The following is a 139,152-nucleotide window of genomic DNA, read 5'->3' as shown; positions in this document are numbered from 1 at the left end:
CAAAACTAAAAAATTAAACGATGTGTAATCCAAAAACGTTGCTCATGGTGACAAACCCAAAGAGAACTCCATGGTCTGTTTTAGCATCTTTTCCATAATGGTTTTGGTTTTACAGTTTCAATTTTCCCACAAATGGGCTGTTTCCATTCAGTCTCACTGCTCCCATCAACTTATTTCCAGCAGCAGCAGACAGCCGTTGTCAGCAAGGAAGCTCTGATTAGCCTGCTACACACTACCTGCTCAGCCCCAAAGAGCACACAGAAAGTTGTGTAAATATCTGTTTGCTGACATGTTCCCCAAATCAACAGTGTGATCTGGGGACAGTCAGATAGCTTCAGAAACCCCCTTCCAAAGCTGTTTTCAGTGAAGAAGCTCCGATAAACCCATTGTAAGCTACCACCCAGCACCAAACCACAGACAAAGTTAGCAACAACCTAGTGAATATTGTGGAGCTTTTATAATAATAATAGTTTATTTTTACAGCAAAAGTGCATAAGTGCTTTCCAAGGTTAAGAAATTCACAGATCATAAACAGATTTAAGAATAACTGCAAGGGGTAGAAAACAATAATTAGTGTATAACAAATTAAAAAGGAAAGCAATATAAAATAAATACATATACTGTACAGAAAAATATTACACTCTCAATAAAAGGCTGCTCATGATAAGAAAGTATATCAATTCTGTTAAAGTGGGTTCTGTTGCTAAGTGGAAGGCTTTTCCACAGCCGAGGAGCCAGTACAGAAAAGGCTCGATCCCTCTTCATCTTCAACCTGGACTCTGGAACAGTTAGAGGTCCCTGACTGGCAGTGGGCCGTATTCGGACAGTAAGAAATAAGTAGTTCACTTATATGATCTGCTGCCATACCATGCAAAGCTTTGTATGTTATCAATAGTATTTTAAAATGGATTCTAAAAGATACTGAAATGAAACCGTGATTGGCGTGGTATGTGAAAAATGCTTTGGTCTGTTTAGTTCTGGTTTGGAGCTTCTCCATATCTCGACCGTTCAGCTAATTAAACAATAATCTAGGTAGGAGAATATAAAAGAATGTATACGTTTTGCTGTGTTACTAAAGGACAGAATCATCTAATTTTGGAAATATTCCTCTGTTGATAAAAACACTACCCCTGGACTACTTTCCTTGCTTGTTGCTCCATTCCTTACAAAAAGTGAAACATTAAAGCCCTTTTTTGGCATCACAGGCCAAAGGTCTCTTCAACTAGAAGGTCTCTTTTTTTTTCCCGGTTGAGCGTTTGAAGGGGTTAAGGTTTGCAAAGCAAATATCTTTGAGTGTGTGAGTGTGTGTGTGTGTATGTGTGTGTGTGTGTGTGTGTGTGTGTGTGTGTGTGTGTGTATGCATGTATGCTGTCCACAACAGCACTGCTCAGATCTAGCCTTCATGACGTGTGTCCTAGGTATTATCATTGAGATAATGAGTTTCTGGACTTGTGGGTGAGACTATAAAGATTAATCTCCCTCCTGCCTCACTGCGCTCGTGCAAAAATCCATTAAAATCCAGTTATAGAAAAGAGTCAAGACAAAATATCAGGGTCTCTGTCTGTTTTTTTGTCAGTGAGTTCAGTGTGTACTCTCTGTATTGGTCTGTGTGTAGCCTATATGTGCATGCATGCCTATATGTGAGTATGTGTGTGATATATTGTATATTCTGAATGTGGTAAACTGTTAATGTGTGTGTGTGTGTGTGTGTGTGTGTGTGTGTGTGTGTGTGTGTGTGTGTGTGTGTGTGTGTGTGAGTTTGTGTGTGTAAGTGTGTGTCAATGTGTATCGTAAGAGTCTGGAATTGAAGTTACATTGCCATAGAAAAGGCACTGTTGAGGTGTTTTATGAGTCTTCCTGTTTTTCTTGATTTTTGACAAAAATTCCTTAAACCTGCATTAATTGACTTTTTGGGGCCATTTGGGGGCAGTGAACACAACACTAACATCTTACATATTATTCTAAGTTTTCCATTTCGTATTGCAGCATAACATAAATTTTCAATGCTAGCAAAATTTAAAGCTAGTAGATTTTAAGCTTTTGTTTGTGACCCGTATTATATGAAAACAAACATATGCTACACAGTTACAATCAATATTTTTATAACAAATCTGGTAATCCAACTGTACGCTAGCTGCCAGCACCAAACATCAGTCTTTCTTCAACTGTACCTACACTTAAGTACCAGTAGGAACAAGACAGTATTTTATTGGTATCTGTTTCCCACAAAAAAATTACAGTATAAAACAAAGGGCTGTGTTATAAAGTGCCAAAAAAAGAAAAAGAAAATTAAGTTTCCAGGTTCGCCAACAAGCAATGCCAAAATTAACTAAACGAAGCAGTATCAAAATTTGAAGACTTTAATCTGTTACATATGAGGGGTGGAAGCAACAAAAATAAACTGATAAAAACTGAGGTATTGAAAATGCATGTGAAATGAAAAATGGAGTGATAAATTAAGTGATTTGATGAATTTAAAGCCAATTTGATTAAAACAGTCATGATATCATGACAAGAGAACCATGCTTCATCATTTTCCCTGTCTTACATTCATCATTCACAACAAAAAATTGACATTTATCATTTCAGGAAATTGACCCCGAAACTGGGAGTAAATGGAAAAACGGATAACCGTTTGCAACCGTGTTACTTTCTACTTTCTACCATTTATCATTCAGAATAGCCAACTCTCATTTACCATTTACAGTAACCAATTTGGGTGACTTTCACCCAAACAGTCAATCAAAAACCATGCCCATGGACTAACTGACCACATTTTGGCTCTCAACTTGCAGGTCTGGCTTGCTCGTGAGCTTTTATGGTGCATTGTAGACAGAATTGAGTGGTTCACCTAGGGGGCATGTTCTTTTTTTTGTTTTGTTTTTAAAGGGAGGAAGTAACAAAAATTGTTTGCTGTAAACAATAATTGTCTGTTGGGTTTTGTGAATGATGAATGTAAGACAAGGAAAATGATGAAACATGGTTTTAAATTCATCAAATCACTTGATAATTTATCACTCCATTTTTCATCTCATCCATTTTTACTGCTCCATTTTTCAGTTCACATGCATTTTCATCACCTCCATTTCTACCAATTAATTATTGTTACTTTTTCTTTCAAAATGACAAATTCCGCAAATTGAATACCTCCACTTGTTTCAGTAGTCTTTGCATCTCTGCTGGTATGTGCCTGACTCTTTCAACATATCAACCAACAAATGGAGCCTTTGATCAATGAAAAGCCTGAAAATCTCGAACCCCAGGCATGGAAAAAGCAGGCCAGAGGGATACAGCAGGATTTTGCATGGCATCAGATTCCTGATCAGTTTCCTGCAGATTCACAATGTATGGCCTGGATGGTTCGGATGGGGTGTCTGTGAAATAGTGCATGAAGGTATGTTGTGGGAGATGGCTTTTAAGATCAATAGTTGGAAATTAAAAAGGGGGTCTTGTCAGTGATTGAGTGTGCAGCGTGAACAATAAGATCTTGCCTGATTAGAATGTCTTGTGAGGTTGGTTTGGGTGGCTATTTTGTGTCTGCGTCACAGAACATGTCGTCACAGACTATTTAGTGTTTCATTCCCTGACTATTTAACAACCCAGAAAGCAGAGCTTGTTTTGTAACAGAAGGATTTGAAGAGTTTTCAGGTTAAAGTAAAAAGTCACGAATCACTATTGCATGTGTCTGTTTGTGTGACTACAGTAGGCCAGGAGAAGACTCTCTGGTCTGCAGAGAGGGGACTGGCAAAGGTGAGCTAATATCAAAGAATGAAGCACAAATTGATTTTGGAGGACGGATTTTTGGAAGGCCATTTGTGTCAGACTGAGGCAGCTCACAGGCCAGCATTTTGTGTGGCCATAAACCCCATTGGACAGGCAACCAGTCCACTGTGGGGGCCAACTCCCTATTCATCTTAATTTTCAGGTGCCAAGCACAGAAACTGGTGGGCCTAAACCTCCAGAGTCAAGTAATTTTTCTTTATGTGTACTACAACCCACAGCCAGTAAATGCTGCTTTAACCAGTTTCCAATATCTAAAATCAGTAGCTTACCTCATACTGACTCAAATCTTAGGCACAGATGTCAGTGACAATAAATACAAAATGCACAAATTAAAGCTGATATATTTCTAACTGTTCACCCCCAGCAGCTGGCAAGGCTCCACTGCAGTAGGCAGGAAAAAAGGTTTCTAATCTGACTAAGCGTAACATTTTCCGCATCAAACCATTAAAAAAACTTCAGACTGGCGCGATAAAAAAGTTATGATAGGATAACAAACACTACAGAAAAAAGCAAAGGCAAGAGAATTTAGTTTTGTTTGTTTGTTCAGTAAGAAGAGTTTGCGTTAACCTGTTACAACTAGTACTTCCATTGTGGTAAAACTGAAAAATTACATTTTAACTATACATGCACCAATACCGATAGGTGCTAATACGATCTACTTATTAGGCAGATTGGGTATCAGCCAAAATCACGGTCAATACTAAATACTACTACAACTTAAATACTATAGGTGACATTCCTAAATCTATTGCTGATACTTTAAGACTTCCTGCTTATGGACCTCTGAAAAACGAACCCGTTTGCTGAAACGTCAACCATGGAGTAATACATAACTGTCAGTCTGTGTTTCTGCCATCTTTGTAAGTTAGAGTTGAACAGTAGAGCACGCCTCCACTGAATTTGTGAGTGCATAAACTACTAAAGGAACTTTCTGCATGTTCCAGAAGTGTTAAAGATTTCCATCCAAATGTCGTGCAAATGTTGACAGAATTTCCAGAAAGGCTGTTAGAGAAAATGCAAAGTTATGTGCATTTGTATGCACTACTGTTATGCAAATGTTAGCAGTTGAGTGCATCAAGATTAACAGTTGGTGATGCATTGCAGAAGAAGAGATGACATAATGAATAGAGAGCTAGTCAAATCTCAAATGGTGCAAACCCATGTAGAAAATGTGATGGAAATTTGACATTTCTGTTGGTTTTATGTATTAATGTGAGAAAGTTAACCTTCTCCTCATTGCTGCACACAGATCTGATGTTTTCGTCTCTTCTGGAAGCTTGAGTGACAAACAAGTCACATGATTCATGATGTACATGAAGCATGTGAAGCATGAAGCATTACTTATAAACTTCTCCACCTCAGCCGTTTTTTAAAATTTTGACTTTTTTTGAATTTGTGGCTTCTCCACTCCGGTGTTATGAGGCACAAATTCAAAATGCGCATGAAAACAGAGATTGAAACGTAGTTGTACACATTTTCTGCACTTTTTATTGGGAGGTCATTTTGAAACATTGCATGGATGAAGTACATTTTATTACATGTTTAACAAAGGAGAACAGTTCATCCAGTTCATCCATCTCATTAACAACAAACCTGTAGCAACTGGTGTTAAAAACACTACTGGCGGAGCTAGATCGTTTAGCAGGTCAGTTTTGGTCCAGGGAAAAAGGACAGGGCCACACAAAGAGATGAGGGAAGCCTTTTCTGTGTGGACACAGAGTGACACAGTGAGTACAGGATCCACTCTGATCATGGTTTATCACAGCAGACAGTGGGTCTGTTGTTATAGAGTTGATGCATCCGTAATCATGCAATTTCATAAACCTTTCTCAACAATGTCAGGTTGACACGTATCTTAGTAAGTTTTACACAGAGAGGTTGGCAGATTTCACATTTTGGAATGAAAGACTAGTGCTATCAAATCAGGACTTGGTATTGGCCGGGACAAAAGTCAGAACAGTGTATCCCTAGTAAGTTACAATATAATCACATAATATTGTAAGTTCAACAAATCAAACTTGACAATACATTTGTAGGTTTCACATAATCATGTATCTGTAGAACTCATTTCAACCACTTTTCAGCACACACAGTATTAATCAGCAGGTCTATAAAGAGGCTCTTCTGTGTGTGAACTCCTTAAAGTAAAGTTTATCAAGGAACAGACCACCATGCTGGGGGAAAGTTATTGGTGTTGAGCTCCTCAGCAGTTTAGCTATTCAATTGATGGCTCAGGGCCCCTGAAAGGGACCTGGGGTATTCATTTGTCTCCATGCAAATAACTGACCCTTAAAGTGCTGAGAGAGCTGGACATGTGTTGGTGTCCCATTAAAGGACAGTTGGAATGAGATATCTGTAAAGTTTACAGACCAGGTGGCTGGTCAACCCTTTGCGAGACAAGAATGTTGCTTATTTGACAATTCTGCAAAATCAAAGATTATGTTTAGTTTCCTCATCATCAAAATGTCCTCAACTTCAGAAGAGATCTTTGTAAAATGCTTGAAGTTAATTAAAAGCATCATCACCAAACACCAGTTATATTACTGCATGTATCAGATTGCTTTGACATGTTTGTCCAGCTCTGTGTTGACAAATGAGGTGATGGCTGTGGATATGTGGCTGTGTAACACACACATATCCACATTCCAAGACATGCAGAAAATACATAAAGATACACAGGCACAAATTCCTACTTGCAGACAGACACCTGGAAAACTCAACCCTGTAAATTTTGAAAGAAAATGTATTTTTGGTCCTTGTACATATATTAAGGACATGTTAGTACTGAACATGCCTGCAGAATTCACTGACAATATATTTCTTTTTTTTTTTGCTACAATTTTCCCTCATGGCAACTAAAGCCTGATTCGTGTTTTTATGGTCATGTTCATGTGACTTGAAGCACCTGGTTAGGGATAGATAGTGGACTTTGTTAAATATGAAGAAGACAACTAACAGTGATACAAGAAAGGGCATATATTTAATTTGTCAATATTTAGCCAAAATCACAATCTATTCCTAACCTTAAAGCTGCAATAGTTGATTTTCTGATCATAGAGTTGCTGTGGCTAGCTTGCAAACAGCTGCGTATTCACTCATCTAGCAGTGATGGAGCAACATTAGCATTCATGATTTGATGTCATGTTTTTGGCAACCTGACAAGTCCATTATTCACTCTCCCTCTAGCTCTGTTTTTGCCTCAACTGACTCCTGAGGGAAATATCTGTCTCTTTAGCGGCTAAACCACTAACCCTGTTTGTCTGCCATTTGCAGGTGAGCAGGTAGCAGTACCTGCTCAACACATCAGTAATGCTTCAGGATGCAAAACGTGGGTTTTTCACTACAAGTGATACCGAGGGACAACTTAACTTACAACATTCACCGAGGGAGAGTGAGCTGCTGACGTCAGTTTGCAGGCTAGATAGCTAAGTAGCTGTTCAGCTGTAGCACATTAAACACCATGTAAACTTACCTACAAATGTCACTTTGGTCCAGTGACACGTTGGTGTGGTCCTTGCTCTTCAATACCACTAACAACAAACTTTCTGTCCATGACATGTACCCAAAGCTAGTGAGGTGGTGTGACTTTTCCACTAGGTGGGGCTACAGCCCCAGGTAGGCAGCTCTGTGTATTTTGGCCATGAGCATGTCACGTACAATGTAGCAGAGAGCCAGCTGCTGGTGGCCAGCGTTTCTAAAGGTTTAAAAAGTTTTTTTTTGGTGGCCACTTAGCAACTGCCTTCCCTTCACAATTATCACCACAGAACCACAACGATGTATGTTTTGGCTGCATTCCGAGGTTAAATATTATCTAATAAGGAAGCAGTATTGATTAAAAAAAAAAAAGTTTTTGTTATTGTTGTTCATAATTCTAATGCTTCATTGTTAAACAACATTTAATCGGTTGAATGTAGACTACAAACAAACACTGCAGTGCAAAGCTCTGCGTATAAAGACAGTGGAATGGGTAAAAGAACCAGACGGGAGATGCGTGGCTCATGGACCTGTTAGAATTGTCTCCAGCTGCCTGACAGAACCGGAACGTGATGCAGTCGCTTACTAAAAACCGAAACTGAAGTTCTAAACTCGACAGGAAAGAGGAAGCTGTCCAGGGGAAACATAATTAAACTTTTCGCTTCTGAGAGATTTTTTTCCCCCCACACAGCTCTGGTGGAGCTCAGGATTTATCAGGATGATGGCTGCTTTACTCCAAACAATTTCACGGTATGAAACTGGACTGTGTTGGTGGAGCTCAGGATTTATCAGGATGATGGCTGCTTTACTCCAAACAATTTCACTGTATGAACCTGGACTGTGTTAATGGACTGCATGTACAGCTTATATACTTGTACCATAGCGCTTTTCTAATCTTATCGACCATTTAAAGCACTTTACACTACTGACATATTCACCCATTCATACAGTGTTATTCGCTATACATACTGCACTTCTACAAACACACACACCGTTTGGGGTTCGGTATTTTGCCAAGGATACTTCGACATGCGGACTGGAGGAGCCGGTAATCGAACCACCGACCATCTGGCTGAACCACTACCTCTGAACCACAACCGTGCAATTACAAAAACCATTTTTTCATTATGTTTTTCGCAACTGGAATTGTGGGAGAGGCGGCGCCTCAGCGCCCTCTGCCTAAAGCCCAGCCTTGTGTACTTTGTCTCTATTTCTGTAGTGTCACACACACTTGAAGTGTGTCAGCTGCTGTCAATCAAACAGACACTGACACACCCCTCCAGCCAATTGAGAGGAAAAGAGACCTTTTTTTCCCCTCCTTTTGAAACAGAATAACTATAAACAATACATTTAAAAAACGTGGTGACATTATTAGACGTGGTGACTACATAAAGGGATGAATAAATGTGATTTCAGCTGGACTTTAAGTGACATTTTCAATGTTTGACATTAACTTGTAATGGAGTATTTTTAGTGCAGTATTGCTACTTTAATTTAATTAAAGAATCTGAATGCTCCCCCCACCATTAACATGTTAATCCAGACACGGATGACAATGTTAGAATTAATTTACAGAAAACAATTCACTACGTCTATCATTACTGCCTTCTTCTGTTGTTTGTCGATCAACACGATGTCCGGTTGGTTAGCAATCACCAGTTTGTCAGCCTGGATCTGGAAGTCCCACAGGATCTTATTGTTAATATATATATATATATATATATATAAATACACACACACACACACACACACACACACACACACACACACACACACACACACACACACACACACACACACGCACACTATATGTCATCACTTTTAATTACCTCTCCAGGGTGAATGGGTTGTTCGTATGGCTAAAAGGTCAAAGCCACTACAATTATGTTACGTAATCCTCTGAAATATTTATTGGGTTCTTTGCCTATTTTGATGCTGATGAATGGGATGCTGGAGCCCAACAGGCAGATAAATATGTATTTTCCAAAAGGGAAAGTGTTCTCTCTCCTAAGTGGATTTTAATTTACTTTGCCAGTTGTGTGTACATTTTTCATCATTTTCAGACCTACATTAGTATAAGGCATCATCTTCAATAGATATTAGATAGCAGAATGGAATTTATAAAAAGCCGGTCATCTAAATGCCATAAAATTTGAAGTTTCGGAACCTGTTGTTCAAGGAGAAGAAACTGAATGAACTTAGTCCGGAGTTGGTTTTACTGTAGTCAGACTGATATATCTGCGGCACCACATCAATATTCTTTTCTTGGTCTCCATTAATAAAAATGCAGTTTTAAGCTAAAGTAAATAAGTAGACTCATAGAGAGACTTCTATTGACTTGGAAGTGACCAGTTAACAGACTGAGGCATGACATAAGACCAGTATGGCAGACAGATGAAACCGAAAATGGAGTAAGAAACATTTCACTATTTAAATATTATATATAATATAAATATATGTGTAGCTATATGTATAATTTATACACATGAAGCCACTTTTCTGAACTGGGTATAAAATCTAACATACAAAATGCATCAAATTGAAAGTTAATTTGCAGATTTGTTTAATCTGGAAAGTACAGGATAGTATATATCATTCTTATGGTACTTTGTGTTGATGATTTAAGATTTGTGTTCGCATATGGGGGATTAGCTCCATCAGCAGAATTCACATCACTGCTTGGATTCATTGAGAGCCCCCTCGAACACAGGGTTATCACACATTTTCAGAGGCAAAATTTCAAAACTTTTACATGAATTTTCAAGAACCCATAATATAATTTCCATGACCATTCACAAACTTTAAGTGCATGAACAGAAGTGTACTTAGGTTAATTATGGTTCAAAAATTAAACAGCAACCTTTTTCATTCATGGTTTTAACACCCAGGTCTTCTCCTTCATTGAAAAAAAAAAAAAAAAATTCTCTTCAATGTCCTTGTCTCAATCTGATCTCATGTTCATTGATATTTTGAACTGTGATTGTGTGCATTCCTTAGTGTATGTTGTTACCAGAAATGATCCCTTTGACCCATTAAGCATGAATGCAAAACCTGATATTTTATTGTTCAAAGCACACATTTTACTTTTTGTGATGCTTATAACTTCTTATTACTTGTTAACTTGTCTATTCTGATAAAGAAGCACATTGGACCCATTTAAGGTGTAGATTACCATTATAGTGCATGAAGATTATGTTGACCATAATTGCTCCATCTCTCAAAAATGCATTAGTACACTAGTACCCTATAGATGAAGTCCTCACAGTGGATGTGTGTCAGTACCTTAGCGTGTCTTGTAAGGGCTGCCTCCCCCGTATTGCTAATCTCAAGCACTTTCGGCAAAGTTTACATGTCCAGCATCTTTTCTGGCTTCTAACTGTGTGATGAAAAAAAAACCCCATTCAATTAGTATTACTACCTGAGGTATTACTTTTATTTTCACCCTAATCTTTACAATAAATGCTTTAGAATATCAAAAATGTATCTTGGACAAATCACATGATAAATGATGGTATTACTGGCAGCTCGAAAACCCCAAGTACGATGATGAAGCGGTAGAAGAAGTCTGTGTTCATGCAATAGACAGACAGACAAAAGAATAAATTGCAAATTGGATGCAATTTGTTGGGAATTTGTTGTCTTAGATAAGAGCAGCTTCCAACACCTGTATCTCTTTCCTCCTGGCTTTGGCCAATAATGTTCATTCCATGAAATGTACTGTCGTTAAGTTCAAAATACATTTTAGTCATTTGACAGCCATGTTTGTTTTCACATGCTTTCTTATGATGTCATCATGTCAGACCTAATTTAAAAGTAAACAATTAAAAAAAACAAAACTGTAGTTCTAAACTCGACAGGACAGAGGAAACTGTCCAGGGGAAACATAATTAAACTTTTCGTTTCTGAGAGATTTTTTTTCCCCCCACACAGCTCTGGTGGAGCTCAGGATTTATCAGGATGATGGCTGCTTTACTCCAAACAATTTCCCTGTATGAACCTGGACTGTGTTAATGGACTGCATGTACAGCTTATATACTTGTACCATAGCGCTTTTCTAATCTTATCGACCATTTAAAGCACTTTACACTACTGACACATTCACCCATTCATACAGCGTTATTCGCTATACATACTGCACTTCTACAAACACACACACGGTTTGGGGTTCAGTATTTTGCCCAAGGGTACTTCGACATGCGGACTGGAGGAGCCGTTAATCGAACCACCGACCATCCGGTTATTTGACGACCTGAACCACTACCTCTGAACCACAGCCGTGCAATTACAAAAACCATTTTTTCATTATGTTTTTCGCAATTGGAATTGTGGGAGAGGCGGCGCCTCAGCGCCCTCTGCCTAAAGCCCAGCCTTGTTTACTTTGTCTCTCGTTCTGTAGTGGACTTTAAGTGACATTTTCAATGTTTGACATTAATTTGTAATGGAGTATTTTTAGTGCAGTATTGCTACTTTAATTTAAGTAAAGGATCTGAATGCTCCCCCCACCATTAACACGTTAATCCAGACATGGATGACAATGTTAGAATTAATTTACAGAAAACAATTCACTACGTCTATCATTACTGCCTTCTTCTGTTGTTTGTCGATCAACACGATGTCCGGTTGGTTAGCAATCACCAGTTTGTCAGTCTGGATCTGGAAGTCCCACAGGATCTTATTGTTAATATATATATACATATATATCTATATATGTGGATTTTAATTTACTTTGCCAGTTGTGTGTACATTTTTCATCATTTTCAGACCTACATTAGTATAAGGCATCATCTTCAATAGATATTAGATATCAGAATGGAATTTATAAAAAGCTGGTCATCTAAATGCCATAAAATTTGAAGTTTCGGAACCTGCTGTTCAAGGAGAAGAAACTGAATGAACTTAGTCCGGAGTTGGTTTTACTGTAGTCAGACTGATATATCTGCGGCATCACATCAATATCCTTTTCTTGGTCTCCATTAATAAAAATGCAGTTTTAAGTGTAAGTAAATAAGTAGACTCATAGAGACTTCTATTGACTTGGAAGTGACCAGTTAACAGACTGAGGCATGACTTAAGACCAGTATGGCAGACAGATGAAACCGAAAATGGAGTAAGAAACATTTCACTATTTAAATATTATATATAATATAAATATATGTGTAACTATATGTATAATTTATACACATGAAGCCACTTTTCTGAACTGGGTATAAAATCTAACATACAAAATGCATCAAATTGAAAGTTAATTTGCAGATTTGTTTAATCTGGAAAGTACAGGATAGTATATATCATTCTTATGGTACTTTGTGTTGATGATTTAAGATTTGTGTTCGCATATGGGGGATTAGCTCCATCAGCAGAATTCACATCACTGCTTGGATTCATTGAGAGCCCCCTCGAACACAGGGTTATCACACATTTTCAGAGGCAAAATTTCAAAACTTTTACATGAATTTTCAAGAACCCATAATATAATTTCCATGACCATTCACAAACTTTAAGTGCATGAACAGAAGTGTACTTAGGTTAATTATGGTTCAAAAATTAAACAGCAACCTTTTTCATTCTGTTATTGTCAGTTATTTTCATATTCAGTTCAAATACTCCAAACAAGAGGCACTTTCATTACATTGCCCTTTATTACAGAAATACCTTTACAGGCTTTACAGTGGCTTTTCAGGCATCAGGGAAAACTGAACTGACTTACTAATACATAATTACAATTGTACTATCAACTCAAAAAGGGCTTTAACAAAAATACCTCTTGCCCCAAGATGTGATATAACTGCTCACACATGCTTTAGTGTGCTTCAATTATTTACTGTACTAGCATGCCTTTCCTTTGAAGTTACTATGAACTGGCTGTTCACACACTGCACACTGTACAAATTCACAAAAGAGTAAATGCTGAGGTCCACAATGTATTCTTGAAACGGTTACAGACGTGCCCTTCGCACAACAGGCATAAGAAAACAAAACAGTATGATGCAAGTTAACAACTAACATTTAACCATCATGGTTTTAACACCCAGGTCTTCTCCTTCATTGAAAAAAAAAAAAAAAAAATTCTCTTCAATGTCCTTGTCTCAATCTGATCTCATGTTCATTGATATTTTGAACTGTGATTGTGTGCATTCCTTAGTGTATGTTGTTACCAGAAATGATCCCTTTGACCCATTAAGCATGAATGCAAAACCTGATATTTTATTGTTCAAAGCACACATTTTACTTTTTGTGATGCTTATAACTTCTTATTACTTGTTAACTTGTCTATTCTGATAAAGAAGCACATTGGACCCATTTAAGGTGTAGATTACCATTATAGTGCATGAAGATTATGTTGACCATAATTGCTCCATCTCTCAAAAATGCATTAGTACACTAGTACCCTATAGATGAAGTCCTCACAGTGGATGTGTGTCAGTACCTTAGCGTGTCTTGTAAGGGCTGCCTCCCCCGTATTGCTAATCTCGAAGCACTTTCGGCAAAGTTTACATGTCCAGCATCTTTTCTGGCTTCTAACTGTGTGATGAAAAAAAAACCCCATTCAATTAGTATTACTACCTGAGGTATTACTTTTATTTTCACCCTAATCTTTACAATAAATGCTTTAGAATATCAAAAATGTATCTTGGACAAATCACATGATAAATGATGGTATTACTGGCAGCTCGAAAACCCCAAGTACGATGATGAAGCCGGTAGAAGAAGGCTGTGTTCATGCAATAGACAGACAGACAAAAGAATAAATTGCAAATTGGATGCAATTTGTTGGGAATTTGTTGTCTTAGATAAGAGCAGCTTCCAACACCTGTATCTCTTTCCTCCTGGCTTTGGCCAATAATGTTCATTCCATGAAATGTACTGTCGTTAAGTTCAAAATACATTTTAGTCATTTGACAGCCATGTTTGTTTTCACATGCTTTCTTATGATGTCATCATGTCAGACCTAATTTAAAAGTAAACAATTAAAAAAAACAAACAAATAAGAAATAAAAAGGTCCTACAACAGGCAATGATTGGCTCATAGATCAATTTATGACATCAGCGATGATGTCATAAAGCCACTGGGCCTTATGGCATCATGGTGATGTCACCTTTGGACAAAGTATATACCCAAGCTCAGTCCTAGAATCTATTTTCTGTTTGAGTTTTTCTGTTAGAATACACTGTATCTACACAGAGAAACAGTGAAAAGACTGGAAGGACAAATCAAAGGACTGGGTAAATTATACAGTGAACAACTTAATTAATAACCTCTTATAAATAATAATAATTTAAAAGAGGTAGTAACAATGGACTCAAAGAAAGAGATTACACCCAAAGTCAGCAGTATGGCTCAGCTCCAAAGTGAACTAGATAGGGCACTGAAAAATGAGAAACAGCTGATGGTTCATTACAAGAAGCTGAAGGGTGAACTCGCAACCCTTCTTAGAGCCGAGAGCGATTTGAAAAAAGCGAATAAGCAGGTTGCGGCTCTAGAGATTAAAGCCGAGAGACAGGACTTGTATGTCGAAAAGCTGAGAGAAGACCTACAGAAGGCCAAAACTGACCTTTGGCACGAACAGACCCAGAGAGCTGAGGAAAAGACCACTTCAGATGAGAGAATTGTCCGTCTCGAGAAGAAATGCAAGGAACTCCGGGAGAAAATCTCCTTGGAGAAGATGCTTTGGGAGCAGAAGGAGAAGGAGTTAGAGACAATCGACACTGTCAAAAGGGAGAGCAAAAAACTGACACTGCAGAAGCAGACATTGCATCATCAGGTGCAAGATCTGACGGAATATAAAAATTTTGCCACCAAAAAAATAGAAGAACAGAGACAGCTGTTAAAAATGAGTGACTTGGAACATGAGCAGATAAAACAGGAGTTAAATGAAACGAGCAAAATGGCACGCAAATACAAAGATAAGATTGACTCGCTGATCCCTCTAAAAGGAAGTTTTCAAAGCCTACAAAAACATGTTGAGGATCAGACAAATGAAAATAAAAAATACAAAACACAAATTAATGCTGATGAGGAAAAAATATCTAAACTGAAAAGGGAGTTATCTGACCTCAGAGTCGAAAATGACTCCTTAAGCAGTTCGCAGGCATTAAGGGAACTTGAGCTTCAAAAAATAAAGGAAGAAAACAAAAAGAAAACACAGGACATAGAAAATCAGAAAGAAGAGGTCAAAAGGCAGAATAAACTCATTCTAGCATTGGAACAGGAAGTTAAATACTATGTTGAGCTAAAATTGATAGACCAAAATCAGAAAAAAAAAGAAACCAGGAGCAGTTTGGACAAAGACCAGCTCATAATTCGTATGAGGAATACGATTACTGAGTTCGAGAGTAAGCAAAGACAGCAAATGATCCGGAGTCAAAATGTCGAGGCTACGAGAAACCTTGCCGTTCAAAACTTGTTCAAGGCTCAGGCAGAAATCGGTAAGAAGATGAATATAATTCATCAAAAGAATGAGGAGATTCGAGGTAAGTGTTCTGAGGTCAGTGCAAAGAAGGAAGAGCTGGTCAACGTTGAGAGAAAATATCGTTCTGTGAAATACCAGCTGGAAAATGCGAAGAGGCAGCTCTCTGAATCAAAGTTAACACAATTAAGTATAGACTCTGCTAATAAGAACCAGCTTCTGGCGGAGAAAAACCTGGTCGAGCTGACAGCAGAAAAGGACAAGATGGCAAAAGAGCTAATGCGCTACAAAGAACTGGAAGTGCAGCAGCAGCAAAAGAATGACCTCCTACGAGCTATGGCAGACTCAAAAGAAAACATGCTCAAAGAATATACAAGGCAAATCGAGAGTCTTAGTTTGGAGAAGGTGGAACTTCAGCGTAAATGTGAAGTGATGACAGTGAGGAAGCAGAGTGGCCTTTTGCAGTACATATCAAGAAAAGGAGAACCTGCAATGAAAGAAGTATTTACCACAATATTCGGATGGGTATTGAAAAGGAGTTTCAGTGTATGAAACTTGCGCAGGAGGAAAAGGACAAGGAGATTGAGGAACTGAAGCGCAGGTTGAACGACACACTAAAGAAGTTCCAACCCACTCGACGGGATAATATACGCCTTCAAGAAAAGTTAAAGGCATTACAGGGATCCAACATGATGTGGGAGAAACTTCATGAAAATCAGAATGAAGAGATCCAGAGGCTGAAAGATAAGTTGAGGAAGCTCCTCTTGGAGTCTACAGAGAAATCAAGGCACACCATATTGTCCTCTGTTTCTCATAAACCCAAACCCACATCAACGGACAAATTAAAGGACCAATCTGGTCACATACCAGGACACAGACGATTCAAAATTATGTCTACCAAGTCCCAGTGTGAGTTTCAAAACAAACCAAAGCTTGCTCCCACCCTTGGCATTTTTGGAAGCAAATCAGGGCCTTACTTGCCCCCTATTTCCAATAAGCCCCAGCTCGACTATGAAGACAACTCAGAGCAGCAGTCTGAGTTTGGTCACACACCCACTAAGTCCGAGCGTCAGACTGAATACAAACAAAAACCTACCCTCCCTCCCATTCGTGGAAAACAACTGTGTAGTGTCTCCCAAAGCCCAAAGACACTACATTTCTCAAATTTTCCCAAAATACACAACTGAAGAACATAACAAAATTGAAACATACAAAAGTAAAAAATATAAATAATAAAAAATTGAAAAATAAATCTAATTGAAACTGGCATCACTTTAAAGAGTTTAAAGTTTTTGATTTATAATTGTGAGCAATCAGTTGGTTACACAATAATAAGTTAATGTCATGTAAGTGCGGACTGTGTGTAATAGTGTAATTAACAAGATAAGTCTCTGCTGTGAATGTGTTTTGAATGAAGAAATATTGTATTAGCATGCGAAACGCATGCTAATACAATATTCAATATTCTAATACAAGTTCTATGAGTGGCCATTTGAAACAAATGGCCACTCATAGAACTTCTGTTAAGTCAAATTAATACAAACACATGACAATAAAACACAAATACCCACACATTCTGATCAGTCACCAGCTGACCCGGGTGCTTTGCCAGATAATTGACAGATAATTTCATGATTATTCTTCAGCCCGACCCATCCTTAAATTAACGCCTGCCCCTTTATTAATGCACGAAGACAGACAAGGGTTTGATTGTATGTTAGCTTTGCCTTAACCCAGATAATTGTACTATGCTGTCCCAGCTTTTTTCTGTTGTAAAGAACTCCACAGTTCCACCTGTCTTCTCACCACAAGCGGGGAACTACACCTGCCTTAGCCGTTTAACACCCAGCAACATGACAACTTTCACTTTCATGGGTAATGTAACTACAGCCTGGTGTTCACTTACCATAGATGTTAGTGCTTGGAGTAAAATGTCATCTCTTAGTTGGTCCCGAGCTGATCTGTTCTGTTACTGTGGGGGGAAGACTCTGTTCAACTACTTACCTGCCGATTGGTCTGGAATTTGCACTTTGACTAGGCTGTTAGTTCCAGTACAAATGCTAGAAAGAAATCTTAAGAACCAAATGCAACGCCATTACCAGAGAAAGCGTTCCACACCGGAGTTTGATTGGATGTCCTCTACTCCGACTTATATTGACTCCATACGTGTTCCTAGAGGTGTACCCAATGAGCATAAACTGGCCAACCAAATTGCAGCAGGATTTGAGTCTGCACTGTGTTGGTGGTGTACAGTAAATAAAAATGTGGATCGCATCAATTATGTGTATTTTAACGTCCAACGTTTGGGAAATTTAACAGGAGATGCCATTGGGGGACTGTCAGAACAATTACCTGCAGACTCTCTGATGACTGTGCAAAACAGAATGGCTCTGGACATGTTGTTGGCTGAAAAAGGGGGTGTATGTCACATGTTTGGAGATCAATGTTGTGTTGGATCTTGTGACTGCACCTGACGGAGCAGTCACAAGATCTCTACAGGCCATTAGGGCTTTAAATGATGAAATGGCATCACACACAGGTATAGATGATCCTTTCACTAATGTGTTTGACAGTTGGTTTGGAAAATGGCACAACCCGGTTGTCTCCGTTGTCTCCTCACTGATTTGTGTTTGCTGGAATGTTAGTATTGTGTGGATGTTGTTGTGTTCCCTGTATTCGTTCTCATCACCACCACCATTGAAGGCAAGGCCGCACAACCACCTCCCTATCAAATGCCACTGCTGGGGAAGGAGGAAGAGGATGAAGAGGATGAGACCGTAACGGTGGCTGCCACTTGGGGGTCTGAAGAGTTATTTTTATGTGTTTTTATATATTATCTTACTATGAGACTAAGAGAAAGCAGCTTATGGTGCTTATTAAACTCAGGTGCTTGTACTAAACAGAGGTGTTATTCTGTAAAGAATGCAACCAAAGATATATGGTTGTCTATATGTGAAAAACAACCCCTTATATGGAAACGGCATGACAATTCGAAAAACTGTCCTTGGGTGCTGTGTAGTGTCTTGTCTTTTTCTACCTCTTTTTCTACAGATAAGTCGTTAAATAGGGAGAGTCAATCATGTCCAGAGTGAAATGTCCGTACGAGGGAGGCACATACCTGAGGAGTGACGGAGGCCTCAGCCAATAAGAAGATGACCGTGCTGTTATTTACTATGTTTAAACTTAATATCTGCTGGGTCAGGGAGAGAATAGTCACTCAGACTTCGTGAACTGATTTGAATGCTGTATGCTTGTCAGGGATGCATAGTCTTGTCCAGAGCTCTGTAAGCAACCTCAATCTTTAAGACACTGCTGTATTTTAATAAATAGATGTGAATTTAACTTTTTGCGTCCTGCATACTTCACTAAACGAATGCGCGAGTACTGATGTTTTGAAGGATGGACTCAACAGGCTTTATGACGATGATGTCATAAAGCCACTGTGTCATCATGTCTGACCATGGCAACCTGACAAGTCCAATATTCACTCTCCCTCTAGCTCTGTTTTTGCCTCAACTGACTCCTGAGGGAAATATCTGTCTCTTTAGCGGCAAAATCACTAACCCTGTCTGTCTGCCGCTGCTGGTGAGCAGGTAGCAGTACCTGCTCAACACATCAGTAATGCTTCAGGATGCAAAACGTGGGTTTTTCACTACAAGTGATACCAAGGGACAACTTAACTTAGAACATTCACCGAGGGAGAGTGAGCTGCTAACGCCAGTTTGCAGGCTAGATAGCTAAGTAGCTGCTCTAGCACATTAAACACCATGTAAATTTACCTACAAATGTCACTTTGGTCCAGTGACACGTTGGTGTGGTCCTTGCTCTTCAATACCACTAACAACACACTTTCTGTCCATGACATGTACCCAAAGCTAGTGGGGTGGTGTGACTTTTCCACTAGGTGGGGCTACAGCCCCAGGTAGGCACCTCTGTGTATTTTGGCCATGAGCATGTCACGTAAAATGTAGCGGAGAGCCAGCTGCTGGTGGCCAGCGTTTCTAAAGGGTTAAAAAGTTTTTTTTTGGTGGTCAATTAGCAACTGCATTCACTTCACAATTTTCACCACAGAACCACAACGATGTATGTTTTGGCTGCATTCCGAGGTTAAATGTTATCTAATAAGGAAGCATTATTAATTTAAAAAAAAAAAAAAAAAAGTTATTGTTATTGTTCATAATTCTAATGCTTCATTGTTAAACAACATTTAATCGGTTGAATTTAGACTACAAACACGCACTGCAGTGCAAAGCTCTGCGTATAAAGACAGTCGAGTGGGTAAAAGAACCAGACAGGAGACGCGTGGCTCATGGACCTGTTAGAATTGTCTCCAGCTGCCTGACAGAACCGGAACGCGATCCAGCCGCTTACTAAAAAACAAAACTGTAGTTCTAAACTCGACAGGACAGAGGAAACTGTCCAGGGGAAACATAATTAAACTTTTCGTTTCTGAGAGATTTTTTTTCCCCCCACACAGCTCTGGTGGAGCTCAGGATTTATCAGGATGATGGCTGCTTTACTCCAAACAATTTCCCTGTATGAACCTGGACTGTGTTAATGGACTGCATGTACAGCTTATATACTTGTACCATAGCGCTTTTCTAATCTTATCGACCATTTAAAGCACTTTACACTACTGACACATTCACCCATTCATACAGCGTTATTCGCTATACATACTGCACTTCTACAAACACACACACGGTTTGGGGTTCAGTATTTTGCCCAAGGGTACTTCGACATGCGGACTGGAGGAGCCGTTAATCGAACCACCGACCATCCGGTTATTTGACGACCTGAACCACTACCTCTGAACCACAGCCGTGCAATTACAAAAACCATTTTTTCATTATGTTTTTCGCAATTGGAATTGTGGGAGAGGCGGCGCCTCAGCGCCCTCTGCCTAAAGCCCAGCCTTGTTTACTTTGTCTCTCGTTCTGTAGTGGACTTTAAGTGACATTTTCAATGTTTGACATTAATTTGTAATGGAGTATTTTTAGTGCAGTATTGCTACTTTAATTTAAGTAAAGGATCTGAATGCTCCCCCCACCATTAACACGTTAATCCAGACATGGATGACAATGTTAGAATTAATTTACAGAAAACAATTCACTACGTCTATCATTACTGCCTTCTTCTGTTGTTTGTCGATCAACACGATGTCCGGTTGGTTAGCAATCACCAGTTTGTCAGTCTGGATCTGGAAGTCCCACAGGATCTTATTGTTAATATATATATACATATATATCTATATATGTGGATTTTAATTTACTTTGCCAGTTGTGTGTACATTTTTCATCATTTTCAGACCTACATTAGTATAAGGCATCATCTTCAATAGATATTAGATATCAGAATGGAATTTATAAAAAGCTGGTCATCTAAATGCCATAAAATTTGAAGTTTCGGAACCTGCTGTTCAAGGAGAAGAAACTGAATGAACTTAGTCCGGAGTTGGTTTTACTGTAGTCAGACTGATATATCTGCGGCATCACATCAATATCCTTTTCTTGGTCTCCATTAATAAAAATGCAGTTTTAAGTGTAAGTAAATAAGTAGACTCATAGAGAGACTTCTATTGACTTGGAAGTGACCAGTTAACAGACTGAGGCATGACTTAAGACCAGTATGGCAGACAGATGAAACCGAAAATGGAGTAAGAAACATTTCACTATTTAAATATTATATATAATATAAATATATGTGTAACTATATGTATAATTTATACACATGAAGCCACTTTTCTGAACTGGGTATAAAATCTAACATACAAAATGCATCAAATTGAAAGTTAATTTGCAGATTTGTTTAATCTGGAAAGTACAGGATAGTATATATCATTCTTATGGTACTTTGTGTTGATGATTTAAGATTTGTGTTCGCATATGGGGGATTAGCTCCATCAGCAGAATTCACATCACTGCTTGGATTCATTGAGAGCCCCCTCGAACACAGGGTTATCACACATTTTCAGAGGCAAAATTTCAAAACTTTTACATGAATTTTCAAGAACCCATAATATAATTTCCATGACCATTCACAAACTTTAAGTGCATGAACAGAAGTGTACTTAGGTTAATTATGGTTCAAAAATTAAACAGCAACCTTTTTCATTCTGTTATTGTCAGTTATTTTCATATTCAGTTCAAATACTCCAAACAAGAGGCACTTTCATTACATTGCCCTTTATTACAGAAATACCTTTACAGGCTTTACAGTGGCTTTCAGGCATCAGGGAAAACTGAACTGACTTACTAATACATAATTACAATTGTACTATCAACTCAAAAAAGGGCTTTAACAAAAATACCTCTTGCCCCACAAGATGTGATATAACTGCTCACACATGCTTTAGTGTGCTTCAATTATTTACTGTACTAGCATGCCTTTCCTTTGAAGTTACTATGAACTGGCTGTTCACACACTGCACACTGTACAAATTCACAAAAGAGTAAATGCTGAGGTCCACAATGTATTCTTGAAACGGTTACAGACGTGCCCTTCGCACAACAGGCATAAGAAAACAAAACAGTATGATGCAAGTTAACAACTAACATTTAACCATCATGGTTTTAACACCCAGGTCTTCTCCTTCATTGAAAAAAAAAAAAAAAAAATTCTCTTCAATGTCCTTGTCTCAATCTGATCTCATGTTCATTGATATTTTGAACTGTGATTGTGTGCATTCCTTAGTGTATGTTGTTACCAGAAATGATCCCTTTGACCCATTAAGCATGAATGCAAAACCTGATATTTTATTGTTCAAAGCACACATTTTACTTTTTGTGATGCTTATAACTTCTTATTACTTGTTAACTTGTCTATTCTGATAAAGAAGCACATTGGACCCATTTAAGGTGTAGATTACCATTATAGTGCATGAAGATTATGTTGACCATAATTGCTCCATCTCTCAAAAATGCATTAGTACACTAGTACCCTATAGATGAAGTCCTCACAGTGGATGTGTGTCAGTACCTTAGCGTGTCTTGTAAGGGCTGCCTCCCCCGTATTGCTAATCTCAAGCACTTTCGCAAAGTTTACATGTCCAGCATCTTTTCTGGCTTCTAACTGTGTGATGAAAAAAAAACCCCATTCAATTAGTATTACTACCTGAGGTATTACTTTTATTTTCACCCTAATCTTTACAATAAATGCTTTAGAATATCAAAAATGTATCTTGGACAAATCACATGATAAATGATGGTATTACTGGCAGCTCGAAAACCCCAAGTACGATGATGAAGCCGGTAGAAGAAGTCTGTGTTCATGCAATAGACAGACAGACAAAAGAATAAATTGCAAATTGGATGCAATTTGTTGGGAATTTGTTGTCTTAGATAAGAGCAGCTTCCAACACCTGTATCTCTTTCCTCCTGGCTTTGGCCAATAATGTTCATTCCATGAAATGTACTGTCGTTAAGTTCAAAATACATTTTAGTCATTTGACAGCCATGTTTGTTTTCACATGCTTTCTTATGATGTCATCATGTCAGACCTAATTTAAAAGTAAACAATTAAAAAAAACAAACAAATAAGAAATAAAAAGGTCCTACAACAGGCAATGATTGGCTCATAGATCAATTTATGACATCAGCGATGATGTCATAAAGCCACTGGGCCTTATGGCATCATGGTGATGTCACCTTTGGACAAAGTATATACCCAAGCTCAGTCCTAGAATCTATTTTCTGTTTGAGTTTTTCTGTTAGAATACACTGTATCTACACAGAGAAACAGTGAAAAGACTGGAAGGACAAATCAAAGGACTGGGTAAATTATACAGTGAACAACTTAATTAATAACCTCTTATAAATAATAATAATTTAAAAGAGGTAGTAACAATGGACCCAAAGAAAGAGATTACACCCAAAGTCAGCAGTATGGCTCAGCTCCAAAGTGAACTAGATAGGGCACTGAAAAATGAGAAACAGCTGATGGTTCATTACAAGAAGCTGAAGGGTGAACTCGCAACCCTTCTTAGAGCCGAGAGCGATTTGAAAAAAGCGAATAAGCAGGTTGCGGCTCTAGAGATTAAAGCCGAGAGACAGGACTTGTATGTCGAAAAGCTGAGAGAAGACCTACAGAAGGCCAAAACTGACCTTTGGCACGAACAGACCCAGAGAGCTGAGGAAAAGACCACTTCAGATGAGAGAATTGTCCGTCTCGAGAAGAAATGCAAGGAACTCCGGGAGAAAATCTCCTTGGAGAAGATGCTTTGGGAGCAGAAGGAGAAGGAGTTAGAGACAATCGACACTGTCAAAAGGGAGAGCAAAAAACTGACACTGCAGAAGCAGACATTGCATCATCAGGTGCAAGATCTGACGGAATATAAAAATTTTGCCACCAAAAAAATAGAAGAACAGAGACAGCTGTTAAAAATGAGTGACTTGGAACATGAGCAGATAAAACAGGAGTTAAATGAAACGAGCAAAATGGCACGCAAATACAAAGATAAGATTGACTCGCTGATCCCTCTAAAAGGAAGTTTTCAAAGCCTACAAAAACATGTTGAGGATCAGACAAATGAAAATAAAAAATACAAAACACAAATTAATGCTGATGAGGAAAAAATATCTAAACTGAAAAGGGAGTTATCTGACCTCAGAGTCGAAAATGACTCCTTAAGCAGTTCGCAGGCATTAAGGGAACTTGAGCTTCAAAAAATAAAGGAAGAAAACAAAAAGAAAACACAGGACATAGAAAATCAGAAAGAAGAGGTCAAAAGGCAGAATAAACTCATTCTAGCATTGGAACAGGAAGTTAAATACTATGTTGAGCTAAAATTGATAGACCAAAATCAGAAAAAAAAAGAAACCAGGAGCAGTTTGGACAAAGACCAGCTCATAATTCGTATGAGGAATACGATTACTGAGTTCGAGTAAGCAAAGACAGCAAATGATCCGGAGTCAAAATGTCGAGGCTACGAGAAACCTTGCCGTTCAAAACTTGTTCAAGGCTCAGGCAGAAATCGGTAAGAAGATGAATATAATTCATCAAAAGAATGAGGAGATTCGAGGTAAGTGTTCTGAGGTCAGTGCAAAGAAGGAAGAGCTGGTCAACGTTGAGAGAAAATATCGTTCTGTGAAATACCAGCTGGAAAATGCGAAGAGGCAGCTCTCTGAATCAAAGTTAACACAATTAAGTATAGACTCTGCTAATAAGAACCAGCTTCTGGCGGAGAAAAACCTGGTCGAGCTGACAGCAGAAAAGGACAAGATGGCAAAAGAGCTAATGCGCTACAAAGAACTGGAAGTGCAGCAGCAGCAAAAGAATGACCTCCTACGAGCTATGGCAGACTCAAAAGAAAACATGCTCAAAGAATATACAAGGCAAATCGAGAGTCTTAGTTTGGAGAAGGTGGAACTTCAGCGTAAATGTGAAGTGATGACAGTGAGGAAGCAGAGTGGCCTTTTGCAGTACATATCAAGAAAAGGGAGAACCTGCAATGAAAGAAGTATTTACCACAATATTCGGATGGGTATTGAAAAGGAGTTTCAGTGTATGAAACTTGCGCAGGAGGAAAAGGACAAGGAGATTGAGGAACTGAAGCGCAGGTTGAACGACACACTAAAGAAGTTCCAACCCACTCGACGGGATAATATACGCCTTCAAGAAAAGTTAAAGGCATTACAGGGATCCAACATGATGTGGGAGAAACTTCATGAAAATCAGAATGAAGAGATCCAGAGGCTGAAAGATAAGTTGAGGAAGCTCCTCTTGGAGTCTACAGAGAAATCAAGGCACACCATATTGTCCTCTGTTTCTCATAAACCCAAACCCACATCAACGGACAAATTAAAGGACCAATCTGGTCACATACCAGGACACAGACGATTCAAAATTATGTCTACCAAGTCCCAGTGTGAGTTTCAAAACAAACCAAAGCTTGCTCCCACCCTTGGCATTTTTGGAAGCAAATCAGGGCCTTACTTGCCCCCTATTTCCAATAAGCCCCAGCTCGACTATGAAGACAACTCAGAGCAGCAGTCTGAGTTTGGTCACACACCCACTAAGTCCGAGCGTCAGACTGAATACAAACAAAAACCTACCCTCCCTCCCATTCGTGGAAAACAACTGTGTAGTGTCTCCCAAAGCCCAAAGACACTACATTTCTCAAATTTTCCCAAAATTCCCAAACACAACTGAAGAACATAACAAAATTGAAACATACAAAAGTAAAAAATATAAATAATAAAAAATTGAAAAATAAATCTAATTGAAACTGGCATCACTTTAAAGAGTTTAAAGTTTTTGATTTATAATTGTGAGCAATCAGTTGGTTACACAATAATAAGTTAATGTCATGTAAGTGCGGACTGTGTGTAATAGTGTAATTAACAAGATAAGTCTCTGCTGTGAATGTGTTTTGAATGAAGAAATATTGTATTAGCATGCGAAACGCATACTAATTTATAAATACTAATTTATACTTGTAATCTGTGCTGTTTAAAAATTTTACAGAGTTCAGTTCTCTCTTTCCTGCTGTTACAACAGATGTAAATTAACCAAAGACACTTGGCTCGCTCATGGACTTGTACCCTGTAGTGCACTACAGTAAATAGGGAGTGATTTGAAACAGTACAATTTTTCAACCTGATTTTTCTGCTATTTCGTCCTGTAGCACTAACAAGATGTTTCAGGAGCAAGTTCTTATGTTTTGTACATAGTAATTAATTGCTTAATGGTCATGTTCTCTGATAAGTCATCATGCCTGCAGTTACAAACACTACTGAGCCATTTATAAAGGGCTCTGTGGTTCACACTTTCTAACTCATCAGACCTGCAGTCATTCTATAATTGGGTGTACCTTTCATTTCCATTGATGATAATGATATTCATTTCTATTTTCTTCAAAAATGTTATATTTTACGGATTAAGGGAAAGCATATTATAAAATCAGACAAACAATTAGCTTGAAATTGTTGGTCTTGTCCTCAAATTAATTATAAAAAATCATTAAAGTTATCATTATCTATTTATGTATTTAAAAATTCTACACTTTAAAAAATAAAATTTTTCTAATTGAGTTTCACATTTAAATGAAATAAATATCTGTTAATGTCCTGAAAAGTTCCAATGTTTCTAGCAGAACACCCCCCTGCAACTAAAAAAAGGTTTGTCCCAAAACCATGTGACCAGCGTCACAGGATTCAGTCATTCCTTTCAGTGGCAGCCATTTCAATTACATGCTGGTGTCCTGGCCTTTTTTAAATTCTGTATCTGTACTAGCGCATGATCAAGGAGTATACTAATTGACCGTCAACTATGTTGTGTACATTGTTATGGTTTACAATCCTTTTTTTATGATTTTAAATCAAATATATATGTTGAAATGTATAGTTAACCTGATAAAGAAAATGAGCTACCATTTGAATTATGGGCTAAAATAGGGAAAGGTTACTATGTTAACTGTCATCTAAGTTACGCAGTAGGGCTAACTCATGAGTAACATAGTTGGCTTGAGCTTATTGGGTAACAATGTTCACTGATGATAATGGATCAGTTGCCATTGATTAGCATATTTTGTCATAGATTAGGCCTATATGTACAGATATGTACAGACAGAAAGGAAACCTCTTTAGCACCGAGCTGATGAAACGTGGCTTCAAAAGGGGGACATAAGCCAGGGGAAGGAGGCAGACATTGCATCATCAGGTCCAATAAGTGGCAAGGTATAAAAACTTTCTCCACCAAAAAAAAACCCAGAAACAGCTGTTAAAAAAGAACATGGAACATGAGCAAACAAAAGAGGAGTTAAATGAAATAAGACTGAAGGCAAAAGAATACAAAGATGAGATGGTTTGACTGCTGCTCTTGGCTGTGCTGCATTTGAATTAACCAGGTAAATTCAACAACACATCCGCTACATATTCAAAGTTTGATTTAAAAAAAAAAATTAAAATTAATGGCATTATTTATGCAAGCATTATTCAATTTGTTCCACGAATAATTTATAGACTCTTCTTTCAAACAGCAGACGTCAGCAAAAGTTGCATAATTTCAAGAAAACCATCCGATTATAGAAAAAAGTTGCATACTCACTACATGAATATCACTTATGAAATTAAGTACATCCTGAAATCCCTTTTAACAAAGTGTGCATTTGCTGGGATGTACAGCTTGTCCTTTGAACTTAATTCCATAAGAAGTTCTTTTTCAACTCAGATGAAATCCAAGGCTGATACACGAGCCTGTCCAGTGCTGTTTCTTGCCTATGTTTTTATCCTTTCCAAGACAGCTCCGAGGTCAATTCACTGACGTTTATTGCATACAAGCACTTCAGGATCTAGGGGATACAAGCCTGGTCTCAGTAATACTATTCAGTATAAAGGAAAATCATAATCAAAGGAAACTTAAAATACTAATGAATGAACTGTAAGCAAGCCAAACAATCATTAACTAATAGGCTATATGGCCAACAGTCTAACTCTGACCAGGATCAAAGATTTCTATTACAAATTACACAAAGGAACTATCGATACAGATGGATTAGTACACATAGTTAATCACTCTGGATGTCGGTATAGTTACTGCTTCTCTCAGATAGACTGTACATTACTATTTACAGACTTTCATTTAACAGACACAAACTCACCTGGGAGATACCAGCCCGGTCTGACTTGTTTCCCCGATGATGGACTTTAAATAGCTTCATCGTTACCTTGGATACTGTGTGCCCCAGTAATAACTATGAGACATAAAATAACAGCATGAAAATATGAAAATAACACAAAAATGTACACCTTATAGCTATAAATTAAAGGCAAAATTAAATTCTATATTAGAAGATTTTGCCTTTACACAGTAACCATTTTAAGATCAAATTATGTATTTATTGTAACCTGCAAGAGGCATATGTTATACTGGCACATGTCATTCAATAATTTTGTGCAATTAGGTGATCTTGAGAAAAAGGCTGCAAGGCCACTGAGATGGGTAAAAAACATTTTGCATCTCCTGATCTTTGCAGCACATTGAGACATGACCATATTCACTGTGTGCACATAGAAGTGAACAAAACAATGCCTGTGGGACAGGTTCCTCTACTGGACTGAACTCAATTTAGACCAGAGGCAATCAGCCCAACTCCATCATAACACTTAGCAACTACCTTTGAAGTGCAACCGACCACGCCACGTTCAGAAAGGCAAGAATGAGAGCTGCAGCTGCCTGTAGCTTTCAAATTAAGGACAGAAAGACTGGAGATTTGAAAATATGACTATGTAATGTGTTGTTATAAATAAGTCATTTATTCAACACATTAAAAAAAAAAACTACAGCAGAGTCTTACAAAGAATCTTATAATGTTCAGTCCTGGAATGCTGTGTTTTCAACAACACAAAAAGAAATTAAAATAAAATAAAATAATTAATATCAACGTTTTTGCACTCTGCAAAAAAAGTCCAAGTTGGTTACTGATTCTACAACCTTGGAATGCTTGGCACATTTCAACAACGACAAAAAAAAAAAGAAAATAAATAAAATCAAAGTTTATACCATAATTGGTTGAAATGCCCTGAGACGCCTTTACTGCTCCATGGAATAAACTGCAGCTTAGTCGTTTCACTAATCAGCAATGTACACACAAAATTAAGGAACTCTGCTTTACTCAAAGGACTGCATCGCAAACTGTGGATCATAATACAGCTACCTTCACAACTTATACTGCTGTCCGCCATGACAGCAGCCACACCGCCGCTCCCTCACTCAGCTAGTTTACCGTTAGCCGTTGCCTGCGCACTGCAGCTAAAACGCTTGTATGGTGCCTCAATTTATCAAGACTGCCAACAAAACTTTGTCCTTAAATTGCAAACTACAGTAAGCAGATTTCCAACTATTATATCTATTGTTTCCAACCAAGCCGCCCCCGTAATTTAACTGCAATTTACAAACATCTTAAAAAATACATACACACAAGTATATTAATTGAGTTACACACCTTTTCCTTGTGTGCCATGTTTTTTCTCCGCTGGTGCACACTCAACTGCAAGTCAATACATGTGTCTCCAAAGGTTTTCAGAGAGACAGTGGCACGCAGGTGTCAGGGGGTAGGTTTCAGAGCTACTTTAGCGAAGCAACCCAAATGATTTAATCCCGTGCTGGACCTGGGCGCTTGGTCGGGACTGAAAAGTAAGCGATCCCAGCAGTACAGCTTGTTGGTGCGCGGGCTGCCCGTTAGCCGTTAGTTGAAAATGCTTCTGGTAGCTCTTGCTCCAGCCTTTCACCTGTCCTGGCAAGGCGGGTGATTGTCGGCTTTTCTGCATAATTGTCGGCTTTTCTGCATAATTTGTAGTTTAATACAGCCACATTGGTCCTCTTCTTCTTCGCTGACTCCATCCATTTCGCTGCTCTCTAAATCATTTGTCCGTCTTTTCCCCCTCTCTACTCACTGTATAGTTTTGCGGGTCGTGCATACACTAAATACTGTATATGCGAATGCCCAGAAAATGTCGGGATAATGTCCCACCCACAACTCAGCGAAATATGATTGCTAAAACAACTGTCAAAATCAAATGTATGCCCACATTGACTTGAATTAAACGGGTACATTCGGTACAGCTAATGAATCCTGGCAGGGAGAGTCGCTGATTCAAAAAGACGCCATCTGAAAAAGAATTGTGATTGGTCCATTTCTCGTTCCGCAGACTCTTCGAGAGGAGATAAAAACGCTGGCAAACCAGATCCAGAGAAAACTGAAGAGTATTGAACCCAAGAAGGGAGAGGACGATGGGAAATATATACCAATAAACGTTCGGATGCAACGCACACTACGGAGTCTTGTCCAAGGAGTTTGTGGTTACTTTACCACCGTTTGCCAAGACTTATTAGTCCAAGTTTATAAACATGATCTAGAAATTATTACTATTATTTCAGTGAATAAAAATAATTTTGAAAGATTATTAAGAGTACCAAAATTCTTTCAACATTTTTTGTTAGGCCTTAACTGAAAAACTTGAACGCCCGAGGGTTCTCCTACTGTACGTATGTGTATATGCGCTGTAAAACTAACTGGGAATGAATGTCATCTGCAGTATGGTTATCTGTATGTTTCTGATGCAGTTGTACATGTTGTGAAAACACATTTCCTGAGGGACAATAAAGGCTCTGTTTATCTATCTATATTTAATTAATAAGTAAACAATATACAAAAACACTAAATGTGTTTCCTTTATAAACCTGGACTTTTTCCAAAAAAAGTTTTTTTTCAGTTCGGGAAATAACCTTTCACTACCATACCACAAACATACATTCACTGTCACTGAAATAAAAAAAAATTTACGCTTTAACCAAAAATAAAATGATACAGGCCTGAGATATGCTCTGGGAGCCAATGGCCTAAAACAAACAACTGCTTCACCTGCTAGTGCGAGATACCAAAATAACACACACATACAGTTATTAGTTTGTACCCACAAGTCCATGAAGCAAGGGCAAGAGAGACAGAGAACAGAAGAGGAAAGGTGGAGAAAGGCTGTGGTGGATTTCAGGCTTGCTGCTACAACAGTCCAACACGGTGCTCCGGCTGGTGAGAATAATTCAGACTGAAGCGTTAGCTGAAGGGAGGGGGGGCAATGGCCCACAGCGTCCAGGAGAATTACTACATCATCTGTGCCTCATGAATACAAATGTCAGTCTGCTTAGTCCCTTTAATCAACCTAAAGCTCATACATCATACCAAGGTAGTTTTAGCTTTAGGTCTCAACACACCACCACACAGAGAGCCATGCTAATGTCATTATCGCTATTGCCTCTGTACTATAAGAGAGCGGAATCCCGAAAATATTACAAACTGATGCGGGTAAATAACTTTTAAAGCAAGAAAAACCCTGGAACCCTGGCCATCTGGAGGCTTTTTCAATAAATAAAATGGCAGAGCAGAAAATTGATTTGAACTTGCCTAAAAAACTGAATCCTCTGCAAGAATCAATAATCTGATTTTATATGACAAAGCACAGAAAAGAATGTTGATCATAAAATGTAAGAGATTCTTAATACTTTTGTTGAGATGAACTTTCATGGTCATTTTTTCAGGTCATATTTCTAAGTGCTACATGAAGGCAACTGGACTTGCTTGAGGATTCTTGAAGATATTTCACCTCTCATCCAAGAGGCATGACCGCTGACATGCCACTCAAAACCTGGAATGTAACGTAAAGATCTCCATTTTTGTTCTAAATTCATTGATCACTTGACCAATTTAGTGTCGACTCCAGCTACCCAAAATGAACTGACAAGCAAGGTTTGCCAAATGGAAAACTATTAGCATTTCAGCTAACAGCAAGCATGATAACACTAACTGACTTGCGGGTCTGGTAAGGTAGCATGATGCTAACTGCCAGTCATCTGTAACGAGCTGTTCAACAGTTGTGAAACTAAAGCAACCTGCAATGTGATGCTGTGCTGGAATAGTGCTTCATTTCCACTGATGAATTAGGGATTTTTGATGTAGCTTAGTTGTATTGCTGAGGCTTCGTATGAGCCTCAGCTGAACTTTGGAGTACATTTTTGCAGAAGCTGCTGGTATCAGAAAATAAAAACTGAGGGAGATCATCCACGCATTTGTGGAATTGGAAGAGAGATGGTCAAACATGGCAGGTTGGGGAAAAACTTTTTGGCTTTTCTCTATAAAAGTAAAAGTAATGAGGAAACTAAACAATTTATTGGATTTTAAAAGTAATTATGCTGTGTTACAGAAACAGTCCTGGATCCACCCCTTTAACCGCATCCACACCAACATTAAATGGGTCCTTCCCTGGCTCTATACAGAGCACTTAGATATGTCAGTGTCATTAGAGAACATACATACAAGGACATACAGGATGCCCATGCACTTTTCAGTTACATATAGAATTTCATGAGCATTTTATATATGCCATTTGTAGTTTTAACAGAGCATAATAGAGCAAACTGAGGACATTCACCAACAGCATCATGCAGACTTCATAACTCCAAGTACCATCACCAGTTGTTCTTTGAGTTCAGCTGAACATGGACGACACCATTTGTAATGTGATGGAAATCTTGTGAGCTTCTGGAAGAAGGTTCGGGAGACCAAGATATCTTAAGCAGTAGCATTATTGATGCACGATGCATCGAGGAGAAGAGAGATGAGCTATACAAATGTTAACATGTTAACCAGTGTAGTGCCACCCCAAATCAAATCTAAGGATATTCTTCATGGGCCACAACACTTTTGTTCACACCATGTGTGAAGATTCTATTGGCTACCAACTCCTAAACCATGCAGTACGTTCACCTTAGTCATGTGGTATAAGGAATTTCAAGGGGAAGGGTCTGTCTCTGAGCTGAAGGGCTCCTGTGCATGACTAGACCCCCATCTAGACTGGATTCCCAGTCCATGATACTGATCTGACCTTGGTTGCTTTGGCGACTGCCATTGTGTACTGGAATAGTTTGAATCTTATCAGTATTTTCACAGCTATCCTTGAGACAGCCAGTGAACTTGTTTATATGGCCTACTTATAAGTCTTATTATAATCCTAATACTAACTAAAGACCTAAAGAAGAAAAAATCCTTCACATGTAATAGTAAAGAAAAAGAACCAGAATCTTTCAACCTGTTAACAAGCGCATGCAGCACCATACAAGAACTGTAAAGGCAACATTGAAGGAACAGTCTAACATTTTGGGAAATACGTTCATTCACTTTCATGCTGAAAGTTAGATTAGAAGATCAATGTCAGTCTAATAACTGTCAGTTTTGATACAACCTATGGCAGGAGACTTGAGTGTCAGGCTGTCAAAAAAAAAGCACTACGAGATGTGATGCCACAGCAACGGCATAACAGCAGTGTAACAGACATGCAATGGAAGATTAACAACAATGAGATTTCGTTTTGCAGTAGATCACCTTATCAACGTGAAATCCACAGTTACAGGCCATGGACCCTCCAAAGAGGGTCCATTTGGGGCATTTCTCAGTCTGAAATGGTCAGAATTATTATTTAGCCTGGAATGAGTCACTCAGTGTACAGTCCACCTTATGACTGATATTGTCTGCATCATCGTATTGCCCAGTTTTTCATCAAGTGACCTGCATACTCATGACCGTATTTAAGTAGGTACATATTTTGCTATACTCTAGCTTCTGACACAGGTCATGCCACTTCCACTGCCTTGTGGTTGGTCTACTGCCTCCTCCAGAGGGCCAACAAGTGCAGTTTGTTAAGCAAACTACACATATAATTTGCCTTTTTCTTTTCTTTCTTTTGGTTTTGCATTCAGATACTTTAATGGCATGGATTTACCTACAACCATTTACAGCTGTCGTTCTCACCTGGGCTTCAGGTGGGCTAATAAATTCCATTATTCCTTGGAGGCACTTTGCTAAGTAGCTAGATAACTAGTTAATATTTACAGTAAGATACTGTCAGAAAGCCCAAACAAGAAAACACTGAATGTGAAAATGCATTTTACATTTCACTGTGACAGTGCAGCACATAAACAGTCTCACGTAAGGCTACCATTTTCAATAGCAATCATAATATGTAAGTTATACTAGCTGTATGCTAACGAATGCTAGCTATGCTGACTGAAGTTGCCCTATAACGTAATGTGACACTCGAAAACAAAATGATAATATGACTTCGTGTGATGGATGGAAATAACATGGGACTATTTAAGAGGAAAATAAAAACATTTAATGGTGACTTACTACTGACCAGAAGGCAGCAGAAAAAAGAAGCCGACAGCTGTGTTTGAGCGCTGCTGTTCTGAAGCTGGGGAACTTAGTCTGTTAAGTCTGTCTACCTGTGCTTGCATAATTGCCATTCTATCCTCTTGGCTTTTATTTTGAAATGTATTTTTTTAACTTACAAGGAAAAATGACCAAAGAAAAATTTGTAGTCAACCAAATTGGAGCGGTTTCGGTTGTTTCGATTTTGGTTTTTAACGTAAAACAAACCGCCTCCAGTACTTCCAGAGTAATAATCAATGTCTTGTTTTTGTCCGAAAATAGGCCCAATACGTAAGTCCCTCTTTGTAACTCTCGGTTTTCTGTTTGTGTACAGATTAAACAAATCTGTACAACATGTTGGTAAGTGCGTTGTAGGGGTGTAGGCACAGGAATATTATCTGGAGCTTGGCTAGGCTTTTCACCTTGCAGACACAAGGGTGGTACCAAGCCTCTCATCTCACACTTGGAAAGAAATAAGCCTAAGTCCAGAAATGTGTAACTTTCCATGTATAGCTACTTAATGAAAATGAAAGGGGAGTGAGGTGTTACCACAGGGGTTAAACAATCAGAAAGAATACACCAGTCCATCTGATTAAACCTGACTTTTATGTCATTTTATATAAGTCTTTGAATTTAAATTAGATCTTAGATGAAAGGGACTTTAGCTGAATTTAGTGACTGAACTTAACACTGAAAACTTGGAAGCATTCACATTTAAAATTCGACCAAAAACTGCCCACTGCCCCAGATGCCTGAGATACATGGATCTACTGAGTGTTTTGATCAGTCCACAATAATATTGACTGATGGTCATGTTTTTTGTCCTTGTGTCAAATCAGTGCCTAGCTACTGGAAAAAATACTCATAATGTACTTTTTAAAATTGCATTAATTTCTTTCCTCCATTTTGCAGAGGGATTTCTGATCACTTTGCATTATAATTTACATTGATTTTTTAGTGTGGTGGTAGCTGTCGATGCAGATTCATAGGTTATTAATCATCAGAACACAGTATGAGGATTTATGTTTAGTCTATTAAAACCATACAACCCTTTCACAAACGTAATGAAATGATCTCTTCTAAAACGATCAATATGAAGATTGCATTCATCACCACTGATAATGCACCACTTCCTCATCCACACAGTGGAAATCCTCTTTGAGAAGCGCTGCAGGGCAAACTGCAGCAGGATTTAAAGTTTGTGTTGTTGTAAAAACCTTTTATAGAATACATCAAATCTGCTCTGTGATCAGCCTCCAGGAAGGAGGCTTGTCAGTGAAGAGGATGGGGCTGAGGGAAAGGTTGAAGGTCAGGGCTGCAGTGAACTGTGTTGTACTTTACAACAGCCCTTGACACCATTCTGCAGCAGGGTGTCAACGCCCCCGTCAGGAGGTCAGTGAGAAGGAAAGTGCCTCACCTCCAGTTTCAAACACAGAAGTCTGGAGAATTCTCATCAAATGTCATCAAACAATTTTCCACGAACTTTTAGTGGTACTGGTTGTATGAGGTGTATTACATCATCCCAATGTCTTTTTTTTTTTCCTGTTAAACAAACTATTTTCTGCTTGTGTCTTCTCATCACTGGCTGTATATGTCTATGTAGTGTGATTACTTCAAGGGTTTTCAAAGTGTGACAACGCGCCCCCTAACAAATTGACACTGGCAACATTAAAAGTATACTGAATCATCTATTGGCCGTTCCTGTTTGCAGTGTACGCATGGATGTACAGACAGCTACCGCTGATGATTCTCAGGCCAGTTGTGAAGTTATTAGGAGCGCCTTTTGTCTCTGATTTCAAAGCGGATTCATGGATGTTTATTCGCATTGGAGACAATGATTTAGAAGTGTGAGTTACACTGGATATAAATATATTTTTATTAATTCTATGAGTAATAACTCAGAGGATTAAGAATCTAAGGGTTTTAAGTGCCTCTATTGCCTCTATGTTATTTTTAGAACACCACTATGAACCTGTCCCTTACACCTTGTGCAGTATATTTGCCTCACATCTTTCCCTCCGTGTCCTGACTTCAACTCTCTCGTGCCCCAGTGCGGAGGCACAACCCACAGTTTGAAAACCTCTAGATTAGTTCAACCAAAGAGTCATTTTCTCTGCTCAGAATTTTTTATTTGGACCAGTAGATGTGGAACTGTCTGATGTAATATTACAGCTTATTTATTTACGTATTTATCTTTCATAAAAGAGTAGAATAGAGAAGCTAAAAGTCTCTGCTTCCCTAATGATAAGCTACAAATATTGACAGTGTGAAAAATGCAAAATGAAACAATCTCCCTTGTCTGAACCCCTGATTGGCTACTCAGCCAATCACTCATGAATATCATTGTATTATTACTTTTAGGGTGCTGCGTTCTGGGCCATTTTTACACCCATTTACTTGCATCAGATGGAGGCGGGATCAGGAAGAAGCTGGTGTTGAACTAGTGTGAACTGCATGTCTGGGACGGCGCCCATTATGAAAGCATACAAAATTGACTAATTTTTGTGTTTAATTTCATGCTGTGTCACATGGCATGATTGTCCCTGCAAAATGATGATATCACATTGGGGTCTCATCACCAAAGGCTTCTCACATATCTCTTGAACCAATCTTGACACAATCATGTAAAATACAATCTTTATTGCTGTATTTTTCATATGTTTAGCCACTGCTCTTCTGTTGTTACTTCATGTTTTTAGCACTTTAGTAAGAGGTGCGCATTATGCTTAATAAAATATATTCATGACCTTGTTTTTGTCAGTGTGTCAGTATACAGTATGTAAAAGTTTTTGGGATTTTGGGGCTGTATACACACGGATAAGTTATTTTCAAAAATCCTGAAAACTTTCCTCTTTCCCTGCTGCTTCTCTCCTGCTCTCTTTTACACAGGTTCTCCCCCTAACCCTCCTCTCTTGCTCTTTCACACATAAGATGGTCCCGGCTTACCCCTCATTGTTTCTCTGGCTGCAGCCTATCTCTTTTTTCTTGTTCTGGTGTGGTCTGGTTCACTCCAACCTCTCTTCAATTATTCATCACATGCTGGTCAGGGGTGCTACCTACTTCTGACGGCTACAGTGTCCCTATATGTCTCTGAGTGTGTGTCAGTTTGCATGATGTGGTACTGTATAAATATATGCCGTGAATTGAGAATAAACTCATACATTCAAATATTTTTGTTTTGTCTGTACCTGTAACATGTTGAACCCAATCAGTCACACCACCAGTCAGGAATTTCAGTATGATTTTAATGACTCTATTTTCCTCGCTCTAATTAACAACCCTACCCTCTGCACATATGTTACCTCCATCTGTTAAGTTAATAATAAAATTTGTTAATCATAGTGGAGCTACAATGCATATTAACTTTCCAGGACACATTTATGTTATGCACAGCAGAATGTCATTTCTGTCTGTGATTCTTGAGAACTGGGACAAAAAAGAAAATGATTATTTCAAAAAAACTGAATATATATGTTTGAAAAACACACATCCCCCACACATCCCCCCTCTCATCAGTAAGTGCAACCTAAGCTCCTCACTGCCATCACACTGAAAGTGCCCTCCAGCCAAGCCATTGAATTTACTCTTGTTCTCTGCATGGATTCATCCATTATGCGCATGTTTGTCAAATGAATGTATAGCGGCTCTATTGCACCTGCTACAGCAAGTGGACGCAGTCGTTAAGGTCACGATGGAGATGGTCATGCCTATAAATTTGACCGATATCAACTGCTTACCTGGTATTGCGCATAAGGCAGTAATGCAGTAGGAATCAAGGGGAGCAGCGGGTAATAGTAGGTCCTTGACTTGCAAGGTGGAATATGGACCAGACGGTCTGGTGATTAACAAATGTGTCAGCTAGTCACGCCAGTGGTCTCATAGCTTTGAAATAGCTGAGCCACAGTGAAGAATGATAGGTAAACGCATTAAGAATCAACTTCTCCAAAAAATCTCGTTGTTGTCTGGATGTTGCAGTGTTTTTTTTTAATAGTTAATTAAAAAATTCAATAATGAAAAAATCTTTGTTGAAGCTGTATATATGACTGTATTGATCCAATGCTTTTTCAGTCTTAATCGTGATGAAGCATAATTGCAACATAACAGGTAGAATACAGAGTGGTCTAACTCAGGGGTCCCCAACCTTTTTTTTCACGACGGACCAGTTTAATGTAAGCATTGTTTTCATGGACCGGCCTTCAATGTGTGGCGGATAAAACAAAACAACAAAATAAAATGATACGACCAATACAAAACATTAAACGTGAATCCACTGCGTACTTGTAAGTAACTTTATTAGCAGCGTCCTCCTGACATGCGCCAACAACATAACAAGAGTTCCCGCTTTTTCCTTTCAAAATACTCCAAAGGTTTGTTTTTTAATGCAGTGTGCTTGGTCTCCAAGTGGCGAAGCAGTTTGGAGGGCTTCATTGCCTCGTTGGAAAGACAGTCGCTGCATATATTGCCGAGCGGGCTTGGTGCACAGGAATCTCCTTTCGCGATAAATCCATATTTTAAGTACGTCTCCTGGTATTGTCTGTTAAATGCAGCTTTCTTCTTCTTAGTGGTCATAGGCTCTTCTTCTGTCTCCTTACTGGGCCTTTTCTCCTTTGTAAAGAAACTTCCCAATGACGTCTGTTTTTCAGTCATTTTGCTAGCTTGTGGGTTTAATATTAGCGTTCCGTCACGTGACCGAGACAAGCATCTTGACACGCGTCAAGAGTGAGTGAAGAACAGACGAATGTAACGGAGAGAATTTTCAATTATCATTTAGATTGTCATTTTTCAAAATAAAAGATTGTTCAGACTCGGATAATAAATTAAACGGAAATAATGTAAGTTATTTATTCTTTCTGTGCTGCCCGGTAACAAACGACCCGCGGACCGGTGGTTGGGGCCGGTGGTCTAACTGACCAGTCTGAAGTGTATAGAGATGTGTATGGTTATTCTGTAGCAGCCTGGTGTCATTTGCAAGTAAATTAATAAAAGTCAACACAGTGGATATTTGTGCATTATGGCACTACGCTCTAATGCATCATTTGTCAAATCAGAGGCTACAGATTTATCAACATATGAGACTCTTTGCTTTCAGATGGCTGCAGAATGTAATGAACTTAAGGAGAAGCTTTTCGTACAGTATAAGGCAGCAGTGGACAACAGACTGTCAAAATCAATCATAATAATTTATAAATGAATGCAGACTGCTCTACCAGCGATGCATCTAATGGCTTGGGAGCTTTGTGCTGCTTCATCTGAAGAACCCTCCCACCCGTTCCTCTCCTCCCATTTGTGCATCGTGCCTGCCGCTCCTGGCACTGTAATACACAGAAAGACAATGCGAATTTCATGTCCAGGAAACGGTCAGAGGGCTGCTTGTGCTCACCGTCATAATCAGCATCTAGAGGCTTCTGTCTCCCCTACTTGGTCTCTCAGCTGTCTCTCTCGCTTGCTCGCTCGCTCTCACCAAAATACCATGTTAGCTATTTCATCCAAACAACAACCAACATGCCAAGTAATTCACACCTGGTGCAGATCGTACAATGAACAAACCTGAGGAAGCCGCAATGTGAAATACATTGCACACTCATAGAGTTGTAATGATGGACAACTATTAATAAATGAAGATGATCTAGACATCTCTTGTGTGTGCTACAATTTCTAACATATGACTAGCTTTCTACCTTATTCCTACTCTAGCTCAGCACCCTGGTAAATGAATAGTAAATGGACTGCACTTATATAGCGCCTTTTTACCTTAGTAGTTAACAAAGCGCTTTACAATTTCCGCCTCTCATTCCCCCATTCACACACACACACACACACACACACTCACACACCAATGCTGGCGGAGCTGCCATGCATAGTGCTTGCCTGCCACTTGTAAGAAAGTAAGACCTTCATGACTCAAATTAAGAAAATTTCCGTCTACAACCTCCTTCAAAGAGTGTCTGGTAATTTAGTAGCCAAGATAATAACAAAGTCATAAAGTCATTAAACTGACTCAATATAATGTAAGTTAAACAACAACAACAAGGTTTTAGCCAACACTAAATGTTCAGTCCTCCCTTACCAAGTGCCCAACGGACATCAAACCATTGATTCACGCCAACTTTCTAAAGTGAACTGTGATACATTGGATAGAATTATCATTGGTCCCAAATCCCTCACTAAAGCCACACAAAACTTCTGCCCCAACATCTCCAACTCCACTCTGTCTCCCTCTCCACATATCTGCAACCTCTTAGTAATTATCGACAATTCCTGTTTGAACACCAAAACAGTTTTCTTTCCCCTTCAAAAAACATAGCTTGTCTACCCATCTGACCCCTTTTCTTCTGCTGAAAATCCTCATTCATGATTTCATTACATCCAGATGCAAGTACAGTAACAGCATTCTTTATGGTACATCATCCAAAGTCCTCAATAAACCCAAGTACATCCAGAACTCTGCTGCCTGCCTGCTCACTCACTCCTGCAATGACATCACCCCTGTCCTCAAAAACCTTCACTGGCTCCATGTCCTACAACGCATCCAATCCAAACTCATTCTCATCACTCACAAAGCCCTCCCCAACCAGGCCCCCTCCTACCTCACCAACCTTCCTCACCACCAGAGTCCTTCCCACAGTCTCCATTCATCTGACAGCAGCCTCTTATCCCTACCCTCCAGGACCAAGCACCGATCTGGGGTGACACGGCTTTCCCCATTGCTGCCCCCACCCTCTGGAACACCAAAAAAAGCCAAAATGTGCCACTGTACCAAACTGTCCACATTCAAAAAACTACTCAAAACTGACCTTGCTTTTAGTGTTTTATTTATGTTCCCAAAGTACTTTCAGTATGTTCTCTGCTCAGTATGTTTTATATTTAGGACTGTTCCTTCTTCAGTGTAAAATCTTTGAATATCTTGAAAAGTGCTTTGTATGTATTATCAAATGTATTATTCTTATTCTTATTCGTATTTAAAGATAATGGTCATACTATATCAATCATAGACCAATCATCAGACCAATCATAGTTGTTGTGGTCTGTGTTGCCGCGTCATAGAAACATTTCTAGGGAGGTGCATGTTAGGGTATGACGTAGGCTACAGCATAGGGTACGGGGCTATGTCATACTTATGGTGTCGATTCAACACAGTAGTATAAATTGGCCTTTAGTGGCATGGCTCTATAGATGCCAATATCGGTACTTTGGTCCAGACTGAAATATCTCAACAGCTACTGGCTGGATTGGCCTGGAATTTTTTTATACAGACATCCATAGTCACCAGAGGATGAATCCTGCTGCTTTTGGTGATTAATGAACTCTACCTCTAACACCACCAGGAGGATGACATTTTTGTTTTTTAGTGAAATATCTTGACAGCTATTGAATAGATCAGCATGAAATTTGGAACAGATATCCATGATGACATGTGAGCCCAATTACTTTGGTTTCACCCTGGGGTTTCCATAAGGGCCACAATGAGGTTGACATTTATGGCTTTGAATGCAATATAGCAACATTTATTGAAAAGATTACGATGAAAGTTTTTACATACAGTCATGTCCTCCTCAAAATGAATCTTAATAATGTTGGTGATCCCTGAAATTCAACTAACACCATCATCATGTCAAATTTTCAATTTTTTTCCAATGCTTTGGTTTATTACCAAATACCTGAAAAACTAATGGAATTCCCATCAGCCTGCTTAGTGCTAATTTGCAAATTTTATCATGCAAACATGCTAAACTAAGATGATGAAGATGGTAAACATTATAACTGCTAAACATCAGCATATTAGCATTGTCACTGTGGAGTGAGCATTTTCTACAGTCTGACACAGCTGTGAGCATGGCTGTAGGTTTTTTTTAGCCTTGTTTTTGATTGTGATGTGTTTAACATGTCATTTGTAAGAAGAGTGTGCTGCTTTCAGTAGTTAGAGTGGTGCTTTAAAAAACTGATATGCATTTGCACATGAGCTCTATATGTTTGGAGATTGTCGGTGTCATTTAATAAATTATTATAAATACTTAGAGTTTGTCTTGTATCTTCAGCACTCTATATGTTAGTCTTATATGAAATTCTCTGCTGCATTGATCTAAATTCTCAACAAGGACTAATAAATTATAGTTAGATGTAATCCACTGCATGAATGGTCAGGGGGGAATTTCATGCAACTTGCAAACAAAGTGAACATTAATAAGTTGGATAATTTATGAGAGACTTTCATCCAAAGTGCATTTCTGTCTGCTACCTACTGAGCTACATTGAGAGTAGAACCCTAAACCTTTCTTGTGTATCAATGACATCACTCAGTCAATAATAGGACAATAAAACAAACTGTGTAGATCTAAGGTTTACTGGAAAAAATGCTTTAAAAACAATAATTTTTCTCAAAGGTACCGACATTATGCAATGCAATCACATTTCTTTGCTAGTAGTTCAGATACAATAAATCGCAACCTTGAACTAGAGTTCCATCTATAATGTTTATTTTAAGGAAGAACCTAAAAGCTCATCAAAGCTACCCAGATACATTCATAACTTTTACGAGTATCAAATCACCAGATACTGTATTCATTAATGTTAATTGCTATTACACCTTTCATAATAAACAAGATTTTCTTTATCAAGTCATATAGATGATGAACCTGTTTTTGAAACTTATTGTAACAATTATCACTCCTACAGTCTCTAGCTATTCCAAACTTTAATGCTCATTTAGATGACATAGAAGTTGATGCAAAGTGAAACAGACATTACATAAACACATTATTTTCCACACTTAAAATACAATCACAGCCCAACTGGCAGTGTCAGGGTAATCAAAGCAGAATCCATCTTCATCAAACTCAATCAAACTCCAACTGAACCCTGGCAATCTTCATGGAAACCGGCAACCAGGGGGGGCACAGCAATGCTTCGGGGTAAATTTCCTCTTTTCTCAAAAGTGACACACAGTTTCATTTTGAAATTAACAGGAGAGGGGAGGTATTCATAGATCAATCTATTCATTTGTTTAATTACTGTAACTTCTCAGGGAATGAAAATGGCTGCTACAGTGAGCCAGCATGACAAATCAAACTGTGTGTGTTACTTGCTTGGTCAACTCCAGTGCAATGCATTTATGCTTATATGAATACAAGACCTCATTAAGGAATCTCTTGACATCTGAGATATTGTGCCAGAGATTTGGTTGTTATCTTAAAGTTGCCAGCACCCACAAATGATTGCCAAGGCTTCTCATGCATGAATCTCTGCAGGTACCCCTGCTTGACTCCTTCAGTGTCAGGAAAGATATTTTGTTAGGTGAGGTCTCTGCTTCCTCCAGTGTCAATATGTATAGTTGAGCTCATTTTTACCTTAAAGCTGCAGTAGGCAATATATTTTATACAAGCAATTGATCAGAACCAGGAACCAGCTGTTTCTGCCAAAAAAAAGCTCTGATAAACCCATTGTATGTTACCTGCTTAGCATCTAATGGCAGACAGATGTTGGTGACTTTAGCAACTAGCTAATGTGGCGCTAGGTGCTAGTTGCCAGAAATATAACTTCAAACAAATGTTTATGTTGCTGAGTGTCTGCTGGATGTGTACAATGCTTTTGCTTAAACATCAAACATAACTTAACAAGGTGATAAGAATGTGAGTGTTGAGTCTTCAGCTGGTTCAGCTGCTCCCAAGTAGCCAAAAAAAAAAAAAAAAATCAATAAATGCAGCTTTAATCAACCCAGACCCTCCACCCAGAGTTAGCTTGGAACCTGGTTCATCAGATTGTACCTGATAAAGGAGTCGATGCTGTGGAGTACTTCCACTTCCTGGGCACCGTCAGCACACAGGACCTCAAGGTGGAGCTGAACATCAAGACAGCCAAGCAGAGGATGTACTTCCTATGGCAGCTGAAGAAGTTCAGACTGTGAAAGACAATCATGGTGCACTTCTACACCTCCATCACGGAGTCCATCCTCACCTCCCCCATCACCATCTAGTACGTTGCTGCCAATGCCAAGGAAAAGGGCAGACTGCAGCGTATCCTTCGTTCTGCCAAGAAGGTAATTGGCTGCAATCGGCCATCCCTCCAGGACCTTGGGTGAGCAGGGAAAATCGTTTCCGCCTCCTCCCACCCTGGACACAAACGTTTTGAGTCACTCCCCTTTGGTAGAAGGCTTTGGTCCATCAGGACCAAAACCTCATGCCACAAGAACAGTATTTCCCTGACTGCAGCTGGCCTCATCAACAAGGCCAACTACCCCTACTGTCAGAGACTCTTTTCGATTTATGCTTCCTGACTTGCAGTCCTTGCTTTATCTTTCTTTATATTCTGCTACTTACTATGTTTATTGTTATGCACTAAAACACCAAAAATAATTATTTCGTGCTGCTTTGTGTTTCGGAGAGGTATCTCATCTGATCACAGCCTCAGGGAGAATTTGTTGAACTTGAGGGCAGATAATGGATCTCCTTTTTCTTTGTGATCAGAAAAATCATTAGAAATCCTTCAGGCTCATGTCAATTTCAAGTGTAACTCAACATGCTATTAAACCCAACACATCAACAGGATTAAACAAATTGACTTGAGATGCAGCTGGACTTAAATTCATAGCAGAGGAGAAAGCAGAGGAGTCCTCTATGAGCAGGATTAGTGCTAGACTGCACTCCAGTAGAGTATAAAGGAGCCAAGCAGTGAGCAGAATGCATTCTGCTTTGTCAGTCTTCCATGTATTTCTCATTTTGGTTCTGTCCATCATCCACCGTACTGTAAAGCAACAGTAATTAAAATTCAAAGGTATCGCAGACTAATGCAATACCTTGAACAATGCACTCTATCCTGTACAATAAAGACATTTAAATAACCATACATACATTTTCTTACATAGTACATTGCTACAGAGATTTGGAGAGCAGGTGATGTTTAAAAAAATACATATCAACTTGAAACAAAATCATGAAGGTACAACAATTACAAAGGTCAGATCCTACCTTTAAGCAAAGACATAACTGAGCACACAAGACAGCAAAGGCCATGGGGTTCAGCAGTCGGAATATAATGTTTTTAAGGAACCTCAAAGTGTTCTATGATTTAAACATGAATAGACAATAGGTTACTTTCATTTTTAGGTTGGTATAAAGACTGTAACCATGCGAGACCATCAACAAGAATGGCATTATGGCTGTAGTAAATGTAATAAAATGAATGTAAAACTGTGTCAATTTTTAAGGGGGTGGGATGGAAATACCTATATCTGTGCACATAATAAATTCAGCGCTAATTCCATCAGTACAAAAACAACATAGCTGCACAGATGGTTAAACATTTGTGCAAGAAGTGCTGAGTTTCACTGATGTGATCAACAATTAACCACGACTGAAAAAACAGCAAAGTAGAAGTCGAAAATAGAGTATAAATAACTACTAAATAAAACAGTATTTCTGAAAGACACTTTAAACAGCAGCGTGGTGAGCATGATGTGACTCTGTTGTTGTAATGATGGAATTAATGCTGTGAAAATGTGAAAAATTTTGTATTTATTGGGACAACAGATTAAACTGGAGGAAGCTTTGCAATGACAGTAAATGGCAAACCTGCCAAGAAGACGGTAGCAAGGACAATTTCTTACTAAAACATGATAAAATATACTCATAAAAGACAGGAAAATCAAAAGAAAAGCCCTGTTCCTAATATAAGCCTGTTAAGAATGAAAGGCCTCTCTGCACTTCAGGTAATTAAAGGGTCTGGCTACTATTTGAGAATTTACGGTATGCTGGATGAATTAATGGCACAGACCAGGAGAAGTTTCTAATCAATAAATCTACTTCTTCTTTTGCATAATGTTAGTATTTAACCATACCATACCATACCATAGTATTTCAACCCATGCACATAACAGTGTTTCCAACATAAGTTTTGTGTCGACATAACCAACCACTATGGTCTTAGCTGTGTACAGTAATTACATAAAATTATCACAATTGATTTGACAATGATCCAGGGATACATGTTAATTTGTGGCACACCAATAAGTTGACAGCAGTATGTATGTGTAAGCATTTTTATGTGACACCAGCACAGACATAAATCATAATTTACAGTGATACATAAATATTTTAAAAACAGAAAAAATATCAGCCAGTTTTCATATTAGGAATCAGATGATGCATAGGGCAGTATCACTTTTGCTAAGGCAAGTCAAGAATAGCGCATTTCATTTTCTTCATGCCCTTAAAGGGCTTCAGTCTGTTATACTACAAAACAGTGCTCTTAAGACAGTAACTCACTTCAGTTATATTTAATAGCATGTTTTAGGTCTTCACTGGCAATAAGGGGTATTGCAAATGCCTTAATGTCCCATTATGGACCAAAGCTCTCCTTATAGAGCCCGAATATCCACATGGATTCATTACGAGCCACTCAAAACCATTCCAAAACAATGAACACTTCTTCCAGCTCAAATGACTTGCATGGATCAGGAAGCAACAACAAGAAGAGAAGACATGAATGTACAGATAAGCAGTGAAAGGGCTCAGTCACGCACACACAAGTCACGACACACAATTTTACATGTGCCTTATTCTTTCCTATCTTTGTGAGGACATTGGGTCTGCAGAAGGAAGTTCAAGAATGCACACACACAGTGAGTTTTTTAACAAATAATGAAGCTGCATATTCGAGGGAGAATATATAAGAGAGGACATGGCCACCTCATACTATCTGACACTACACTTATTCAGTACTGATACCAGCAGTAATACAGTTCCAAAATTTATATAAATTTTTAAACAGCACTCTCCCCAAAAACCTTTACTGTTAGCTTAAAGCAACTTTCTGCAGCAGTACGTTATTTACCATTAGAGTGAGTATTTTGTAGCTATATAGTACAATAGGATAAGCCCTTGATTTAAAAAAATAGAATTTGACTAAATATAGGTTAGACCAATAATGCAGCATCAGGCTAATACTGGCCTTTGTTGTGAAATCAATTACAGGAGCCCAAGTCTGATGTAATGGACGAGAGTGTGTAACGCTTTTATTGGTGCCTGCCTGGTGAAGGTTTACATTTTTATCAATTTTTTTAGTACATATAAAGATCAGTTCATTTGTCACGAGGAGTACCACGCAACATGTAAAAACAGGTTCAAAATATATAATTTCTTCTGTTTGCCTGAAGTGAACTTTTTAAAGTTGGAGAAAATATCCCTGGTGATGTCATAGTGTCTGATGATGTCACCCAGGTTTCTCAGTTTGGGCTTCAGACTGAGCAGTTTGGCCCACCCTGGGGAATAAAAATCAGGACATTTTGGCCTCTGCCGCTTCGACTTCGACCAGTCTTTTTCTAACCTGTCTCTTGCAAGTCCCCTAACTTTATGGAAGTTCAATACTAAATCTCTAGAGTGTGCCTTTAACTTTTTTAATGTTAACACAAAATACACATCATTTCAACCTCTAAAAGGAAAAAATCTAAATCTAAAATATCCTGATGTCTTAAAAATGGATACGAATTCTATATATGAGTATTACAAGGACTGTATTTTGAGATATATTTGCTAAATCGAATTTGCTAGAGCACTGTTTTTAAGAGTATAGTAACACAAAAACAACTTGGTGGTGAGGGGAAAAAATAATAATTCAAAGGAAAGTATCACCTCTGCCACTCTGTTGCTACTTTGAATGATTCAGGCTCTATCTTTAATAAGAAATTCTAATGTACTAGTTACTTTAAAATGGGAGTAAATCCAGTGTTGAACTAAATTTAATATACAATAAAGTATGAATGTTATCAGTATGGTATTTTTGTCTGTTTCTTATAAATACACTGCCAATGATGTGCAGAGTATGATGTCATAGTCTCCACCTGCAGCCTCTTTACAGAGCCACAAAATGCAAGTAAGCTAAGGACACACAAGCAATACGAACACACTAAAAAGGATCAGCATGATCAGCACCCATGAGCCAACAACTCAAGAAAGAAATGCAAGTGTTGGCTAAGCAGGGTCAAAAGTAATGCTGCAATGTTAAGAAACATGCATGTATACATCTGTCTGTTAAGCTACAGTTAAATTGAAAGACTAGGAAAATGTAGAAAATCTCCGCCCTTCACACACAACGCTAAGATATGACATCCCTGATGGTCATAACATTCCACTGATGATGGCTCTGTGTGGAGTATGTAGGCCTTGGATGTGGATCTACAGTATGTTGCAAACAGTACAATTCATAGTATCAAACAAGGGATTTAACCTGAGTTAATACAACAGCCTGTACAAAATGCTAATACAGTTATTTGAAGTTTTAAAAAAAACTGTGTTAAACAGAGACCTCTAATTTTTTTAATCAGACTATTTAAATGTCTAGAGTTTAACATGATAGCATAGCGAGAGATGCTGGGAATCAATTCTCTAATGCTCCAGTAAGCACTCGTTTATTTACATATAGGCTCTAATTCCCTTGCAAATAACTTCCACACTTGACAAAGAAAATACTTCCATCCTTTAAACCTCCATCTTAAAAGAAGAGACGAGGCAAAAAAATGCAAAAAATAAATAAATAAACAAATAAGATCTGTCACCCTCTAAACTAAGAAGGGAGGAGTTCTTCTGTTTTCTGCTGTCACTCTTTTATCTGACATCCTCTCTGAACTCAGGAATCTAACTCTAGTTAGCGTCTTTTGACACATTTAGGATAGGATGATGAGTCCCTTGCTTTTCTTCCATTTTTCTTGTCCCTCTCTTTCTCTTTTCTCAGAGAGATAGGCTGAAAGTGAAAATGGATAAGGGAGAAAGAGTACGCCACTTGCTGAATCTACAGGGCCACTGTGTTGCTTCAGAAGGGAAAAACAGACCCAACTGTGCTGCTGCTCCAGCTCTGCCACAGAGCCGGTCTAGGTGCCCCTAAGACGCCCTTTAACCAAATGCCCCGTCACCGTACAACAGTAGGCTCAGACATGAGAAATCCGGCCGACAAGCCAACAGAATATGGGCGATGTCACAAGAGGTCGTCGTAGTCCAGCAGCTTTGAGTGCTGGCGGCTTTTCCACAGGCGGAACAGACGGAAGTCAAAGTACATCTCAATCATCTCTTTGCCTGCAGCAGAAAAAAAAACATAAAAAGAAAACAAGGTGAATAGTAGAAAATTCTACTTTACTGAGAAAACTTGACCTCATCTAGCATCACTGCAGACATTTTTCTCACAATTTGCAGTTATTATCCTAGACTCACTTCTGTATATTATTCTTTTGTTAATTAAAGAACCATATCAGTTTTCTGCATGTTGTAGACTATTTACCACAAATCACGTATACTTCACTGCTGCTATTTTCCTAAGATGGCCACAGTGTTTTTATATTTCAGTATACGGCATTTATCAGCGTTCCCTGAGGCAGCTGATTTCCATTCATTTCAGTGCAGTTCAATTTACAGTGCACCAGGACAGGCAAGGCAAGCGGTGCTTGACCAGTTAAAGGTAAAAACAGACATCAATTAGAAGGATACCAAAGTTGGCGCGATATCTTTGCTTACATCTCAGAACAATGTTCTGTCCTTCTCTTGTGGTCGCAGCAGGCTGTTGTCTCTGGAAGCTAGGTCGACAACCAGCTGTTGCATCTGTCATTTCTGTCATTTTTGTGGGCGTGGCTGTGTCCTGCTGATAAAGGCCGGGGCTTGTCAAGCAGAGAGGGGAGAAGCATTTTTTGGATGCTGGTGTATTTGTGGATAATCCTGGAATCTTTGACGGGTAAGTAGCTACAGCTAGCTACAGACAAGTGTGTCTCCACCGGTCAAAGATCAGTTATGATATTAGGCGCATTATTATACACATGCGCAGATGTGTTTGGAAGGTGAACTTGCACATTACAAAATTACTTCAACAGTCTTTTCTTCCTTAGTGTTAAGAGGTAACAGTAGCAAGTAAATGAGCAAATTAGACTTTGATTTATCATCTCAAATTGGTGTAAGTCGTTTTACTTATCACCATGGTCAACACGTATGACATCTTTCCCTTTCTGTTAATCCTTTGAATTGAAAGTTCAATCCTAATCCTAATACTTCTGCAGCCAGGAAGGAGTGTAGAAAGGTGAAGATGTCCAGGCAGAGTGCAGTAAGATGCAGGAGAGAGACTTTCAGCACAGGAAAGACAGGCGGCACAAAATCCTGAGACTGGACAGGCTCTGAACTGAAGAGAGACTTGCTACAACTACTGTCATAAAAATGTATGTTGTAGTCTATAAGGTGTACAAACTATAAGGTGTATTTGCAGAGTAAACCTTATAGTTGGGTGAGATCGAGGTCAAATAAAGTTCCTACCACAAACAAAATCCTCCACAAACGGATTTTTGACTGGACTGAGACTACTTCCTCTAAAGGGTCTCGGTGTAGCTGCTTAGGTCCACACCTGAGTACACAAGCTGTGTTAAGATCTACCCAAACAAATCATACCAGCCTTGTTGAAGTTTTAATGAACCTGTTTTGGCTTTTTGTATTGCTGTGTGAACCTGTTTGGTGAAAATGGCTTTGTCAGAGCAGTAAGTCAAATCACTGGGGCAAGTCAAACAGTGAGAAAGCTAACTCAGAGTCTACAGAGGCCGCATAGTAAAAGCAGCACTTCAGTAGCGCAGCAGCGGTTGCAGTCCTCTGGATGTGCTCAGCCACCAGTACTGCCATGTGGTCACCTGTGTTTTGTTATCACTCAGAGCCCATTACACAATCACTGTAGTTATGCACACAAGATGGAAGAAAATAGACTTGAACCCTAAAAAGACACTTAAGGTCACAGATACACATGTGAAGTGTACAGGCAAATGTACTGATTAATGTAGGCAAATGTAGGCTGTAGGCAAATGTACTGATTAAAATAAAAGCAGCACCTGTGTAATGGGTTAATGAAAAATGTGTTTGAAATACATCCTGTTTAGCCTCGGTCTAAGACCACAGGGTAACACACAGCAGAGGTGTCTTGGTGCATCATGTGGGTTAACGTGCTTCAGTGTGTCAGGATATACCACTGTGCTACTTCAGTGCTGACATCCATCAACTTCCATCCTGGCTACTTTGACCACTACTTTTGTATCTACGGTGTGTTTCATGGATTCTAGCAGCGTCAAATGACACAATGCACTGTGATGTGGTCAGTGTGCATCGTGCACAGAGGTCCCAGCCGTCTGTTGACAAGGGAAGTTTGAATGGCTGCCATTATGGCACTATCCGGATAGACTAAAGGAACCAAAGAGTTACTTAACAGCAGCTGAAAATCTAGTTTTTGTCACCCCCTTGTGATTTAACTGCTCACCTGGCTGCAGTGATGTACAGGTGGACTCCAGGACCTTGTGACATTACTGTTGGACAGCAGTGATGCTGGGTGTAGTTAGGTGTGCTTGTTACTTGAAATGTGAAACTTAACACGGTAAAGCAGAATTATACCTATTAAACTCTTAATGCACATACAGTATCGGTAAGGACCAGAATTCAAATGGTTAAAAACATTGGGAAGTCTGGGTGGACTGCGGCTATGTGGTTGACTGTTTCAGTTAACCGGCTGTAAATTTCCCTTTAGGGACAAAAAAAAGATTGAACTGAATTGAGCTGAAGAGTGCTGTGAAATTCAAATGAATATACCCCTATATTAAAGGTCCCATATCGTGAAAATGGTTTTGATTGTTTTTTTATAAACTCTGAGGTGTAAAATAAAAGCTGTGAAAATATGACATCGTTTACTTACCATTCCTCTAGCTCCCACATAACAAGATGGCCCCCCAGCTTTACAAACCAGTATGAATTTGATCTGGTTTCTATGTTGAAGCAGTTGCGTTGAAGAGCAGTTATTTAAGATGCACATGTATACCTCTGTGCTGGTAGCCTAATATTGAGTTGGACAATTGGTTATCTATATATGATCGCAGATGTCACCCTCTACTAGAGGGCAAAAGGGAAGCTCTTACTGAGAAGGGCTCTCAAGTGTGGGCTGTTTTTGTTCGGAGTTTTGTGAACATGGCGAAGTGTGTCCTTTTGTCCTGTAACAGCAAGGACTTCGCTTTCTTGGGCCGTCTTGACAGTTTTAGGTACCACTAGTGTTTTACACTGTGCAGGCTAACGGCTGACAATAAACCAGCCGAGTTAGTGAGTGGGGCGAGCGAGAGTGAGGGAGTGGCAGTCTGGCTGCTGAGGGAGCTGACAGAGGTTTGCTGATTGGTGCAGAGCTGGGTGAGCAGTATGGTAAGGTCATGCGGGTCCTGCAGCCATGTTTACTGCAGCTCTCCGCCAAATCCTATCCCAGGCTGCCTTTTGAGTTGATCTATGCTTACAGAGCAAACAGAGCATTTGCTGATAAATAGTGGGTGGTTACTTCCGCCTAGCAGCAAAATCTGACCATGTGTGGGCTGGGACAGAAAGTGGCCCTCAGAAAAGCGGGAAAAAAATCAAATCAACACTATTCAATCAAATTCTGTTAACATCATAACAGAAGACACACATAAACGGTAAAGTTGTAACTGTAAGTGCTAAAATATGGGACCTTTAAGATACAATTTACTCAAAAAAAGTGTATAAAAATTGTAAAATCACATCTCGAACGTCACATTTAAGAGGCAACTTAACATTCTGGACTATGATGATCTATGATGATCTATGATCTATGACCTAGAAAACAAATGCTTCAACCTGCTCAAGGCAATACATGTGCACTCTGCCCAAGTAATCAATATGCAAAAAGTGATCTGCACTGCCAAAGGTAACATCATCTGAAAAATGCATAGAAAAAACTTAAATGCAGAGGGCAGAAAGATATCGCATACAAACATCCCAGCTTCTGGCTTTCATCAGCTACTGAGGGCTTAGGGCTGATCTCTGCCCTGTACTATTGAATCATTTTTTTCTTTATTTCTCAAATCTTTCAACATTCATTCCAGTCATAGGAATAAAATACAAATGCTGAATGCTTTTTCGCAGCACTACGGGTTGTATGTACGGGAAAAGGAAAGAAAGAGATGAAGTAGAGTGCGGCGGGTCAGTACAGGATAGGAAAACACATAGACGCGATAATGACATTTTAATAGGAAAATAATTAGCCTGGCATCGATAGATGTCAGGAAAATGACTGATGAGGGTTGTACTGAGAGCTCAACAGAGTTCACACCTGTATGTTTATTCACAGTCCCTTATGTGCTTTCTTCCTGTTGAGTAGCTTACTGGTTATGATTAATGCCCACTGTTGACATTCAGCAGGTGTACTGGTGAGGCCAGTAGAGCTAAATCAATGCAAATACTGTATGTATGGTTTTGTGTGTGTGTGTGTTGTGGTGCACGCAGCTCTTTTCTGGCACAGGTGGAATAAGCATGCGTTATCTATGTGAAGACAGAAAATCAATAATTATCGCATGTGTGGGTTTGTAACTATATGCAGGGCGTGCAGTGCTCTCACCCTGTGCAGACAGCTCTAGTGGGGACTTGAATTCGACTGAGGATGGTCTCATCAGCCTCTTCAGAGTCTCAATAAGCTGCAGGGGAGAAAGGGAGAGAGACACAGAGAAAGAGTTAGAGTGAGAGAATACTTGATTCCAAATGCCATCAGACACTTTGAAATGAAAAAAGACAAACCAGTGATAGTGCAGAGATACAACTGTATGGAAAGAGCAGGAGGAGGCCCTGTAGCACTTTGATTCTGTTCATGTAGCACTGCAGCTGAGTGAATGTGAAAAGGTCAATATGCCAATTACACTGCAATAGCTGAGTATAAGTGAAAGGCACTTATGGTTATGTTTTCTGTCCATAAAGAACCATCTGTCAGAGTGGATCTATAGTGAGGTACAGGCCTGGCAGAACGGGGTCAAATACAGGGAGGTTGTGTAGGGTAAAGCCGTTTAACTCACTGTACCTACCTTTAAAAGCTGACACAAAACTTTTATGTGCTAAATTAATGACGTAATTCATGATACAGGTAAGAAACTGATGAGTTTTAGCGAGAAAATGTATTATAAGGGAAAAACAGGCATTCATTAAAGGCTGTTGGTACCCTCAGCTAAGATTTTCTCCACCTACAACACTTTTCTGGATATACATCAGATTTCTATATTTAAGCCCTTTTCAGAAATGGAAGACATATTATTCCTGGCTTTATCTGTCTATTTCAGATTTTCTCCTGCCACGGGTTCTGTAATGGATTATTTAGATATGAAAATATAGTGCGACCACTTCGGCTTGTGAGATATTTGACACCTGGTGATAAGAAGGGGCTGTGATGCGGCCAGAGTATAGCAGTGAATTGAAAAGTAATGATCTATGAAAGAAGATGGTGGTCTGAAGTCTCTTACAGGAGGGAAACTTATTATGATCATTGACCATGTGAGTGCAAGGGATGCTCAGCCCCTGTTTTTACAGTGAGTCCCCCACAACATTTTCTCATCATTTTCATTGGTTATTAGACACAGAATTCTGCAGCCTATTTTATAATGTCTGACAGTGCCCAGGCACAGATTGATAAGACATTAAATTAGAACTCTCATTCGCTCACAAATGAAGTGTTTCAGATATTCATTACTGAAATGATAGAAAATATAGGGAAGGGCATCCCATGAGGAAAAATCATTTCAGCCATGTTAACGTGGCCCTATAGATGGGAATGTTGGTCTTTTGGTCGGTCCACCGCTTACTTCCAGACTGAAATGTCTCAACAAGTGTTGGATGGATTGCTGTGGAAATTTTTATACAGATATACATCTTCCCCTCTGGATATATTTTAATCACTTTGTAAACCTCTGACTTTTCCTCTAGCGCCGTCATGAGGTCAAAATTTTAATTTGTCCAATACTTTGGTTTATGACCAAATACCAGCAAAAGTACTGACATTCCCATCAGCCTCAGATGTACTTTCTATTTAGTGCTAATTAGCAAGTGTTTGCGTTTGCATTGTCATTGTCAATTAGAGTGTTACGTTTAGGTCAAAGCAGCACTGTGCCTAAGTACAGTCCTCAAAGCCAATAGCATGGCTGTAGACTCATAGTCTGGCTACAGAGAAGAAGAATTCCTTAACTTAAAACTGGCTAATTTACAGTGTTTTCTGGTTTATAAACCTTTTTTTTTTTCATTCTGCATAATAGGTGATAATTGAGTGAAACATTTTATGTAACCAGGAAGATCTCCTTGAGGTTAGCAACCTCTTTGTCAGCATCACAAGTTTCAGACAGGACAATACAACATCAGGCACACAAAAACGCAATACTGAACCAGGTGACAATGTATGAAGGCTTAAATTAGCTAAGAACAAAGAAGGAGGTTACAAATGTCATTATAAGGAAAGGAGGAAATGAATCATTCACCATAGAAATGATATGGAAATTATTTCAGTCTGGGATAACATGTTTTTCAATTTAATATCTCTGCAAATTATTTCAAATAATAATAATTATTATTTCAAATTACTTCAAGTGGCTGGAGTAGAAAACATGAAAGCTTTCTTTCACATCTCTGTCCGTCCGCTGGGATACACAGCAGATATGTGTTTTGTGATCTAAGTTTATGACTGAAAAATGAACCTGTTGAAATAAGTCTGCAAAGATATGAAGGCTTTATAATTAAAAATATACCAATGACTCATACGACGCGCAGAATTAGATTCTTCTTGACTTAGAAAAAAACATTAACTCGGTTTTGACTGCATTCAATAAATGCTTGACTGGAATAATCTGAAACTGTAAAATATTAAATGCTGACTGTAGTTATGAAGTGCCACTATGAGGCCTAAACATGAGTACAAGTGCCATGTGCATTAATACCTAAATTAAATTACCTAAATACCTAAATATATATACAGAGAGAATAAAAGTGGGCTGAGCACAGAACCTTGGGACACTCCATTAGAAACAATAAGGCAGTTTGAATTGAGCCCATTAACTTTCACATAGTGATTCCTACCTCACATATAATTACAAAATCAGCCTCCTACTTGGGCAGACAACCATATATAAAGTAACCTTTGCAATAGCAAGAGTAGTACTATTCCTTCCTAAATCCAGACTGATGCTTAGACAAAGTAGTTAGCATTAAAACTGGCTACTCACAAGTGTTGTTTCAAGAATTTTAGCTAGCAGACATATTGGAAATAGGCCTCTTATTACTTACAGAGGAAGCATTGCCACCTTTCCACAATTTAAGAATTTCATTAGTAACAAGGGTAAGATTATAAATGTGTGTGAGAGGAATAGTAATGAGATCTGCAATAACGTTTAAAAAATAAGCATCTACATTGTCCGGACCAGCAGGTTTCCTTACATCCATTTTAACTAAGGCTTCTGGTACCTCAGTGAAGGTGAATGGCTTACATCGAAAACTTTCAGTACCAGTCACATAGTCAGTGACATCTAATGCCTTACCAGTTAGAGAGCTAGTACCAGAGCTGGAAAGACTGGGGAACAATTCAACATACTAAGACTATCAGACACTGCAGCTTCTTATTAATGTAAGGAGGCAGATCATTAAAAACATTTTTTAGCAGGTAAGGATTTAATTGATCTCCAGAACTTTCTGCAGTCTTTAAGACTGTCAGTGGTAGAATGGAAATCATTTTCAGATTTTGCATTTTTAATGTTAGCTGTACATTGATTCTTCAATTGCCTAAAATGGGGCCAATCTAACTCAAAGCACATCTTTCTCGCTTTAGCCCAGGCTTTGTTTCTTTCATGCAGCATGTTAGACAGATCATCAGTGAACCAAGGATTATTTTGGCCTTTTATTCGATACTTTCGAAAAGGTGCATGCTTATATAAAATTCTAATAAAAGAAAAGAAAAATTACCATGCAGTTTCTGCCTCACTGACAAATTTCTACCCCAATCAAAGTACAACTAATCCTGTTAGCAGCCTAGTTCTACAAAGTTCTTCATATCACATTTAGTAATTAATCGAAGCTTGGACTGAAGCTTTAGGGACCTGAGTGTCTCTTATGCTATAACATAATGGTAACTGAAATCATTCGCAAAGCACACCAACTTCTGAATATTTATGTTGATCACAGAATCACAGCATCAAAATGAGCTCAATTAGTCAAATGAGATGAAGAAATTTAGAGTTTGGGTGTGTAGGACTATCTACAGTTTGAGCCACATTGAAGGAAACACAGATCTTTGAAATCGTCTGATTTTAACCAATCCCACTTTGGATCACTAAATAAAACAATGTCCGTATAATCAATATGAGATAGGTGATGAGCCAAGGAGGACAGAGACTCAGTCACTGTGGATGGGGTCTTTAACACCCTACCACTATGGTATTAAGAGCTATAGTTAATTCAAGATTTAAAACCAAGCGGTCCTACTATTTGCTTATAGGTTTAGAAACCAAGGTACAAGCGTGAAATTTGTTTCTACTATATGCTAGGAACAAAAACATCAGCATCAGTTGCCTGTGCAAAGATATGAATGAAACCCAATTTTGTTACTAAACTACTCACGTTGGAGTGAATAAAATCCAAGGCCAGATCTTCTACAGATGTGTCTATGTATTCATATTGAGGCCCAGGGATAGGCTGAACATTTCCAGGTGTCAGGAGTTACAAGACAGTAATGCTTAGTTTTCCTATAGGATGCATTTTTGTGTTATGATCCACAAAATCAGCAGAGGGGTAAATTAATTTTAGGCAATGACTCTGAAGCACGATATAAGGAAAATAGCGTAAACATATTGGCGTAAAGACTTAAGAGCCAAAATAGTTACGCAGGCAAATACAAACAGGTCCAAAATCATGAGAAGTAACGAGCCATCTACCAGGAATGCCCAAGGTAAAGAACCAACACATGCCTCAGTGGGCTCATAATGAGAAAGCTTCACACTCCAAGACAGTCAATAGAGACGGTGAATAAAATTAAGATAAACCTCATAACTGTCCAAAGAAACGTGGTCATGAAATGTGGCTGTCACATAAACTATTTATATTGTATTGAAGTTTCTGTTGCTCAGTTTTAAAAGAGCCAAGCTTTTCCTGTAATAACAGCGGACAGCATTTTATAACGATCCCCTTCAGCTGGTGTTTATGATCAATCACGCTGGTATTCTACTGTTCAGATATGCGTAAGGAGCAGTAGCTGAGGCAGGTGCATATACTGTGCGTGATACAATAACCCGCATGAAAGTGGACTGGGACAGGTGGAGGTCCTAAGAGTCACACCAAGTTTGGATTTCTGTTAATGTCGCAGAGGCACACAGGACCAAAAGCATACCTATAGAAGTCGGATAGGCGGCAATCCTTACCCTGCATGAGGGTAAACAGGAACAAGTCAGCGACAGCTAGATCTGTGAGTAACTCCAATTTACATGAAGGCCAACTTGTGGCCATAGGGTAGGACAATAACACCCCAATGTTTCATTAAATCACACATGCACACCACTGCAGCAGTACAGGGACGAACGGGTAATCACAAAGTCATCGTGGTGAGTCAGAGGCCATCATTATCCATCAGGTGGTGGAATACAGATTGCAGCAAGCATCAAAGTTAAAAAACTGTCAGATCATAAATTAAAATGCTTTGTAGATACGGACATGCCAAAAAACATATGTTGGAGCAAGATTTCCCATAGAGGTGTTTAAAAAAATAAAACAAAGACTACACGGACACAGACAAATGGATGTGCCGCCATGTTGGAGAGTGATGGGTAATAAGTCCTGGCACCTCTGAAGAAGATGGAACAAGATTAGCATTCAGTCTCTGGGCTCATTGAACCTGCTTCAGTCTTTACTTTAATCTGACAGAAATCTGTTCAGACTTGTGTCATGTTAGAAGTGATACAGAAATGTTAAAAAGTCTGACCTTTTAAGATTTTAGTCATGACGTAACGAGGTGCATGTGTGAACAGGCTTTAGTTTGACCTTAAGAACAACAGATTTGTACTCAAAGTGTCCTTAATATTACTTGCTACTTGATTAGAGTATGAATTGTATTATATAAACAAACTTGCCCTGCCCTAACATTACATTGCTGATAGCATCCAAGAGCTCAACTTAGCTATGTTCCATTTCACTGGTCACAGTCTTCAAACGATGTGGCCTACAAAGTTGTAGCGGGCTGAACCTGTGCAACCAACATAAATTAGACTGAAGAGGATTATTCATAGCATCATCCCTAGCTCCCATAAACCTCAAACACCTAAACTGTTTCATGCTGGGTTTGGGATACTGACAGAGCTTGTCTTGGCTGCACTGGAGGAGCCTGTGAAATGTTTTTTTTAAACCCACTATGGCATGCTCAGTGTTGAAATGTGGATTTGATAGATGGCAGCCCCTGAAGTGGGACACAGCATATGTCTGTGCTCCCAAGTCACCAACCTTACTGTGCGCTCATGCACTTATATTGGCCATTCTTTTTTTGTTCTTTTCAAAGAGTTTTATTTTGGAAGGACGCAAGATGAACACATCAGCTGTATCCTTTGATTACCTATTGCGGGTTTCTAGGGCACACGTGTATCTGTGCATCTGAAAGCCTATCACAGTTGATGATACTTCACACTTTCACTGCCTCCTCCTCCTCACTTTTGTTCCTCCTCATCCTCCCTGGCCTGCCTCTCCCTCCCTGGGGTCTCTCATTTCTTTTTCTACAAATCCATTTTTAAAAAGCTTTATAATTGGGTAATGTTATAATATATGTCTATCACTAAATAAAGATTGTACATCCTGCATGACATTACGTATATTTTTTTTTTACCTCTTTTTAAATCAATTTTGCCTTTAAACCATTAAAGAAACTGCAGTTTGAGTTAATAGAATTATATGATAAAGTGATTAATGGCAGCTAAATCCAAAATAAAATTAGAGAATTATATGGTTTTCTTTCTAAATATTCTATCTTTTCATTTGCTGTTTAAAGCTGTGTTTGAAATTTGGGGAAAAAAATCTTGGCATGGCTTTAGATGATGATACATGGTCATGTACAGTTATTCATACATATATTCATATATTTTATCTCACACCAGTAAAATCTCAAAATAAGATTTCTCATAAGATGAAAAAGCAAAATCATTGAATCAATGCTAGATATGGAGGTAAATTTTAGCCCTCTTACAGCTAATGTTTTTGTAGATAACAAAAAATGGTGGATACTTTTTGTTTCCAGAGAGGAAGTTTGGGTATATTTCTGATGATTTTCTGGACCCCTTTTGTCTCATATTTGGAAAATTTTCAGATGTTAGGACATTGTTAGGACGATTTTGTTCTAAGATCGATTTTTTTTCCTTAATGGGTTTGTACTCTTCATGTGATAATCTCCCTTTTTCATTTTTTTAAAAAAATTCACAGAATTCTACACTTTGGGAAATATGCTTATTAGTTACATGAGAAGATTGATACTGCTCTCATAACTGTGTGCTAAAGATGAAGCTTGAGCAAACAGCCAGTTAGCTTAGCTTAGCGCAAAGAGTGGAAAGGGGATACAGCTGGCTCAGTTTAAAGTAATAAAATCCACCAACCAGTACCTCTAAAGCTCACTAATTAACATGTTTTATCTTGTTTGTTTAACCTATAGAAAAACCAAAGTGGAACAACAACATATTGTGCCTTTATGTGGAGTTACAGTATGTCCCGTATTATTTTTTTCCGTCTTTGTAAATTAACCTTTGATCCTCTTTGTTGATAATATTACAGCATTGAAGGTGGACCAAAAGGCATGTATATGGTCTGATAACAGTGGTGGTACTGAACACAGAGGAGCAGTGAGCAGAACTGGAGCGCAGTAGAAAGGTGAAAGGTGACACAACTTGCATGAGACTACGTGTGTGGCTAATGCAACTTGCTCTGGTGCTCAACCTAGACGTTCACCTGTGGTCTTACAGTGACAGGCCATCGGTAGATCATGACTTTTCAAGGATGGGGTCAACTCTGCAAATTCTAATGAAGGGAAGCTGTTAGCAACTATTCATATTTTACTAGAACAGTTACCCTAATTAACCCTTCTTTTGTTAAAGGTATGCTATGCAGGATTTGTTGGTTACCGTTTGTAAAAACACCATTCAAAGTTGGTCCCTCCTCCCGGCTCAATGAGCGAGAGAGAGAGCAGCTGTGGCCGAGCAGGCTAGAGAGTGAAGGAAGAGAGGGATCGTGTTAGCAAGAACAAAGCAGTGAATCAGAGAATGATATAAATCGATATAAAACGATATTTTCTGATTGTTCCACAGCGGTTACATTCTAACGCACAGATAAACACGCCCAGACCTCCGCGCAGCAATGTGGGAAGTTGCCGCACTGCCGAAGTGCACGCTTTTTCGCGCTGATGAGAGATGGAGAGAGCGATGTAACCTGGTCGCCACGTTTTTATAGAGTCCTGCCCTCACACCCTGCACACTGTTATTTGCTGGGGGCTCCACACCCGTTGTCCAAAGGTTGCAGCCAAGAAACATCCCAAACAGAGCAAAATAAGATAATAAGAAAATACTAGCATGGTTTCTGTAGATAAATACACCGCCACAGACTTGTAGTGGGTCATAAGTGATGATTGACAGGGATTACTTTAGTTTGAGTCTAAACATTGTTTTTTAGGAAAATCCTGCACAGTGTACCTTTAAACTCATTGTGTACCTACAGAGAAACCAGATGTAAGTGTTAGAGGAAAGGCAACTAAGGGGTGTTAGCTATATATTTCCATTTGATGAATCAAGCAGTGACAAAATTACAATACTTTTTTTCTAACAATCATATTAATCCATAACTTCTCTTCCTGCGCCAATGGGTCATCTTTCTAGTAGCACACCTGCAACACACTGCCAAAAGTGCTGAAGCCTGAAGCTAGCATTACCTGACCTCACAAGCATGAAAGAAGGTAAAGTAAGGTCAGAGAGAAATAGCAAGATAAAATATAGCAACAGCAAGGCTTGACAGAATACAGTTAAGTCCATAAGTATTTGGACAGTAAAAGTCCAAATCCTTTGCAGCCAATGACTGCCTGAAGTCTGGAACCTATGGCCATCACCAGATGCTGAGTTTCCTCTTTTGAGATGCTTTGCCAGGCCTTTTCTGCAGTAGCCTTCAGTTGCTGCTTTTTTTGTGGGTCTTCTGCCTTCAGTTTTGTCTTCAGTAAGTGAAAAACATGCTCAGTTGGGTTGAGGTCAGGTGACTGACTTGGCCATTGAAGAATCTTCCATTTCTTTGCCTTGCGAAGCTTCTGGGTTGCTTTCGCAGCATGTTTTGGGTCATTATCCAATCCGTACTCTGAAGCACCGTCCCATCAGTTTTGCAGCTTTTGGCTGAATCTGAGCAGATAGTACAGCCCTATACACTTCAGAATTCATGCTGCTACTTCTATCAGCAGTCACATCATTGTCAATGGAACTGGGTCAGCACTGGCAGCCATACATGGCCATGTCATAATACTGCCTCCACCATGCTTGACAGATGATGCGAAGGATGTGGTCCCACCCATACACCCACCTGACTCAAATGCGTGTACACACACACAGCTGTCAATCATGACACCACACCTCCTTTTATAACATCAAATAAACTCATTAGAAAAATGAACACTTGAACATACATCAACGTGATAAGAACTACCTAAAATGATAGACACCATCTTTGGGAAAAAAAATATTTGATGTATATTTTTGATTTTTGATTTTGGTCCATGTCCCATCTGCTAACATTGAGGGGTGTATGACCTACACTGCAGCCAGCCACCAGTAGCCGTTCGAGATGTTTTGGTTCACTTATAGGGAGCTGTCATGTCGTCCATCTTTATACACAGTCATTGCTGTTGCTCTTAAGGCTAAATCTGGCAATATTAACACTAGTGAAGAAGGCAGCGTAAGCAAGTCAATTGACAGCAACTGTGAAAAGCACTAAGAAAAGAAAGCAATTCACAAGTTCTGCCCTCATGTACTTAACTGGTGCAAGTATTATAATGTATTTTATAGATACAATGCTACATACAGTATGTTTTTTGCATCTTAAAATCACTGATAGCAGGAGCTGTAAGGAGGGATGCTGGGTGGAGTGGAGTGGAGCATCATCTGAAGGTAGATCAGTCAGTCAAACTATAAATAGAGGCTTTCCGGCTGAGCTCGCAGGAGCACATGCAGGCAGCAGCAGGTGGAAAACTGTTAAATTCAGCGAATAAGCCCTTCCCTGCTCATATCCCTCTTGTGTTATTTGTACCGAATCTCTGTGGAGAAGATGCCAAATGTCACAGTGACTGTCATGGTGCACTGCTAGGAGTTCTTTATATCTAGAACATGCAGTCCCAGGGCACAGGCATAATCGGTAAGTATAAGTGGCTGAATTCCACTAAACATTTTTATGTACATATCTCCTAACGTGTAGTGCACAATATGTATGTGTGTGTGCATGTGTGTGCGTGTGAATAGTAGTATTGCAGTTAAGTCAGTTAAGTACTTTTTGCATAATCCTGCTGACAAATAAACCAACCAACCAACCAACCAACCAACCAACCAGCCAACCAGCCAACCAACCAACCAACCAAACAAACACAGTCGGGGTCACATTACCTCCTTGGCAGAGGTAATTAGGTTCAGCTTTGAAAATTTGCAAATAACTGAAGTTATAAACAACTAAAACTCAAAGACTCAATTTATATCAATAGTTGCCTCTGTTTACAGGGGAGAAAGAAATGCAGTTTTGCGTAGAAGCCTCATTAATGAATTAAGGTCCACAGCCTGTAGCTAACCTGAAAATTAAAAAAAAACCTGAGTAGTTATCTTCAAAAGCTACTTATTCGATATGATGGAAGTCTGGACTCAGAGTTATTAAGTTGATAAGCTTGGAATATTAATATTACATGCATAAAAATTGAACTAGGACATTCCTACTACTGACACTGAGGTGTTGTGATCAGCTAGACAGTTTCAGTACAAATGATCCTCTACTTTTTAGGTGTTCTTGAACCATAACCATAACTTGTTCGTAATGGTGTTTGACATTGGTTTTTCTTTTGCTAACAGTTGATTTTTCATAGCACATAAAAACTGGAGTGGAAGTGGAACTTTGAGGCCTTGGAGACTAGAAAAAAAGGTTTTTACGCTTAAGTGGTGTATTGAAAAAAGCTAAATGCGACAAAGTGCAATGGAAACAGACTTCTCACTACATGTGGCACCATTATGAGGTTTATCAATTCCTCAGTACACATCTGTTTTGTGGATTTTCTCAGTAACTGTCTTGTCTCCCCTCCCAGGTCCACACTGTATTCAAGCACTGGATTTCTCAGTAAGGCCAAGAGGTACACAAGCATTCAATATACATGAAATGCTCTTTACATGGCAGCTATCTCTGATATCCTGGGATTATCATTCCGATGTTCAGATTTCTTTATGAAGAGGGCAGGAAAAGATCAACATGGGTTTTTTCCACCAAAGAAGAAACACCCAGAAGAACCATCCTGAGTCCAGTTCTGTCTGAGGTTTTATCCAGTTGGAAGGGCGTTTTTCCTTTCATTGTCACCAAGTGCTTGCTCATGGTGGGAACAGCTGGTGTTCTCTCTATTATCCTGAAAGGTCTTAACATTACTCTGTAAATTGTCTTGAGATAGTGTATGTCGTGATTTGGTACTATACAAATAAACCTGAATTGAACTGAATTGAATTGAGTGAGTGGTATTGCTGCAAGCAATCATAAGAAGCAGTGAAATTGTGGTTGTAAGGTTTGGGCAGGAGTACGGGAGGAGGTATGTGTGTGTGTGTGTGTGTGTGTGTGTGTGTGTGTGTGTGTGTGTGTGTGTGTGTGGGTGTGTATGTGTATAATTGCAGTGATGGTGAGTGGGTGTAGCTTAATTAAGTGGGTGTCAAAGAGTCTATTTTCTTGTCATTCCAAAGTGCTGTGTGTGTCCTCTTCTTCATTGTCCTAATCCGTCTGTGCTGTGTGGCAGCCTGACAGCAGGATCAGAGCTGCAGCCGGGCAGAAGATGGTGCTGGTAAGGTCAGAATATATTACACTTTCCTTTAAGATTTATTTAAAAAATTACTTTCCTTTACATTATTATATCTTTTGCATGCACAAAAACTGCTCCCTCTTTCATTATTTTAGTTTGCATATGCAAGAGCTCTTTTGCATATGCACACTAAAATAATGAAAGAGGGAGCAGTTTTTGTGCTCACCTCATTAGACTCTCTCCGATGCATAGCTCTCCGATATCAAGAGACAAAGCCAACAAATTGTTTAAATGATTTACCTGCACTGTGCTCAATAGCGTATGGCTTTGAGCGTGTATTTGTGATCATGAGAAATCATGCTGCATATGCACGCAGAAATTTTAAGTTAACTTTTACACTAACTAGCAAAGTGTGGGAGTCATGTTGGCTCTTGAGGCATTTCTTGACTCAGAAGACAAAGACAAATACCTTTTCTCCGTTAGCGCTCCCCAACACATAGCAGCCCATGATGTGGATGAGGTTGGGCTCTGGGTTCAGCTTACTCATCAGCCGGCTGAGCCGCCGCCAAAACCTGGTCATACAGGAGAAGCAGGAGGTTAAGAGAATCCACTACCAAGGTAGGAGCAGCAGAGGAGATGAGAAAAGTGAGATAGTAAGAATGTTAAGGTCAAAACTGAGTGATGGTTTGATGGGGAATGAGTAACTGCATGATAGTCACAATTATAAACCGAATTTGGAGGCAACTTACACGCTATTTTTTTAGGATGAAAATTAGAATTGAATAATCTGCTGAAACGACTTTGTTTGAGTGAATACTGCCTGTTCTTTGCTCTGAGTCATTATGATAGAATTACAAAGAACATATGCCACATTTTTCTCAGAAATGTTTAACTCGAGTGGATGGTGATGTCCTCAACCCTGAGAAAATACCCACAGATTATTGGTTAAACCTACAAAAATGAAGTAAGTCTTACTGGATCATGTCTTCCTCCTTCTCCACCTTGGCAAAGGTGGCCACTTTATTCTTCAGCAGATACAAATGTCCTGGACCTCCCTGGGGAAAGGGGTTTGTGTTACTATAGATCTGCATACGTATAAAAGTCACATGACTCCTTTAGATACTGTAGAATTTAAATATTCTTTTATCTGTAAAATATCAGTTCAGTACTAAAATCCATGAGCCACCAGAAAAAACCAATGTTGCTGACAAAGACCTGAGGAGAAACACTGGGCCGATCATCTTAAAATAAAGAAACGTGTCAACCACAATAACTTAGTACCTCTTATCATTAAGTGGCTCATTCAACCATTTTCAATTCTGTATGCATAAGAATAGCAAGCCTAAATGTGTTATTTGATATTGATTATGCCCACTATATTTCATCAAAGCAGCAGGAGATGTGTTGCGTTATTTGACAGGGCTGCAAATGAGAGCAGCATGCGGGTGGAAGATACTATCTACACGTACGGAGCACTAGTTCACTTACAGTACCCATCATTTCAGACCTGCACTGTTCCTTTAATATCCATGTAGTAAATTAGGACACGTGTATCTGTCCAAACTGTCCAGAGTCTCTCTGGTTGATGGGAGATGTAGGCAGAATATTCATAAGATACCCACATCAGGATCCCACCGAGCTCGGCTGAGTGTCTCCGTGCAAACATGCCACTTTACTGCTATGAAACTGAGGCCTGAACCTTTTGTTTGGCCTGTAGTTTTAATAATGGCTGGCACAAGTTGATTTTTTTTTTAAATCTAAGCTGCCAACAGGCAATATATGACACAAAAAAAAAGAGAACTTCGAAGGATCTGCTGAAGATTAATATCTTCAGCAGATCATTTGAAGCATAACAACTAGTTAGTAAGTACTAACCTGATTTATTGTAACCCAACACTAATTAAAAAAGGAAACCGTGACCCAATAATGTCACAACATTTCTCAAATCTGTCTCTCTCGTCACTCACCTGGCAGAAAATGAGCATGTTCCAGATTTTACAGCCTTTCCTGTAGGCTGACAGCTTTTTCTCTATCTCCTCTGGTGAGAGACAGTTACACATAGAGGGGGAGAAAGACAGGTGTCACTTTCCCACTCAGCCATAATGGTGAGAGACATAAACTGGCTGTCCCCTGAGACACACACATACACATACAATTTTGAGCAGAAAAACAATGAGTCATCTCGGCACTCCAGCAAACTCAAACTTATTCCGCCCTCACCTTTTGAGCATTTACACTTGGAGAATAATTTTCACTGGAGAGTTAACATTTAAAAAAAAAAAAAAAATAAGAACACGTCATACTCACCAAGAATGTCATCAAATGTAGCACGTTCATGGTCCTTTAAATGGAAAATTAAAACAGAATTATTATTTAATGAAACCCTGATGAGCAGAAATTGATTTAAAAGGGAACAACCTGCTGATTTTCTACAAAGAACATTAGCTGATTTACAGCCATTAGCGCAATCAGATTTCTTTTAGACATTATTCTAAGAGTGTTAATTCTACTCTTTCACAATTACACCTATTCAACTTCTGAAGAGTGACATACAACAAGGGTACAATAAATTCCAATTAATCATAAACATTTCATCTCTATCCCCTAGAATAGTGGTTCCCAACATCTGGGTTGGGACCCTTCCAAAGGGTCACAAGGTAAGTCTGAGAAGTAAGGTGATTAACAGGATAGGAAAAGTACATCTGTTTTTTACATTTTTCTTAAGACCTCTGTGAAATCCTTGCTTTGATAGTAGTGAATTATGGGACAATTTTACATTTTCAGCAGTACATTTTTCTGATGGGAATGTGTTTTATTTTTTGCAGGTATTTGGTCATAAACAAATTTATTTGACAAATTAAAATGTTGACCTGATGATGGCGCTAGATGAAAAATTGGATGATCACCAAAGTGATTACAATTCATCCTGAATAGAATATGAATATATGTCCCAAAGTCTATGCTAATCCGACCAATACTTGTCAACAATAAATGTCAACCTAACAGTGACACTGCAGGAAAAGTCAGGTGGACACCAGATTGAGTGGGATTTATCATGTGAGAACCATGAATATCTGTACCAATGCTTTTGCCAATAAACCAACTAGATGCTGAGATATTTCACTACATGAGTGAAAACTTTGAGCTGTGGGTGGCACTAGATAAAAAGCCAGGAGATAACCAAAGTCAGTAGGTTTCATTATCTGAAAAATCTGATGTTCCTACACAGCCCTGGCTCTTTAAATGGGAAAAAAAACAAAATGGCTCACACCAACAACGTTAGTTAGATTACTTGTTGTCTCGTTGTCTGCTCTATATCATAATATTTGCACATACAACATGCAAAGGGTTTTATAGCCACGAACACCCAACAAGCACAAGTTTGCTAGCGCAGTGGATTTATTTGGTTGGATGCACAATTCCAAATCCAATGCCAGGTAAGATTGCCCCTTGTTAGCTAAGCTACCAACCTACAGTCCTCTCTTCTGTCACTGTAGTTTTGAAAAAACCATCTAAACAACTAATTCTTGCAAGTTTTTACTCCGTTGTGTTTTGGATGCTGTGTTTGTTTGCACGTCGTTTGTTTGGTGACGTTTTGTATTATAAGCTTTGTTTTCTTCAGCTAGGAAAAAGAGTATCCACCATTGTGTTGTTGCCTTGGCAATGCGCATAGATGAACTTGGGGGGCGGAGCTTCTGAAGGAGCAGAGACAATCAGCTTGCGCGGGTAATTGGGGAACAGGTTTATATGCACTATAGTAAACTGGTGACTGTAAGAGTGTTGTTAAATATAGCATTTCTCATCCACCCCAGTATTATTTTGGAAGCAGAGAGAAAGACACTCAGGCAGAACGGAGCTCCTTTCCACATCGCAAAGCGTCTGAATTTAATACAGTGTAAACCGACTGATTTCGACTTCTACAGGTCACTTTTCGTTAGTTTCATCTTCAGACAGCCCTTGGGCGGACTAATTTTAAATATGAGGATGTGTGCTTGTATGTTTTTACTTACAGCGAAGGAGATGGAGATGAAACAATGGATTTGTGTCTGTTTTACGCCCCAGAAAAAGTGAACAAGTGAGTGCCCAAAATGAATGTTGCAATGTACTATAACTTTCTAGTGTTATGTTCTCTTCCCTGGATAAAAAAACAATCTGGAACACAACAAAAGATTCGCTTTATATTTTCATTTGAAAAGACAACAATAGCAAGGTGCCACTTAACAGAACCTAAAGCCAGTATATTGCTTATGAGAGACACCATTTCAATCCGATGACTGATAGCGTTCTTCTTCACTCAGACAAAAATGAACCCTACATACTTGACTGAATGGACCCATCACTTACTGGGATGTCACTGGTTTTGCTTATGATTTTCAAACTGGAAATGGTGGATGGAAATTTGACCAACTTCCTGTTGTAATTTTTCTGGATAGTTAAGTATGTTGGAAAATGAGACGTAGGTGTATCTAAACAAGTTGACGCACATCAACCTCATCTCCCAGTGTAGGGGACATGTGCATTGCCCTTAACTGTTTGGTCCAGGTTTAAATAGCCCAACACATGTTAGATGGACTGACATGAAATTTGGTACAGTCACTCATGGCCTGTAGAGGATGAATCCTCATAATGTTGATGATCACCTGACTTCATTTAGTGCAGCAAATCAAAATTTCCACTTGTCTAACAGTGTTGATGACAGAATCCCTCTAAAACTAATCAAATTGTCATCGGTCTCAGTTGTACTTCCAAGCTGAAGTTGACAAAGTAAAGCTTAGACTAGGGCTTGGAAATATTGCCAAAAAAAAAAAAACCATTCTTGATTTTTTCAAGCTTGGGAGTGATTTGCAGTTTTAATCGATTTACTTCTTGCGAAATGCAAGAAAACTAAAAGACAACCAGAACCTCATATATATGTGACTTCATGTGCAAGAAAAAAAGACCTGCACTACCTGCAAGGCTGTCATCATGTATAATACAGGCTATCCCAAACAGCTGTGGACTTTTAATACCAGATGCTTTAATTAAGTAGGACACGAACATCCAACCCTAATAATAACTTACAGTACAGATAGAGGAGAGAGGTCAACACACTAATTCACTGGCTCCTGCCATTTGTATTTCAACAAGACATTAGAGCACAGACCAGTGAGCATAGTCTTTGTTTAGTCTGTTCCTCTTGTAGATGAGACCATTGAATTCAGTCTGAGATAGCCAGAGCAAGCAAGTCACCTGGAAACACAACAGTCCCAGAGAACTGTGATCTGTCTATAGTGTAACTAATCACATTAAAGTCTACGGGACTGATGTGACTGTAGCCAACCAGCAGCTATGTTACTTTTTTACGTTTTACACATTGTGCAAAAACAAAAATTTTAATTAATTGATTTAATTTGACATGTTGACCAGACTGATTGAACTGATGAAAGTTGGATTCAAGTGTGACAATTTAGAGCTAAGCCTGGCAGGCTGAGTCCCAGGTGTTCTGACAGGCAGGACTAAGGCTGCAAGGCCGAAGCCCTTTATGTGGAGACTCTTCTGAGGCCAGTGAGAAAATGTAAGAATAGCAATGTTCTATCTGAATTTTTCATCCATCTAACAATCTTTCTTCGTGTTTACATGCAACCAGTTAATAAATAAATACAGCACACAATGTCATAAACCTAAATACAAAACTGACGATGACTGATACTCACATAAAGAATGGGGATGATGGAGGGGTCATCCCTGCGGATGATGTTGGGAACATATTCAGCTTTCGGGACCTTGGAGGAGATCAGCTGTGAAAATAGGAAAAAAGAAAAACCTCATTATCACTGGCTCCATAGGTATGAAATATATGGCAAATATATGTATGGAATATTATCGATATATTTTGTACAATTTGGCTCAATCAATTTGAAAGTTAATGGCTAGGATCCTCACCATGATTTTTGGCGGGATGAAGTCTTCTTCACAGGTCAATCTCTCCATCTCCCTCTCGTCCTCCCACTCGGCATCCTCATCCATCCCTTCATTTAGTGTGCCCGAGGAGGTCTGAAGCTCACCACCTGGTTCACACACGCACACACACACACACACACACACACACACACACACACACACACACACACACACACACACACACACACACACACACACACACACACACACACACACACACACACACAGGAACAAAGGACAGGATGAAAGGATAACACACAAATGCGATTAGAGAGGGTGCTCCACTTAAAAGTGCTGCACCTGTTATTTTATTTTTCCAGCACAGAGGGGAGGAACGGAGAAGATAAAATCAGACCGTAAATGAAAAAAACATCACGATGACACTCTCCTCATGCACTCAGGCAGATGCAGACAACTACAACACAAAGCAGTAGGCAGATGGACAGCAGGTTGAAAGACGTGGACGGCTGTGGGAATGGATGGCAACAGCCACGTTCAAATACAAAGAGTAGGAGCATACACACAGGCAGAGTGGAGCCATAGGCCGCATATTGTAAACATACACTTTAGTCACACAGTGACTACAGTAAGAGTCTATGTGTGTGTCAGAATTCATCCGTCAGTCTCTCTGTGTCTATGTATCCTTCTATGTGTGTTTGTTTAGATGTGTCTGTGAGTGCTCTCATATGTTGTGTGTTTGCTTCCTTGCGCGTGTTTGTAAACACCATGTAGCTGAATACTCTCCCACACGCAGAAGGGTATGTGTGTGTCTACTTATGCATTGTTTTAAGATGAGGTGCTGCATTTTGTGTGTGTAAGCAAAAAAGAAACTGAGAAGTGTCTATAGAAAGATTGTGTATGTATGTACTACGGTATGTAGAGTCAGTGTCTGTGTTTTTGTGCATGTCTGTGAGTGACTGAGAGGGTATCGACTCACTGTCTCTGGAGTCATGCAGTGAGTCAGGCTTGACAGGGGTGGGGTCACTCCACGAGCGGCTGAAGCTCTTGGCCCGACGTTCGGCGAAGGCTGATGGAGTTGGGGGGAAGAGAGTCACTCTCACAAACCCACACACACACTCTCTTCAAAGCATAACTGACCCTAGAAATCAAGTGTTCTGTCTTACTGATCCAGTGTGGCATGAAGAACATTGACACTAAAGTGATTCTAATGCATGGGTTAGATAACTGGCCTTGTTTTTTTTACGTTAACAAAGGGCTAAGTGGTTATTAAATAATTTTAATTGAAATGTTTTTGTGTTATGACGGTATTTTTTCATCATTCTACAACATTCTGTAGTACAGTCTTCAAAAGTTCTTAAAGAGTAACTTAGATAAATACTGGATTTTTGCTGACCTCCAGTGGTTTAACACTACCCACACTGTTGCAGTGATGTGGACATGTACTCCAGGGTGGGTCAGTACATCATAACAGCACTGTTGGATGTGGTTATAGGTGCGATCGAGCAGACTTCTGACTAGAACTGCAGCTAACAATTATTTTCTCCGTCGATTGATTAAAAATGTGTCAGTAAATAGTAAAAAACATGCCCATCACAAATTTCCAAAGCTCAAGGTGACGTCTTGAGTCCAAAACCCAAAGATATTTTATTTATCACATAACACAAAGACACACAGCAAATTCTTACAATTAAAAATCTCAAAATGTTCTTTTTGAACAGAGAGGGGCTGTCAGTTGAACTTGATTTGTAAAGTGACAAAAACACTGGTACCAAAGATTTTACTCAAAATCAACTCACAGGTGTCAGACATACAGAACATGAACAAATGGAGGTGCTGACTTTTATGGTGCTCAGTTCATCAGTGTAAGAAATTAACAGCACGTATGAACTGGGAGCGGCCTTATCGTGTTAGATACAAATGGCATTTAAAATTTCCTGCATACAGTCAATATGATAACTTCTTTTTCCAGAGAAAAAATGTGAGTGACTGCACAGTCACAGCAACAGACACACATTAACATACTTTACGTGTCTAAACGTAACGTCAGTCTAAACTTCAGTGCAGACTGACCTAATGAAAAACAAGGATTTTTAGGAATAAGGTTTTAATGATGTCTGATTCATGAAAACACTGTAACACAATATTCCATAAACGTGCACAGCACTGTCACTCCATACATAAAGCATGAGTAAGTTCTGATAAACCTCAGTTCCGATGTTATGATGGTACACACTGTAGAGCATGAGTGCATGAAAAGATAGTGACATCAGCACACATACATGCAAACAGATAAAAGACTAAAAGACTTACTCTGGGCCTTCATCCTGCGGCTGCCCACCATCCTAAGGTGTTTGCGGAAATTTCTTCCATTTTAGGGGAAGAGAAGGAAGAGACAGAGATATCAAGAATGAGGGACAGAACTAGAGAATGAAAGAATGCATCACACTTTAAGGCACTGATGAACAGAAAACACACACAGACGACAATTCTAAATATTAACCACAGGTGCCAGGTGCCAGATGTCCAACAAGTGGCCAGAGATGTGACAAGAAGACTCAGCTCTGAGTCTTCATTAAAAGCTCTATCCTGTGCCCCACATCAAGCCCCCGAGGAGCGATTTTGGCTTAGTGGCTGCACAGAGTATTGCAACTTCCATAATTATTGTGTGACGCACACTGGCCCAAAAAGCATGCTTCCCATACACAGTCATTGGAAAAGGAGCAGCTGGAAAACAGTGAATACATTTTTTGAGCATTACAAACCCCCCGAAATGACTCTTTTTATTATTAGAATGTGATCTGTTTGATAGAGTAATATTTGAAAAGTCTAGAAAAGCCTTATGATTAAATTATTTTTTATCTTATTCACGTGTGTAAGGATCCAACAGGAATTCAGCCAGAGGAAGTGTCAAGGCATAGTCACATGACTGCAGAAAAACATAAATTAATTTGTTCAACTTTGACCTGAGCTGCACTGACCTTTGAAGGCACAGCCAATCACTGATGACCACTGTTTGAACTGAAAGGACGCAAAAATAATTACTTGTGCTGTCGAATTTCTGCAACCGTACAATAACAAACTTGCCTCATATCAAAACCAGACAACAAAGATAATCACTTGTTGAAACATCAACATGCAGATGCAGCTACCAGGTTTTTTACAACATCATTGTTTGACTCTGAAACGTAGCAGTCTACTGCTACCAACATTAGCATTGTAGCTAACACTGCCTGTTTAGCACACCGCCACCGGGAACTTTGGAGTGGTTAATGCGCTGAAATACACATAATTCACAAAGCAAGACCCTTGTTTTTCTGGTGTAATGTGAATACACCGTCAGATGCGCGTGCTCTCAACTGCCTTAGTTGAAGGACTCTACTGAGCATGCTCTATGGGCCCAAGAATGCAGAACCATAAGGAAGTGTGAGGAGGCCTGTGGAGACTTTTTCAGCACATGTGCCCAGTGAGCAACTGTTATTGGAATGAATGGGGCACCTTTGAATGCGGTATCCATTTCTCCTTGAAACATCCTTGGTGCACATTCTAATGGTTAACATACATTATGCAACAGAATAACTTGCAAACCGGTTCCCCGGTTTGTACCTCTCATGTATTAATAAAAGCATCGGTGTTTCTGAAAAAGGAATACTTTGCAATGCCCTAACCATTTTGCTAAGAAAAATATTTCATCTGCTGCACAATAAGAGATTTTTTCTAACCTTCCGAAGAGCAGCTTTATTAAATTCGAAAAAAAGATGGTAGCTTAAAATAATGTAAGTCCTTGTGTACTTTGTGAACCAAATAACAAACTTCTGTTTTCAGTTATATTTGTCTACAAGGATGTATTCTATTATTTTATATGTCAAATAATGCAATGTAAAATAGAATTTTGTGTTATTTTCAGCTACCTTGATAGAAAACTGGTTAAGATTCCTTTTTTGTGCAGCAGGTGGAATATTTTTCATCCAGATTGTCAGATGCTCAGCTCTGTGACTTGAATGTAATGTTAATACATCAGATGCACAAACTCAGTGGTAAAACATGACTGAAAGCGTTGCTGCACTGACCTGTACTGGGTGGACATTTTTTTAGTCTATTTTTGATGTAGGACTGTGGCGAGGTTTTCACAAACTTATGAGACAGGAGCTCCTGTATATCTTGTGAATGAACTTTTTGAACTCATTGTCCTGTTAGTGACCAAGCTAAGAACCTGGCTAACTGACAGTTAGCGAACTAGCGAGTTCAGAGACCATGGGCGTGACAGACTACAGCTAGTCTGTTCCCAGCTGACTAGTGTGGTGTTAGCTTGCCGGCTACAGTAGCTCACCACCTCGCCCTGGGAGATAACGGGTTGTTTTTATTTTTTGAGTAATGCCTGATAATTACTACAGATACTGCATGCTAACGTCTAAGTGCCCAAAGAGGACAGAATTATCTATCTGATGGTAAAGTGGCTTCGGTACCAACCCTTTTATTATACATTGGACCAAACTCCCAAGAATCCAGTGCACTGCTTTAAACGATGAGTGTTTGAATTTTGAAATTACTCAGACATGTTATGTCCAACTTTTTATAAACCCCTGCAAGAGATTAAGTCAAAAGAAATAATCTTAAAAGGACCAACAGTTTTTGGACTCATTTAAACAGGAGATTTGAGAAAGACTATAGAATTCATGTTCCATCATCAGTATGGGAAATCACAGACTGAATTCTTGTCTTTAAGTTGACTCATTTCATCTTTCCTTTATCTTCCTTCTCAGTTGGGTGTCTGTCCGGTATGACTTTTACAGAGTTATGCTCCTGATCACAAACAATATCCTGAATTTTTTTTTTTTCATTACAGGCAATGTATGATTCATGATTTGTACCACTGGGGAAAGGGAATGGGACAGAGAGAATCAGAAAAGAGAAACAAAAACTAAGGAGAGTAAATGGAATACAGAAACAGCCTTAAGTGGTAGCAAGTGGAACAATGTGCGGCCCTAAAAACGTGGCTTTTTATTATTCATCAAAGCTTGTCTGACTGTGATGTGTCAGTGTAGTGCAAGTAGGCCTTGCATTCATTTAAATTTTTGTAACATATCCCTGAATTTGTTGGTCTTTCAGTGAAGCTATGAAAGCAAGAGCTTCTTGCAGCAGAAAGTACACACTACCTCAGCTAGGGTATATCAAAATTACTGGTGCTAAAGTGAATAGCTGGTCACAGGCACTCAACGGATTTTACACTTTAAAATTAGTTTACTCGAGATTGGGAACACTAATCAGCCTGTGAAAACAGTTGTATAATGGCTTCTGTGGTTCGGCTGGAGCTTTGTCAAACCAGGGAAGATAACCCCAGTGATGTCTTCAGGGGTTATCTAAGACTGGGCTTGGAGACCACAAATTTTTAATGGTAGCCTATATTACAAACCGGGAGTGTGGAGTTTGAAAGACATGGGGATGTACCAGGCAGGGAGGGTCTAAAAAAGAGAAGCTATTGAGTTGCATTATGGGAAATCTAGAGCTTGGCAGGTTTTGAGAATGGCCCGCTTTCTTTTTTAAATTTGTGTCTTGCTAGTCCCATAGTTTTACTGAAGTGCAATCCTTGGTGTGCACTTTCAATGAGGGCTCACCATGCACAAAAACATTACTTTCAGTCAAAACATAGACTTTGTTATTGATAACTAGCTACATTAACTGTCTTAAATCACAACAGTCCCATAAACTGCAAAGTGAATAGTTATACTTCACGCGCACCATTTGCAGTTAACGTGACTGTTAGCTGGCTCTGTCTAGTAAATCTAAGAGTCACATCTACAAGGGGAACAGTCTATTTTTTGAATATGCGAAAAATGACAGCCTTAAAACTGAAGCAGGACTTTTATGATCCTTGCACAACTGATTTGCACATACAGGCCTAAAAAGTTTGACAATTAAATCATGTTTCATTCTTGCTTTATTTTGCAGGAAATAAAAAGGATTAAAATTGTCCACAAACCCAGAGCTCATTATGTTTAACGAGCCCCACTTCTGTAGTCAGTCATTGCTAGCTCTTCCTATAGTGTTGCTGTGTTTCCATAACACTGGGTGACATCACCGTCAAGTAAAAGCATTAAGTTTGTTAGTAAAAAAATCCAAAATCAGCCTAATACATTAGTTAAATCCTAACCAAACAGCAGCAAGGTTCATGACAGTGTCCAAGTAAAGGCAGAGCAAACACCCTTCCACGTGCATATTTTTTGTCTGAAACTATTTTGTATCCAGGATGCAGTTACAAGGCATTCCAAAAACACTGTGGATATGGCAGTGAAGATTGCAGGAATCGCAAAGGCAGAGACTAAAATAGAGGGATGACTCAGAGGAGAGGGGGACGCATCAGTCCACCAGTGTCGTATTTTCATACTGAGTGACTACAGCTTTTAAAATCGCTCACGCCCGGTGCACCAAGGCTACCGAGTTAAATTCATGTCAGTGTGTGCTCATGAATACGTGTTTCTGTAATTCCGCAACCCAACTCGCTGTGACCTTTCCAAAAGCTTTGCAAAAAATCGATGTCTTGTTTATTCAAACATGCATAATTAGATTTGTGGAACTGAGATGCATCTTTCGATTAGAAGCATTCATTTTGAAAGTCTGTGAAACAGCCCTGTACATGCACGCACAAAGAAAAACAATTCTCTTTCGCTAGTTGACGAACTTGCAACACAAAAACACACACACACAGGTTCAAACAACAAATAGCAGGTCTGATTTGTTGGTTGATGTGAGGTCTGTTGCCAAATATTGATTGATTTGTTCACTTTGACAGCCAGCCACAGAGCAGTGAGCCACGGCCCTGTATTGATAGATCTTGCTTTTAAACGTCCATGTTCAGTGAGGAACACTAATTAAACCTGCCACCAACAGTCTCCAGGATTCATGGCACACACAGGATACTGTTAAGAGTTTTGTGATGGCTCTATAACAGCAGTTGAGGACAGGAGCGCAAGGAGTGTTTTGTTTAACGTGTAAAAGCACAGTAAATGGCTACCGGTATGCAGTAGCAGTGGATCAGGAAGAGTCAGCAGGGCATGGCGGTAAAGGCGAATGCACAAATAGCGTGCTGGATTTGTGTGTGCGTGACTCTTTGTGTCAAGAGTCAATGTTTCAAACTGCTGAATCATCAGAAGAACAGCAGAGAGCGGGTCTAGAGCGAGTCACTATGTGTTTGGATATAACAATAGAGATGACAGAGAAATGAAAGAAAGGACATTTGTCCCTAAGCAGGAGATCATTTGATGATCTTTTGATGCAAAATAAGTTCAAATAAAGTAGGAGCATTGATCAGGTGATGATTTATTCTACAGTATTTCTGCATTATTCTACAATTTATTATTAACTGACATTCTTAACTAGCTTGGTTTTACATTTAAGAATGAGTTATTCTAACATCGCAAACATTGTGAAGTCATTTACAGACAGTTAGTTTATGTTATTTATCCTGGTCTAGTGGTAACTTGATGTGGTAACTTACAGTCGGTAAATAGACGATAGCTACAGAATGTAAAAACTATTAAAGTACATAATAAATATAGCACCTACTTAATTTGGAGATATTTACAATACAGTAGCTGAGTGTGACTGTTTATAGTAGACTGACAAAATAATTTTGACTTCTTAGCTTTTTGGGAGATTTCAACATCTCATATCTGTTTACTGGGCATGGAGATGGCTCTGTTGTCCTCAGCTGGTCTAGCAACTGAGCAATCTATGCCATGAAGAAGAATATGAGATGTGGCTGAAAGCTCTGGAAAACAGCTAGCATGTGGACTTTGAGGTTACGATTATTTTGTCAAAGTGGATGCATCAGTAGTGTGGATGTTCTTTCAGTTCATTATCGTCACTGACTTAGACGTTCAGCTCAGCTGATCCCTAGAATACGTTGAAAGATCAGACTGATTATAATGTGACAGACAATGCCAGAAATACAGACATTGCGGTTGGCACATTGACAGTTTTTTTTAAATGAGCTGATTGTTCAAGTATTCAGCCGAGTTGTTTTGTTTACCCTGCACTGGATCACTTTGCATATATGGTACTAGCAGTGATATTTTAAAGTGGAGTTTAGACTATTTGTTTGTCATTTTAGATTTAAATTTTATTTACATATTGTATTTCTTTAACTTAATTTATTTTGAGATGTTTTTAAAATTTTATCCTTCATTTTTTTATTATTAGAAGTTCAGTTTCACTTTGCTTCATATATGGTTGTTTTTTAAATATCAAGATCTGTTACATTATACCGTAAATTCTCAGTTAAAAGCCATTTTTCAAATAATGGCCAGCATGAACAAATAAAGGCTGGTAACTAATAAAGTCTAGATAAAAAAACATTTTGGACGGGTGGAATGACCTGCACTGTAGCAAACATAGTCAATACATCATAATGTACATTTCTACTACCATAATACCAACGGAGTCACATGTTGAGTGATGTTAAATTACTGTCAGTGAAACTCAATATTTCCTGCAAATGTTTCAAAATAGAAGCCCAGCAGAAACTGAGGGAATCTGAGTCTGGACGATCTTTACTGGAAGTTTGGTCTTTCATTTACAGTAGCTTAACAGGAATCGGACAAAAGACGGCAAAGTAGGAGGCCTGGTTCTCTTTAGATTTGAGGTAAATGAAGGCTCCAGTCACTATTTGAAAATTTATAGTACACAAAGAGATACGGTCCATTAAGGAAAAAGAGATCTGATATGAGACCAATGATGAGACTAGAGAAGAGTACTTCTATGCTGTGTTGCTGTGATGAGACTAGAGAACAGTACTTCTTTGCTGTGTAATAGGGGAACTGTAACAGGGACAGTTTTGCACCACACAGGACAGGACAGGACAGCCAGGACATGGTACCTCTCCATCATGGTGGCTGCCTCCTGCTCTCTTTTCCGCCTCTTTCTCTCAGCAATGCCGCGGAAAGCCCTGCCGGGACGTCAAAGCGTTAAGGGGTTTTGTGGGGAAATAAAGTTTAATTTTTTAGCTGTGCCTTAACTAATACCAAAGAATTTTTGTCTGAACCCAAACTGACCCAAAGGGTAAATAACCTTTGCAGAACTTTATACAGAAATCATTTATACTATGGTCCTGATAATTTTGGTTATGAGCTATAGTTTTTTTGTTGGTTTTGTTATTTTTAAACTAGGCCTGACTAAATGTTACAAAGCTGACAGAAATTGACCAGACTTAAGCCCTATGGGTCTAGTCGGGTTCTGGCATAAATATAAAGTTACAGTCAGGGTGGGATGGGGCAACAGTGTAGGGGTTCAAGGTAGGGGTTTTAAGTCCATAATGGTTAGTGTAGCGTTTTGGTTTAGCTTTGCAAATGGTTTTAGTTAGTAGCACAGAGATGTTTTATCCACCATTGTGGATATCCACATGTAGTACACACACACACACACACACACACACACACACACACACACACACACACACACACACACACACACACACACACACACAAACACACTAGGTAAACAATGCAAGATAGGGGTCTACAAGAAAAGACAATGAGGAGTAACCAAGAAACTGTGCATCCTGCCTAGCTAATGTGGGTTAACTATACTGTTAAGTCCCTAGTATAAACCATCCCGTTCCTAGTGCTTACTGTCATCTTTGAGTCTTTCATTTCATTTAAATATTAATTTTAAAGCATTATTTCTTGGTGTGACTGTCTTGATCTCCGTTATTCTCCATTTTGCCAGTATGTAAGTTGGTCAGTGTGGGTGTGCCTTTCCCAAAGGGGACAGTTATGGCTTTGACAGGATGTCAGATATAATGAGAATCATTGGTGACAGTGTACATCTGAAAAGAAGTCATGTCCTGTAGTCTGGCTTTGACTGATGAACAGACAGACAGCTGATGAGCTCTGGAACGACAAACCATGGGCTGAAGTCACAGTCAAAAGCCTTCGTAGGTCTGCCTGTGCATTACTATTATATAACTTTTCCACTCACGGGCTCCATCACTGTCTATTCCCTCTCCCTGGAGAAGATGAACATGTTGGAAGCGACTCTTCCTTTAGCCTGTCACTCCTTCCACCATCTGCCATCACCAGAAACTCTGAAAGCTGAGAGCCCTCCTTCTCTTTTTTGCCACAAAGCAATCCAGCAGATTTCCCGCCACATTCAACCGAGTGGTTAGGAAAAAAAAAATACAATGTAGGCTGGTAAACTTTTTGGCAATAGTCTATGTTATCAGGAATTGGAGACAGCAACAAGCAACAAGCTGTATGTCCTGACATATTAGCTTGGTGTTAGGGCTGAACAATTTGGTTAAAATACATAATTGTGATTTTCTCTGACCCATTTTGCAATAGTGATTTAAATTGCAATTACAGTATCTTCTGTGAATTAAACTCAGCCTGTTTGGTGATCTGCATCACATTCAACATGACAAGTCATAAAAATATCACAAATTTATCTTGTTTGTACATTCTAACTGACTTGTTTGATATCTAACTAATGACCATAACTAATGATGCTGCTGATAGTATTGCTCATGACTTGGGTGAACAACAAGATTGTTTATGCTGAGAGAGAATGACCACTCTGTTTTTTATATTTTGACTACAAAGCTCTACAGTCCATTTTCTACCTTTCCAACAATTTAAATGATCACGAGCGGTGGATCTTCTCTCTTGAAGAAACCATCTTTGCCTGAGCGTAATTAGTACATAGACTAGCATGCAGAGAACTTACTGACCAAACAGCCAAGAGATTTCAGAGAGTTAACATTCATTATCTACACCTTACTACATTTGCTGGTGAAAATTGTCATATCCGCTAGATAAATAAACTCAGTGACAGCTTGTTCAGAATATAATATAATATCGTTTACCTCACTGCTCTTTAAAAGCTGCACTTATCAAATTCCACTTTCGATATTAAAGTGGCAATAGACAACTTTTCAACTTTCCCCCCCAGCATTTCAAAGTGGTATTACTGATGGCACCGCTGTCGCAAAGATCAGACCGCTTTCAGTTTTCCTCAGAGTTAATGCTCTAAGTAAAGGCAGGGTAAAATATCTGGTTGTATTAATAAGTAGGCAGGTTTTGTTACTCACTGATGTAGTAGAAATAATGTCAGATGAATGTCGTTTTGAACTCTCTTAAGACCCGGAGCTCTCTCCAATGAGTGAACACCAATCTAAGGTTCACTCTGGTTTTACCTTTCTATCACTCTCCCTCCTCCCCTTCTTTCTCTCCTCCGACAACAGGGTTCTTTTCCTTTTGCCGGTTACAAAAGCGTTATCCTCTTCCTGTTTTGGTTGTGTAATGGCAGATGCACTTTCTTTGTGCTGAATATCGAGCCTTCTTTTTCCTGGGAAGTTTCGTACCCGATGGCAAACAGAAGTGCGTAGTGAAAGCGATAGTGATGGCCATTATATTGTGCAATCAACATTTACTTCATAATGATAAGTTAAAGCAAAAAACTTGTCTATTGCCACTTTAAATAATTCAAACTTTCAGCTGTATGTAGTGCTGGTCCAAATCCAATTCTGTGCATCTATCTTTATGTAAGTAGACTCCTCTCTTTTATAATTATAAAAGCAGCTTTAATTCTACATATATGACTATACATTGTTGCATGTGCTATTCATTCAGCTTCATCTGTGTCTATCTTTAGATTTAACAACATTGAAAATGGCTTTGCTTGAAGCTATGCTTTGCTTTGCTTTGCTTTGACCAACATGTTTTTCATGATGGTTGCATAAGCTTATGGCTTTAGGCTCACATTAAGTGTGTAATAAGTCATCTTTGTTGCATTGTGTTTGGTTTGCAACACGAAAGAACATTTTGATTAAGCAACTTACACTATTCAGACAAGGTACCCCACTACTGCAGCACTTTAACTTGATGATTCACGAATGTAGAATATTCCCGTTCAATCTGTAAATTCAGTATTGCTGATTATCACTTAATTCCTAAAGTACCTTCCCTGCACTTCAGCAGACTATTGACTGAACTGAACTGAACTTCAAACACCCAGTCCAGCAGACACTGAGGTTGAGGTGGTGGAGGACACAGCAGACTGAAAAGCACAAAGCCACATGAGGAAAAGGGTTCAAGACATTTTATCTAACTCACAGAGTGAGAAAAAGGAAGAGCAACGAGGAAGAACAGTGGGGGTGGTTAAAAGAGTTACTCACGATATTCTACAGTCGTGGTTTGGAAAGCCGCCACATAGAGAGGAGAGGAAGAAGAGAAGACCAAATAAAAGATGTTAGCAACAGGGCCAACCAGATATTCCACACACACTTCAGACTGCTTTATGTTCCAGTTCTCAATTTCAGGTGAGCTTAAAATGAGCAAAAAACTTGTCTCCAGTGGAAAAGTCCTGATTAAATTCTCAAAATATCATTGACAAGGACAGAAGTCTAATTAGGACATGCACATTACTATCAATGGTGAAAAGAAGATAGGAACATAAGACAGATGATCTAAATCTATTCCAAATGTCTCATTAAAATCAGTTCATATCAAGGACTGCCCATAGACAAATAGTTTGATCAATCAAGTAAATGTGTAATCAATCAAACTGCAACAAATCATATTTGATCATATTAGAGGTGCAAGACAGGGGCCAGTAATTTTAATCAAAGGCCAGCATTAGGACCATCTATCAGTCTGACCCTGATAGGGACATGGACAGATGGAAACAGATGGAAAAAGGGAGGAGAGATGTTGACATATGGAGAGAGAAAAGGGAGCATGGGAGAGAAGAGGGGAACGATCCTGGTGGGTGAGCTTTGACTGTTGAGGGTCATAATTATGAGATCAGGTGTGACCTGGCCTTTATGATAGAAAAGCCACAGATATAGTATAAAGCTTCTGCAGAATCCATAGAGTAAAATTTATTTGTGGTTTTAAAAAACTCTATGTTTTGGATTATCAAAATCATCTCTTTGCTCTGTCTTGTTTGTATAATAATCCTGCACATTGAATCATTAGTGTTAGATGTTTCAATATCCTGTTGGAATAGGACATGGTAAAGGACATGGAGTGAAGAATCAAACAATTTCAGCTAATGTGATCTATAAAAGAAAGAAGGACATAGTTGACCAAGGAGATCATTATTGAAGTCTGTGCCTGGCAGAATTATAAAGTAATCAAATTAATCAATTTGAAATGTATTTTCAATGTGTGCACATGAAGTGAGCCAAAATTAAAATGAACATTTTATAATTTCCTTAAACTTTTATTATACATTTTATTTATGTACTATATTTACTATATAAATATGCAATACAATTTGGTCAGAAAAAGATTAAACTTTAGGTATAAGGACAGCTGCATAAAATTTGAACATAAAAAACAAATCACATATGAAAAAAATTAGTCGAAATTTCTCTTTCAAAATTTATTAGTGAGGTGCACATTAATTTATCTACAGGGGGACTCTTTGCCCTGTCCTGACTGTTCCAGATTCATGTTTGAAAATGCGTAAATCCTGCCAAATATTACAAATTAAATTAAAACTCCAGTGACAAATAATTTACAATGTACTCCAACGTACAACTCTGGAGGACCACAAGTGTCATGAAAATAGTAATAAAGCATTTCATTAATTATTAACTAATTGTACAACAAAAATAGGCATTAGTAAACGTTTTTCCAAATTAATTTATTCATCTAAATAAATAAACTAAATTACAAAGTAATTCATTATTCGATATTGTAATGGGCAATAAAAACAATTTGCAAATGAAATATTAATCCATTAATAAATTGTTCAAACTAAAAAGGGGTTTACAATAACAACATAAAGCAATCAATAAGTACATCATTTAAAAATTGATTAAAGAATTCATAAATAAATAATAGAATTTAAAAATCTATTTGAAAATGCAGTTTAAAAAGAGAAATAAACAACTGGATTTACAAATTAAGAATACAGATTTTAATAAGGCATTTAAAAGGGCGATTTCCTTTTTTCATTTGCATTTCCATTTCCCTGCTCCTTTTCCTTTTCTTTTAGCTATTTGCTTTGCTTAGTCATTTAGCTTCGCCTTTTAGCCTCTCCATTTAGCCTTTCTGTGACACTTTGGGCCTTGCACTGGTAAAACTAGGTAAAACAATGTAAATTAGCTATGGGATGTAACAGGCTCTATGATTGGCTATCACCTGGCATGTCATATGCAAACATATGACATGGATGTGGGAAGGAGAAGACGATAGAGGAAGAATTAGGCATTTGCGTCTGTGTAAAAAAATCTATGAATTCCTTATGTATTTTATAATTAGTTATTAATTAGTGAATTACTTTATTACTACTTCCGTGAAACTTGTGGTCCTCCATACATAACACCATCATAATAAAAAGAATGATTTCATTTTAGAATTGGCAGTGTGCAAATGTGCATCTAAACTTAAAAATAAAATGCAAAATGCATTTTTGCGTTTGATTTTAAATTACATCTTGATTTTCAATGATTTCAAATGAAAATTAGAGTTTTCATAGTAGGGGGCTTCTCCCAGACCTCTTCTATGAAATCCTCCAAAGTCAACCATTATGAAACTGACCTTTATGAAAATGACGATGAAAAGGGCCATCAACAGGACATCATTCAATTTCAAATGCAAAAGTTAAGTTTGAAAGGCTGCACGTCTTCTGCCAATCTGAATTGAAAATGAGGAGTTATTTGTTATTGGAGTTTTCATTTAAATTTTCAGTAAATATGTATTTTTAAACATGAAAATAAAAAAATGATGTTAAATGTTGATCTTGTTTATCTATTTTCTAATACATTATACTTAACCTAATGGAAAACTAAATTTCCATTTGGTTAAAAAAATGTATTTCAATATTGGCAGTCCCTGACTTCCACAAATCAGGGAGGAACCTAAAAGGTGAGGCAGAGACGGACAATGGACAATGACTGTCCGATACTTTATTTAAAACTTTATTTAAAACACTGTACTGGCTCCTTATATTGGCGAAAGCAACCAGTGAGAAATGTGTGAAAGCTCATAATGATTTTGTCGTAGAGTGCTACATTTGAGCTACAAGTCTTGGAGAGACAATTTTGGGCCATATCCTGCAAACATGGTGGTGGTTCAGTAAGATACAGTAATTCACAGAATGAGAGTGAAGGCGGATTTCCATGCCATACTCACGCCTGCATGGTGGTGGTGGCTGTCTGAAAGCTGAACATATTCTCTTTGGGGAACCAGCTATTAGGAGTGTCCTCTGCAAACAGAGCAAACACAAGGAAGGTGGGGTATCAGCGAGCAGAACATTCAAACAAGCCTTACAATTAGCGGAGGAGGCTAGTGCGTGCAGGATGGCAAGACAGTGTTAAGTGAAACATCTGAGGGTGAATGGGGTGACATACTCCTTGTTTTACTGTTTTATTCACTTAAAATTTAGGGTATATATAGATTTCATCAATATTTTTCAAACTTGTTACTTTACAAATTGTACTGTAGGTGATGAACCACAAAGCTGTTGACATGACAGTTGTATATTTCTACAATTCAATTCCCTCTTCCGTATCCATTTAGGCCCCCACCCATTTTCCCATCTATCTTTCGTTACCCCTGTCATCATTAGATGCTCTTTCCTCGCTGTACACCCTCTCCAGTTTCTTGCGTTGCTTCCCTCCATCCCGTGGAGAGGTATCCAGGTCAAGTGAGCGCTGGCTTTGGCATGGAGCCCGAATGCAGGCCACGCAGTCTGGGGTGTAGTCATCCCGCGACCCTCCTCGTCTCATCCCCCAGTCACGGATGTTGTTGCTGTTCCCCGAGCTCTGCAGCGGCTGTGATGATGTTGGTGGGCCTCCAGGGTGCTGGTTGGCACTGTGATGGTTGCTGCGGTGATGGCTACTACGATGATGGCTACCACGGGCAGTTGAGGCGGACGGCTGACTGGTGCAGGATGGGTTGTGGTTGGCAGTGGCAGAGGCCTGGGACGGAGGCTGCTCCCTGGAGCCCTTCAGCACCTCCAGCTCCAGGCTCTCCTTACTACCACGGCCCCCCAAGGTCATCCCTGCTTCCCTGGTGATTGTGTAAACCCTGGCTGGCTTCACCACTACACTCCCCTCTGGGCCTCTGGCACCTGGTGTGTCCTCTGCAGAAAGGCTGCGCTCAACAGAGAGTCGACGTTTGGAGGGGCCTAAAGGTGCTGGAGCCTGGACGGTGTTGGCCAGAGGCTGACTCTGTGGATGAGCGCTAGGATTTGACTGGCAGGAGTGGTTGGGTTTGGTTACAGGCAAACAGCAGTTCTGTGGCGGCAGATTGTTGTTATGTAAGCGGCTGATGTCTGGAGAGTCGCAGTCCTGGCCAGGGAAAGTGTCAGACAATAGATGATCTGGAGATAGAGGGATAGAGAGAGAAAGAAGATGGAGAGAAGTAACCCAAAAGCAAAGAATTGACAAAGTGACTAATAAATCTGTTTCCTTAATTTATACAGCTCATGTAAATGAGTATCAGATAAATATCTCAAATATAAATGTAAATGAACAGAGAGATTGTTTGTTTCTCTTTGAGATCTGTAGGGCTGGCATCACAGTGGTAAACATTTATGAGCCAGCAAAGCTTTCAGGAGGATAAGAAGGAAAAGCAGAGATGTGGCTGAGTGATAGAAAAAAGCACCGAGAGCAATGATGAAAGATTTGGAAATGGATGAGCTGGTGCAGTATATGAAGGGCTTTGACAGAAAAAAAAAGACTGGTCGTCCTGTAGGGTCTCGTAGGATGGATGCTCCTTCTTACAGAGTAAACAGCTGCAAGGCTACAGGCTTGTAAATAAGTGTTAGCTCATGGGAACGGGTGAGTTTTTTCATGCTCTCTGTGCTGTAGATAAACAGGTACGGGACATGCTTGTTGCAGAGAGATATTGGTAAAAACTGAGCACAAGGCTAACTTGTGTTTCAGCGACAGTTTATTTACTGTAGTTTAATTGCATGTTTACTATTTTGGATTGGGTTCTTTCTTTTAAAGGTATAAAGCCTTCAGCACACCAGAAAGTGGTACAGCAAATTTCATTCCTGCATCCTTGCAAAATAGGTGGTGTTAGACGCTTTGTAACCCAGTGATACTAGTGGTGAACTACTGTAGCTGGAGAGCTCACTTTTACGCACTAGCTGGGAACATGCTAGCGCTAGTCAGTCACAACAACTCTGCCAAACTAGATGGCTTGCTAACTAAGGCCCTGTTCATATCTGGCATTAACATGGATCTTGGGTGATCCAATCACAAGTGGACAGCTCTAAGTACAGGAATGCACCCAAGAGGGACAGAGGACACATTGAGATCTAATCGCTCAGACCCCATTCGGAGGTGGTCTCGGCTGCATATGATCACATTCTTTTAGCAGTGTATATGCAAATGTGTCCTGGGCCACACTGAAGGACTGCCTACTCAAGTGACATCCTCTGCATAAGTGGATGTATATACTCATTCACAAACAAATACATGTCATACAAGTCACATAAGCTGGCTTTGTCCACGACGTCTAAATATTTTTGAAAAGCTCATAGAGATATATTATGAGTGTGTTAAACATCTTGGCCCATTTGGTTTTTCTGGAACACGCCAAGGAATAGACCCAGTCTATCATTTTGATTTCTTTTTCTTTTAGTTTCCGGCAGACTAGGCATGTGAATGGTATTGCTGCCTCTTGCTGATGAAAACAACAATGCATTTGGTCTTTGCAAAGGGGACTGATGTACGTGTTTATTTGCACGTATAGCGGGGAGGTGAGATCTGATCAGAAGTGGTCACTTGAGGCGCATTCTAATGCCAGGTGTGAAATGACCGTACTTAGAGCTATCCACTTCACTGATCGGATAACCCAAGACGCATTGCTAATGCCAGGTAGGAACTGGGCCTAACTGTCAGTTAGCAAGCCAGTTAGTTGCTATTGGAACAATAAGTAGTTCACAGGCCAATACTTTCACATTTTAACCTAAAAATGATTCAAATTCACATGTCAAAGTTTACTAAAGTTATACTTGACACAAAAGATCCATGCAGGTTCTCCATGGAAAGTGAATCTGCTGAAAGTGGCAGGTATTGAGGCAGGTACATCTTTAGCAATGTGTTAAATTAACAACACAAGTAGCTAAATGCGTTTTGCTGACAAAATACTTACATTAGCAGGTCATTTTGGGTATTTGGTGGAATTGAGCATCTATGCATCACGGAAAAATCTTCGTAACATGAGATGTCTAAATGCATATTTACTCTGCATCTCTGATCGAATCACAACTGCAGTGATGAGGATGTTATGCTAATTCAGTTTAAGCATATTTGAAGTTTTTCATCCAGTTGTGAGGTTACTCTGTATGCCAACCCTGCTTTTTTGGGTAATATGTCCAACCAAGCCTGAGAAATAGCAAGAAATTTGTTAATGAAAAACAGGTGTACTTGCTGTTGTAAGACTATGTTAGACTCCTGGTTTTGGTGTTCCTTGCTGATGTTCAGTGTTGGTTGCTAGATAACAATTTTATTTTTAGTGCATATTTGTCACCTACCTGCTCCGCTGCGATTCTCTGAATTGGTATTGGACAGGTATTCTCCAAATGCTCTGGCTGCTCTGTAGAGACACAACGAGTGCAGCAGTTAACCCTGATCCCTACTAATCAGCCGCTATTGTCAAACACAGAGAAGTCACAAAGAGTCAGGGTTTCACAAGATTTTGTCCACATAAGCAATCTGTCTGAGCTTTTTATCTGTGAGACCTCTTCATAGGTGACTGTCAAGTAGATTACACCACTACAGGAGTCTCTAAGAGATTATTTAATGTTAGTGTCCTGAATCTATACTCTATAACAGTCGACTCTCACCAGGGTAACAATGTGTTTTTATATAGTGACTGTAGGGCTGGGAAACAGCTTGGGAAATTCAGCTTGCCTCCCCTGCACAGTTGATAGGCCCCATAAGGGACTGTGACACTGCATGTGTCAGCCATAAAGCCAGGAAATAAATGCAAGCACGTAAACCTGTAACAGCAGGGAAACGGCATGGTGTACAGACCATGTATGTGGCAGACTGTCTCTAGGTTATAAAACATAATGTCCTTTCTTACATGTAATTCTTCTCAGATCATTCTTTCAGCATTGCTGCTGTCTGGCTTAAGCTAAGTGTCAGCGCATTTCTGAAACAAAAATTACCCTTTGTGGACTAAAACACAAGAGATTGAATAGATTTTTCTGTCCAAAGTACCTTACGTAACCATGAGTGCATTCATTTTCGGCATTGCTGAAAACAAAATGTAATTTCCTGCATTGCCACAGGACCATACCTCTAACCATACCTTGTTAAAGGCGTTCTAGAGTTTTGCATTAAAAAGGCTCAATGTACCACCTCTGAAAGGAGGAACAGCCTTGAATAACTATGATTAGGTAATGAACACTAGTTCAAACCCTGTGCAAATTTTTTTTTTACACAATGACATTTCTAATTTTCTCAGCAAATAATGGAACTAGTCGACACTATTGTAACCTTTATACTGTATTTATACTGAGGACCTTTATTGTATTAAGCATGCAGTATATCTGTGTTTCTCACATAGGTTGTGAGGGATTCAACTCATAAATGAGCGCTAAATTTGAAAGGTCAAAGGAAATGTGTTGCTAAATTGTTAATTACAAAACAGAAAAAGTAAGGAACAGGAAAAAATCAATTTAAGCTTAAGTAATAATAATATCCCCTACATTACTGCCCTTCAGGCGGTATGAATTTTTGATTCTGTCCGACAACGTCTGTAGGTCCTGCTCATTTGATTGGTGTAATATCTGTACAAGCAGGCAGTTTTGTTATATTGCTTCAATGCCAACTATTATTGCCAACTAAGCAACATTATCGCTAAATTTGCTGACTTTTAAGACACCTTTAGGGACTTTTTTTCTACAAAAAGAGCCTAGCAACAAATCTAGCAACATTTGGCCAGATCTTAGCTCCTCTATCTTGAAGAGAGTCGCTAATATTTCTTAGTGAGTGTGCTCCCACGGGACAGTGTTTTTTCTCTGAAATTGGAGTAGTATGTTGTATAAACGTGATGTGCTCCAAAAACAACATTTACAAGATTACATACAAGAGCTGCAGTAACATTATACTGTGATTAATATTTCTTTACACAAAAGTTGAGGAGAAATCAAATTTTTGTTCATCTTTTATATATCTTTGAGTACTAATATCCTGCTACCAGCAGCTAAAACAGACTCTTCATTGTCCAGTGTGACTTGAACAAGATAAGTAAAATAAGCAGTTGTACTATGGTGTGAAATAGTTTGTTTTATAGTCACATACACATTTCTCCTGCTGAAACACCCACATTCTTACAGTACACGTCATAGAAAATATGGGCCACATACACAAACACCTATAGAGAAACAGTACAGCCTCTAATCACTCTTCTCCCACTCACTACGACTTGGCATCCCTGCCATCTGCACACACAGCTACACAGACTCCCACATCCTCAGAGTGTGCATGTGGAACAGCTTGCAGAAAAATAAAGAGGCTACACACATATATACACACACACACAATATGCTTTCTACATGCAGACAGGGCTGACTCTCAGGGGGGCTGCAGTGAAATGGAATTGCTGTGTTGTTGCTGTAGCCTATGTTCCTTCCTGCTACGACACTCTAAGTAATTAAATATGAGGCGGCACGTGCAGCAGCACTCCCTGTGAAAAGTCCCCTCCCATCCTGGATGACTGGAGAAGAGGAGGGAGGGCATAAGGAAGAAAATGCAGTCATCTCTGATTTATCTGTCTATATACGCCAGACCAGTATTGTCCCATGACTTACTAGACATTATATTTTTTTATCTTTAGGTGATGTGGCTAAAGGTGATAATATGTCAGTATTGTGTTTAGAGCTTGTTTTGCTCCCTTCCAAAATTCCAATAACCATTAATAAATTGCTATACACGAGAGGACCTAAAGTGCACTCCTTGATTTTGCTATGACCCCAATAACACACTAAATTAGGCTAATTTTCCCAAATGATGCCATTTGCGATCAGCATCAGCATCACTGCATGTTTTCAGCCACGTGACATGAGGAGGGAGAAGTGTAAACATGGTGACAAGAGGGAGATGTGTTTATAAGACCAAAATAGAAAGTGAGGATGGAGTGGGAAGTGGGATGAAGGTGGGAGGCATAATAAGCCAGGAAAGACTAATAAATAAGGAGTGGAGGGGGGACAGATAGGAGACAGATGTTCCACAAACTAGATGGTATTTTGCTCTCATGTGTTTGTCATATGCTAAGATTTTCGTCCCTCCTTCTCTCTATGTGTGAAGGAGTGGGATGACTATACAGCATATATGAGACACTTAGGAGTGATATAGCATATAGATGCCTGGGAAAAAATTCATGTCTAATGGCACAGTGGTGGAAGCCACAGAGCTGGAGGAGCAAAGAGAAGAGCCTCAATAGTACAGATAGAATGAAAAAGGTCTTCTCTGCTTCTTTGACTGAGTGGTCTTGCTTTGTATGTGTGTGCGTTTTCTGTGTGTAAAGGATTTTGGGCATACAGTAAATGCAAAGTGTTATGTGAATACATTGTTGCCTCATGTACGGCTCTATTTTTGTTGATGTGTAGTATGGAATATTGAACCATGAGTAATAGGTGGTTGTGCATCACTGACAATAAGTTCCTTCAACATCCTCCCTTTCCCCTAATCCTTTCCAATGTGATCTTGTGCTCCCCCATCCCTCTTTTATTCCCTCTAGTCTGCCTTCTTCTCCTCCTCACTACTCCTACTCTTTGACATTATCTACTCTTTCTACTGTTCCTTGTCTTTTCCTTTTAACTTTATCTGTCCTATCTACCCTCCTCCTCCTCATTTTCATCCTTTCGAAGTCCGTCAAAGAAAGAGCAATGCCTAGCTGACACTACAAACATCTAGTTAGACACTTATCCTACCCTCCCTGTGTCCTCCTGCTGTGGCAGCATCAGGGAATCCTATCAGGAAAAAGGATTGGACTTGGCAGAATGCCTGAGCTCCACAACAACACAATTTGTTGCTGAGACAGTGCCAAACAAAGATGACTAAACGACTTGCTAATCTGATGGCAGAGCAACAAGTCTGACTGCGGAGCTGCTTAATGACCACGCATCTGATCCAAGCTCTTCCTTATTGCCCCTTTCATTTCGACATTTTTAAGCCAGAAAACTTCCAGCATTTCTCTCCTGTAGAATACTATCAGGATGAAACGGCATTAAGACTACCACAGGGCTCAATGGTATGGTAGCACTATAACTTTGTATCGTGTTGCATAGTGTTGTAGTAATTGATTTTTTTTTGTTTGTTTGGTCACATTTACAACTTGTAACTCCTACACTGGCGTGTCATTAACTTAAAGGTAGATATAGCAAACTTGTTAGCAAACAGTTGCTAATTTACACATCCAGCAGACGGAAGAACATTAGCCTTCTTTTGGAGTTGGGTTTCTAGCTGGCTAATGGAAGTCCAACATTCATTCTCCTTTGAGTTCTGTTCTGTTCTGGTCTCCACCAGCTCCCGAGGAAAATATCGGGCTCTTTAGCTGCTAAATGTTCAACTATGTTCACTACTCTCTAATATAGTATGTCTGCTGTTTGGTGGAGGGCAGCTATTGTAAAGTGTGTTTATCAAAGGGTTTTCGCTGAAAACAGCTGCCTGCTGGAGCTGGAAATGACAGCGATGAGAGCTGTGAGGGTGAACCAAAAAATTAAAGACTAAAACGCTCTGTAGAGCTGAAGTGAAATGCTATTCTCTGTGGTTTTATCACTATATATATCACTATCACATGATATGTCCTCATCTGACCTCTTAAAAATATAAAGAATGTGATTAGTGCAGCTTTAATATTAGCAAGCATGGCCTGAGACAATGTGTGTAATTCTGCGAGGTATGTGGAGCAATTTTCCGACTGGTGCATGGGTCACCATAAGGCTATACGCATGCATCGTGCTACTAAAACGTGTGTATAGTGGTGTTTGGCTATGCGTAATGCTGCTGTCGAGGTCAAACAGCGCTGCACAATGCATGTTGAGTTGCAATTCATGTTGTTAATGGTGTGCATATCCCTTTTTTCTATGTTTTCGTATTGTATATAGCATATTTGATTTAAATTGCCTTGAAACTGCCTTTAATTGAAGAATTACTTTAAAGCACCATTCAGCAGTTAAACTCAATCACATAAAAAGACAATATCAGCCCTAATGTATCATGTAAGTAATATATTATAGTGACTGATACAGCTGTCGTTTTTCTCAAAAGTGAGGCTGTGTCATCATAGAGTCTGTGACTGAATGTTTCACTGTAACAGGCTGTAAGGTGAGTGCAGCCTCCACAACCAGCTCCAGCTGAGGAGGAGGTTCGTTACAGTTTTGACCCTGCTGTGTCCTCCATGTTCCATCCGCTCGCTGGGAGGTGATCAGCCATACAGACCATGATTAGGCAGATCAATGAGGCAACTGCCGGCCATCTCACTGCTCACCTACCTGCTTCTATGATCACCAGGGCATCATTATAGCCTGGATAGTTATGTTATTAAAGCCGACTAAAGTAAATGTGCGGAGGAGAGGAGAAATCATTGCAGTGGAGTACAGGAGTAGGAGAGGAGAGGAAAAGGAACGGGCAGATAGAAGGTTAAATAATAATTAAGAATGGGAGTGGTGGAAGGGTAATCTATTAGTGCAGATTATTTACATGACATGGATATAAAGTGTGTGCATAATAAATCAAAATATACCACTGAATCATAAAAAATGTTACATCTCGCTTATCTAGAAGCAATAGGTCTTTAGTTGCAAAATCGAGAAGCAGCACTCCTCTGGCCACTGAGGTTCTTCAGACTGTGATTACGGAGAAGTGGAAAGTGGGTCTCATTTCCTTTTGTATTATACATGCTATCATGACTTCAGAGTGTACATTTTCCACACAATTGCTCAAAAAAACCCTAAAATACTCAGGTGTACAGATGATCAAAATTTAAGAAGGCTGTTCAGTTTTAATTTGTTTAATTTTGCTAACTTTGTCTCAAAGAAACTTTGTCTTTCACTTCCTGCTGTTGAACTGAGAGTGTATCTGCTGCCAATGATTACACTTTAGCACTTTAGAATTATTTTTTTATTAAATTCTTAAATTTTTGGTTTTATTATTTATTCTGATTCAGTTTTTTTCCATGATTTATGAATTTTGATATAGACATTAATGTCTGACAGTGTGATTGTGATTTTTTTCTTTCTTCCAAATTGGTTTTCTTGATTGGGGGCTTCTTTTTGTATAGTAAACATGTATTATAAGAACATGTCAGAATAACTGTATGCATGATGCAATAAGAAAATGTAATTCATTTGTTCATAGGAGGTCATGTATGTTATGTAATCACCTGTCTGTGTGTTGGGTGTTTATCGGCAGGATTAAGTAAAAAGTACTGAACTGATCTGCACCAAACTTGTTGGATGGATTAACTGATTAATCAAAGGAAAGCAAAGAAGGACAAGAAAAAGCAGCACACAGATTCTGTGGCCTACAGTAGATTTATATGGCACCAGTTTGGCCTGAGTCTATTGTTATTTCTCTGTGTCTCTGCTAGTCTATTAGTGTCACTGTACACAAGGAAGGTTGCCTTCATTAAGAGACACTTGCTCCCCTACACTCCAGTGACTACAAAGGCCATGAGTCAGGCAATTACCCATATCTCCCGAGAGAATGTAAGAGGGCAGCATCAGATAGGGTTTCAGATAGGGTGAGGTCTTTATGTTGGTTTGCTGACAAATTGGGCTGATATTGGCTTTTATTAAAGGTAAGAGGTTTTTTGCCCTTTAGCACTAAATGGATCAACTTGAGTTTAAGACGCTCCCAAAACCCCTAAACACACACACATACACACATAAAGTATGGGTATTATTTAGTCTGTTCTATTTAACTGGCATACTTGAAACTTGATACCAGATACTAGATTCTACTTTGCTTATAAAAATGTGACGATTGCAGGTCAGGATGCATTAGCTCAAGGGAACAGTGTAGGAGGAGCTTCACTGATATTGCAATTCCTTCTGGTCATCACTGAAGGTCAGCAGAGGTCAGTCGTCATGACATTGAACAACACAAACTGTGTGTGGCATCCATCTCTGACATCTTGGAGGTTTTTCCCTGAAAACCACTAGGTTTTTATTTTTAAATTGCAAGACAAATTGTCAGGACGCGTACAGCACAAGGCATACTAAACAAAACACACAGTTCAATTACAAAAATTTGGTCAAAGAGCAAGAGGGTGTAGGTTGTCTGGTGTTGATTTAGTGTATGTGCATGCATGTGTGTAAGCGTGTGTATGTGCATGTGAGTACATTCGTTTCACCCTGTCAAAAGAAAAAAAGAAAAAAAACAGACAAGGTCAAAACCTAATATACATCTGGACTGTGTATGGTCAATGTGCGAAATGAAGGACTTAGTTGAAAACTGTTGTTGAACCACTGTAAACAACTACTTTCGATAGCAAGTAGCTAAAGCCTGTTGGAAAAGTCACTAAATGTCGCTTGAGGATGTAATACGTTTATTAGCATAATCATGACGTCACTGCGTTGTATTGGTGCCTGGTATGAGCTGGTTTCAGCCCTTTGTCTGTTTGCTTCTCTCCTACTCTCCGTGCTCACATATAGAGTAATTTAATACAGCCGAATTCCCAGTAAAGCTGTTCTCATTTACATGTTTAAGACCACATGTTAACCAGCAGTAACTTTCAAATCATCTCCAAGCTGCTGCTTTGCACTGCCAAAATCCAGATTTTATAACTGCGACGTCATCTCACAGAATCACCACACACATAAGTGAAAGACAACAGCTGTGCAGTGATTTCAGCTATATTTACTTGTAAAATGATCACTAGAGAGAAAGTTAAAAGCTCCTTCACGTTAATGCAGCTGCCATGTGGTCAACTGAATCTGACACATAGAGAGGTGTTCCTGCAGAGGGAAAGCCGGACCTTACGCTTGCGGGGAAATGCTGGCGACTCTTCCATGGAAAGTAGGTAAGGTTTGTTCAAAAAGTCACTAGATCTGTCACTATGTTTTTGTGAAGAAAAACAACTTAACAACAGCCTATAATGTTTTGAAAACTCTTTCTTTCTACAATATCTGTGCATAGCAACTACACAGTATGGTATGCAATAATAAGGTTATCGGATACTGTAAAAAGCAGTAAACAATGCAAACTCCAGTCTCCTGCATGAAAGTTTGACATCCTACACCATCACCCACCAACCTGTTAATTTCCTCACTGGGAATTCACATTAGATACGAGACATCAGCAGCATGTAATTGCTAATGGAACATCGACCCTTTGAAATCGCACCAACTCTGACCTCCATTACAGCATTAGGGTCAACAGAAACAGACTGTCCTGTCAACTCCCGAGGAGCTGAAGGGACAGCAAGTGGACAAACTTGTCTTCAGCAGGATGAGAAATACCCTAGGTTTACTAGACAAAAGTAGTTTTCAAAAAGACCCCGTGAAAAGTATTCAGGAAGAAAATTGCAGTTTTTACTTATTGATTCTTTTCATTTTATTTACCTGCCCACAAAGACTTTATATGCTTATAGTGAGCCAGAAAACCAGGGCACCCTGGTGGCCTAAGGGTTGGGGCCCCAACCATGAACTGCAACAACCCTGATTCATGTCCAGCTGGTGAGCTTTGTCATCCCTTTACTGTAGGCTATCGAATAAAGGTATAAAACTACTCAAGAAATAATAAAATAAAAGAAAAAGAATTGTGTGATTTGAACAACTGCCCACAGACACATATACACTACACTAGGTACATTAGAGAAAAACATAACAAACACTGTACGTACCGTCAAGAATAGTGGTTGTCATGCTCTTGGGCGGTTTTACTGCCAGTGAAACTGGTGCATAACATAAAGTGGCAAAAACATAAAGAAGGAAGATTACCTCAGAATTCTTAGGCACAATATCAAAACATCAGCTGGAAAGTTAAATACTAAATGCATCTGGGCACTCAATGACCCTAAATTCAACATTAAATGTGGTGAGGACAGGGTCGCTACTCGTGACTCAATCTTGTGGGAAAAAGGCCATGATATCACATTTTCACCAAAGTGCAAACTATTAAGCCCTAAAAACTGTTGTGCTGTGTAATTCCTTTCAGAGGTGACTCAAACATTCTTGAAACAGCAAAAGGTTAAAGCTGACGTCAGCACTAAAGTGCCCGTAATCTCTCCTATCGAGTGGCTAATCAAAGCAGGTTTTGGTGTGCCGTTCTACAAAGATTCTCATAAACAGGACAGGGAGACAGTTTGAGCCATCACTAAGGGTTTTAAGCACAGTGCATAAAAGACAACTGATTTTCCCTTAAATTCCCTCCAAAACTGAGGCATTAAACATATAATTAACTGCACAGTAAAAGATAGAGAGACCCTGCAGGCATATAAGACTTTTCTCAACCATTTCAACCTTCTCACTCTTTCTTAGTACAATCCTCTGGGTGGATTAAAAGAACTGGTGTCAGACTGTTCATACATTAGCATTACAATGAACCAGAATGCAAAATCTCAAATCAGCCCATTTTCAAATGCAGATTTATTTGAACACAGTCCCATTTGTATGCACTGAGAAACCCAGCTCTGCCAACAAGATGCCACCCATGCAGCCACAACAAATATCATAAAGAATGGAAACTAGCTGGATGGCAATACTGTGATGAAAAGAGTAAGTTCCACGTTTAATTTCACGTCATTAACAACATCCAACCAGAGAGCAATTCATATAGGACGCATAGCAGCAGAGGTGGTCTGATTCACACCTGATTCCTGGCCAAATGAGCCAATTTCCAATGCTAACGCAGCATCACATGATGTCAACAGCCTGAAGTTTCTATTTGAAGATTCCTCACCTGAATATCTTGATGAATACCCTGGAATCCTGCAAGCTGTTGTCAGTAAACTGCACACAGCACACTCATGTTTGCCAAGCTGGCTGTTGTGTGATTCAATCTACCAAAGAACAGCAAAGGAATGAGAGAGGAAAACAATCGAGCATGGCATTAACCTAGTTTTCACAGGACAGAGAGGTCCTTGTTACCTAGGCAGTTTAAATTGCACTTGTGATGTCTTCTTCTACTAATTTTCATCTGGACAAACAAGATGAGAGGGTAGCATGCCGGCTGAAGGCTTCATGAAAGTTATGATTTGAAAAGTAAATATATGATATCGTGTTTTTAAAAGCTACAATGGCAGAAACAGCAGTTGTCCTATAGTCTGTCCATTTTTTTTGGGTTCAGTTTGTATTATTGTGTTTCAGCCTGTCAGGACAGGTGAAGGAGAAGACAGGACTTTACTGCCACATCTGTAGCAAAAATATAGCCATGTGCGGTGTTTAGGAAATGCCCCCCTTCTCTCTCTCGTCCTTGTAGATGAACCACTAAGCATAGTATGGAGTTGGGTCTGACTATCCACACACATTAACTTCTGTAGTAGATAGTATGTTGTTATACTGTTGGCAAACAATGGCTACTAGTTTTGGTAACACCTTATATGTGATAGGACACCTGACAAGTTCTTCGCCGGTTCTCATAGCCCAGCTTTGTTTCTCACCCCTGGCTTTTATTCCTCCTATTTCTTGCCTATTCCTGGTCCCTTGCAGGTCCAGGAGGCTCATAATGATAAGGCTGTGGTCCGTCCTGCCACATGAGTGTGTATTTTCTACTTCATCAGTGTCAAAAGTAGAAATGAGATCCTTAAGAGAGCCTGTTAAACTTGATCTAGCTTGGCTGCTCTCCAACGTCACATTCCAATTCCTCCATTTTGAGATGGACATTAAAACTACCCTAACAACACTGTAATTGTAGTGTAGGTGCAGTGTGGGTATAGAAAATCCCCCATCTACATCATTTTGCCACATATTAATTTACTGTAAACACCGAACCAAAATCTTCTTTAACCAACAACAGGGTCTGAAGCCCCCTCTCCCCTCACACCTCTCCGTCATCAGAGTGGGGAGCTTTACGCAGTGATTGGCTAGGTGTGCAGAGGTGAGACAGTAAACAGTCAACCTTTCTCTCAATCTTTCTTTTCTCATTTTTCACACTACTTCTGTCACCATTTTTGTGCACAGATGAATACAACAAAGTGACTGGCTGCCAAAGAGCGTCAAAGGTTGTGATTGTGATTATACCTCGGCGTAGGTAATGGATGCATCAACAGTACCCTCAATAATTACAGACTTAATGCACCAGCAGCAGAGCACATTAATTAACCTAAATCAAACACCAACCCACCCACATTCACTAATGTACAACTGTAGCTACAGAAAAGCGCTTAGCCATTCATCCAAAATGCCACAGCCATACAAACACAACGGTGGTGCTGTTTCCTAAGTGAAGAAATGGGACTATTTTTTGGTTTGTTCTGCATCGCCATAAGCAAGTGCGGACGTAGATGAGCTAGCTAATAAGGAGGATGGCCTGGCTTGGACAGCGATCCCGCATTCGTTACCATCCGCATCCCGGGTCCTGGGAACTCCTCTTCTTCTCCTGCCTCTTCTGATGGGTTGGCTAAATCATCACCAACAATCTGTGTGGATATATAAATAAATGCTGGCCGTTATTAAGATACTTTATTCCTCTACTACAGGAACCTGACTAATGTAACCCTAGTCAACCTGAACTCTTATTACCAATTAATTAGGTATAGATCTGCAGTATTTTCAAAGTAAATAGTGAATGTAATAACACAGGAAGGGACAGATGTGAGAGACACAGGGTCAAAAGGAGTGTGGGGAGAGATGATCCTATTAAACTACTTCCAGCATAATCCCTCTATGGCTTCAGTATCCAGACTCACTCAAAGGCAAAGGTGTGGGACTGGATTTGTTAGAGAGAGGAGAAACGGCTTTGCCCCAGCTCATTCATTGTACAACAGATAAACTCAGATCATTTAGCAGGATCGAGACACCACTAATCCCAGCTCAACTCAGACTGGGATTCAGGGGAAGCGCCACTGTTCACTGAGATCCATTAAACTCCTTGTCAACTGGAATGCGGTTCATGATCGTTGATAGAGCGGGAAGTATATACGAGCCTTGGCTGTAGTCCACATGCGTGTCTCGGGTGCTGGCTGCGATCGGAGTGATGTATGGAGAGTTAAGCATGAGCTGTGAAAAAGTGAGTGAGGCAGAGAGGGAGGCGATAAACAGATACAGCAAAAGGAAGAAAGAGATAAATAGACTTGGAGAATATGTGCATAAACGAGCGTGGTGCTGACCATGTAAGTAGATGGAAAGGTCATACGTTGTGTGTTTAAGCATATGTGAATTTGTTTTACTGCAGAGTAGCTGTGTCAAAGATAATGCATTTAAGAAAGAAAGTAAGAGTATGCACACATGACTGAGAGCAGCAGTGCTTCATTTGTCTGCGTTCTGGCTTTTGAGGTCAGTAAGTGGGCGACATGGAGTGCATCTCCTACCATAGCACATTAGTCATCATGCAGCCTTCGGATGGAAAACACACTAATCGGACAGCCATGACACAACGACCTTTCATGATATGACTCACACATTCAAAGTTAAATGTAATTAGAATTAGTCACAAGTCCAGTGAGTCTACCTAGAAGTTTGTGAATGACAATGTCACTAAAGCAAAGGCAATGCACACTCTGGCTGTATATACTGTAAACAACACGCAACAAAAGGACAAGCAGGTAAAATCGAAGCTTTTCCTGATGTCATAATTATAGTGCAATGACTCGAAAACTAGAAAATTGTGTAAAATAGCCAGAAAGCAGTTTTAAGAAAGCGCAAGTTATTTTTACAAACTAAATTCATATAGTGAGCCTATTCTGGATGTTTGCTTTCAGTTACACTCAGTATTAGAAATGCACAATGATGGGGACACTTTCGAATTTCATGAGGCATCAGCGATGCCATATTACTCACAAAAAGGGAGCTTATAAAAAGGTTTGCTTAGAAACAGCTGAAATGTAAATAGTGAAAAAGCGGCTGCAAAGTGAGAGAGATGGTATGTAAGTTCAGGAGGACTAGTGCGTTTTATTCATGGTTTACTAAAAAGACAGATTCCTATCGAGATGAATTCATCAAAAATTTGGACTAAAAGCAAGAAGCCAAAGTGAAACTTGAGAAGGATCCACGCAACCTGCGCTCTTCTAAAGACAGCCAAACTGATGGCACCATGGAGGAGGACCAGAGGAGCAGTTTTTACTCCATTTGAGAATCTTTCTCCATCAGAATTTCTTAGTTTTATCGTCATGTGTAAGATCATCTTCAAGTATCGCCCTTGCTAGTTTTAAGGCAGCCGGCTCATCTCCTCTTCGCCCCACCGGTTTCTTCCGTACGGCTTGAGAGTAGGCTACTCCGAGCCGCCGCTACACCTCGCCACACTCACCTAACTTTTGCGGCCACGGAAGATATCGCATCACTCCTCAGATTCTTCCTTTTAGACACCGCAGTTCCCATGCTGAAGTGGAAACGACCCAGGGGAGAAAACGCAGACCATTCCACAGACTGATCGGCGAGCGAAAGAAACGAGAGAAAAATCAGCAAACGGGGAAATAAAAACCACCCGTATCCAACAACTCACGAATATAATTATTTCATATTTATCATTGTCATCAACAACGCGAAGGTTGCAGAAAGCTGCAGGATGGACGTAGAGCGCAGCAGCCCTGCTGGAGGATGAAGTGAGTGCGGTGCGCTGCGCTCTCCTCCCCTCAACTGAGGCTTCCAGGAAGGAAACGGAGACCATAAAAGGAAGGCCAGCCCGCCCTGCACGCCCTGGACAGGTGCGGTGCAGCAGACTGAGGTCAGCGCTGGGATGTTCCGGTGGGTTTTCCCTCGGTACAGAACACCTGCGGACCTCTAAATTGACTGTCGACTACTTCGAGTTCTCCAGTATTTGGTGCTGTGCGTCTTTCGGGCCACAACAGTGCAGGACACATGAACATGATATGTCGGTATCGAGTGGAAATAAACAATATGCTTCATTATTCTCCTAAAATATTAAACTGCAGGCTACATGGGGCTGACTTATGTTGTTTTATATTCTTACGTTGTTTTTTTACTTTAAAACTGTGATAATGGCGTTGATGCAACGTGTATTTTTACAGTAAATAAACTCTACCAACTGGCATTTATGTTGTATCATGGCAGTAGCTGAAATGTAGAATAACCTGGAAATGAAAAACCAAATCCCAAACAAACATTAACACTCACAGGCGCTAAAAGTTGCGTGACTTAACTAAACTGCAGCAGCAAGTCTCTCCACAGTCCACAGGCAGCAGGCATCAGCGGTCACATCCACAAGCTTTATATGCTAACAAGTATCGAGTATGCTGCCTAGTACATGAACAAATCATATGAGCCCCCAAAGCCCCCAAGCACCCCATGTACAGGAAGTGCAGCAGGCAGCAAGTATGTACAAGAGCTGGTATCAGCAGACTGAAATACTCGAATCGACTCAACTCGGCCGATGCTGAATACTTGTTTGCACAGGTTTGTGCTACTGAACAATCTCACCAGCCCCAAGGGTTAAATGTGTCAGTCAGTCACCAACTGCACTGCTTGAAGCTAAACCCGTGTCATGCAGTACTGAAGTGAGTTTGTAAGAATATTTAAGGTTGTAATGCTTGTATTTATATGGCGGGCAGTTAGTTTGGTAACATATAAAAGCTGAATAGGCAGGAGAAGGTGAAAACTTTTGTCATGTCGGACTTGTCAGAGTGCAAGCACAAGGCTATTTCCTGTAAGCTGTATATACCAGTGTAAACTTGATTTGTATAGAACTCACAATAATACCAGTAGAAAGCACTAGTTCTTTCATTTTTAGCCAGCACTAGATAAATATTGGATGTAAGGAGGTGTGGACATTTGAGTTCACAAGTGATCTTGCGTCTTATTATCGGTTATTAAGCAAAACAATGCCCTGTCATCAACGTGGATGCTGTGGGCCAAATAAATAAATGTCCAGGTAACATTTTGCTTTACAGTTATAATTCTTAAGATTTTCATGAATCAAACCCCATTTTTGACACTATTTATGCTTGGCATTTTTCTCTGCAATAGTAATTCAATGTATTTGCATTTTGTAATTATCTCTCCATAGTACTGTTGCGTGAAAAACTACTCTTGCCAGTCACACAATGAGATCAGAATGCGGTTGGATTATTTTTGACCAAAACCAAAGACCTGGACAAACTCAAATTAATACCTAGTGATGGCACCAGACAAAAAGTAGGGATTAGAATTGATCCTGACAGGACATGAATGTGTCTGCCAAATCTTATGGTAGTCCGTTGAGACATTTTACTCAAACCCATCCCATCAACCCACTACTGGCACCAGAGGAAAAGTCAAGAAAGTCACGAAAGTCACGAAGATCACGAAAGTCTTAAGGATTCATCCTCCAGGGACCGCAAATGTCCAAAAAAATAAAATAAAATAAAATAAAAAATAAAAAAAATTATGGCAATCCATTAAATAGTTGTTGGGATATTTCAGTATCTTATCAGATGAACACCAGACAATAACACTGGTTTAATATGCCAGTAACTACACTTAATCCATAAATTTGTTGAACCCACTTTACTTTTTCCTCCCTCTAATGACTGGGAAGGTGCAATGGGACTCTGAAAGTGCTTAAGAATTACCCCACTGCATGGTTCATCCGAATAAAGGAATAACAGATCGCTTGGGGACAACACTGTAGATTAACAAATACAGAGGTGATCATTTTACACTCATTTCCAGTCCCATCAAGGTGTCTATTGACCTGGGAATCATGCAGAATATTTTTTGCTCTCCAGGGATATGAAGTCAAATCAACGTCAATATTCAATGAAGGGGGAAAAAAAAGAAAATAAACTTTTCCTTTGAGCCACAATATAACCAAACCCTGTTGCGATTATGAAATCATGTGTAATATACATAGTACAGGCTACATCATATACACAATGCTATTCATGTTTCAGATTTCAGGATCTGAAGCAGCATCTGTCTATTTCTCACTGCAGTAACAGGGAGACAGTACACTGACAGCCACTGTGCAGCTCCAGTCTGACACTTTGCCCATCATAAATACACAAGTCCAAGATTTAGACTGTGAATCCCCAACTTTGATATGAAGTAAAAGCCCATAATGTCTCTGCTAAATCAGGTGCACATGGACACAGCAGACTTGGACAGGACCAGCATTCTGAAAAATTCCCTCTTTGATGAGATTCTCCTTTTTGAACATATCCCAATTCAGCACATAATGACAGGGTCAGCCATTTCAGCACAACATGAGCGACAGACAGAGAGGTCTGAAAAATAAATTGTGCTATCTATTCATCACAGCCATGGAAGGATCAGACTTCAAAGACTTCACACCTGCTTCATTATCACAGACATACAGGAGATGGGGGTGGATAGTGAGGAAGAGTTCAGTCAAACGATTTACATTACATACTGCGTTGTCACAGTATAGACTGCCATACTTTGACTTAATATACCAACTGCAGTTGATAGTGAACATCCAGTTCATTTAACTCACCTTTTCATCTTCAAATATTTTATAGGCACTCATATAAACTCAGTAACACATATCCAGCAAATCTTCCAAACTAAATGACAAAATAGATCATTTGTTACTGCCTTCCAAAAGGAACAATATGAGCTTTTTCTGAGCTGGTACCTCTATCGTTGAAGTTTGGTTCAGGTTTAGGCACAAAAAGTATGTGGTTTGGGACAGGGAAAGATCATTATTTGGGTTTAAAAAAAAAGCCACTTTGTTAACATTAGGGAACCAAATTTTTACCTTACATGAATTTGACCATTGGACTGTTTGTTAAGTCAGTGTTTATTGCCCCATAACAGCCAATGTACCGACTGTACATATGTTAGCTGCAGCTAGCTAGCATAGTATGCCACAGATATTACACAAGAGGAGACAAAGCACTTAAAACATTTTGAACAGAACAGTCCGTAACACCAGTGATGGCAGTTGTATGACACATACCCCCCCCCCCCCCCCCCACGAGTCAATTGTCCGCTTTGTTCCACCTGATCGGGAAACATATCAAGCCAGTCATGTTTTTGCACTAATGCAAGCGAACCCTTGCACATGTAGCAGAAGTATAACTTGTGGAAAAAAGTGTTTTAAACCTTCTTTTGGGGCAAAGTCAAACTTTCTAAGCGTTATTTTTAACAGATTTGACTGCAGCAGAAGTAATGGCTCTCCCTCTTCATTGCCTTTAGGGGCCTGGTCTTGTTAATACGGAGGTGTTGCCAAAATGGCTGCCGAGTGGCCTATAAGGACGTCAAGTATGCTCTCATGCTATTTAATCCTGGTACATTTATAAAAGTAGGCTTGCAGCTCTGGGCTAATCTTATTTTTTTGGGTTAAGTTGAAACATTTTCAATTCAGCTAGCGAGTAGTTTGCACATTAGCAAAACTAGCTAGATCCCCATTCAGATGGGATTAACATTACAAGGGGAGGTGGGGGAAAAAATATTCCATGGGGTCCCTATTAATTTAATGTATCATTCCAGACGGGATTTTAAAATTCACTGTAATTTTCAATTTTGGCTGTAATTATGACTGGGGAGGGGGTGAAGGATATAAACATAAAGTTTGTGTCCAAAATTGGACATATATGGAATACATCCAATCTTAAGCTGATAAACCCCCAGGAACAGACCATAGAACCATACATAATCATTGGTAAAGAAGCGGTTCCAAAGCTATGAATACTTTTTTCTGAGAATCATAAACCATGCAAAATGACTCTTTATTATCAGAATTTAATCCATTCAGCCCAGAAACATTTGGAAAGTCTAGAAGAGCTGTATGATTATATTAACTTTACCCCATTCATGTGTGCAAGGATCCAACAGGAAGTCAGTCGGCTTGGCCAGCAGATTTTGACTTGATTTGTTAAGCTTTGGAATATTAGGTACATGAATGACTTTGAGAATTTCACAAGGTGAAATTAATTCCTTAGCCATAGTAAAAACAAAAAGATAGTGTTCAGATAAAATATTTAATTGCAACTCAACTTTCAGCCCATCTCTGTCTTCGGATTGCTGGTCAATCAGACATTACCATCTATTCCACAAAGTCATGCTACTTCTTCCTTTTCTTCTGAGAAGCAAAAGTTGTAATTTTCTAGTTGACAAGACGTCCTTGACCTATAAATATAACATTTGTTGTTTTAGGCATTTCATAAAACCACAAATTGTGTCGTTTTTCTCATGAAAAACGATGGTCTCATTAGTAAATCTGTGTGGTTGGTGGTCATATTAGCATGTTTTTAAAAAAAAAAAAAAACAGGATTATAAAAGTTCAATCAAGGCTATGCTCATATGCTGAAAACATTCTCTTTTATTCGTGTCAAGGGTTTGGAGCACCTTGACACAGGTTGCACATACAAATTTAACTGCCATGTTTTATTTGAGTAATAAATCACAAGAGTGCATTGCTGTAATTTTGAGCTCATCAGATCTCCAGTCAAAGCTGGAGAGGTTAGACAGAATCAGACATATCTTATTCACCAATGTTGCTCCAGATAGCAAACAAGATACAGGTTCAGAGTCCAAAAAATGGTAAAGTCAACTGGGGAGAGAGGTTTTGTACCTCTATAAATAATGCGAATGCTGACTGATGAGCACTGAAAATAAGCACCTTTTAGTGGCTACACCTTAAAGTTGCCAGTTACAAGCACAGGAAGTGGAATTTGGCAAATCAGCCGACCGGACCTCCATGAAGCAATGTCACCTTAACTCCTCACTGGATGCAAGAGACCACAACCCTCAATCCCCATCCATCACTTCACCCTGCCCTCCTCCCTCTTAGTTATCTTCATCCTCCTCTTAGTTCTTCTCTTGCACCGCCTCTACTCCTCCTCCTCTTCTTCCAGCATGTGAGACCAGTCAGGCAGAGGTGAAGAGAGCACATTAACAAATTGACTGTATGAATATTTAAGCAGCCATCTGTTTTTTAGCTGCTAGTTTGTGGCTCCCACGCCAATCCACAATGACAATTCTTCATTGCTCAGGTGTGCACAATCACACGCAAACACAAATCATGTGCTTTCAACACACACCAAATCTACTATGCTGCTAAAAGGAGTGTGCTTCATGCAGAGGAAGCTCAGCAGAGACACTGAACGATTTAGCTTATGTGGTTGTAGCTGAAATCCTACACACTCTGCAGCAATAGTGGCACTGCACGCAGCATGTTTATATAGCAGCAAGAACCATCTCTAATCTGAGACACAGCACATGTCCAATATATGCAGCCAGAATTGATAAGGAAACTGAGATCCTTTGAAAGCTCTTATGAAAGTGGGATGGTGTTTTTTTGTATCTGTGGATGCTAATTAGAGGCAATCATGATTTAGCTGTGGAATGCATTTTTCGAAGATTGATAAATGGCAGCATAATACTGCTGATAAGCTGTTACTGATGTAGTCCATACCACCCACGGGTATGTAGAGTGAGAGGAGTATGAGGAGAGGGAACTGAAGCAAACAGTCTGGTGCCTTTTGTAGCGCAACGCAAACATTCAGGGATGGAAAGGAGAGAAAACAGTGCCAGACGCACTTCATTGCCTGAGGTTGAACCTCCTAGGAATATATTTTCAACCTCAATTTGCAGATCTTCGTTCAAACCTTAACCAGTCTACAACTTAAAGTAGCTGATTGGGAGAGATTGCTGGGGGCAATAAACATCCCACAGGAAGTCCTGCCTCGGAGGCTAAGCTCAGGGGGGAAAAAAAGCACCTTTCCAGACAGTGTCTTCATGTGGCTTTTACCTGCCCACATCTGGACTGTGAAACTCTGTGACATTTCTCACAGTAAAATAAATTCATGCCTACTAGTAAAAATGCATCAAATAATTTAGATCAATGCCACAATAAATATGAAATATGAACATCATCAAGGTACCATGAATGTCTGTACAAAATTTTGTGCCAATGCATCTTGTAGATGTTGAGATTTTTTACAGGATAAGCAAAAATTATGACTTGCTGGAGGCGTTAAAGGAAAAGTCAGGGGATAACCAAAGTATTTAGGATTAGATATTTAGGACTTGGGTGTTGACATATATTTCACTCAAAGCCAAATTGTCAACCAGCTGGATCAGTCAGAGTGTAGGGTTCATTCAATGGGTACCGTAAATATCTGTACAAAATGTCAAGGAAATCAATCCAATGGTTGCTAAGATGTTTCAGTCTGGAAAAGTGGACTGGATAAGTGGTGGACTGACAACAGACAGACCTGACTGACTGACCAACATTGTCATCCCTAGAGCTACGGCACTAGTGGTGCTAAAAATCACCAGAGGTTTCTGTGGTAGCATCACCTAAGGCAAACAAATCATGGAGCATTCAGGAACTCTTGAGCTGTCAGTTTGGTGATTAGAGCAGGTACGATGATTCATCAGAATGACTAATATCTTGTCAGCCACCACCACACAATTTGTTTTTGATTGAAATTAGATTTTATGCATTTTATTACACTATATCATAGTAACTGGTACTAATAGATCAAGTATTATACATAAAGGCCTGGATGACCAGCAACTTTCTGCTGTTAAACTCAGACAAAACTGAAGTTATTGTGCTTGGCCCCCAACACCTCAGAAACACCTTATCTAATGACAAAGTTACTCTAGATGTCATTGCCCTGGCCTCCAGCACCACTGAACTTTGATCAGGATGTGTCCTTTAACTCTCACATAAAACAAACTTCAAGGGCTGCCTTTTTTCACCTACATAACATTGCCAAAATCACGCACATCCTGTCTCAAAAAGGTGCAGAAAAACTAGTCCATTCTTTTGTTACTTTTAAGGTGGATTATTCCAAGTCCTTATTATCAGGCTGTTCCAACAAGTCTCTAAATACTCTCCAGCTGATCCAGAATGCTGCAGCGCGAGTACTGACAGGAACTAGGAAAAGAGATCATATTTCTCCTGTGTTAGCTTCTCTGCATTGGCTCCCTGTAAAATCCATAATAGAATTTAAAATCCCTCTCCTCACCTACAAAGCCCTTAATGTCAGGCATTATCATATCTTAAAGAGCTCATAATACCTATTACCCCAGTAGAACACTGCGCTCCCAGAACGCAGGCTTACTATTGGTTCCTAGAGTCTTCAAAAGTAGAATGGGAGGCAGAGCCTTCAGTTATCAGGCTCCTCTGTTGTGAAAACATCTTCCATTTTGGGTCCAGGAGGCAGACACCCTCTCCACATTTAAGAGGAGGCTTAAAACCTTCCTTTTTGAAAAAGTTTACAGTTAGGGCTGGCTCAGGTTTGGCTTGAACCATCCCCTAGTTATGCTGCTATAGGCCTAAAATGCTGGGGGACTCCCATGATGCACTGAGCTCCTCTCTCCTCCTCTCCCTCTCCATCCATACGTATTCATATCCCATGAATGCCTGTTACTAACTTTGCATCTTCTCTCTCCCATTGTTTTGTGCTTTCTCCTCTCTCTCGTCTCTCCTCCTGTCACTTTCTGCAGGTATTTTTGCCCCTGGTGCTGCAGACTCTGGATCTGTGACTGCAAACCAACTACTGCCCCCATGAAAGTAATTTGTGGCTCAGTATCAGTATGGTTAGATAAGAAAATATGTTTTTTTTGGATTTGGGCTTTTAAAATGAGAAGGTGTTCAAATTTTATTGTCCAGGAGAAGAGTAGGGAGCCTACTCATTTGGTTTAGAATATGGACAGAAATCCTCGGTAATGTTTTAATTTTTGAGAAAGGATGATAAGAAGCACTCTAGGAGACATTACTTAGGGGGAAAGTTGTACATTGTAGTATTAAAGCGTGAGAGTATATAAGTTGACATCATAAACAATAAAACATCTAGTTGCTCTTTTCAGTATACTTCGGAGTTTTGCTGCTGCAGCCAACTTAACATGGTGTGACCATTAGCTTATTGTAGCTAGTGCTAGCAAAGATAGGTAGATATTGCTGTAAAATGGACATTACTGAGGGACTTTGCTCATTTTAAGACTCTACTACTTGTGGCTTTGTATTCGCAGTTACAGCACCAGCTGTGGAGGTAGGTATCCTTTGCAAAAATTTGACCCCGCTACGTTTATTTTCCCAAAACAGCCTACTCACCGAATGTATGTTACATGTAACACCAACTGTGTGCCTGTGTGTTTGAGTTCAGTGCAGGCTTTGACTGAACTCCATTTCTTCCTGTTATTCCCTTACAGTCTCTCTGCTTTATCTTCTTGTCTCTGTACATTTATGAAGCAGATTCAGAAAGCCTTGGGATTCACGCAAGTTTTTTGCTCTAGTTGAAACATTTTCAATTCATGCCGCCCTGGCAAATTCACATCAAATCACGTCTTTCAATTTAAAACAGAATAACAGGGTTTTTTTCTGTTCTTCCCAGTCTACCCACATTGTGTCAGTGTATTACAAGATCAGCACTGGAAACGACTGCATCTAAAATCCCATACAAGCCATAACAACGTAGATTAACCTGGGTAAAACAATAATTTACACTGAAATGGGGATGTGTGGTGCAGGGGAGTAAGCAATATCATGCTTATGCTCTGTGGTCATGCACAACTCCCTCCCATGATAAAACAAGTTTATAGCTATGATATACCACGCTGCTGTAGGAGTATACAGGGTTGTAAAAAGCAATGCTCACAGGAGAGAAAACATTAATGAAAAGTGTTTTCAAATGTACAGACAGCGTACATGGAAAATCAGGGCAGAACATAGTGGAGTAAGACATTGGAAGCATTCTTTCCTGCAAAAATACAGCAAGTAGTAATTTATCCAAGTATTCCTATGGCTAAAAGGCTTATATTTCTTAAAATAAATCCACCTCTTTATAATGCATTTCAGCAAACTTCAAGTCATTTAAGTGTAGTTAGTGGAATGACCGTTCCTTTTTTACTTTCTGTCAAGGCACTAACATTAGTTTCCAGTAAATTCTTAAGACAAAATGAACTGCATTGCTAAAACACATCTTTCTGAAGGTTTTTACAGGCTGTCTTTGGTCGCTAAAGCTTTAAATCAGTCGTCAATGGACATGTCTCTCAGTGTGATCTGAGGCCACCATTTTGGACTGACAACCATAGATCTTACCAAGTTTACCTCACAATTGTCAACTTTTTTCTCAGACAGCCCAAAATCAAACAGGGGCGTAAAGGGCCTTAAGACCAAATTTCAAAGGAAACGCCAACCGTATGCTTTTCACTGCATCATTTGAATAAAATTTCACCCATTTGTGCCTCTCCTCCCACTTGTGTGCACCTAGGAAAATCTAATTTCAAAGTCAGAAAAAATACCAAACTGACGAAGCGCTGCCTGTGTTGACTGTTGCGCTGGCACAAAAACAGAACCCAAACTTTCAGTGTCAGGCTCCTCTTTGTAGGATTTTTTTTGACTTTTTAAATGCATATTCAACTTGCAAGTGCACTGAATAAATTAAAAAAAAAATTTTTAATAATCTAGTTATTGGTTGTTTGGTATAACAAATTATATCAAAACCACACAATAAGCACACCTAATTTGATCTATGTAGTTTTATGTATTATGTATATTCATTTAATTTCTGCGTTTTATATTTTCTTTTTAATTTCTCTTTACTGTCAAATAAAATGTTAATTTAAGATGTGCTTCATAATTATCAAGAGGCCCTTTACATCCTCCATTATTACCCTGAAATGCAAACTAGATTGCCAACAAAGTGCACTACAAATTTTGTGCTACATTTTTCTATCCAGTGGGTCAATTCAAAGAGGAGACCTTCCATTCACAAATAATTTCTACCCATTTGATCCTACCCCCTTTATATCTCCATCTCGCTCCATTTATCTTGTGGAAAAAGAGGAAGAAAGTGTCCCCACATCATGTTGAAGGATCCCTGTCACTACCGCCCTACTGTCTTTTGATCTGCACATTAAAGATGCTTTTATATTCGGACTGATTACAATTCTGACCTTGCTCAAGGGTACACAGTCCAATCCAATCTCCATAAGTCAGCTGCTTGGAGGTGGACATTAGGAGGAGCCATTAAACACAACTCCCCCATTCCCTTCCTTGTCAAGCCCACCACCACCTTGTCCCCCAATCGAGCCAACACCCTGTTGTTGATGGATCGGGCCCCATTGACTTCCCTGACACTCTCAACACTCCAATAGCTTGTTGCCATTTAACAGTCACGACGAGCGATGGGATTGGAGGACGGAATGGCAAGATGGGGAGGGGATTGAGGAAGACGATTGGGGGATGGTGGGGGAGGAATCATGAGAGTGGAAGAACAACACGTGCACAGCATGACAGAATTGATGTCCACTGTACCCTACCAACGGGTACTGATCATGTTTAGCGTAGCCTGGATAAATTGGATAAGCCTTATGGCAGGCCTGGAAGTCGGTGAGCCATCAATGTCAACGCTCCAATCAAATCCACCACTCTCTTTTACCCATTAGTTTTTAATATCTCTCTGCCTCACCCTTTCCTTTTCTCTCTCTCACACACACACACACGTCCTGTCACCGTCTTTTTCTCCTGTTGTCTTTTCCTCTCTCCTCCTCACTCTGTCTTTCATGCCAACACACACATGCACAGATCCTCACTCTCCCTCTCCTGCCCAAGGCTGAATTTGGGTTGTGAATGGTAAATTGGGTACGTTTGAGCATTTACAAGGCCTGAATCAGTTGAGGCTCAGCAACAGCTCAGGAACACTTATTTCCTACCATACTTTCATCTGTGTTAATCTAAGACTGTACAATATAAGTATGATATCTAACAGTTGAGAAATCTTAAAGCAATTCCCCCAATGTCAAGATACTGTCACTATATAGAAAAAAATGGTTGCCACTTGAAACATGCCATGGCTTGACCCAGGAATGCTATCTTTATGGTAATATCCTACAGTGAATTTTCTGACTTTTTAGGGCTATTTCTTGCAGCGTGCCTGCTGTCTCTGCCAGTCTCTCTTTCTGAATTGCGCTTGCCAGGAGAATTAGGCAGGCTCCCATTAGCAAGTGTAGAATCTCATTCCGCTTGTCCCAAGAAACACAAATAAGATCCTCTTGACCTAAATATCCCTCCATACTGTAGCTGCCAGCAAAAACACAAAAAGGATGTGTGCTCTATCTGGATTATATCAAGAAAGATGAGATGAGATGACATTTATACTTGAATTTAATGCTCAGAATCAGATCTTTGATCACTTGTGGTCATGCCTGGTGGATAAAGGGTCAGAGGAAGGTGTGAGGGACTCAGAATGTAACTGATAATCATACAGGTTTTAGGTAGTGGTCTCTAGGGATCCACATAAAGACACATACAATGTATGTTTGTATCACTGAACATGTAACCTCAAAATTAGTAACTTGTGAGTTTGTTGTGTAATAAATAAAATAACTCTGACCAAATTTTAACCTCATTTAAACTCCAAAAACAATACTTATTTTATACATAAAGAATATGCATTCTGTAATATCTTGCTCTAATTTGCCCAGAAAAAAAGCACCAAAGAATGTACAAATATTTGACTGAAACAATTTCAAGTGACAGTTACAAAAATATGGCAAGCATGAACAAATTAACAGCAACAAAGGCCAGGTAAAAAGCAATGTAACCTGTAACCTGTAACAATTGACAGGGTAAATTCAACCTAATCTACATTACCACTACACAGATTCATCAGTAAAACAGCAGTCACATTATACTCAATAGTTTTTCCTTTTTAACAGGAATATGTTGTTCATTCACTAATTTATTCTAATTACTTCTATTGTTCTTTCCATCAATGTCAAGCTTCAATTAATGAAACTGGACATTTCCTGTATTGATTTCACATTAAAAGCCTACCGGGAAAGAAAGTGATAATGACCTTTGAGCTGCTGGAAGGCTTTTAATGTGAAACATGTGCAGGAAGTGTTGAGTTTCACCGAAGGAGCTCAAATCAGTAATCCTCAAGATTTGAGTTCTAGTTGATTTGGGACAACTGTGGTAACTATGGTAACAGGAAGTTTAAATATGACACAGGAGAAACTGGTGCATCTGTTACAGTGTAGCCAAATGGTTCATAATTGCAACAGTGATCACATTTCATGTTTCATGGTCACCGCGCTGAGAAGTTGGTGTGCATTCTGTCACCTGCAGCTCTTTATTTAACAGCTCATTGAATCTGCTCCTGACTCGTCCATTACTGCTTCACACACATTAAAAATTACCATTGTCTTGTTTCGTAGATGCATTTTTTATGAAATATCATGGTTAGTGCTAGCCACAGTGACAAATAAATTGTGTTTCCTGTGGCTGCTTCACAAGGAAACTGGGCTTAATCAGTACAATGTCTGCTCGGCTTCGAGGATTATAACTCTGTGAGTGAAAAAACAGCAAAGTAGAAAAGAAATTCAGAGCAGCAGAGTTGTGTGTATGTTATGACTGTCACTGTAAAGATTCTCCCTGATTCTCTCTGCAGCCAAGGTAAATAAAATACCCTAACCACTATTTGAGAAGTTATGGTAAGCATTTCAGGGTGAATCAAAGCACTAGTCATCTCTTAGTAAGAGTTGCTCTGAATCCATATTTGTACCTTTCATTAATATTTTACTAAGAACCAGTATTAAATGTTACATGGGAGTAATGGGCTTCCATGTAGTTCCACAGTACTGTAAAGGAAAGCAGGAGCTACTGGCTTTATGAATCTGCTCTTCGAAATATCAAAGCTTTTCCATGATATGGAAAATTATATTGGATAATAAATATATGGTACATATTGCAGCCCTTGTTATGTCTAAGGCCAGAAGGCCAAGATAATGTTCCAACAGCAGGGCCAGAAACACAGAGTTGAGGTAAGATTGGTTAATAGAGGCGGGGTGACCTGGTTTTTGCTACACGTGTCCTAAAAGCACTGTAGTAACAAAAAAACGGACAGACAGCACTAGAGGGCCACGTGCTGCCTACTGTCCTTCCAGCACGAAGCTTAACACCTAATGCCTGTCCCAAAACACCATCCTTCTCTCCAGCTCAAACTCAAAAAAAGTCACAACTGGTCTGATTGTTGTAGAATCTGAAATGAAAGAAACTCGTAAAACTGGCAGGACAACAGATCCAGCTGACTCAAAATCATGAGCTGCGTGTGTGATGCAGACACACACACACACACACACACAAACCCACAGACCTACTCGCTTCCCTTCTCTGGACGAAAAAGACTCATACAACTTAAGGATAAATAAATCATTCCTGATAAAACATCTATTATCTGGACTACGGCTCTCACCAGCTGCTCTCAGGTGACGGTCAGTTCTGCTGCTGACATTTTCATATCACTCCAAACATCCCTTTCACTATCAGCGTGGTTTTTCATCTGTTTCATCTTTGTTTAGTCAGTGTGTTTTGTGTTGTTGTTATTATCTAACTGTCTGTGTTGTACTATTAGCAATGAACATGTCCTTCACTTAAATTTGGTATTTCTCAATTTTTCTTTGGCTCACACCTCCGTCCCCAACTCCTATAGATTCTTTGCTACCTTGCTTAGTTACAGTTATTTTTCCCTCAAAAAAGTAAAGATTCCTGGTCAAGAAACTCTTCTCAGCAGGCCACCAAGAGGAACCTTTCATTAGTGTTATTATGCTTGACTCTATAAAGCCATGTAATGATGTCTTGCAGAGAATGTGTCAAAGCCTGGAGTGAAAGTATGTATGAGTATATATCAAATATATCAGAACCAGAAGGAATTTCGAGCCCTCAAGTTGTTTCAGTCAGACTCTCTTATTTATTTTATTATTTCCCCTTCCTCATTTCCCCCACTAGTTTTAGCGAATTTTGTGTCACTGCAGCTTCTGTAAAGTCAACAAACTACATTCCATCAGATGGACTGATACTGTTTTAATGCTAGTTTAGGTGGTAAACAGATTAAGAACATGCTCTCTGCTGATCACCTGCTTTGATGTGAAATTGATGAGTCAGATTGATGTCATTTATTAGTATTGACAGAAGGTGAGTTACTTACTTCAGTGAAGTTCAAGGACTACTAAGGCTGAAAGATGTACATTAAGCGGATTTTTCACTACAGTGGATACAAAAATTGAACTAGTGAACTATTTAATGAGGGAGGCAGTGTGACGGCTTGGGATTTTGAGGAGCTCAGTGACACACTAGTGGTGTGGCTCTAGGTAAGGAAATGTTTGTCGTTCTATGTCACACCACTTTGGTCTAGACTGAAATATCTTAACAACTACTGGATGGATTGCCATGAAACTTGTACGGACATTCACGGTGGTTCGTGGTTTAGTGAAATGTCCTCCAAGCTGTTGGATGGATTTGCCATGAAATTAGCTACATGAATTCATATCGTCTAAGGATGAATTGCAATCAGTTTGGTGATCGTTCGACTTTACATTTAGGTAAAAAAGAGATTTGTCCAACACTATCGTTTATAACCAAACACAGTACTTGTAAACCTCATGATATTCCACCTTAGCTGTACTGCAAAAATAACATTGGTTCAACATTAATGCGTCTTAACATTTGTATGTTAGCATTGTCATTGTGAGCAATCTAGCAAGATGTTAGCTTTTTAACTCAAAGCACAGCTGTTCCGAAGTATAGTCCAACAAGTCCTCCAAATTCAATGACAAAATCATTCATTTTTTCCATGCCCTGTAGAACGACGCATAGCTGTGTTTTCTGATCTGATGCCACTACACTCAAAACTGCAGAGGTAACAATAGACTTCAGGAGTAGCCCCCCCAACACTGGCCTCCTCGCCATAATCACCATACACCATAAGAGCAGCACGTCAGCCGTGGAAAGCTTCACATTTCCGAGATTTACGATCTCCTAGGACCTGAAGCGGGAGACCAACATCAATGCAATCATCGAAAACAGCCAAGCAGAGGTTGTACTTCTGAGCGAGCTTAGGAAACTCTACCTCTGCTGCAATGCAGTCATTGAGTCTTTACTCTGTACACCCATCACTGTCTGGTTTGGATTGCCCACAAAACAGGACAAGAACAGAATTTTACAGACAATCAAGAATGCAGAAAAGATATAGACCTACCCCCTTATACTCCCACACACCCTTGCACTATTTGTGTCCCTGTTTACAGTAAGTTTGATCTCTATGTAGACATTGATTATTATATATAATTGTTGATATTTACATCTATACGTACATTTTTAAACTACTTGGTTGTACATAACTTGAATGTTTATGCTTGCTCTTCTTGGACATTGTTGGAACTGAATATAAATACACTGAGAGCAATTAGACACCGGAGTGAAATTTCTTGTATGCCTAAACATACTTGACCAATAAAGCTGATTCTGACGCTATTAGCAGGACAGCATCATTTGTCAGTTCCTTCCAAAAGCGTTACACATCAATGTTAAAAAGTGCATCAGTTTCATGATGTGACCGAGCAATGGTTAGGCTTTGGGAAAGATCGTGGTTTGGGTTAAAATTAGCACTTGGGCAAGCTTAGGGAACACTGTGCTTTACGTTTAAATGACTGCTTCGTTAAAGTCAGGGGACCTTTTCTTCACAGTTACAATAACAAACGTGTGGTTAAGGTTGGAAACAGGAAACAAACAGTGGCCCCCTATGTTAATGTCCCGTGTGTTGTTGAGCCATCCATCCGCGCTGACCTCCTCCGTATGCAGACCTTGGGACTTTGTAACAACGCAACTTTGAGCGCACATGTGACATTGAAAAGGTAACTTAGTATATGTTTTATGAAGAAGGAAATGCACTCAACTTGTTTATTAGGCTACATGGATAAACACATTGGTGAGAAACAGTGAATGGAAATATAACTGTTCACAAGGAAACTCCACATGGCACCTTTAAACAGCACTTAGCTTTCATTTGGTGTTTTCTGTAACTTCAAATGCTTTTCACAGTAGGTCACATGTATAACAACATACACATATGAAAGAAATGCAATTCCTAATCAAGTTTTCTGTATCTTTAAGATACGTTTGCATGATTTTTATGAAGTCATAAAAATGCAGTTAGGATCTCTGGCTTGTCATATTTTTCTCTACTTTTCAAACTGTTCTGAATTATAAAATGTGGGACCATGGTTTTCTGATACTTATATTGGAAGGTGATAGATAAATACATTATAAGACAAATACATTATGGGAGGCGAATGACTGATGGCACATGAAGAATAATACACGTATTAGCCTTTGAGTCCCCCAAACACTCTGATGTAAATATATACTTTATATTGATGGATGTAGCGACAGTGCTGAATTAATAAGTACTGTTCCTTTCTGTGTATCACTAGAGAATTCTTATTCAGTTACTAAGTGCTTATTTAGTATTGCTTGGCATTCAGTCTTTCAATAACGTTATTTGTCATGATTTAGTTACTGTTTGCCCTTCATTCATTTAAAAAGGGAAATTACAACCTTGGATCCTCTTGTACTAATGCATGTATATATCTGTGTTGCTGAATGCATTCCAGGAATGACTTTATGATCAAGCGTTGCCTTTTATGCTTTTGAAGTTGTATCCTTGAGCTGACTCGTAAATTTCCGACATTTTTCAGAGTGACTTTAAACAACCTCCAAAAAACTGGTGAGAAGTTGTTCACTTTAGCCGTTTGTTGTCTGTGACTAGAATAAAGCTGCATTAATACAAGATATTTTGTGGATATATTAACATTCACATGAAACGGTAAAATCAGTGACTGTAATAGCATAAATATATTCGATACCTTTTTTTTTCAACTTTGTTATAAAAGTCCTTTACAAAAAGGTCCTTATGCCTACAGTATATGACAACACAGGCTAGTTGTCAGTGACATCCATCCATCCATCATGTGGCAAGGCCAACGTCAGCATACTAACAATGACAATGCTAACATGCTAATGTTACAGTGTTTACCATCTTCACATTGCACTTTAGCGTGTTAGCATGCCAAACTTTTCTAATCAGCAATAAACACAATCTACAGCTGGGGCTGATGGAAATGTAATTATTTTGCAGGTATTTGGTCATAAACCAAAGTATTGGACAAAGGGAAATATTGTCCTGATGGTGGCTCTAAATGAACAAGTTAAGGGGATCGTGAATTCATCCTGACTTGAATGTGGGGGCATCAATGTTTTTAGCAAATTTCATGGCAATCCATGCAACAGTTGTTAAGAAAAGCTGATAAGAAAAAAAAACACAAATGTCAATCCCAATGTGGCGCTACAGGAAAGTTTGGGTATCACCAAAGTCAGTAGAATACACTGTCTGGGAATCATGAGCACGATGCATCAGCAGGCAGGTGCACAATAGCACAGGGGGATCTGCAGTTTGTGTCAGAATACATTCGGGTCGATGGGAAAGGGAGGATGTAAACCAGGAACGAAACAGATAATCCAGCGTTGGTAGAAAATCCACAGAGAAACACGAGGAAGCGAACAAACACGAACTGACCAGGAGTGAAGGGAACACAGAGACTTAAATGCACCAGTGAGGGGAAGACAATAGGACAGGCAGGGGGGAAAAAACAAAACACAAAGACAGGTAAGTGATTGCAAAATAAAGCAGGAAGCCCACAGTCTGGGCAAAGAGTCACTGAGAGGGGAGATCATGATAGATGTACTGTATTTGCTGCTGGACTAACAAGCAAAAATAGTAAGAAACAGAAGTACAAATTATTCCCAAGAAGAGCCAAAATAAAGTGTAATTTTAGACCATCTCACAGCATTAAAGCTAAAATTCATGTCAACATTCTCAGTCTCGTGTCTCCATCAACACTGCAACGTTTTCATCAGGGAAAGCAGGTCAGGCTATAGTAGACTTTTTACTTCAAAACACCTGGGACAGAATAACATCATGGTTTTTACAGAAAATAACAACTGGATTGGAAAAGAAGTGCACTGCTCAGAGTAATCTGTCCTAGACTGTCTGCAAAGGGCAAAGGGCGACTGATCCCACTGTGATGTGCCTCTGCTTCTTCTACTCAGCACTAAAATTGTCTGACATGAAGTGAGGCACTGTGAGAGGGAGAAGAGGAGGGGGAGGAAGGGAGATACAGTTGTATTCCACCGTTTGACCACCCCTGGGCAAATTACACAACGTCTTTCAGAGGGCAACATTGTACTTGTTTTACTACATTTCTTTGACAGCTTGTAATATACGATAAACAAATAACATTTGATGCAGTATTGTAGATTGAACCATCCAGCAGTATATGACCTAGTTAAAATGAGCTCCACCTTGGATGTAAGTACATTTTGTTAATAATGCGTCTGTCCTTTTACCTTTTAAAGGCAGGATTTATATGGGCCCTGGTCTTCCTGCTGAGGGACCAAGTAGCGTGCAGGGGGTTTATGAGGGTTTATTTATATGAAAGGAAGGACATGCAGAGGGTTGATGAGAGCAGCTCGAATTCTGCCTCACTAGAAATGTGCGGGCCATGAACTCAAACTGGCCTCAAAGCTCCGCAGCATTGCTACAAGTGATGATCATACGTAGTAATTTGATTCAGCGTTAAAGTAAAAATGTCATTTAGCGCAGCTGCAATGCACATGTGTGCTTGGTTTACAAAATTGAAACTACTTTTTGAACGTGTACATCAGCTTATAAGAGCAATTTGATACAATGGGACAGAGTGGCGCATACATCGTCATCTCGTAACCAATAACATACGATAGTTATGACTTTAGTCTGTGGCCACGTATCAGGCGTTCAACATGCCTGTAGCGAAAAAAGCTTATTGGGAGGAGCACAGCTGCTATTGTTGATCATCACACACAGTCCTTCAGTCTGCAGGCTTTCTGTGAAATTTAGCAATAATATTAAACATGCAAGTCAAGGTGTTCCTTCATAATTAGCTGGACCTTTGCAGGATTCGGATTTTCTACACGGTAGACTAGGTGTGAAATTGGGTGTCTGTGGAGATGGTGACGTTGAGGGTCGTTCACATGTTTGCGGTGCCGTTTTTAGATGTCTGACGAGGGAGTGACGCACATCGAGAGCCCCCCTCCCTCAACCCCCCAAAACTCCCCGGCTCACCCTGCTAGCATCACTGACTAAAATAGACAGACTCAAATCTGTGTAGGTGCTGCCAGTAACCCTGTTCTAGGCCATGTCTTCTCCTTCCTTAACAGCACTAGCATTAGCAAAGAAGAGACAACAGAAGGCCGGCTGTACCTGCCAAAGATGTAAGTAGGCACGGTGTATGTTAGGGTTAGAACGGTGTGCTGTTTTTTTCAGTAATACAGATACTGCTAACCTCAGCTCATATTTTACTCAGTAGTTTATTCTGTTCTTGGTGGAAATGAATCTGAAAAGTGATTCAAACCGTCACAGGGCCCTGGCTCAAGTCTCCAGTGAAATGCAGAATGACTGCCGTGGTGACATGCTAAAGTCAAATTGGACTGGTGCTAAAAGGGAAATAGCATGTACTATTGACATTTCTGTGGCTCCAGATTTGATTTGATTTATCTTGTGCCTCCTGAAAGAAATAAAATATAAAATAAAAGAAATGCAGAATGACACCAGCGTGATTTCAGTGAAACACAAAATGACATATGAAGTCAAAGTCCTGCCATCATAACAGAAACAGCCACAAATACATAGTGCTGGTTAACAACATGTGCAATTACATTTAAAAGAAAGTGCCGTCTTTCTAACTCCTTCCATGTTTCATTTATTCATTTATTATTTTTATGATGCACTGATGATTCCACTGTCATTGCCGTTTTAACGTCACAGTTCTAAGCATTGTGGGATTGTCCCACTAAGCAAAGTCTTCAGAATTGCAGCCTTCGGGAAAGTGCGCAGACAGGCCTCGGAAAGTCAGTGACAGAGCCCTCCAACATAAAGTCCTCATGGACTTAGCAAGCGCCAGAGTCTGTGAGTGCATAACGGGGGGACATTGGAACTGAACCTCCGTCAGCTTGACAACAACACTTCTTTATTTCTAACTCACATGTGACTGCATCTACCAATCAGAAGTCTGGAAGGCTTAGACTAAGATAAATGTTAGGAAAACCACAGAGCTGAAATCAACAGATTAATGGATCTGATTTAGAGTTGCTGATAAAATAGTCACACTTAAAAATGATGTAAACTGTTAACAGTGTTGACAATTTAAATATATTATCAGTAATGTTGACTCAAATGTATGAAGTAACCTCTCTTCTACATTTGTTACATACAGGACTGTATATGGAATCAGACGGAAACTTACCATTTGGATCAGTTCAAGAACCTTACTGATGCACTGTAATGGATAATGCAACAAGCGCGGCTCTGTCCTGTCAAATCCAATCAGCTGTGTCACGTGGCTTTTCAACAAACACACACTAAACAGCACTGTATGTTCCTGTGCAGTGGTTGAAGTCCTGACTGCCTTCAACTTATCCCCAGCCTGTTGTGACCTTGGCTCCACGTACCATCGCTTAGTTGCTTGTCATACTTTACTCTCTGGCTTGTGCTGGTAACAGTTACCTAAGGGGTTTGTAAACACGAAAATGCACTTTGACTCAAAGTGTATGTGTTTTAAGATGAATCCAATACAGCTCTGGCTGTTAAACCTGTAAAAATAAAACTCTAAATGCTTTAAGTGGCAACATTTGGGTCAACTTCAAACAGAATGCAAATCTGCCATACCAGGTTGATTTACTCTGCTCATTTATTACCCACAAGGAATCAGTAATTAGCAGAGAGATTATTCATGTGAAAACAACTTATATTTCTCACATCATTATTTCCTCTGGATATAAAACTTTAGCACAGTCTCAAAGACAATTGTCATTTGATCCGACTCAGCTCCAAAGATCATCGGGGCTACACAAGAGACTGGAGCACTCAAAAGAAAAGACTTCTGAAGTATTTACTTGTTTTCCATTCAATTGTTGATCAGGCGTGGACCTGGCTCTGTCCAAAGGTGCCCAACAGCACCTTGAAAGCAAAGTCACTGTTCCAAACCAAGAAATAGTTCCAAGTGCTGTGAGTGCCCAAACGTAATCACAAAAGACATTGAAAAAAACAATTGAAAACCATTGTCACTAAGCGTTTTGCAGATATGTTCAGTGTGAGCATTTTGCAGCTTTGCAGACACGTTCAAATTGCTAGAAATGCAATCGGGGCAGCATTACATTTCTTTCAAAACGTATTTGCTGCTGTAAGTAAGTAGTATATGATAATATTTTGGTTGTGATGGTTGCTTTTGTTTGCTGATGCTCATTTTTGTGTGACACTCCCCCTGCCTCACTGGGACATCTCTAAACAAGTGTTACTGTTTGAACAACTGCCCGGGTCATTTTTTGCAAATCAAGAGTCTCAAGACTTGAAACAGAAGCCCGAAGAACAATCGCAGCTCAAGGGCCGCTTATTAGCTCTTTTCTCACATCAACAAATCGCTCAGTCTCCTCTGCCTCCTTTGGTCTTCCCAGCGTAGACCGTGGAAGAAAAATATAAATCATTTTTAGTAGTGACAATTCAATTAAGGCAGGGTATGATGGTGTCAGGGAAGGAACAGGTCACTTGGCACGTTGATTGAGTTTCCTTTAGAGAAACGTGCCTTGTCTCCACATGTCTGATGTCTTAGGGGAGGCAGTTGGCAGAGTCGCAACACGTACAGTACATAACCACGTGCTGAAACCAGAGGGATTCACAACTTCAGCTGTGCAGTGACCTACCTACCTACCTGTGTGACCCGCTTTGTTTTCGTTAAAAATGGATGACACAGAAGCCCTGAGAAACCTGGAAGAGTGGAAGAGTGCTACAATGCAGATGAAAGCACAAGATAAAAAAAATCATTTGCAGACATGAGGAAGCAGGCCACTGACACAGATTAAATCAATAACGTATCCAAGTGGAGGTGCTGGATGTGTAGTACTGGCTGTACTGGACAGCTGCTTGCAGTGAATGCGGGAAAGCATGTTTGAAAACATTTTCGATATGAGCTACAGTATGTTTTACTTCAAACGAGCAAACATGGCTGCCAGTGCGGTAAGTAACTTTCACTTGATAAGATTTCCTAAAATGAGTCGTGATGCCCAGACACCAGAGGTCTGAAAATAAGCCCGAAACGGCTCTTTTCAAAAAATTCTTGTTTGGGATAGTTAAAGCATTTACATGCCAAATAATATTAGGGGGATTATCTGATTTAAAATATCGCCTTTGTCAGACATGCACAACTTTCCGTTAATCTGATGGCAAGGTGTTGGTTTCATGTCTGAATGAACACCCTGGTCGCTTTCACGATGGCAGTCTTACTAGTTGGTATGAAGTAACATTTCTGTATAACTTTCAACAAGGAACAAGTCTGAATGAATAAAGTCACACTGAGGGATGGAATATGATGTACTGATGAAGGAAGTTTTTATGTACAGCAGAGTTTGCCTACCAGCTGCGACCTATTCCCAGGTGTCGTACGGAAGCTGCAGGTTTGACGGCAAAGGTCCGATGCTTTGCACCAAGGATGAGAGCACAGGCAGCTTAACAAGACCATAAGGGTCTCATACGTTAAGTGTTACTTCCTGTACTGTCTAGTCTCCTGTGTTAGATGCCAAACATTGCATGTGTACCATGTTTCTTTCTATAACGATGGGAACATTTATGGAAAAGTCAACCCCGTTTGAATGATATAAAGCCATCATTTTGATGGCTCGACACCACCAGCAAAGTTACATGACTTTTTTTCCGCCTAACATTTTCGGTTGAGTGTGTTTCCCCAGTGTTGAATGGATTGCCTTGACATTTTGTACAAAAATTCTTGGTCCCCAGAAGATGAATCTCAGTTTGGTGCTGTTAGCATGGCTCCAAGCTCTTATGCTTGTTTATTAACATGGGACATATTGAAAATATCACCTTTGATGACACATTTGACCAACAATGATGGAGTTACTTCAAAGTGAGTCCTTTTTAATGAAGTGTCCACATCTGTAATCATTGCTCTAGGTGTACAATATGCGCTGTTCAGGTTGATATTACTTTCATCATTAGAGAAGGTGTTAGGGCTAATGATTATATTCTGAGACTATAGTTTTGGTCATTGTATAATTGAATGGGATGCAAACCACCTGAAGCACAATTGTTATCAATGGAGTGTGCCAGGTTGAAAAAATGAACATATGCTTGAATTAGACATTTTGTCCCAGGAACAGGTTGAGAAATATGCAAGCCAAAAGCCTAAAACTTGATACATTAGAAATTTGTTTGTTTTTTTTAAATTTGTTTTTTTCAAATGACTCTTATTTTTTTCTGTTTGTCCTTTTTTAATGCCCGTTCATCTCCTCCCACCTTTCTCTTGACCAATGCAGCGGAGATTGTTTACAGTCTGTGCCAGGCTCTTTCTATGTCTCTACAGAGACATAGTCATGTAACTGAGTCACATAATGCCCCAGATCTACCCTGGTGACAAGCTTCACACTGCGGAAAGTGCCATCCAATCTGTTATCAAGCCTCAAAGCCTTATTATTCAAAGTAATCTCTATGAACCATGATATTTGTACTTTTTGAATACTACTTTTCATCATGAGTCCACAAACACACTAATGAATCAAATCGAGATGTGTTTAGTAAATGACCTTATGACCTATATTAAGGACATTAAAACCAGTGGTGTGATTTTTTTCAGTGGCACATTTCTCTTCTGCACTTTGCAGTTGCGTTGACTGTGTAAGGAATTGAGCTCTGTATTGAGAAATGCATGTAACCAATAGTTTAAAAAAAAAAAGTTCAAGGCATGTTTAGATTTTCATCCAATACAATCACGGAGGTGTCTGATTGGTCCCAAATTCATCCTCAGAGACAAGAAAAACAAGTAGTCCTGCAACAGATGGTCTGCCCCCCACAGAGCCCTGATCTCAACATCATGGAGTCAGTCTGAGATTACACGAAGAGACAGAACCTAAATCTAGGAAAAGAAATTAATTAATTAGCACTTTACGCTGATGAGGAATCAGTGCAAAAATGAATGAACACAATTGAAGAATATAGTAAAGTCTCAAGATAGAAATGAAATGAGAACAAACGTGAATAGGGAAACAAGTTAGCCAAGCTTTTAAATATTGATATGAACATAAATGGGAAAAAATTTCTTTTTTTTAAAACACTTGGGTATCAATATTAGTAGGAATTTAGATGAACTATATGAGAGTAATTTCTGTGATCTGGAAAGTAAAATAAGATTTTTCTTCCTTCGGGTTTGAACAGATGGAGATAAATACCAGATGGAAAACTTAGTCCAGTAGAAACAATAAAAACAAAGCTCCTCCCATAAATTTTATTTTTTTCCAGGCATTAGCAATACCAGTACCATGATAGTATTTTAATATATGGAATAATATGATTTCGAAGTTTATTTGGAATAACAGAAGAAAGAGCATCAAATTTAAAGCATTACAACAACAGAAAGAAGAAGGAGGGTTAAGTGTCACACAAATTCTAACAATAGTGAAGGGGATGGAAGGGAAAACAGAGGCCAAATGGATCAATATAGATTAAGAAATGACAACAATATCAATTGGGACATTAGCATTTATAGGAAAAGCAGCATGGAAAAAACATACAGGGCAGGGCCAATGTATTTCAAATACTGTAATGAACTGGAAACGTACAGAATATGCTAAACCCTAAAAAAAAAATAGTGAATGTATATATCTCAGAGAAATGGCACACAACCCTGACTTCATTCCAAACAGATCTGATAAAACCTTAGATTGCTGGACTAGTAAGGGCTTAGTTACATACTCTCAGTTACTTACAAAACACACAGCCATGAAGCAAGTGACAAGAACATGGAACATGGACCCAAAGTTAGACTCTGTAAAATATTATTTCAATCAAATATGAGATTTGCAATAAACAGGTACAACTCCCCCATCCCAATCCCAGTGCCCCCTCTCCTACCCGGTAAATAACCTTAAATGGTACAAATGTCAGTAGTAAACTGCCCAAGCTGAGAAAAAAAAGTTTAAATCACCAAAAAACTGAAAAAAAATTGTTAATTACACATAAAAAAATGGCCTTTTTCATGGATCAAATAATGGGTCGACAACTTACAGCTTCTAGCAATAGAAGTAAATGAAGCCTTGAAAGTTGATGCAAACAATAACTACAGGTACCCAAACTTTAATTGGTTCCTTACAAACCCGCTGTCTGTACAAAGGCAGCGTTGGAACATACTGTGTTACTACTCCCTCTGATGCATTATTAGGACAACACTGTACTGCAGGATGTAGAACTGTACTGCTGTCAGAATGATGAGAAAAAGACAAGTAACAGAGGAAGACAAAGTGGTTGGTCAGGGGTTCATCCTCCAGTCAGAGAAAGTTGCCACCAGGCTGGTGTGGAGCTGTTTCTTAGTGGGAAGCACGATGCTCCCACCTAATGGTACTATTCATGCTCTGCAGTTTTAGGCTAGTTCATATGGAAGGCTGTTTCATGCTTTGCTTACAGCGTACACATTGTGGCACATTAAGAAGTATAGTCACGGAGGAGTATTAACTATACACATTAAGAAGATGTATAGTGGTGGAAGTAGTAATCAAGTCTTTAATTTAAGTAAAAGTACCAAGACAACACTGTAAAAATACTCCATTACAAATAAAATTTCTGTATTCCAAATCTTACTCAAGTAAGTTCAGAGGCATTTTTAGCAAAATAGAAAAACATCAAAGTACAATACTTGCCTCTGACATGTAGAGGAGTAGAAAGCAGCATAAGATGACAACACTCAAGTAAAGTACAAGTACCTCTAAATTGTACTCGAGTACAGTACTGGAATAAATGTTCTTAGTTACTCTCCACAACTGGCCATGAAGACACTGTAAAGCCCTCCCAATAATTTACATAATGTCCACAGGCTAATTTGATTAAATTGACTTCAACATAAAAATACATATATCCGAACGTAAAACATAAAAAGGTCCAAAAAGTTAATGTCACTGTTTTTTAGTCTAGAGTAGAAAGGGAATTCCAGTGTTTGGAATTTTGATAAAATCACTCTTTTTCTTTTGTCTTTAGTTGAAGTGGGTTGCAGATTTGGGACACTGTGGATTGGCCATTCAGGCTACTCAGACTGATGCCCTACATGTCATAAAGCCCACTGACCACTGACAATCAAACAAGCAGTCACCAAAAGCAGAAAAACCCTGCTGTTTTCCTGTTCATTTCATTGCCTTATTCTAAACACTGTGTGGTCTGCATCTTTACTTCTTCCTACTGGCTCTCATCGAGGACTTCTTTTTCTGCTGGGATTCAATCAGTCTAATGCTAGAGGATTTGATCTCATCACGGGACGGTGAGCACCCTTCTTCTTCATTATCACTCAGCTGGGTAGACTCTGTGAGATGGGATCAGGAAAGAAAGGCGGATTCTCAGTCAAGATGGCTGCAAGAACGACAGATAGCCTTGATTTTTTAAAGACAGCTTTCACACCTGCCCCAGATCTACTAAGTTAACACTGAAAAGCAAATCAGTTGTCCTTTCCATGAAGTAACATTGTTACAGTAGTAACATCTAACCCTATGAAGCCTACCTTCTTCCTTAATGGACCCCTATTATACCACTGAGTACACTGATCCCTGTATTTGTGGTGATTGCTGGATTACACCTGAGCATCCAGACCAACTGTCTCTCAGCAGAGGAGGACAGTTTGGGCTCCCTTCCAACACTGGCAGAGAGGCCATTGTTCCCAGATCTTTGCACCTATGAACAATTGATTGCACTAATGACTTTGACAAAAGCCTATCTATATTAGGCTACAGTATTTTTCATATTATGACATATTTACTCATTATTACTAGAAACCAAATTATTCTGCTTTTACAAGAAATATTTATATGGAGTTAAAGAAAGAAAAAGGCCTATCATTCCCTGAAGAGACACTGTAGCGTAGAGCAATCAAGTAACATGATTGATAAACATATAACACGATGATCTAGACATTTAGTTTCTTTATGTACAGTGGCTAGTCACAGTAAGTGAAACCCTAAATATGTGTGTCCATATATATATAGATATATACACATACACACACATACACACACACACACAGACACACACACACACACACACACACACACACACACACACACACACACACACACACACACACACAAACACACACAGTGGACAGAAAACTTTCCCATCCACTTGTACTGGAAAGTGTTTCAGTCAATACTTTGGTATTTCTTTACAGCAATTATCCACTGCAGGAATCAAGGTTTGTATGTTGCTCCTGACCTGTAGGGGTGGTTGGTCTCCTGTTGTTCCTCGGCTCCATCGCATTGAACTTTTCCAGCAAACTGTAAACCTAAGGAAGAAGACGCAGAGGCAAAGGTTAACCAGACACAACAGACTCACGGTTGCACCTATTAAACTACATGAATCTTTTCCCATAAGAGTGAGTGTGGAAGCTGAGGAGTGAGACACGTGAAAGTGTGTCAGTTGAAACTAGAACTGTAACAGTATAAGCTACAAGAAGAAAAACTATTTAAAAATGTATATTTTATCACGGACAACTTAGACCAAATTTGATTTCTTGATACTTACAAAGTCATAAATGCACCTGAGAACTTGCCAAAACAACACTTTTATGAATACTGCCAATCAATCTTCTCATATAACTCCTCTCAGACAGAAAACATGTTTTCCAAAATGTCAGAGTTTTTCTTTAATAGTTACATAAACTGAATTAGTACTGACTAAAGATAGAAAAATGGTTGAGTTTAAAGATACTGAGAATATGCACAAAATATGAGTGCTAGTAGCTCTAATAGACAACTTTAAATATCAGTGTTAGTGTTAAAGAGTTTTAGAATTTTTCTGATCATAAATAACACAATAATGACAAGAACACAAAATATGGCCTGTCCTATCGTTTAAAAACTGATTCGGTCAGACCCAAGCAAAGCAGAGTGGCTGAGAGCAGACAGAAAGTATCAGAGATTTATAGTACTTTCTCTTGGTCCTCGTCGCTGATCACAGGTTTCTGCATCGATGCTCTTTGCAGTAATGTTGGTAGACGGGCCCTAATGTTACTCACTTTGTCTATGCTGTCAGTACTGGACGCACTGGGCAACCCCTGAGAAAGAGTCAAAGATGTGTTGAATACATCAATTGTTTTGGGTTAGAGTCTACTTGTGCTTCCCCGTGATGAAAGGTCAAAATGTCTGCTGTCAAAAAGGCCTATAAACCCAGAGAGTGCTCTGATGCCAGCAAGAGCTAGCGAGATTCAGGTTAGCAAGATTTACTCAGCAAAACAACATGCAAACAACAAATTGGACAGAAAAAACTGGCGATGCTCATTCAGCAACTACACCAGTCAAAGTCAAAATCTGAGGAAGAACATGTTGTTTCTGAGTTCCCTCTCAATATAGAAACAGAGTCTTGTTTCTTTTGTGTGTAAAAAAATTAACAAAGATTTTTCATTTGCATAGGAGATACTCCTGAGAGACCCATGGAAACATGCAGTCCATGGTGTTGATGATGTTATTTCAATAAAATATTACTTGCCTCCTTTTGTTACTACTTTCTCCAATACTGTTATCAGCCGATAACAAAACTAGGAGTCTACAGCCAAGCCGGTGACTCTGAGACTATAGTAAGGCACAGCACGGCTCTGAGCTAAATGCAAATGTCGGCATGCTAATATGCCCACAATGGCAATGTTAACGGGCTGTTTGACAGGAATAACGGTAGTTGTGTTATGTGAATAAATTTCACACTAGAGAAAAAAAAACAAGGGAACACCAAAGTCATTAGGATTCATCTTCTAACCATGAATGTACAATATTTATTGCCAATCAATGTAGTACATGTTGAGGTATTTCACAGGATAAGTGAAAACTTTGATGTGCTGGTGGTGCTGGGGGGGGGGGTAAGAGAATCACCAAAGTCAGTAGGAGTTATCCTCCGGGGACCATGAGTGTCTGTATGAAATTTCATGGCATTTCATCCCATAGTTGAGCTTTCCAGGGATAGTAATGACTGACAGACCATCATTACTAGGCAAGCAATCATATTTCTTAGGTGAATCTTAGGTTAGGTGTGATTAATTCCATTAGCCTAGGCTGAACTTGGGATTGCTTTTCTGCATGGAACAAGGACTGAAGATTTTTGCTCCCATTATTTAGCCATGCTAGTACTAGGGATGGCAATATCAGTTTGTCAGCCAGTTCACCACTTTGGTCCAGACTGAAATATCTCAATTATTAGATGGTTTGCCATGAAATTTCATACAGACATTTGTGGTAACCAGAAGGTGAATCCTACTGACCTTGATAATCCTCTTACTTCCTCTAGCGCCACCATGAGGTTGACATTTGTATTTTGGAGGGAAAAGTCTCTATAGCTGTCAGATGAACTGCCATAAAATATGGTACAAACATTAATGCTTCTCTCAGGTTGAATTGTAATCACTTTGGTGATCCTCTGAATTTTCATGGAGCAGCATCATCAGCTCAACATTTCAATTTGTCCAGTGCTTTGGTTTCAAATACCTGCAAAACTAATGACAGCCCTATCACCCTCAGCTGTACTTTGTGTTAAATGCTAATTAGCAAATCTTAGCATGCTAACACAAAACACCTAGATGATAAACATGGTAAGCATTGTACATGATAAACTTCAGACTAGTAGCTTCGTCACTGTGAATGTGCTAGCATGCTGACGTTAGCATTTAGCTCAAAGCACTGCTGCACAGTCTTACATAGTGTGGCTGTAGATTCTTATGAAGTGTCCCATCTCCATACTATGTGCTACTTCTAAGCAAGTTTCGAGTATGTAGTCTGTTTAGACTGGAAAAGTAGCATTATGAAGCAAATAAAACTAGACAGCATGCAGTTCTAGTTTGCATACTAAACCCGGTCAATTTTTTTTCTTTTTTTTTGAGTGTGATTTCAATCAGCACTACTCTCCTGCAATGCAAAGCACAAAGGAAACGGAGGTGCTCCTCACAGCTGGAAAATTTTAAAATAAATTGTGGATGGTGGTGCGACAGCTCCAGAAAGGACTTTGTAGACAAAAACATCAATAATAATTCTTAAGAAAAACATTTTGATTTCTTTTTTTTGAAGATTAGTAGGAAGTGATATTTTGAAGTTGCAGTTTGATTGACATCTGAAATCGCACATATCATTTGCTGTTGGTATGAATCGTTAAGAATGTTGATTTTTTTCTTGTATACAGTTAAAACAGTATACCATGATAATTAGTCTGTAGTATACAGTATACTGTATAGACTTAGAATGTAGCAAGAAACTTGGAACACAGCTTTAGTATTGTTACAGCATACTGTCTTGACTTGGAAAAATCTTAATCAACCCTTTTACAAAATAAGTAAATAAAAAGACATTTAAAACATAGTACAATTAGTTCAGAGAGGACTGTTTTTGGTCCAAACCTCCACAGGCACGCGGCTCATCATGAAGTAGATGTTGTTAATCCCCTGCTCAACAGTGTCCAACAGATCCTGAGACTGCTTCAGATTAGCCTGCAGTCGTTCAACACGTTTCACTTCCAGATAAAGCTTTGCCTGTAGTTGTTCCTTCAGCTTGTCAGTCCTAAAAAAGAAAACAGATATTGTGAGGTCAGACAGCCCATCTCTCCCCCCACATTATAAAAGCAACCTGTAAACATGGCAGTAAAATGCACCCCTGTGCAGTACTATATGATAAAACGTTTAATGGCCCCGTTTGAAGGTGTCTAACAATTCTTCCTGACATTCTGTCCCTACTGGTGTTATTTCTCTTCTGTACAAAACTCTCCCTGTCCAATCTGTTTAACAACAGATATTGAATATGTCACTGTGTGACAACACGCTTTGAGAAGGGCCCAAGGTGAAGGAAGGGGGGATTGTGAAACCAACTCCGGAGAAATCAGCAGAGACATCAATCAGGCCTAACATCACATGACTAGAGTATCTTGTTAACGGAGATTTCCTCGCTGTGCCAGAGTGATAAATCTTCAATCCAGCCAAAAGCAGCCCCTCAGGAGATGCTTTCAGATAATCCTTATCGTCATCAAATTCTCCACACAGCCATGGGAATTAAACTACTACCTACCATTTGAGCTCAAAGACAGTTGCAGTAATCCAGACTGATGGCTCCTTACATTGGGCAAGTCTAGCATCTAGAATAGGCTGTGTTAGACTGGGTGGTATGAAAAGATATGCTAAAGTGCTTACTTATCCATATATAAAGTATATTTAGAGTAATTTATCCTTGCATTAGGTCTCATATGGTTACCAATATAACAGTGGCATGTTCCCAATAGCACATCCACTGTGTGGTATTTCCCCAGGGGTAACATTAGGGAAATCTTAGCCGTTCACTCCTTTCACCATTTTCCATTGTCAAAACCTGTGACACTTTGTGTTTGAGCGCAGTCAATTTGTCCCCCCTGGTCTTGTATTAATAATAATACTAATAATACTAATACTAATAATAATAATAATAATAATAATAATAATGATAAGTACATTTTAAGAGATTACTTTAAAGCTGACAGTGAATTTCCTAGCCTTAGTTCCAGAGATAAGCTGTTCCAGAGGGCTGGAGCCCTAACAGCAACAGCTGTGTCACCCTTTGTCTTCAGCTATGACTGGGAGATAACTAACAAGGCCTTATCTGAAGGTCTCAAACTACGGGCTGGTGAACAATGAGTTCAGCTCAGCCAGGTAGCTCGGTCCCATACCATGCAGGGCCTTAAAAGTCAAGAGTAAAATTTTGAAATCACTTCTAAAACAGACAGGCAGCCAGTGAAGGGAAGCTAAAATAGAGGTGAAATGATCATGCATTCGTGGTTTGGTTAAAGTCTGACAGCTGCATTTTGGAAACCCTGAAGCCGTGCCATTGTGTTTTGGCCGAGGCACGTAAACACCGTATTACAATAATCCAGATGCAAAGTTATGTACTGCTTGCACAACGCCTGAACATCGACTGCGGAGGCAGAGTTGTGCTGCTGAATCACCTGCAGAGCGGTTGTTCTAATGTGTTTCACGCAGGCACCTGGATAGCAGAACGTGTCGCCATGTGTCGGACCACAGAGGTGCCCGCAACAAGCATGGAGGGTGGGCACCGCACGTGAGTGTGCATATTACCACTATTCTTCATATTACAGCTTAAAAACTGTAATGAAACAGGAAAATAACTGCAATTGTTTTAAAACAAACACAGCCAAGTAAGAAAGTAGGTAGGTAAGTAAGTCAACTCTTTCTATTGCACCTCTCAAAACTAGGACACATAAGGAATAACATAAGTGAAGAATAACACACAAAAATTTTACTCGGTAATATGTTTCATTAATTTGTTCTCCAGTATCAAGTAAGATGTGAAAACCCTGCAGCAAACACACATTAAAAAATTAGCCTTTCTTAAGATGTTGCTGCACTGTTCCTTTTTATTCCATGAACTTAAAAAACAAAAAATATAAATACACAGTAACTGTGGCATGTTCAAAAGTTTGGCCGACCTTCTACTTGTAAAGTCTCAGAACTTAATGAACTCATTAGGACTTGTAAAGCAGGTGAAGAATTGTTATGATTATTACAAGCTGATCAATTTTCTGACTCTTGATACCCTTGTGGTAACACTCAACAACCAACCTCTAATCCTCTGACTCAGGATCTGAAAATGAAATAACTGGGGCCTAAAAGGCAGTGAAAGTGAAAAGGGGCTGACCTCTATAACAGGACATTTTTTTAACAGTGCATGTCTGTTTGCTGCAGAGGTTGTATCTACTTCTTTTAACCTAAAAATCAACAAAGTATGGAATTTGCCCGGGGTGCCCAAACTTTTGCATACAACTGTATTTATATACGTAATTATATACATAGGTATGATAAAATAGGAAACTGGCTGAAATGTAAGAAAAGACTAGAGCAGGGAGGAAATCCTGCTGCTGGTAGATCAGGTACATCAGTGGAAAGATATGAGGAGAATTTAGTATCACGCTGATAATTTCAGACAATGAAGATGCGTGGAAAGTGACTGCAAAGTAAATCAATGCGAGCTTTAATTGTGCTGTTAGGACCTCTCATAAATGTAAAAAAGAAAAAGTTGTTCAAATATATACTAAAACTATCTAATTGTTAATTATACATACTGCATTGCCTCAGCAACAATATGTTGTATAGTTGCACCAAAACAAGTCTCAGAGAAGATGTGTTCTGCCTCTCTTTCTGTACTGCAGTCATCTCGGATCTGTTCTTAACCAACTTCAAAGATCTCTGGAGTGCTCTTCAATTTAAGAACATTTTTAAGTTGGAAGACATTCTAGAAATAGCTTTTATTCACAAGTTGCTTGTGTAAGGGATTTTCTTCTCCTAAGTCAGCAATTCCACTTTTAGCAGTTTGATGAATGTTAGCCCAGAGTTACAAGGTGCTTCACAGATGCAAATTAAATACAATACCTTTAAAACACTGTACACCAAGGATTCCTGGGAATGGTGTTACATGGCTAAAATTCAAATAAAACCATAAAACCAGTGGAGAAAAATACAAATTGAATAGCAATAATGTCCCAGTAAAAGCGATATTCAGCAGTATGTTTGGATCGATTCTAGTTCAGTTTTAGAACCTGAATACTGATGATGGATTCATCTTATTTTGATGATTTTCAACCTACTAGCCATCCATGTTAATCTCTTCATGTTCTAATATTTTTTATGGATAGTTTATGATATGTCATGCCTACAGCAGATATTTGGTTGATGGTAGAGAGAGAATTGCTGTTTAGGGATTTCGCCACCTACAAGGGCACAGTATGACTACAGTGACAGGCAGTTGGATAAAAGCGTGTTTTCCCCACACATTAAGCATCATTCACACACAACTACCCAATAAAACAGTCTCACTAGGTTGACAATGTAACTACAAGACGGAGGGGGTCACTTATTCAATTTACATGCCCCAGATTCAGGCAGCCTAGAATGTGGAGTGTTGTCTTCTCTAACCTTTTGGACCCCACCCACAGACATGGATTTAAGAAGTGGTCTTCAACTGGTCTAGTCATTGGCTAATAACAACACACTTGTAAAGTTCTTAGTATGCTTAAAATGGACTAGGTTATATGATGTATCCATCAGATTGTCAGTTACTTAGTCTTACAACATTTTTTGAACACAGTCTCCCCAGTTCTGCCATCAGAAAGGTGTGGGTGGTAGGGAGTTTCAGACACTGTTAGATGGTCCAACAAGCCATTCATCTGAAGCATACTTAGGCCCTGAGCATGTAATTACATGTCAGTTCTGTTTACTTTCTGTTGATATGTTCAAACACTTGGAATTGTGGGTTAATTTTGGTAAAATGAAAACACAGTTAAAATACTAAAAAGACAATGGGGGAACACTGGAAATATAAAAAGACACAAAAGCCATAAATTTGGGGTGTTTTGTACTGCCTCAGCCAAGCAACAGCTGCAGCAAATTCAGCGCATGGCACTAAGCTTATTTATTCAAAATAAACTGCGGATGCAGCTTTAATGAATGAAGTAGGATTGATATATTCTTCCTTCATTCTTGCTTTCCACTCTTTTGTTTACACATTTTGCTCTTTTTGAATGATAGTTTTTAAATGTTTTATTCCTGTTAGCTCTAATGCAGTCTTATTTCAGTTTAGTGTACTTGTAGTGAAGGGGAAATATAGCTTTTAATCTTAGCTAAGACATTTCTTCTCATTATTTCTGCCAAAATTAAAAAAATATGGTAGTGTACCAATAAAATCCTAAGGACACCAATTCCTCCCAAAAAACGTCTAAAACCGCCATTCATATACTGGTTGACAGTGTATAAAATACCATAGGTCACCTGCTGCAAGTTCTCATGAATGTGGTGATAGGCTGTCTCGATTGCCTTTTTAGTTTATTTGATGGTGTTGATGATGTGAAGAGGATGAAGGAGACTCCGCTGACACCGTCTTGATTGCATATAAAGGTTTATTACAAAGAAGAGCAGCATCAAGTCAAGCATCTGCAGGTCTGCTTGTGAGAGGGTGTGAAGCCAATGAACTACTCTGAAAATCAGCCTTGGTCACCAACTCTTAAATAAGGCGGTTGTTTTTCCTGAAAAACATCACTAACATATAGCTTTACGTCCAAAGCATTTCCTCCTATTCAAACTGCAAGGTGCCCTCTGAGGACCTTTGATCTAGGGCTTTTGTGAAAACACATGACTTCAGCTCTACATATATAAACATACACCTCATTTCCCCCCTTTGAGGCTTACAGAGCCTCAAAAAGAAAAGAAGTACCCATGCATGTTTACAAATGTACCAAGAATGGCAGTTCCTCCTATACTGCTTGTTGCAGCTTAACCTTAGCAAGACAACAAATTTATGGAGTGTGAGAGCAAAAACCTGTCAGGCAGCTTTCTTTTTTTCACAAGTTTCATCAATCAATCAAGACAGGAAATTCTTCTCACGGCCCTCGCTGCCTTAAGCGACCACATATAGTACTCCAAGCCAATTAAAAAGAAGAATTTATGAAAACATATAGAGATATGTCCTAGGCAAATACAAATGGAAAACTCAGAAATAAAACAAAATAATGTCCAAATTCAGGCTGTTCGTCCCATCTGACCCTCCAATGGACCTTTCCCTGCCTAGCACCAATCTCCCTAAGCACTGAGAAAAAGAAAATAAATTAGGTCCCAGTGTATGTACCTACTCACAGAGAACAACATTCTTAAAGCGAAAAGATCCCCAAGTAAAGCAAATTATCATTTTGGACTCAGCATATAAATATCCTACTTCGAATATTATCAATATCACAGATTACATCTAACACTGTAAAATGTATACTTATATATAAGAGAAGACATAAGAAGGTATCACACTGCAACTCCTCAGCAGCGTCGACTCTCGTTGTAGTGTTGATGGTCTTTTGAGTCCAGATATTTTAGTCCCACAGTGTCCTTGTTCAGGGCCCTTCGTCCATTTTCCACCCTCCTCGTTTTGAGTGTTTGGGAACATCAGGGTCCCCGAACAGTCAGCCACCCTTAATATGGTTTTTCCCCAATACCATTCTAGGAGAAAAAGAAAACACGGACCAGTATCTTGCAAAAAGAAAAAAAACATCAGATGCAGATTATCACGTTATCCCAAGTTAATATTCACATTTCCATTTCCCCCCTTTGATTATA

General features: G+C 39.3%; 1 protein-coding gene across 1 annotated transcript; it reads right to left on the bottom strand.

Annotated features, from left to right (window-relative positions):
* Nucleotides 1-49,326: 49,326 nt before the first annotated feature.
* Nucleotides 49,327-102,531, bottom strand: nsmfb (NMDA receptor synaptonuclear signaling and neuronal migration factor b). The gene is made up of 16 exons (XM_040155975.1): nt 102,461-102,531; nt 89,575-89,636; nt 86,638-87,408; nt 86,217-86,289; nt 83,249-83,254; nt 79,955-80,023; nt 73,393-73,445; nt 72,059-72,148; nt 71,104-71,228; nt 70,875-70,958; nt 67,489-67,522; nt 67,149-67,219; nt 66,157-66,236; nt 65,651-65,753; nt 53,752-53,827; nt 49,327-49,424 (listed from the first exon to the last, which is right to left on the bottom strand). The coding sequence occupies exons 1-16, from the start codon at nt 102,529-102,531 to the stop codon at nt 49,327-49,329; spliced, it is 1,866 nt and encodes a 621-aa protein (XP_040011909.1).
* Nucleotides 102,532-139,152: the final 36,621 nt, after the last annotated feature.

This window comes from Xiphias gladius, chromosome 19 (assembly GCF_016859285.1).
Source record: "Xiphias gladius isolate SHS-SW01 ecotype Sanya breed wild chromosome 19, ASM1685928v1, whole genome shotgun sequence".
Lineage (NCBI taxonomy): Eukaryota > Metazoa > Chordata > Actinopteri > Istiophoriformes > Xiphiidae > Xiphias > Xiphias gladius.
This window is presented reverse-complemented; position numbering and strand designations above follow the sequence as displayed.

Coding starts and splice junctions, on each gene's coding strand:
- nsmfb (XM_040155975.1), bottom strand. CDS start 102,531: ATGGGAACTGCGGTGTCTAAAAGGAAGAATCTGAGGAGTGATGCGATA. Junction 86,290..86,637: donor AGCATCTAATGATGACAGGG/GTAACGAAAGAT, acceptor CTCTGTTTGCAG/AGGACACTCCTAATAGCTGG. Junction 67,523..70,874: donor CCATCATCCCCATTCTTTAT/GTGAGTATCAGT, acceptor TTCCATTTAAAG/GACCATGAACGTGCTACATT.